The following is a 143,496-nucleotide window of genomic DNA, read 5'->3' on the forward strand; positions in this document are numbered from 1 at the left end:
GCATTATTAAATCCTTCCAAATCTAAAACCTCAGTGTTTTCAAGCAGCAGCCAATCTTTCAGCCAGCAAAAAGCTGCTGATTCATAGTATAACTTTAAGTCTGGCAGGGCAAACCCCCCTCTTTCTTTAGCATCAGTTAGTATTTTAAACTTAATTCTGGGCTTTTTGCCCTGCCAGACAAATTTAGAAATGTCTTTTTGCCACCTCCCGAGACACTCCATTTTATCCACAATCTGTAAAGTTTGAAATAGAAACAACATCCTTGGCAATACATTCATTTTTATAGTAGCAATTCGACCCAACAAGGAAAGTTTCAGTCTTGACCAACTTTCTAAATCTCTCTTAATTTCTATCCAGCACTTTTCATAATTGTCCTTAAATAAATTCAAATTTTTTGCTGTTATGTTCACCCCTAGGTATTTTACTTTTTTAACCACGTTTAACTCTGTCTCTTTCTGAAACCTTTCTGATTCTGAAACTGTCAATTTTTTTCCAATACCTTAGTTTTTTGTTTGTTTAATTTAAAACCCACCACCCGACCAAAGTCTTGAATCAATTGTAGTGCCCTTTTCGTACTAGATTCTGGCTCCTGTAAAGTCAAAACTAGGTCATCTGCGAAAGCCTTAAGTTTGTACTGTTTCGCTCCGACCTGAATTCCTTCCACCAACCGGTCCCCTCTAATCATGTTCAGGAGCACCTCCAGGACCGAAATGAATAACAGAGGGGAGATAGGGCAACCTTGTCGTGTTCCTTTTTCAATCTTAAATTCTTCTGTCACCACATTGTTAACTATTAATTTAGCTTTTTGTTCTGAATAGATTGCATCTATCCCATTTTCAAATCCCCGTCCCACTCCCATCCCTTCCAAATTTTTCTTCATAAATTTCCAAGAAATATTGTCAAAGGCCTTCTCCGCATCGATAAATATTAACACTGCTCTTGTATTGATATTTGTTTGCAAAAGTTCCAAAATATCAATAATGTTCCTTGTGTTAGCAAACAAATGTCTTCCTGGGAGAAAGCCTGCCTCATCTCTATGAATCACTTCACTTAAAACTTTTTTAAATCTGTTTGCTAAGATATCTGTAAAAATTTTGTAATCCACATTTAGAAGGGAAATGGGGCGGTAGTTCTTAAGTTGTGTCTCCCCCCCCCCCCCATAACAACTAACTGCCAATGGCTATGGTCTGCCTCCACTGCCAGAGGCTGTATGCTTTGAAATACTAATCGCTAGAAACCACAGGTGGGGAAAGTGCTTTTGCATTCCAGCTCTGTTTGTAGGCTTCCCACAGGCATTTGGATGGCCACTGTGAGAACAGCACACTGGACCACATGCGTCATGGGTCCCATGGAGACATCTTGGCAGGATTTGTCAGAGCGGGAGGAGGACTGGGATGAGAATGTGGAATTGGATCCCTGAGGAGGGGCCTGGAAGGTTGGGAGATTCTGATCTGGATTCAGGTTGAAGGGCTGAGCAGACTTATCAGGAGAGAAGCCCACCTTGGACACCCGGAGTGTTATGTCACAGCAGACTGACGTGAATGCCTCCTATCAGCTAAGAGCCCTCTCTCCTGGAGAGGTGCCTGGAATAGATAAAATATTGGTACAGTGGTACCTTGGTTCTCAAAGCTAATCCGTTCCAGAAGTCCATTCCAAAACCAAAGCGTTCCCAAACCAAGGCGCGCTTTCCCATGGAAAGTAATGCAAAATGGATTAATCCGTTGCAGACTTTTAAAAACAACCCCTAAAACAGCAATTTAACATGAATTTTACTATCTAACGAGACCACTGATCCATAAAATGAAAGCAATAAACAATGTACTGCAGTCACACAGTCAATCAATCAGTAGCTGAACTGGATTTCACACAGTCACAAAAACAAAACAAAAAAGCAGCGAAAACAAAAAAACGGCAAAATAAATAGGAAAAACAGACACACCTCAGGGTAACACTCAAAACGGAAGTGTGGCACTCAAAACTGAAGGGTGGCACTCAAAACAGAGCACATTCAGCTTCCGAAAAAGGTTCGCAAACCAGAACACTTCCGGGTTTGCAGTGTTTGGGTTCCAAGTTGTTTGAGTACCAAGGCGTTTGAGAACCGAGGTTCCACTGTATGTCTCTATGTGACTCTCACGAATTTGGCTGCACTTCCTCCCCAGGCCACATTCCCTTACTGGCCTTGCTCTGTGGCCTTCTTGAATGCTTTTGCCTGGCTACAGAGGTGTGGGTGGAGAAACCTCTGACTTTCCATGGTTGGGGTGTAGCCTACTGTACAGAGCAGTCATAGCCCCTGTCCTACCGACTTTATGCCTCTGGCCTCATCCACCACTGGTATGTGGGCCCCCTAGAAGATTGTTCAGCAGGGAGTGTGGCCCTCAAGCTGAAAAGAGACTCTCACATTCCGGTCTATATGGTCAAGCCAGTCCCAGGATCCTCTGTCTGCAGTCCTCTCTCTAGCATTCTTTGGCCTAAGTCTGTTTTAACTGCTCTTCCCACCAGTCTGCTGAACCAGAGATATTTTTTTTCTACCTGAAAGACAGCTAATGAGTTACAACAGGGCCAGGCACACAGTGTGAGATTCACAAGCAGGATCTCTTTTTGATAAGCAGAGGGATGGGTTTGAGAACTTAGTGGAATGGCCCAGCCAAGCCAACGGTCCCAAATCGATTCTTTCATGTGAGAAGTGCCTTGTGTCGCATGGGATGTCTTTATCGCTTGGGAGGGAAAGATCAAAACGACCAAGGCATGAAGCGTGCTAATAAGCACAGGCACTTAAACGCTTGCTCTGTCCTTCTGCCCAGCATGTATTCATTTAAGCCAGCTGTCACGCTGACCTTCATTCTCTTACGGCAGGGTTTATGCCATGGGATAATGTGAAATTTAACGTCAGATGGAGATTCAGAGGCAATTTCAAGCTAACAAGGAGAAACTGAGCTTAGTATCTGGAGCTGTCATTCAAGTATATGCAGGGAGAGGTTTTACTAGCCCGGTGACTGACTGAACGATATAGCACACCCCACCACAAGGAAGCAAGGAGGAGATATGAAGCTACTGCTTCCATTCACCAGGCTACATGTGTATCTAAGGTAAACAATGGGATGCGGGTAGCATTGTGGTCTAAACCACTGAGCCTCTTGGGCTTGCCGATCGGAAGGTCGGTGTTTCGAATCCCCACAACGGAGTAATAATAATAATTATAATAATAATTTATTATTAATAATAATATAATTTTATTAGTTTTTTTTAACATATCATTTTCAACAGTAATTAAACATACTTTTACATCTTATTCAAATTTTTGACTTCCATCAATCCTGTCTGAAAATTTTCCAATCTAATCTCTCAGTATGCATTTCTTTTCTTCCCTATTACATTTCAGACTCATAACCAATATCTTTATCTTTTTATACTTTGTAACACTTCGTATATTTCTCCTTACAAAACAACAAACTGTAATTTGTTGATTACAGTTGTTCTTCAAATAATTCATATACTTCTTCCAATCTTCTGTAAATCTCTGGTCCCACAGGTTTCGAATCCTTCCTGTCATTTTGTCCAATTCTGCATGGTCCATTAATTTCATCTGCCATTCTTCTTTCGTCGGAATTTCTTCTTGTTTCCATTTCTGGCCTAATAATACTCTTGCCGCAGTTGTTGCATATAAAAACAATTTAACATCTTGCCTATTAATGTCCTGACCTATAATTTATGATTTATACCCCGTCCATCTGGGGAGTGAGCTCCTGTTGCTCTGTCCTATTTCCTGCCAACCTAGCAGAAAGCACGCCAGTGCAAGTAGATTAATAAGTACCGCTATGGCAGGAAGTTAAACGGCGTTTCTGTGTGCTCTGGTTTCCATCACAGTGTCCCGTTGCGCCAGAAGTGGTTTAGTCATGCTGGCCACATGACCTGGAAAGCTGTCTGTGGACAAACGCCGGCTCCCTTGGCCTGAAAGCGAGATGAGTGCCGCAACCCCATAGTCGCCTTTGACTGGAATTAAACATCCAGGGGTCCTTTACCTTTACCTAAGATAAACATGCGGACTTCCCTCCCGCTTCCTTCCTCCAGTTCTCTGCCAATGGGATAGTAAGTTTGGAAGGAGGCATCTTGCAATCCAAAGAAAATGTAGAGGGAAATCAACTTCTTTTAGAAAACGAGGACAGCCCCGAGGAAAACTAATTCATGTGTGGATGAATCACTACTGAACTTTGCCAGGGAGGAGATGTATTCATGAGAGATGCATAAGCTTACTCAAGACAAGAGTCATCCGTAACTTCTGATTGCAGGAGCTCTGTGCCGGCTCCTGTAACCTACGCCTAAATTCTCTCTAAGCGAAAGGAGGACTTTGATCAAAACACTCCACACGTTTGACATAACGAGGGGTCTCTGCAGAGTGCCATTAGCCATATAAAAGCAATTGAAGGGAGTTTCACAGGGACTCGGATTGTAGACTGGTGCTGCTACTGTCACAGTCTCAGAGGAAATCATGGTTCCTCTTAATTAGCAACAAAGAATCGCAACCGCAAGGACAACATCAAAACATGATTCAGAAAAGATGTAAAGCGCCTGCTCAGTCTGCTAATTCTGAGTACCAAGCTCCTGTGCCCAATGCAGAAACAGATGGAAGTAGAACTCTATCCTTTGGTCTTAAATCGTTGTTTCTGATGCTAAAGGGGCAACCAAAATTATCAAGGGACGGGAGCAACCACCCTATCAGGAAAAGTTACACTCTTTGGGGCTTTTTTGGTTGGGGGGGGAGCGAGTCAAGGAAGGCACAACTAGAGAAGGGGGAGAAATTTGATTCAGTTTGCATTCAAGAGCAAAACTACTTAATATCACTTTCCAAAACCATATGCCAGGGTTTCCCAAACTTTGATCTCTAGCTGTTTTTGGACTGCAGTTCCCATCATCCCTGACTACTGGTCCTGCCAACTGGGAATGGTCGGAACTGTAGTCCAAAAACAGCTGGAGACCCAAGTTTGGGAAACCCTGGCGTACGTGAACCAAAACACAGCTGCGCTTTGAAATTCACACTTGAAATTTGGCAAAGCAGTTTTCCAGTCAAGTAACGTGGACAAAAATGCACATACTAGGGTAAAGTGTGCATAAAAGGGCATATATTCATGAAAGTTGCATCCAGAAATGGAATATATTTGGGAAATTATCAGAAAAATTAGCTGGTCATGAGGACTTAAATTGCAAACCAATGTGGAAATGTGGGGGAATGAACTTAAAAGTGAAGAAATGAGAAATAGAGAGAAAACAAAATGGACAGACTCGCCTAACTTAGACAGTGATGGATGTGCATAAAATTGTGCATGACACAGTGAAAGTGGATAGGGAGGTGCTTTTCTCCCTCTCTCCTAATGCTAGAGCCCAGGGTCATCCAATGAAGCTGAAGGGTTGGAGATTCGGAACAGATGAAAGGAGGTACGTCCTTACACAGCGCAAAGTTAATCTATGGAATTTAATCACAAGAGATGTAGTGATGGCCCTTCATGGATGGGTGAAAAGAGGATTAGACCATTTCATGGTTGAGGCTATCAACGGCTACAGTGGTACCTCGGGTTACATACGCTTCAGGTTACAGACTCCGCTAACCCAGAAATAGTGCTTCAGGTTAAGAACTTTGCTTCAGGATGAGAAAAGAAATCGTGCTCTGGCGGCATGACGGCAGCAGGAGGCCCCATTAGCTAAAGTGGTGCTTCAGGTTAAGAACAGTTTCAGGTGAAGTACAGACCTCTGGAACGAATTAAGTACTTAACCTGAGGCACCACTGTACTGGTTACTTCCAGTATCAGAGGCAATACACTTCTGAATACCAGTCGCTGAGCATCATGAACGGGAAAGTGCTATTGTGATCATGTGCAGCTTCTGAGTTTTCCACCAGCATCTGGTTGACCCAGCAGGACTCTTTCTATGTCCTTAACCAAATTTCTAGTTTAAATTTCAGCTAGTGAAAAAGACATAGAGAGGAGTAAAAAACAACGAGTTAGATCCACTCTGGGGCATACTTAGAACTAGAGGTGGGGGGTGAAATTTGATTAAGTTTACTTTTAAAGGCAAACCTACAGAATCCACACTTTCTGAAACAACGCACGCACTGAAACAAAAGCATCCTTCAAAATGTGCACTTCATACAAGTTATGCACTTTGATGTGCTTTTGAACCACTAGGTGGGCAGGAGCAGGGACCAAGCAACAGGAGCACACCCCGTCGTGGGGATTTGAACCGCTGACCTTCTGATCAGCAAGTCCTAGGCTCTGTGGTTTAACCCACAGCGCCACCCACATCCCTCCCACTCTCTTAGGAACCCCCCAAAAAATAAAAATAAAAACTGGATGTACATTTCCAAAATATAAGATAAAAAAACAAATAAAATAAAACCTACATACAGCAACAGTGCTTTGAGTTGTGTAGGCTCCTATGATGTAAGTAATGGGCCCTGCCTGCTAGCCTGCTCCGTAAAATATCACTGGTTTGCTCATTTCTATATATAGGGTGCCTACATTCTGCATGGACTGGTTGTATGGCAACATGTGCAAATGGCTTTAGATACCTATTAGGTCCATAAATTGCCATATAGCATATGTTCAACACAAAAAACAGCGTCCATTTGTTATTGACAAACTACAGCTGGACATATAAAGGGCTCCATTACCTTCAGTAGCTTAGGGCCTCATCAAACCTAAATCCAGCCTTGTTTGTGATCCCTTTTCTAATAATCCCTGGAATGGAATCCACTTTTGTCACAGCTGCTGCACTCTGGGGCTGACATTTTCATTGAACTAATCATCACAACCCCAGGATCTATCTATCTATCCGGTTGGCAGCCCAAGAAACAGGGCCTTTTCAGTGTTGGCCCTGTCCCTGCAGTAGTCCCATGGCATGTGCAGGATGTGCATTTTGCTCCCTTCCTAGTGGTTTTAAAATGGGTTTTTAAGTCTTGGATATTCCAACCCTTTTAACTGAATAATGTTATTGAGTTATAATTTTAATGGCTGGTATTGTTCGATGGCTATTGTTTTATGCTTTGCATTGCTTTATATTTTAAATTCATTTCACGCTTTTAATTGTGAACCATCCTGGAAGAACCCTTGACCCTGAAAGGTGTTGTTGGTGTTGCTGGTCTCATACTGTAGAATGTTCTTCCAGCAGAGATTCAATAACCCTCATTTTTAACTTTCAGGCATCTCTCAAATACCCTTTTGTGCTGACAGGCCTTTGCAGCTGTTTCAATTGATATGGCAGTCTAGATATACTGTTATAAATAAATCTAAATAAATAAATAAGGCCAAAACTTGGTATATACCACATGTCATACTGCACAAAGGCTCAAATTAAGACTGAAACCCTAACAAACACCCGACTGAGTTCCTTTAGGCACCTTCTCCACATATAATCTAAACTTTGCAAGCTTTTTTTAATGTTGATTTTTTAAAAAAGAAAATGGTAATTTATCATGATAAACTATGATAATTTAACAACATGGGCATGAATGTAGAAATTAACATGTTTTGAGAGTGAGAGAAAATTGCAGCACGAGGGACATCTGTGCTTATCATTTTGAGTTTTTATGCTGCAGATTTTCTTGTTTGTAAGAGAGCAGAAAATATTATTTCCACAGAGAATTGGGACTGCACGAGGGGGGCGGTCTAAATGCCCTTAGAAAAAATAGATGCAGTGCTTTCTTTAAAAAAAAATGTTTAGGGGTATTCTCGTTTTCCTACTCACATTGAAATATTGCCCCACAATGAGGCCAAACTTAGATTCACAAATTGTTTAGGAGTACACGTACCCCTGCGTACCCCACCGCGCGGAAAAAAGCACTGAATAGGTGTAAAACTTCTGCATGGCATCCCCGCTTTATTTTCCTCCCTTTCCATTTTGTTCCTCTCCTTTTTTGCACACACACCCAGATTCCCATTCTCTGTTTTAGATGATGAACCTTTGGACAAGGAATATTTATACAACATTATTGCCTGCCACAAGCCCCTGAGACAGGCAGGCTGCAAATCTCAATGACTAAATATTCCCACATGGAGCACTTAGGATTCAAGATATATAAACAAAATAATTTGTTCCCTGCTGCGGAGAGATTCTTGGGAATGCTAGACATAATACAAAACTCTCACACACCTTTCTGAAAATTATAGCAAATTAGCACCAAAGCCAGTCTCGTGGGTCTAGAGAAGTGTAACTAACTGGAGATAGCACTGGAAACAGATAGTCACACCCAGCCTCACTCCCTCACATTTGGGTGAAACGGGATACATCCTTCCCCTCCTCTCTCTCTCTCTCTCTCTCTCTCTCTCTCTCTCTCACACACACACACACACACACACACACTCCTGGGTATTTACAGACCCTTTACAATCACAGGCACAGATGGAGGAACCACAGCAAAAGACTCATAGCAGACATGCCAACAGTTGCTCAATGCTCTTTCCCTCACAAGCGTCAGCCAAAACAGCACTGAGAGCTATGACTGGCACATGAAGCCTTTTTCCTGTGGGCCTCTCCAGGTACGAATGTGAACAGGCACCATTTCCCATTCTGTCCTGTATTCATCACATGCAGCGTCGTTTCCATTCCGCTGCGATTTGTCTTCCCACCAAAATCTATGTTGAAGTTCTCTGCGGTCTGCTCAGGACCAAAGATGGTTTTAATTTCTCCAGCTTTCCTTTCTTTGCGTATTTCCCACTACGGCATGGGCACCTAGTTCACAGATTTTGCTGGTCTAGTTATACAGTGGTACCTCGGATTAAGAACTTAATTCATTCTGGAGGTCCATTCTTAACCTGAAACTGTTCTTAACCTGAGATACCACTTCAGCTAATGGGGCCTCCCGCTGCCGCCGCACAATTTCTGTTCTTATCCTGAAGCAAAGTTCTTAACCTGAGGTACTATTTCTGGGGTAGCGGAGTCTGTAACCTGAAGCGTCTGTAACCCGAAGTACCACTGTATTGTTTTATGTGATACATAGTGCTTCTGAGATGTGGCCAGCTCACTTCTTCAGAATTGTTCACTGAATATCATTATTAGGCCATGCTGACTGGAATTCATTAAATTACCAAATATTCCTCAGCAGTCTCTCCCCCCCCCCCTTCCTTATTGACCTTTCCCCATTCTTCATCCCCTTTCAAGCTACAATCCATGCATATGTACCTGGAAGCAAGTCTAATTGAACTCAATGGGACATAGCGTAAACATGCATAGAACACAGTAAATGTCTCTTCACAGCTTTCTTACTTTACAAAGATTTGTTATTTTTGCTTTCTCTTTTGAGATCAGTCTTCCAAGTAGAAGTATGGTCCTTGCATATCCTTTGTCTTTCTGTTGCTTCTAATATTAAAACATTTCTTATAATATTTAAAAGATTTATAAAATATTGCCTGCTCATTGCAACTAATCTGTATCTGTGGCATGAGCATTTTGTTTTGACGTGTTCCATATACTGTACGAATCTACTGATATTGGAAAGGGTGGGAAGACAAGGGAACATTGCAGGATGTCCTAGCCAGGAACATAATAACCTCAGCTGAATCCTTGTTGGACAATGCACCTAATCCGTTTCATGCTCATTGCATGTCACACACCAGGCACAGTTCTCTTCCTTGGCTGAATGTGTTCTTATGAATACTTTTTTGGGAAGCAGCGGACAGGAAAAACAATAGGTGACCGAACAGTCCGAACTGTTCACATTCATGCATGCTTCCTATATATAGCTGATAACTTGCAGAAAGAACAACCAGGGTGTCTAATAGGTATAAATATTGTTAGGAACTCTCTGTCTTATGAATTCAACAGTTATCGTTATTGTAGGGAGGGTGGTTGAAGTGATGGCATATTGCTTCACCGGTCAAGAGACCCATGTAGGTTTTATATAGGGGCACAATGTTTTAAGGACAGGAAGGATGCTACTGTTGTGGAGAGAAGAAGAGGAAGAGTTTGGATTTGATATCCTGCCTTTCACTCCCTTTAAGGAGTCTCAAAGTGGCTAACATTCTCCTTTCCCTTCCTCCCCCACAACAAACACTCTGTGAGGTGAGTGGGGCTGAGAGACTTCAGAGAAGCGTGATTAGCCCAAGATCACCCAGCAGCTGCATGTGGAGGAGCAGAGACGCGAACCCGGTTCCCCAGATTACGAGACTACAGCTCTTAACCACTACACCACACTGGCTCTCAGAGAGTTTATACAGAAGATAAGTAGCAGACAATGAAAGTTATATGCTGTGGAGTATATCAGTTTATAACCTCCCCAATGTCATTCTTATTAATCTTATTCCATGGTGCACCAAGAACCAATGTGATCTATCTGCTCCCCCTGTCACCGCCGCCAACGCCACCAAAACACATTAAGGTCCCAGTTAAGTCTTTCTAAATTCTAGAGAAATGCAGAAAGCTGTTGTTGATGATGAAGTAGATGATGTTATTGTTGTTGTTGCTACTACTATTACAGTGGTACCTCGGGTTAAGAACTTAATTCTTTCTGGAGGTCCATTCTTAACCTGAAACTGTTCTTAACCTGAGGTACCACTTTAGCTAATGGGGCCTCCCGCTGCCGCTGCACAATTTCTGTTCTCATCCTGAAGGTTCTTAACCTGAGGTACTATTTCTGGGTTAGCAGAGTCTGTAACCTGAAGCGTCTGTAACCCGAGGTACCACTGTACTATTATTATTAACAGAGGCAAACATTTCTGATAAGGCATGTTTCCAAAATAGTACTGAATCAGCCTTGCTGATGTGATCCTAAGGAAAGGAAAGCAATAGAAAAGAATAAATGGACAGAAATCTGAAATAGCAATATTGTAAAACCAGTGGGGGACATTTTAACCTCCTAGACACTGAAACTGACCTTAAGGTGCCTATTCTGGAACAAAGGGAACTTGAAAAGGAGACAAAGTGAAACCACCAAATTGCAATTCATCAAGACATCCAGTGAATTGAATTAAGAGGATGAATTTTCTAACACTTATAGCATTGGTTCTCCAATGCTAGAAAGTCTCCTATCAACAGCTATTTTTCCTTCTTCTTTAATTAACAACTTTCCTGCATTTCCTTTCCTTCTGGTCCTCACCGTTTTACCATCTCCTTTCCCCATCTGCGACTCAGGATAAGCCCATTTCTCCCTCTCACCCACGTCCCAAAACGTGTAAGAATTACAACATCTGAAGTGCTTTACCAGGAATGAGGAACCAGAAAATTACTATTACTGTTACTATTGTTATTATTCATCCTAAATTCCCAGGGCGGGTTACAACATTTAAAGCACAACAGTACAGGGGGGAAAGGGCATTATTGGGTTATTGCTTTTATTTTTATTTTATATACTGTTGGTCTTTTTATGTGATCCGCCCTGAGACCTCCGGGCAGGGTCAGATTTAGGTTTGATGAGACCCTAAGCTATTGAAGTTAATGGGGCCCTTTATATGTCCAGCTGTCCTTTGTCAACAACAAATGGTCGCTGTTTTTTGGTGTTGAATATATGCTATATGGTAATTTATGGACCTAATAGGTATCTAAAGCCATTTGCACATAACAAAATATTTACATCATAGGAGCCTAAACAACACAAAACACTGTTGCTGTATGTAGGGGGTTTTTTCCCTTTATTTTTTTTGGGGGGGGCCAAGAGTGGGGCCCTAAGCTACAGCTTGTTTAGCTTATACGTAAATAATAATAATAATAATAATAATAATAATAATAATAATAATAATAATAATATTTTATTATTTATAAAAGTCTGGTAGTTGTTCTCTTTGACATCTGGTGGGAGGGCGTTCCACAGGGAGGGCGCCACTACCGAGCACCGATTGGGTTATTGCTTTTATTTTTATTTTATATACTGTGATCTTTTTATGTGAGACCTCCGGGTATTGGGCGGTATATTAAAAAGCGAATGCAGCCGGGAAAGCAGAATTATCTGTGCGGCGCAATGGGAGGGCTGGAATTGTGTGTGTTTGTGTTGGGCCTATTTAACTGCCTCTTGTTTTGTGTGAGGCAGAGACGCGGCGGCGGAGAGGCTGTCGCGGCGGCGGCGGCCTTTTGAGGAGGGAAACGGCGCGGAGAGGCCGCTGACTGATGTTGCCGCCGCCGGGGTTGCAGGCGAGGCTCCTCCTCATCTCGGCTGTCGTCGTCTCAGCGCTGTGAAGCAGCGGCGCTGCTCCCGCCACCCGGCGCGAGGCGGAGGCGGAGGATGTCTGGGCTCTTTCCCGCTTCCCCTGACAGGCCGGGGCTCCCCGGCTCGTCCTGAGGCGGCAGGGGGCGGCGCTGCTGGGCCGAGCGAGGCTGGGCCGGGCAGGCTCCTTCCTTCCTTCCCTCATCCCCCCCACCCCCTTCCCCACCATCACCACCTCCCTGCGCTTCGGAACATGGCGGCGGCGATAACGGTGGCGAGGGAGTGAGAGGAGGGAGCCCCGGCGGCCGCAGGTGAGCAGCAGCGAAGAGGCCGCGGCGGCGGCGGTGCTTCCAAGCGGGGAGGCCGCCTCGGCCTGGAACCTGCCAGCAGCGGGGCTTCGGAGCCGGGCACGGCCTGGCTGCCCAGCGAGGGGTTGGGGAGAGGGGGGCTGTGCTCCCCGCAGCCCAGCAAAGGCCCGGGCCCTCCAGGGGCAGCCGAGCCCATCCTGGCGGAGTGACAGCGAGCGGCCCATAGCGCTGCCTGCCTCACGCATCGTGGGCCCTGACTTTTCCCCTTCCTTGGGGTGATGCCTCCTGACCCCGCGGGCCTGCTGGGTGGGGTGCAGCGCCTCCTTGTCTGGTGGGTGCTGCTCACTCGCTTTAACGGGGTGCTGTTGTTGTTGTTGTTGTGGCCGCTCATTGTTAGAATTATTGTTCCAAAATTACACACACACACACCCCGTTATACGAAGCCTGCTCCTCTAATCCTTCGCCTTGCTCTCTCTTCTCCAACCCCCCCCCCCCCCCGCGCGCCATCTCTGGAGCATCCTCTGGCACACGAGTCTAATTAATTCATATGGAATTGGCTGCCATATGATGTGGCGACGGCCACTTTGTGTGTGTGGCCAAATCCATGGAGGAAGATAGATCCGGTCGATTTATCGAGGGCTGTTAGTCATGGTAAAATGGAGCCTCTGTGTTTAGAGGCAGTATACCTTTGAAATAACACGTGCTGGGGGAGGAGGGGGGGAGAGCATATAAGCGGGCAGGATAGCTGCCTTCCTGACCTGCTGAATGCTTACTGGAGGCATCTGGCAGGATAGTTGTTCGAAACAGCATGCATGCCGACTACTTTTCCTTATTTAAGAAGACTGCCTTTCTTCTTAAGATCTGATCCAATGTTTTGATATCTTTCACCCGTGCCCTGCCCTTTCCTTCCCTTCCCTTCTTTATCTCCTTTACCTGGGAATCCTCCCTTATCAGTCTTTTGGCTCTTCCAAAATAAAAGTTTACAGGAGGCTGTTAAACACACACTTTGGGCTAACCCCCCCATATACTGTACTTCTCTTCTACTTTATTCCAGAATAACTCTATATTGTGTTGGGACTTGGGTGTTACCTGCACTTTATTTGCTTCACTGTTTCCCCTTGATTGCTTTGAATCTGTAAAAGTGATTGAGGTTGTCACATGAGGTCATTTGTGGATTTTATTACCAGATTGGTTTTAATTATTGTTGTTTTGAAATGTGTTGAATTATTGATAGACGAACTTAGTCTGAACTTTTTCCATCCTCCACTATTATCCAGATGTCCTCTCTTAGCAATGTCTCACATTCAGATCCTAAACATAATGTCAGGTGGGGATGTATGTTCTGTTGGAATGAAATAAGTTTAATATATAAAAAGTTTCTATATCAAGTATATGGCATCAGGATAGTTTATAGAATTTAGGGAATACGGTAGTGTATTGTGTTATGAACAAATGTGGAATATAAATATATATCATTTGGTCTCTAGTGTGTGTATATATTGCTTTGGTTGTCAGTATATATCTGTCATTCTTGCAGTTTTGAAAACCGAATGCACAAATCAAGGGGTTTCATCTTTCTACTTTGAGTGTAGTTATATGTTACAAGTTACAACTTAAAAAAATAAAATAAAATGACAGACATTTTGATAAACCGCCGTATTCCCTTCTGGGGAACGGGTTCAAGTTCAAAGTGAACTTTCTAAGCACATTACTAGTCAAATCTCTGAACTAAATGAAACTTGCTTTCCGCAATCATTTTAGGAGTGAGGATGAATTATATTAAATGCTACCTGAAAAAGTCCTGTACTGTACTTGTCTGCATACTACAGTCAGTTGATAGGCTTGCTGTAGCTGTTGCTTTGATTATTGATGCTTGGTCTGTCATGGTGATTGTTCACTCATCAGTAAACTCTAGAATCTTGTCTAGCCTGTCAGAAAAGGATGCATGTAGTCTCTCCTCTAAAGGATTAAAATCTTGGCTAAACACATGTATTCGGGAAAACAAGGAGGGACCTAGCCACCTAAAGGAGGCAATTTCATCTTGCTGAAATGGAGGCCATACAGATGATAGTGGCCCAGTTCGCATATTAACTCTAAGCCAAACTATGGCTTAGCAAATGCAAGCAAGCTTGTGGGTACCCAAAACAAAAATCTCATCTACTTCTATCCTCCCCAGGTCCTGCTGCTGCTGTGCTACCCACAGCTAAGCTATGGCCTGACTTAGCATTGTGTGTGAACCTAGGTTTGTCTCACTCCGAACAAACCATGTGCTGTAACCAGTGTTAGAAACTGAGATATGAAAGCTAGGAGCTGAATGGCACCTTAAACCTAGATTAAGGGCACAACAACAGAATGTCTAGGCGTGCTCTTTTTATAACAAGAATGCAAAGCTGAAAATGAATGAACTGTAGCTAAAATATTGTGTTCATTTTTCACATGGTCTAGTTCTTCCTCTGCACACACCCCCTAATATTCTTAAGAGGGTCTCTTCTCCAGTCTTCAGAGATTAGCTGAAAGTGGGGAGGCAGAAAAAGGTCCTCCTTTCCTTCCACACTGCAGTTTTAATCTGAAATTTTAGGCGCAGTACTGTGCCCAGAGCTCAGAAACTGTTCATGCTGATGAAATTCCCTGTCGCAAAATGCGCCTAGAACAATGGGAGTTTCAAACACTGGCTGTAACCAAGGTTTGATATTGGTTTATCACTCATTGTTTGTTTGGCTCAGCATTACCTGCAAACAAGGCAAATATATTGTGTTGTTCAGTAGATTGTAACTGAAATGCTAGGATATGCAACATACTACTGAATCATCTTTTGATGTACAGATGCACAGTAGCCAATATGTGACATAGTAAAGATTGTGTTTTGGGAAACATTTGGCACAGAGTAGAAATGTAACATATGTATGTACCAACACCCCATTTTTTTTATTAAAAAAAATTAAACTAACTAAAAAGCATCCTCAAAAGTCTGCAGTCTTGTCTGGAGAATAATCACCCTTTCCCTGCTGGTAATTTTGCCACTTAAAACTGCCCCCCTCCACTGCTTCCCCCTTCCAAATTCTAGATGCCTTTTTATAAGAATAAATGTACACTTGGCCTGAAGGCATGTGATGCAGCTGCCTTGTGAAGCTATGCAGGCCTGGGTCTAGGCAGTGTCTGGAAGGGAGACTGCATGGGAACCTTATATATGCTGCATTGTGTTATATGTGGAAGAAAGGTGGGGTAATAAATAAATAAAAATGTGCAACCGTCCATTAAGAAAGAGGAAGGAAAATTGTTCTTCTAGTTTACCAGATACAGTACTATAAGAAATAGTTTTAAATAAAGACCAGTTTAAGATAAGCATTAGCAAAAGCTATTTAAAGGTCTATCAACTCTAGAATAATTTTGAAATTGTCATCCTTTGGAGGTTTCAATGAAAAGTTGTGGTTTTACCTGTGGGTAATTTTTCTGAAGAAAAGTGTTTGGGCTTAAGCTTTTCTAGAATATGGAAATGTTACCCCTCTATCCGCGATACTTGGAAACTGACCAAGTTTACTTATGGCAAGAAAGTTGATTTATGCCTAGAGGTGTTGATTTTAAAATACAGTTGACTCACATCTTGCACACATTTAACTTGCGCGATTGCAGCTTTATACAGTGGTGCCTCGCAAGACGAAATTAATTCGTTCCGCAAGTTTTTTCTTCTTGCAAGTTTTTCGTCTTGCGAAGCACGGTTTCCCATAGGAATGCATTGAAAATCAATCAATGCGTTCCTATGGAAACCGCCTTCAGACCAGGTCCGGGGACAATCTGTCCCCTGACCTCTTCTGAAGGCTGGGGGGGGGGGACAAGGGCTTTTCTTCCCACCCCCAGCATTTTAAAAAACCCCGGGACAGCGGAGGTTGTCCGGGGCGATCTTCGCTGCCGCCCGCCAGCATTTTAAAAAACCCCGGGACCTCTTCTGAAGGCCGGCGGGGGGGCGAAAGTCTTTGTCCCCCCCCATGCCTGCCTTCCCGGGGGCTTTTAAAAGTCCTCCGCTGTCCCGGGGTGATTTTAAAATGCTGGCGGGCGGCAGCGCTGCCGCCCACCAGCATTTTAAAATCGCCCCGGACAGCGGAGAAGTCCTCCGCTGTCCCGGGGTTTTTTAAAAAGCTGGCGGGCGGCAGCGAAGGCTTCGCTGCCGCTCGCCAGCATTTTAAGATCGCCCCGGACAGCGGAGGACTTCTCCACTGTCCCGGGGCGATTTAAAAGCCCCCGGGAAGGCAGGCAGGGGGGGACAAAGACTTTTGCCCCCCGCCAGCCTTCAGAAGAGGTCCTGGACCTCTTCTGAAGGCCGGCGGGGGGCGAAAGTCTTTGCTCCCCCCCGCCTGCCTTCAAAAGCCGTCCGGGAGAGCGGAGAAACACGCTGCGTTTCTCCACTCTCCCGGGAAGGCAGGCAGGGGGGAGCAAAGACTTTCGCCCCCCGCCGGCCTTCAGAAGAGGTCCAGGACCTCTTCTGAAGGCCGGCGGGGGGCAAAAGTCTTTGCTCCCCCCGGCTGCCTTCAAAAGCCGTCCGGGATAGCGGGAAGCGCTTCCCTGCTATCCCGGACTGCTTTTAAAATGCTGGCGGTGGGGAGCAAAGCCTTTCGGCCCCCGGCGGCCTTCCTGGACCTCTTCTGAAGGCCGGAGGGGGGGAAAGGCTTTGCTCCCCACCGCCAGCATTTAAAAGAGGTCCCCGGAGATTTCCCTATGGGCTTTCTTCTTGCGAAGCAAGCCCATAGGGAAATTCGTCTTGCGAAGCAACTCGCAAATGGAAAACCCTTTCGACTTGCGGGTTTTCCGTCTTGCGAGGCATTCGTCTTGCGGGGCACCACTGTACCCTTGGCAACTGGCCAGCTGAAAATGCATCCAAGGCGGATAGCTTAAAAACTTAAAGAGCTTTTAAAAGTCACAAACTTGCTTACAGGGCACTGGGAGGCTCTTGCAAGATCTTGGACAGCCCCACAAGATCTCACAAGAGCCTCCAGAGTCTGCACGAGAGCTTGCCATTTGTTTCAGCTCAGTGGCAAAAAGAGGAAATTGATGTGGCAAACAGAAGTATGGAGGAGCTCTTTGAAGGAAGCTTCCGTTGGAAAGTGCAATTGAAATATGCTTCTTGTAAAATGAAACTTTGTCTTGGTATTTTCTTGCAAATATACCATTATACATGGTATGGAAGAAGTGCATAGCGAGAACTTTTTGTTCCTTGCTCGTAACAGGAGAATTGGTCGTCAGTCGCCCAGTGAAATTGATTGGCAATAGGTTCAAGTGGGTAGTAACCAGGTTGGGCCAATGGAGGGGGTTGGCCCCAGTTGAAATCCTGGTTGGAATTCCACCAACCCACCTCCTGTGCCTGCTATCCACAATGGGAGAAAAGCTTACATTGGTACCAATGAGAGCAGGTGTGAAGGTGCAATTCTAAAAAACACAAAAAACTAAACTAAAAAAAAACCCTCTTCTCTTGCCACAGTCCTGATTCAGCTTAGCTTCCCCGAACTGGCTGTTGGCTTGTTTCCTCTAGCAAAAGAACACACAAGGGCAAACAATAAATGTTGCATGGTGCATCTATTTTGGCCCTGTATCCTATAGTTCACAAGCCAAGTTCAAAAAATGTAAATGTATCACTTTACAATGTGCTGCCACTTGTGCCTTAGGGGTAGTTTTGCCTTTGATCTGCTGACTAGAGCAATATAGCACCACCAGAGAGAGTGGGTGTGTGAGAGAGGGAGACATTTTATCCCATGGCCACTTACAGTGCCTATGCCACTTATGGAACCCAGCCTGCAAGCTTCCCACTCTTACCCAGAAAGAGAAGCTGAAAGAAATATTAGATTGACTTGTTAAAAGCAAGGCTGTTGTAATGGTATATTTGACCATCAATTGTTTTTTGTCTTTTTGTATCATAGGAAGTGGATGTGGTTTCCTCTTTCAAGAGCAGCCACTTGAGATGCTGGTGAAGGCCACCTTTCTGGTTTGTATATATCCTTATGATGGACTTTGCAGAGGTGCTTAGTGCTTTGGGAGTACATTCTTCCTTATGTTCCTCCTCTTTGAGTTCTAGGAGGGAAAACCTATTGGCATTCTCATAATCTATTAGTGTTGTGGCCAGCACTGAAAAATTGTTTTCACTGGTGGCCTCCAAACTATGAAATCAGTTGCTAAATTCAGCATAACAGATTCAGGAGATTGGCCGCTTTAAAACAAGTTTCTCTTTTGGCAAGCCTTTTATAACTACAGTATTGTTTCAGCGTCACCTCTCTGTTTTTCATCTGCAACTTTTATAATACCCCACTACTATTTCTGTAATTTTAATAGTTCTTTGTTTTTCTTTATTTGTAACCTGCATTGAGAACAATTGTTGAAAAATGGCTCCATGATCTCCATAATCAGAGTGAGAATTTCCACAATTGTCATTTTATTGTTCTTGTTTGATAATGGAACATGGGGAAACACTTTTCTTCATTGCAGAACAAGGCAAAGTTGTAAGACCTGTTCTCACAGGATATTTATAACTGTGCAACAGTATATGCAGGAGAGGCAGTATATCAACTTTAGAACTTAGTGACTTTTAACTCTCTTAATTATTTCTACAGTATTACTGAAAATGGTCAGTGATCATGGTGCCTGTTAGACATCAGTAACCCTCTGAGGTTACTCCCTCTACTTTGCTAAAGTTGGCACTTCTACATTCACCCAAAATGTTGGCTCCTGCTCTAGTTTGCTCTTGCATCTACAGCAGCAAAGCAGTCCAGAATCCTTTCATGCTGTGGTTTTTCTGGCATGTCACTGTAACCATGCAAGTATATGTGGCTGTTAGCTCTTCTCCCATTCAAAAATACAGTCTGTTCTACGGTTGGAACATCTGACACTGTGCCAGATACTACAAGAGACTCCCTCTCCTTTGTGATAACGCTATCTGAGAAACTACTCCAGTTTATAAATTGCTGGAAATGTTTGCCGCTCTCCTGTTGAACATGCTGAGAGCATAGTGTAGCATTTTCCCCAGAGTGTTAATGATGCCTTCAGTGTTTAGAAGGATGTAAATAAATGTTTGGGGAGGTGGGGGTTAAAGAGTTGATCCTGTGAGTACACATACCGATTGCTGATGTAGGAAACCAGTTCTCTTAGAAGCTTCTTAGTCCTATGATTTATGCTTGGTCTCTCACAGTATATTCTGGGACATTAAAGATAAGACTTTTAGAGACAAGCCAAGAACTTCCTTCATATGCCTTGTAATCGTCTTCAGCTGACTTACAGGTCTAGGATCCTTCTTTTGCCTGTATATTCAGAAATGTCTCCCCTCTTTTCAGTAGCTTAGGCCTATCTCCTGCCATCTCCTGCTTAGCAGGCTTGATTCCAGCTTGAAGAGCACGCAGCCAGGTGACTTCTCAGTAGACAGGGAACTTATGCTCCCTGGTCACTGCCTCCTGGCATTTCTGTTAGCTCAGATCCTTTCTGGGCTGACTGCCAGAAGGTCTTTGCCCTGTTCTCCCCTTCCAGTGTCCCCTGCTGTTTTGCTCTTTTAAGAGGTGGCCAGTAGCCAGAAAGTAGGCTCCATGTGCATGGATGTTTTTCAGCTCAGAAGAGCTTACTGGAAGGTAAATATTCCCTGCAGTAAAGATGGGTTGCCTGCAATATAGAGGGGTGTTTACTATGGGACTTTGTCTCTATGTATTCTGCTTATTTTTTAGAAAAACTGTAAGAACACTCGAAGAAGGTGAGTTGGGGCAGGGGTGTTTTGGCCAAAGGCTAGAAGCAGGAGTAGTTTTTGAGAGCGGTAACACTTTCTATATTATATCCACACTATAGTTATCTCATGGTTACTTCTTGCAAAGCAGGTTTTTCAAACAACACAAAAGTAAAATGATTGCACATGTTTAAGTTGCAAGCCCTCTTTCAAATCATTTTCATCTCTTGCTGGGGGGAAACAACTGTTCTCCTGCCACAATTAATTTTAACTTAGTACAAGATAACTTTATGATTAGTTAGCATTCTGTTCATTTACTTTTAAAAAATTGGTGGTTCCACACTAGGGCCTTGCCTGGGATGGGAGTAAGTCCTCTGGGACTTAGCATGACTTTTATTTCTGAATAAATTAGCACTGCAGCAGGTTGTAAATGTCTCTAACAAAGATCAACTAAGTGGGCACAAAATATTTTGTGTAATAAAACACAAATGGCTGGTGACTATAATTGTGCTAGCTTTATTTATTTTTTTCTCCTAATTATTGTAAATATCAGGTCTGTTTGCTTCTTAAACAAAGGCCAAGAGCAAAACCTTTCTTGGGATCAAATATTAAAAAGCAGACATAGGATGTTCTTTTGAATTTATTATGTTATCAATTATACCTGTAAACTTAAAAGTTTGATGTTTATGGTGAAAGCAGTTGTTGAAGTAAACTGTCAGCATTTCATTAGTGAGTTGGTCCCTTGGCTGTTTCATAAAGTTGTCAGTTTATTTTTATTACACACCTTGAAGTCTCACTGGAAATCATGCAAATCTCAACTTTTTGTTGCAAAGCTGCATTTCTGGCACTCATAACTTGAAAGCATTATTGCAATGAACTCAACTCTTAGAAAACGAGGGAGTTACAGTATATTACGATAATGATTTATTTTTAACAGAATAAATTATTTTTAAGTTGGCCACAATATTTTTGAGATATAAGTTGGTTAGAAAACATAATCACTCTTGATGTGCCATCCCACTCTTCTAACTAAAAGGAGCCTTATGGTTTCCCACAGGTCAAAGGACCTGGGCTAAAACAGCTATCTGCAGTCTCCCCTTTCTAGATCCATCTGTCCAGATAGGAATGGAACCAATGAAGAGTGGTATTGCATGTTCCCATCAAAGCCAGGAAACCCAGAAGGGTATCATGTCTGATGGTATCAAAAGATCTCGAAGTAGAGTAGAGTACAGTTCTCTATCCATCTCTTGGCACAGATTATTCATTAGGATAACCTTTGCACTTTTTGTTCCAAAACCAGGCCCGAAAGCAGACTATAATGGATCCGAATCAGGTTAATTTAGGAAATCATGGAGCTGAGATTACTTATTTTCCTGTATATTGGTTGCGAAAAAGTCATGAAGTTCCTAAGAGGATGTAATATTTCATCTCTTTCCCCCCCTAGATAAATTCAGATTAGAAAAGCGGAGCCAGTTCCAGGGTGAGGACCTGTAAGAGGCAATATAATGCGGAAACCAAGCCCTCAGAAAGGTAAGCAGTAATCCTCAAACAAGGAAAGCCCATGTAACTGGTTTATTGATATATCCTTAAATATATTAATGGGGCCAGACATGAAAGCTATAGATGCTTTTTCAACCATCTGGACAAGCAAAATTATGGACAACATTTGGAAACCGGGTCCATAAAACTACCTCAGATTTCTGTGGAGAGATGAAATTAACAGACATGCATATCCCATTTTGTTTTCTTCTTTCACACCAACAGAACTGTACATAAATTCATCCTTTGTTCTTTGTTTTGTGAGTGTGCTCAGGGCTGCTTCAGACCAGACAGAACTTATTGCACCATGATTCATTATGCATGATGAATGCATGCATGTGTCTCAGTGCAGTGGGGCCCACTCTGAAGTAAATCTCCATGGGATTTTCAACTTTATTGTGAAAGACCCTTCCAACATGGGATATGTAACAAATGTCTATCTTCCCAAAGAATATTCACTGCATAGGCTGGGCAGATCTCATTACCAAAAGCTTTATTTCTACATTTATAATGGAGCATTTCATTCAGATGTTAGCACAACCTCTCAGCCATACAGTGTGATGAGTTGTTTTTCTTCAGATGCGTACAGATATCCTCAAAACCAAACTTTTATACATGATGATAAACAAGTACAACGTAGTTTGGTAACCTGACATTAGGAGCTGGGGATGCATGCACAATGAATTATCATTACACTGAGACTTGAGTAATACACAGGTGAAGGAGAAAGGTTACCTTGAATTCTTACCGAACTTTTTGCACTTTTCATTTTCATTATCTGAATAGTTCTTTTGAGCTGCAAATGAAGCAGTTCTCAGTGAGCAAGTAGTGTGCACACAGCATATAGCCCCTTCCAAGATTGAGGTGTGTATAGCATGAGTGGGGAACCTTTTTAGCTGCGTGGGCCAAATCCTGACCAGGATCACCCTGGTGGACCAAATTTGGCAAGTGGGTAGGGCCTCCCACTTGTCAGCCACCTGACATCATGTGTAAGGTACTTGAAGCTGGGACCTCAAAGAGCCTCGCAAAGTGCTGCTAAAAGGGGAGGGTTTCTTTCTTCATCTTAGCCAGGGGTTGAATGGAATCCCCTGCTAAAACCATGATAGAAAAAGTCTCAATTTCAGCATGGGATCCTGATGCACACCTGTTGCTGAATCAAATAAGGGGGGCAGCCTCAGAATCTCCCATTAAAGGGTGAGTGTTCCCATCATTTTAGCATGGGATCCCATGCAAGTTTTCATGGAAACCTTTGCGAAAATAATGAGGAGAAACTCTTAGCAGGGGATTGCAATGCCAACCCCTTCCTGAATCAGGTAGGATTTGCATGGAATCCTGCAAAAGTGAACAGGATTTAACCTCCTCATCAACTAATGAGCAGGCTTAAAATCTGCTCAGATTGGATACACAGTGCTGGGAACAGGGACACCCTGCTAGCACAGGATTTAACCCCACCCTGGTGCCTATCAGGTGACCACATTAGGGATGGCAGTGGTGGGTGAGTGTGATTTGAGTAAAAAAGTGTCTCAGGACAACTTGGACTCCCTGGAGAGGACTCAGTCTTTTGTAAACATACTCCCAAAGACCTCAGAAGCACTTAATGAACAATTTTAATCCTGATTGTGGGACAGAGTAGGGGATTAACTAGAACATCCTTGGCATGGGTGGAAGGTGGAGGCACTACTTTCTGATTTTCTGATCCACAGCTGTTGGCACCCCACCTTTAAATACTCCCTTTCTGCTGGCTGCCTCTTGCAGGAGAATACCTGGCAGTAGCTTGCCATCTGAGTGGGCATGTTGGGCCTGCACCGTGGCTGAGATCCCTCTTCAGCACCACCACCCCCAGCAAACCCCAGTGTCACTCCTCCTCTCCAGTGGAGACTTAACAGAGGAGAGACTATGCAGTATCCTCATCCACCCCATTCAACATCAGGAGGGTTTGGATTGCACTGCTCACTGGTATATATCTAAGGAAGTAATGGCTTGGTCAAGCTTAAGTTGGACAGGGGTCTGCCTTCTATGTAAGATTATTTTGTATGCTGCCTTGGCCACTGACGTTGCAGTGTAGTTGTAGCTGATACTGCACTTAGTTTGACTATGTTGCTTCGTGGTAGGAAGTGTTTTGGCTTCCATCAGCATAGACTCCACTTTTCTGCACACACACAGATGAACTTTCTGCCCATAATTACTTTTTAAGGGAGCCTAGCTTGCCATTCTGTTTACAGCTAGGCCAGCTGAAGGAAGCTCTTCTGAGCCTGTGTTGCTGCTTTGGCACCATCTGCTTATACTCCCAGCATGGTGCAAGCCGGTGCTGTGTTGGCAGATGCATCCTTCCCTTTAATGAGGCATGAAACCAACAACCAGCCTACCTCATGGCACTTTTCTCTAGTGACTATAATATTTTCTCCGACTGCAAGGCAAATTGTGATTGTGTCTGTGGCATATGCATTTAAGGCAGATTTTTCTTTGCAGCTGAATTAGCCTTTTTCTCCCTGACTCTGAGCAGTTGACTAGCAATTTTGATATAAAGGAAAGAAGGAAAGAAATCCAGCTAAGAAGGTAGTATCTGATTCTGCTTTCTATTCATATATGCCATACAAAGTGCAAGGATCGTTCCAGGAAATTCCTTGTCTGATTTACAGTGGTGCTGCTACTCCTTCTCTCTCTACCACCCCACTTCTTTCAGATTGTTTTTGCACCTCTAGTTGTTCATCTTACAGAAGTTAGTCCCTCTCAAGCACCACTTGTCCTTTTAATAGTGTGAAAGTAAATGGAGGAAAACAGAAGCCCATGTGAGCATGCTGAGAGGCAACTGGAGAACTTGATAATAGTGATGCTGGTTGATTAGTCTGCAGCGTGGTTGTCTGGTCTTTGATTTCAGCCTTCTGTTCAGCTGATTATTTTCTTCATGGAATCTGTATCCTCCAGCCACTGCTACTGTTGTGACCTCTGGTTATGAATATTATGCAATATGCTTCAAAAGCAGCACCTGTGCTTTTAGCCAGACCGTTTCCTGTCAGTGCAATTGGCTTTCTAGAAAGCAGTTGAAGGTGTATTTGTTTTCTCTAATGGAATTATTTTAGCAGTAGCTGTCGTGCACTTCCTGTGTGTCTTTAGCTCCCTGTTTTTCTCCTTTTTTTCATCTATTGGACCCTAACAAAGCTTTGTCTATATAAAAATTTGATGAAAAATTAGATTCCACTCTCTAAGGAATCCTAGAGAGTGTTTAGCAATCCTATTTGTGTTTACTCTGAAGTAAGTCCTATTGGCTTAGGAGTGAGGAGATGGAACAACAAGCATCATTAAGGCATGTTTATGTAAATATTTATTTATATGCATTTTTAATAATTATGGCCCCTGGCCCCACAACTTACATTTCTACCATATAAGTATCAGAATCACTTTTGAATTATTTCTTGTTACTTTAGAAAAGGAACTTCTCCCCACAACCCTTTGGGCCAAAACAAATGTTGTTTGCCATTATGCGGTTTATTTATCTTCCAAAGATCTCAAGGTGATGTACATAGTTCTCCTGCACCCCATTTCATCCTCACAACAACTCTGTGAGGTAGGTTAGGCTAAGAGATGGTGACTAGCCCAAGGTCAACCAGTGAGCTTCATGGCTGAGTGGGGATTCGAACCCTGGTCTCCCAGGTTGACCTTTATTTCTTTAAAAAACAGCTAGTGTGGTTAGAGAGTGAGCTGGTTTGGGAACATGGCATGGGAAGATGGGCTAAGGTATTGTCCCTGACATGGTGCTGATAGTAATTGCCTTCCCCACTATACCTGCTGTTCATAGTGGGAGGAAAACATCCATTGGTGCCAATAGCAGACCTGGTGGGGTTTGTCCCCCCTGGTCGCCCCTGCCCCCCACTACTTGTTGAAGAAAAATCAGCTTCACAACGGAATATCATATGACAAATATTGCTTCCACTTTGGCCCTCTTTTACTGCTTAGTGCAGGAGTGGGGAACCTTAACTCAGGGGCCCATTGCAGTTTCTAGGCCTGTCTCTGTTTGGCCCTTGGGACTTTTCCCAGGCCTCACACCCTCCCACACGTCACACACTCCTTGAATGCCTTTGCTGGTTGGAATGTGTCCTTGAATTGTGATAACTCCTCTTGCTTGCCTGGAAGAAGGATGGAGGGGTGTGTATTTGTGTAGAAATCTCTGACTTTTGTATGGCTGGAATGTAACCCTAAAAGTCCCATCCGTTGCTCTGCTCATTATTGCATCTGACCCCAAACACCACTGGTATGTGGCACTCAGAAGGTTGCCCATGAAGGAATGTGGCCCTCAGGCTCAGATAAAAGCGGGGAATGAAAATAACTTGATAGTGCTATTCACTAATGTGTGCTGTATATTTTGTATTAACAAGGTTGGAGGATATGTGATGAATCATAATAAATGTGGTAGTCTTTAAGGTGTCTCAACTGTTTATAAGGAAAAAGTTGAAATAGAAGCTGTTTTTTCAATTTTATTCCCCCCCCCCCCATATTCCCCCTGATTTTGCAACACCATTACTAGCATTTCAAGCACTTTTTCATGTTTCTAGATGACTGTCAGTTTCCACAACTCTCCTGGCAATCCAGTTTGCTATTTGGCTCACAATGAAACTTCTGTTAATGTTTCAGCATCTTCATCAAGTGCTCAGAAGTTTGTGTTGGCTATATTGATTGATCAAGGCCTCACTTGTGATTTTGTTGTTGTCCCCCATGATAAATTACTTAAGTCTCTTAATTCTGTTCTCTCCCCACCCCCTGACACACCACTCTCCTATTTCTGTGTGAATTACCAGAGGCTGCACAGGGAGGAGGACTGTAGGGTTACAAACTAGATACAGCAAAGTGGCATCCTGTTTTCATCAGCTTGCATCCTGTCACATCAGAAGGATATTGACTTGGCCATTTAGACGTGGGCATGGAGCTTTTTCTTCAGTTCTCAGCAGTGTCTTTGCTGTGTTTTGCAGCTGGCAAGGATCAGACAAATAAGCAGAAACTAAGGAAAATAATTTTTCCCACTGACTGTTGTGACCTTTGTGGAAAAGGGCAGATCTCCTAATTTGAGGTTGGCCTCTGAAACTCAATATTTTAAACATCTCATTATATGTTAGCATGCAGTTGGTTTCATTTTACTTCTAGCATAATAGGTTTGAAGGGAATTTTGGTCCAAACAGTGACACTTATACATTGAAGGGTAAATCTGCTTGCGGTTGACCAAGAAACAGTAGGCAACATGGAGCATAGTTTCTTGCTGATGAAGGAAAAGCTCTTTGTGAGGTTATTCTCTCTCGTTGGTCTTAGCAATAGACTGGAAAGATGGCAAAAAGCACAAGTATGGGCGCCTGTCAGAACCTCCGTCTCAGTACCAAGGTATGAATCAGATCCACCATTCTTTTCTGTTCCCCTTTGTTAGAAGAGCAGCTAGTGAGTTTTCTGCTGACCACAAAAGAGAAGGAATATAGAGAAGGTAATATAAACTTTTAATGGGCCATGTCAACATGTGAAGCTGTCATATATTGAGTCAGATCATTGGTCTTTCTTGCTTCAAGGTCTCAGGCAGCGCTCTTCGCTAATCCATTTTCCCAAAATCTTTTAAATAGAGATGCCAAGGATTCAGTCAGAGCAAATACCCGGCCAGTGAGCTATTACTCCTAAATCAATCCAAGTTGAAGGAGGGATATCAGCTTTTCAGTCCTAAAGAGCTTTGCACAGAGCAGCTGCTTCTATTTGATAATTCTAGATCTGTTTGCATCTTCTTTATTAGCATACCTGATTATGCTGTAATTGCAGTGGAGCCCTTCTCTGCAAATAGTTTGTGAATGCATCCATGCAGCACAGGTACATAGGACTGGTTCACGCATACATGTATGTCTCTGGTTGACTTGGAACTGAACATACAGAGTAACTCCATCAAGAAGCAGTGTGTCTGAAGTGATGGAGTTAGGATAGCTTGTTCACATGTGGAGGTCTCCATTTGATGTTGCAGTTATCATGTGGAACATGGCATATGTGAACCAGCCTAAAGAGGGATTTTCTTTGGTTGCTCCACAACAACATGGAATCTTGCTGTCCAAGATCATCCTCAATGTCTGGCATCCAAGGCATTGAAACACACACAGTTCAAAACCTAGATTTCAGTGAATATCAGCAGCGGAATCCCTCAGTGACAAAAGGCTAACTTGTGGCTAACTTTGAAGACACAGACAAGTCAAAGAGCTCCTAATTAATTTGCTGGTTATCGTGGCTTCACTCTGCTTTGTCCAAAGGCAGTAGTTCTGTCATGGTGGGACCTTTTTCAGTATAATCACTGTGGTGTGTTTCTGCTACCACTGTACCTCTGCATGCATGCTGCCTTTCTGTATAAATGTGATTAAACTTAATCAGTTACACTTCAGTGTTTCTGTGCTCAAACTCCTATGAGGATTCACAGTCTTTCAATCCCATGCAAGAGCATGATATGGCCTACAGCTTGTGCAGAATGTGTGGCTTCTGAGGAAATAAAGGCAGCAGCAAAAAACATCAATTGACAGGAATAAAGGCACCAACAAAATCAGTTTAAAGGTACCAGGTGAACAGGCCTAGAGACCACATGATTAGCAAGTTAAAATGGCTGCACCAGCCGTGCCAATTTTCCTAATTGGCTTTGCCAGTGTACCATCCAACTGCCATGATAAAGAATTAGTATTTTGTTCCTTTATTTCTCTGGTAATTATCAACAGAGGGGATTGTTATTGCCTGGTGAAAATCTAGTTTGCCTGAATGAGTTATAATATGAGTTATAAATTGCCTCAAACCTAGGTGCTTTCCAAAAATTAAAAGCATGAGTCATCCTCTGCCTGCAGTCTTACAATCTCTTGAGATAAGAAGGGTGATAAATAAGGCAGAAAATGAAGTTGAAGGAAGAAATGGAGGGAAATCACTAGCTTATCTTGTACAGGCAATCCTTTTGGCTAACAACTCACAGTTAATGCCAACCTGGGACACTCTTGGATCAGTGAATAACAGAGTAAACTATAGCAAATGCAAACCCATTATCACTGAGTGGGGAAGAAAGCCCTTGACTTTTTAAAAATCAAATTAGTTGGTTAGCAGGTGATTTGAAAGACCTCTGCCTGAGATCCCAGAGAACTGTTGCCAGGCAGAGTAGACAATACTGGACTATATAGATCAGGGGTTGTCAACCAGGTCCCTACCGCCCACTAGTGGGCGTTTCAGGATTTCAGGTGGGCACTAGGGGGTTCTACAGTACAAACTAAATCCTCCTTCCATCGAGCACTGGTGGGCGGTAAGGAAATTTTACCATAAAGAAAGATGCATTAGTAGGCGGTAGGTAAAAAAAGGTTGACTACCCCTGATATAGATAGACAAGTGGTCTGACCTGTTATAAAGTAGCTTCCTTTCCTGTGTATCGGCTGTTCTGCATAGCGAGTCACTGTAACATTAATGTACAATTGGTTTCTTCCATTAAATTAACTTTACTCTCATCTCATAGTATGCCACCCTCCATGTGGCTCTGTGTGGACAAGTCCTCAGGAAAAAGGGGACTTATACAAAATAAGTTGGACAGTTTATCAAAATACCATGAGGCTATCACAAGAAACAAAATAGCATTCTGCTAATTGTTTAGTGGGCTAAAACAGGTTTTCTGCATTGTAAAGACATGTTCTAGTTGTACTGTGGTGCTCCATGCCAGAGATGGGCCATTACTAAATGTAAAAAATTAAAGGGATTAGTTTCTTTGGTTTCTTTACCTAGGAATTGCTGGCAGGTGAAATGTGGGCATAATCTGTCTATAGTAGTGTGGCATGTGCAAGCAGTTTAAAAAACTATTATGCCACTTGCAGGCCAGTTACTGTGTAAGACATACAGATAAAGGCTGCAATCTTGAATATTCTCTCTTGAAAGATAGGGCCCTCAATTGGTAGACTTCACTTTTTACAAAACGTGCTTAGGATTGCATGTAAGAATCCTAGCATTTAAAATAAAAAAGAAAGGATCCCCCTACGACTCTGTACTATATTTGTTCTGTTACATCTGAATAACCAATAAGACCTCTGTTTTCACTGTATTGGGCAATAAAAAGGGAAGACTTTAGAGAGGTGCTGCTCAAACTAGCAGCTAGTTGTGTGTGTTAAGTTCCCTCCCTCTCAATCCTTAACATCTAGTTGCTGTGTTCACTGTTCTGACATCTGCATGGCATTCATTTCCTTGACACTGGCTGCAGCAGCCAATGATATATGGAGGTTGTTCGAATGATGCCAGGGCCCTGAGTAAGTTATGAACAATTTGGACTTCACATTAAAAAGTGGAAAAGGGAAGGAATTTGACCGTGGCTGCTATTTTGGACTGGAGTTTCCTGTTCCTTATAACATGTAGCTGTGCCCTCTCCAGCTTGGCTGACTAACTTTGTCAGCTACTAAGTGTATGAGTCATCTTGAGGTCTTTTTGGCTTCTTAAGGCATGGAGAAAACCTTAAGAATGTTGAGAGAATAATGTAAAAGTGCTGCATGCAGTTCTACAACTGAAGCAAATGAACCATACTGTATGTCAGCTGCTGTGTGTTCCTGTGGGAGATGGAGCAAGATATAACTCCAGTTATATCCCTGGTCTTCAAGTGGGAGATTGAAACCCGCTAGTGGGTTGTGTCCTGATTCAAGCTAGGTCACAACAGGAGTGCTAGCGCCATGCAAATATATGGTAAAAGATGCTTGTTTGAGTTAAAAGTGCGTCCTGGGTCTGAAAAGCTTGAAGATACCTGCAACACATGAATAGATACATAGACTAGGATTCAGGTACAAAGCTTTTGTGGTTGACTTTAGACTTAATTTAAGTTTCTATACCACAATTGGTAATTCTGTACTCTCAGCCCAAACAATTCATTGTGATCATTGAACTTGAAATTGTTATCATTGTGCAATTCATTTTCATCAGCTCCTCTGCCTAATAGCTAATACATTTATAGGTATTTCATTAAAGTTCTTATAAAGACTGGTCATTTTCCAGAATTATTCTCAAAAGTTCCATTGCAGTCTTTTTTTTCTTCTCCTTTACACAGGTCACTTTGCCTGGGATAGATACTTGAAAGAGACATGCTCCATCCCTGCTCCTGCCCATTGCTTCAAGCAGGTAATGGAGCATTCCATGTTGTAAAAGAGTTGGGATGAAGGGGTCAGCTTCTAGACAGCTCATGGACAAGTGTGGAATAAACTCCTGTACCTTCTCTTTGTGGGGGAAGAGCAACCGATGCAGGTACCCGGTTGTAAAATATATAACAGAACAGAGCTTTTTAAATAAAGGTGCAGTCACATGACCTTTAAGGTTGATGAAATAGCTCAGGAACCTAGGTTCACAGGTAGGTTTGAACAGGAACATTAGATTTCTCCCTGCTTGGACTATGTATGTATCTGGATCCTTGCATGTGCTGACATTAGTTTCCTTTAGGTCTAAAGTTAAAATAAACGTTTGTTGTAGTTCCTTGAGTTATGAGATGATTGTTTGGGCATCATCTTTGGCTACAATTTTAAAATGCTTTCTAATGAAAGTGTCTGCCTTATAGGTGAAGCCTAGACAAAAAAATGTGAATTTTGAAGGTAGCATAGTGCCTGGGTTTGATTTGCTAGCAAATTGGGTCGGTAGGAAATGGAAGTCCAAGAGTACAGTAGGACTCCAAGCCAAGTTTTAAGTATTGTTGAATGCAGACTATCCCAGGTTTGATCCTTGACATGTGCAATTAAATTGGATTAATTTGGAGATAATTTGAAAGAACTCTGTTTGATAGCCAGATGCATCAGCTTGCCTGCACGATTTAGGGGACTGGCGACGTGCTGACATCACTAGTGTGTGAGGTGCTGATGTGCTCTGCGCACACCACACAGCTTGCGCAAGTGATGCAAAATATTGATGGGACCCAGCCCCCTCCTTGAAAATTTCAGGGGGACCTTGTCCCATCTGCCCCTTCTAGATGTTGATAGCCCAAAAAACTACTAAGGCAACCAAAGAACCTTTTCGCACCTTAACAGCCAACACGTTTTATTATGGCATAAGATTTTGTGGACTGAAGCCCACTTTGTCAGGTGCAAGATGAAGAGCAGCTGCCAGTCAAAGTAAGCAATAGTGGGCTAGATGGACTCAGAAAAGTCAGCTTCCAATGACCCCAAGAGTGCCTGATCAAGGAGATAAGCATAGTGCTGTGATGCTGTGCAAGCTCAGGGTTAACCACAATTAGCAAAGCATGACAGGTTGGCTTGAGCTCATTTAGATTTTTTAATATACATAAACTTCTAAATCAAAAAGTTCTCTAAGCAATGTACTGTACATAAAACAATATAAAACAATTATCAACAATCCACAGATAAAATCAACCAAATTTTAATAGAAGATATTAAATTATAAGTGGATAGACTTGTTTAACGAAAAAGGGGCTTTAGCAGGCATCTTGAACAGTATGGCAAAGGTGCCTGCCTAATGTTAATTGTGAAATATAGGCGCTGCCACAGAGAAGGCTTTCCATTTCTCTTGAAAGACCGGTGTGTTTTTTTTCAAAAGCAAAAATAATGGGAAAAGAAGAGAATTTTGGGGTTTAGTGGCTGTAAATGAACGTTTTGGAGGAGAATTTTTACCATATTGATGACTGAATTTCTTTCACTTGTTCCTTACCCTTGTTCCTCTTTCATTGCCTACTGTGACATCCAGTTCTAATATGCTCTTGGCATTCAGGTGCTGGGAATAATTCAGGGAATAAGGAGGAGGTTTGGGAGGGAAGAAAAATGTATCACTCAAGTCACGCTGAAAGCCTTGTTCTCCTCAGTCGTACACCCCACCTTCCAATGAATTCAAGATCAGCATGAAGCTAGAAGCCCAAGACCCCAGGAACACCACTTCTACTTGTATTGCTACTGTGGTGGGATTGACAGGTGCCCGTCTCCGATTGCGCCTGGATGGCAGTGATAATAAGAATGACTTCTGGCGTCTGGTGGATTCTGCAGAAATCCAGCCTATTGGCAACTGTGAAAAGAATGGAGGGATGTTGCAGCCTCCTTTAGGTGAGTTGAAACCTTGTTTGCCCCAAGGGCTACATTTATGCTATAATATGTCTTCTAGATACCAAGTGATCAAAAGAGCTTTGGAATTGCAGTAAACAGCGATATGACATCTGAATATATGAAGTGTTCTGGAGAAGGGAGGCTTACTTAGAGGTATCTACTGTGTGCTCTATTCATGTTTCTTCCCTGCCTGGTTTCCTCTAGGCCATGGGTAGACAAACTAAGGCCTGGGGGCCGGATCCGGCCCGATCACCTTCTAAATCCGGCCCACGGACGGTCCGGGAATCAGCGTGTTTGCGTCCTTTTATTTAAATGCATCTCCGGGTTATTTGTGGGGCCTGCCTGGTGTTTTTACATGAGTAGAATGTGTGCTTTTATTTAAGATGCATCTCTGAGTTATTTGTGGGGCATAGGAATTCGTTCATTTCCCCCCCAAAAAATATAGTCCAGCCCCCCCCCAAGGTCTGAGGGACAGTGGACCGGCCCCCTGCTGAAAAGGTTTGCTCACCCCTGCCCTAGCACTTGTTACTGACCACAGGTAGCCATGCTAGTGGCTCTGCATCTCTGAATTAAGAGCAGATTTAAATGTGCAGGAGGACCCGTAATGCACTCTTCTGTACAAGTGTGCCTGAGGCTGTACAGGGCAGATCACTTGCTTTACTGTAGTTCACTGTCAAAAGTGACAGCAGCTGAAGTTTTCAGGAAAGTTCTTCTAATTTCCCAGCAGAATGGGTCCACAATAGATTACAATAAGAGGGTTGTGTTAGCTGTGATGTCATGATTAAGCCCACTATAAAACACCAGTTTACATTCTTAAAATACTATTGCATTTATTTCCAAGTTTTGCTTATGTTACCTATTAGAAAATCTTGGTACAGTGGTGCCCCGCAAGACGAACGCCTCGCAAGACGAAAAGCCCGCTAGACGAAAGGGTTTTCCCTTTTGGAGGCGCTTCACAAAACAAATTCCCCTATGGGGTTGCTTCGCAAGACGAAAAAAATCTTGCATCCCCCCGCGGGTTTTTTCGCTTTTTTCGCCCTTTTCTTAAGCCGCTTATCAGCTGTTCTGCTGATAAGCCGCTTAACAGCTGATCGCTGGAAGCCGCTTGACAGCTGTAGCGCTAATCCGCTAAGCTGTCAATGGGCTTGCTTCGCAAGACGAAAAAACCACTATTCGAAGAGCCTCACGGAACGGATTAATTTCGTCTTGCGAGGCACCACTGTATACTCAAGTAGTTGCATCAACAAAAAGTCCAACCAATAGTATGGTGCAAACTAAGCTTCCTTAGACTCTCTCAAGAGAAATATTCCTTGATTTTCAGTACATTTGCTAAATGTTATGATGAAGACATCAAGGTACCTTCATGATAGAAGGATGGACAGAACTGAAAGCTGCTACTAACGCTTTTTATGGCCTCCACTTCTGTTTGTTGCAGGGTTTCGACTGAATGCTTCTTCTTGGCCCATGTTTCTCCTGAAGACTCTGAATGGAGCAGAAATGGCGCCTGTTAGGATTTTCCACAAGGTATAGCCATCATCGTTCCCTGTTCTGAAGACAATGTAGCTAGCTTTGATGTGCTTATGAGTTTGGTTCTCCATTTGCCTGGAAGGAGTGGGGGTTGAGGCTTTGTTCCACTCCTCCTCATTAACAGTACTTCTGTTCAGAGAATATAGATAGCAAGACTCTAAGTTTCTGAAAGAATGGAAGTGAATGTCCCTAAGTTTGATTTGGTGGTTTCATGAATGGCACACTTAATAACTTTACAGGCGGGGGAGGGAGGTATGTTGGGCAAAGAGGTAAGTCACAGAAGGATTGGGTCTAGTCAGAAGGCAAAGGGGGATCAGATTCGGGGCAGGAGCAAGATGGGATAAGAACAATATGAACATGAGCACAGATGGAAAGTAGGGATGTGAAATGGCAAGATTGAAAATTATATTTGTGGAGAGTAAAAGGGAGAAAATAATTCAGCAAAAGGTTGGCAGCAGGGCATCACAAGGTATGCCAGAGGACCAAGATTTGACAGGATGGTGTAGAGGGCCAGAACTCTTAATGTCCCCATTTAGACATAACATTGAACTCTAGTTGTTTTTATACTGGGTGTAATCTTTCCCTGGTTACTGTAACGCAGGGGTGGTAAATATGTTGCATTCTAGAAGTTATTAGGGATCCCATATCTTTCCCAGCTAGCATGACCAGTGGTCAGGGATGTTAGGAGTTGTAGTACAGCAATATCTGGAGGACTTCAGGTTCCAGTGAACCAGGTTAATGTGTGATGCACAGAGTGCTACTCCTGCTACTGCATTGCACTCTGTGCTTTCCCTCCCCCAGTAGTGTTCCATACAGCCCTCCTTTGTTATCCTTAACCAACCCTTCATCAGGGTAACTTGGCTTGGACTTAGGAAAGACAAGTGTATGAACTGCAGTTAGCAACTTCCTGGATTAAGCTCCCAATTTGAGAAGCTAAATCGACAGTAGAAAATGAATGAAGGTACTGTTGTTTGAACGTAGAATTTAACCAGGTTTAAGAAAAATAAGCCAAAGTTCAACATTGCATCTGAACTTGGCCTGTGATGCAATTAAGTTCTATAAAATAGCCCACCAGTAGCCTTTATCTAATTCCTTGTGCAGCAGCTGCTGGGAAACAAGGGCTAATGGGTGCACTTCTAAGTCAGCAGAATAGGTCTGTAAAGTAAGCTGTGTGTGTACATGCACACATATGCGTATTAATAGAGTTGCATCTGATCCTTTTTCTTGTACCTTCCCCCTCCTAGGAGCCACCATCTCCATCCCAGAATTTCTTTAAGATGGGGATGAAACTGGAGGCTGTAGATAGGAAAAACCCACATTTCATCTGCCCTGCCACCATTGGTGAGGTGCGGGGTTCTGAGGTCCTCATCACTTTTGATGGCTGGAGGGGAGCCTTTGATTACTGGTGCCGTTACGATTCTCGCGACATCTTTCCAGTTGGTTGGTGTTCACTGACCGGTGACAACTTGCAGCCCCCTGGAACGAAAGGTAAGAGTCCTATCAAAACATTACTACATTTCACCCCTGAAATGGGTAATAGTTGGCTATGGACTGGCAACATATCATTGTGCTCATATCTTTGATGGAGGATTATGTATTTTGGTTTAACATAGTTTTTTAAAAGTGAGCTACCGTATTTTTCGCCCTATAGGACACACTTTTTCCCCTCCAAAAAAGAAGGGAAAATGTGTGTGCGTCCTATGGGGCGAATGCAGGCTTTCGCTGAAGCCTGGAGAGCGAGAGGGGTCGGTGCGCACCGACCCCTCTTGCTCTCCAGGCTTCAGGAAGCTATCCCCCAAGCCCAGCAAGCTCCGCTTCCCAACCCAGCCTCTTCTCTCCTTTGCAGTTCAATGGGGGGGGGGGGGGAATGGCGCTGTGTCCTACTTCGGAGTGAGACCCAAGTTAGGCAGAGGCTTTCCACGGGGCAGAGGCAGAGAGAGAGACCGAGGAGTGCGCTCTTCCGACGGAGCTCCCGACCCACAAGCAGGCGGCTCCGGCGTCCCCACGAGCGCACACACAAACACGCCCGCGGCCAGAGACGCGTCTGCCCGCACAAGCCTTAGTCAACACCCACGACGGAGAGAGAGGGAGAAGCAGAACTGCGCCGGTGTGTGTGCCATAAAAAGCGCCCCCCCTTTCCAGACTTCTTTCTTTTAAAGTTTAAAGAGCACGTTACATAAATCTGCAGGTCAGGTTCTTGCGCTTGTCTAGGGGCCCGAAATCGCAGAGAGCTGCAGCTGCTGCTGCTGCTTCCGAGGCAGAGGTAGTAAGAGAGATGGGGGCGAAAGGAGGTAGGTGACAGATCCATTTCCCCCACTACCGCCACCCAACTGCGTTATGATTTTAAAACATTACATAAATGCCCCCACCCCCGCGTTAGCGGAGGAAAACATCTTTAAAGAGGGTGGGGTTGGGGAGGGGGGGCACTTGCTTCCCCAGACACAGGTGAGTTCTTGCAAAAGAATGGGAGCGGGAGATGAGAGCTCGCACTCCGGTTCCTTAGCCATCGTCTTTAACGCAGAGTAGAAGCCACCCAAATCTCTCCCCACGAAGACCAGCCTTCGAAACGGGCAACCTTAATTTCTCCTTGGGTGGCGGGGCGGGAAGGATGCAGCGCCTCAAGTTCTCTTCCCCCCCCCCCGCCGCCGCCACCCCAACCTTACACAGGCTGAAGTGTTTTCTTCTGCTGCAAATTGGCATGGGGGTGGGGGGAGAGACGGACAGAGCCCTGGAAATCGCCCGGGCAAGGCTGGGAGACTTTACAAAATGCAGCTCCAACCTCTTCCTCGCTCGGACAAAGTTTCAGGTTTATTTAGAGGCAGAAGCAGAACAACATCCCAAGTCCAGCCCTGAGGAAAAGGGGGGTAACTCAACCAGTCAGCAACCCCCGCTTCCTTTCGCCCGCCTTTTTGTGTATCTTGTGTTTGCGTGAGGATAGTGGCTCCATCAGGGGCTGCTTCGGCCGCCAGCCTCCTTGCCCTCTTCGCTATATCGGAGGGTTTAAGCCCCCCACCCATCCTCCAACCCTTGTATTGAATGCAAACTCCCCCTACCCTCCCAAAAACTATGCCTGAGCTTCGCAACATCTGGGGAGGGGAGGATGAGAGGGAGAGAGAAAGGGCGCGTTCATGAGGACTACAAAGCTGCAAATATGGCTCCCCAGTCACCCTCACCTGATCCGCTGCAAGGAGGCAATGAAAACTGGTGATCGCCCTCCCTCTGGGACCCGTTCTGGGGACGGGGGAAGCTCAGGTTTCCCCCGCCCCCAGCCCCGCAAGCTCCCAGAGCGATGCCGAGACTGCGCGCAGCTTCGGGATCGCTCTGGGACCCGTTCTGGGGACTGGGGTCGGGGGAAGCTCGGGCTTCCCCAGCCCCGCGCCGGGGGGGGGAATAATTTTTTTCCCTTTACTCCTTCCCCCCAAAAATCCAGATGCGTTTTATGGGCCGGTGCATCCTATAGGGCGAAAAATACGGTAATACTTTGTTCGTGTTGTCTTTTGCACTCTCTGTTGCGGTATTGGATTCTGTGGACGTTTATCAAATGGGATGCTTTGAAATCTTCCCAGTATAGTCATGGTTGTGGTGGAAGCTATGTCAAGCACAAAAATACTTTGCCATGTCTCTGTGCTTTCTCTCTCTTTAAGCATATCACAGCTTATGTTCTCCATAGATCCTTCTCATTAAGGCTGGCTCCTCACAGCAGCTTCCCGTATTATTGATTGTCCATTACTGCAGTGAACTTTTGAAGCAATAGTTTGTAAATCTTGGCTTGGCTTAGTCATGCAGAGAACATAGGTAGGGTGCATGAGTGCATGTGTCTTGCATTACACTGCACTTTGGCGTAGGCAGAAGTAGTGCAGAAATCTCCCTCCTGTCCTCCAAGTCCTTGGGCAAACGTGGGGTAAGGCTGGTCAAATGAGCTTCAGAGAAAGCTGAAGCTTCTCTTGGGTTGTCTGCAATTTCAGATAACTTGGGGGAGAAGATCTGTGTGCTGTTGATGCCCTGACAAGGGCAGGTGAGTGATGGCAGAGGGCCTGAAGCATTCTTTCCTGGGGATTTGTGGAATCCTGGCTTGAAGCATGCCCAAAAAAGGTTTGCACAGGACCATGCACAACTATCTTCTTGTTCTATGCTGTCTTTACCAAGCCTGATAATCCCATTCAGACTAGAGATAATCCCATTCAGACTAGAGAATGCCAACATAGGAATTGACCCTACAGTTACTTGTGCTTGTCAACTCTGCTGAACCAGAAGTTCAGGGGTGTCTCTTCTCTTCCAAACTGGGCAGTGCTTCAAGAAAAATGCAGCTCTTTGTATATCAATGAGCTCTGTTTTAATTGTGAAAATACATCTGGTATCAGTTGAAAGGTGTGCTCAATGCTGCTGTGTTACTGTTTCCACCCTCTTGATTTATATTCTTGGTTTCTAAGGGAATATCTACTCCAGAGGTGGGGAACTGAATCTGGGTGGTGGGTCAGACATGGCTGGTGGGCCAACCCTTTGGGAAAATGTGCAGCCTGCAAAGTGTTCCACAAGAACACTTGATTGTTTGTCAAGTCTTGCAGAGTCCTTGCAGAGTGCTTTGCAATGGACTCCACAAGACCTGACAATTAAAGACCACATTGCGACTTATGTGAAGGCTTTGCAAGTGGCTGCAAACCCCTTTTGACTATATGTGTCCCATACCAGAAGTTGCATGACGTTGGGTGTAGGGCACGTGGGTGTAGTTTGGCCGAAATGGCCTTGCACACCAAATGGGAAGGCCTGATGGGCCTTATTAGACCCACGGGCTGGTGGTTCTCCACTTCTACATACTTTCCTAGACCATGTCAGTTTCTGGATCATGGAACCCAGCATACTACCAGTGGCTACTCCACAGTCAGAGGCAGTATGCTTGCGGATGCAAACTTCTGGAAACAGCAGGAGGGGAGAGTGCTCTGGGGTTCAGGTCCTGCTTTCCAAAGGCATCTTGTTGGCCACTGTGAGAAAAGGAAACTGGACTAGATGAGCCATTGGCCTGATCCAGCAGATTCTTATTATGTTCTTATGGAGAACATTTATTTCCTATATGCTAGGGCTACCGCAAATCCACATATGACTCCTCTCAAAGCTTCAGCTATTGCTTTAAGGGCTAATATTCCAGTAGCTAAGATATTAAAATTATAATGGCTAGAAAGCAAGGTGTGTACTCATGGGTTCTGGAGATGTGAACTTAATTTAGCTATTTTCAGCCCATCCCAATAACTTGACGGGTGTAAAAAAAAACACCTCTGGAGTATTTTTGCTTCTTTAGCACTAGAGGGAGCAGAGTATCCACCTGTCCATCTTCTGCTCACGGGAGCCACCAACTTCAGATACATAGTCTGCATTCAGGTGTGGGATTTATTACGTTAGTTTTACTGATTATAATGCTAGTGCTTCTGTTCTGGTTCCTGGTGTTCCTTTTATACTGTATTATCTGTTGCATTATGGAACTGTGGCTGTGACCAACATGCCACCATGTCATGCTATATTTCATTCACACCAGTATCTGTGGTTGTCACAACTAATATCGCCACTCTCCCACTCTTTCTGTGCATATGCGCTTCTTTTCTCCTATGATTCATCATGTAGTATGCCAAAATACCTGCCAAAATTTCATTACATGAGCAGTGGGGCATGATCTCTAAAAACTGCAGGAATTTTACAACTCAAAACTCCCATGATTTTCCAGGTTGCCAAGATTGCAAGCAGTTATTTTTTTTTCTGGAAACAATTAACACGGAAATGAATGCTAAACATGGGCTAGATTTCTAGAAGTAGCTTTTACATTGTGTGAAAGGTCATATAAAGTGCAATAATTAACAGGTAAGGAAACATCAAGAAGATGGAGTCATAAAGTAAGCAAGTAGATAACTTTCTGTATCATCTAGGTGGAGGCTTTTATGTTCAGGGCCAGTGTGTAAGTCTTTGTGATCCTAGTTCCTGATCCTAGTTCCTAGTTCCTGATCGTGTGTGCTTGTGTGTTTGCATGTATAATAACTACTAGGTCCTCCATTTAAGAAAATTCTGAAATTTCTGGAAAGTATTAGAAACCTCTGATCAGAAAGTCTGAAGAATGACTAAAGGATTTTACTAAGTCCATGTAGTTTCATCCTTGCTTCTGTCATCTAGAGCAGTGTTTCCCAACCGGTGTGCCGCGGCACACTAGTGTGCCGCCGGACGTTGCCTAGTGTGCCGTGGGAGGGAGGCGGGCGAGTCGGGCTAATCCTCCGATGAGCTCCACCTCCAGACCCATTGCTCAAATCCTTTAACCCAGGAGGGCGGGGAGAAAGGGTGGGAAAAAAGAAGGGGAAGAGAAAATATTTTTTTTAAAAAAGGAAAGAGAGGGAAAAAAGCGAGGGATGGAGGAAGGGGAATAAACAGAAGGGGAGGACAATGAAGAGGGGCGGGGCTTGGCAGGCAGCAGATAACTGGGGAGGGGGCGCGGCTGGCGGCGGCTCAAGGCAGGAAGGGAGGAGCTGCCTCGCGGAGAGTCTTGGGCTGCAGAGATTTCCCGTTCAGGAGCGCGGGAGGCCACGCCATGGATGGGAATCTCCTCCTCCTCTTCCTCCTCCTCCTCCAGGAGAGAGGGTGGTCCGCCCCACCGAGTCGGGCGTGCTCAAGCGTGGGAGCCTATAGTTAGAGCTCAGCTCCTTTTCTTGCCTTCCCCGCCCACCCCCACGGAGCACATTTTCCTCACCCCCCCAACCCCCGCATGTAGAATAGAAGCCCTCCAGCCTCCACGGTGCACAAACTCTCCCCTCTGCAACGAAGCGCTTTGTTGCATATCTTTGGTGAGGTTTTTAGGCAGTCTTGGTGCACCTTAAATCAGCGCTAATTGCGCCTGGACGCAGTATTTACTTCCGAGTAGGCCCCCTTCCCCCCCCCCCCGGTAGCACCTGACGTTGCTATTCGTATCATCAGGTTTGTTTGTTGATAATTTAATTGTTTTAAAAGCATCATGCTAAAGAGCTCTCTCCCACCCCCAGACCCTTGGGCAAAACAGAAACACACACACATACACAAACACAGAGATTGAGCCCTGCAGGTTTTATGAAATGAATGGATTCTGAATGCCTGTTTCAGTGGCTTGTCCGCCTTAGGCTGCTGGGCCAGACACCTGTTACACGGTGCAGTCCGTAAGCTGTGAGCGCTGCTACCTGCCGCCGAGACCACGTAACGACAGTCTTGAAAGACCTACATTGGCTCCCAGTACCTTTCCGAGCACAATTGAAAGTGTTGGTGCTGACCTTTAAAGCCCTAAGCGGTTTCGGTCCAGTATACCTGAAGTAGCGTCTCCGCCACCATCGTTCAGCCCAGACACTGAGATCCAGTGCCAAGGGCCTTCTGGCAATTCCCTCACTGTGAAAAGTGAGGCTACAGGGAACCAGGCAGAGGGCCTTCTCAGTAGTGGCGCCCGCCCTGTGGAATGCCCTCCCATCAGACATCAAAGAGATAACCATTACCTTCTATGCTGTTACTATTTTTTTATTTTTTTTTACATAAGTAAAAAGTGACCTTTCCCCATCTGGCATGGTGGTGTGCCTCGAGATTTTTTTCATGAAACAAGTGTGCCTTTGCCCAAAAAAGGTTGGGAAACACTGATCTAGAGGTACATATCATTTATTGGTACATGGCAAGGCACTTGCTAAATATTTAGAACATAGTCTTCTCTGACATTTAGGAGAATATTTGAAACCATTTGATCCCTTCAGAACCACTGGATCCCTTCAGAAAATGATCCCAGTTATCCTCCTTCTCTCTTAATATGTAGCTAGTTTTGTCGGGTGGTCATTTTCAGAAAGAAGGGAGTCTGTCAATACCCATCTTTCAAAGTGGCCCATTATGGCAGCTGATGGCCCCCTTACACCTCCCCCTGCATTGGCAGCTCTGGGCCTCATGGAGTTCTAAATCATTTTTGGCCTGTGGCCACTGATTTCTAATCCCACCCACCAAACTCCTTACACCAAATTTACGATATTTTACACAAGGTTTTTGTCTGCATCAGTATATTTTCTTTACATGCCCTTATCTCTGGTAATACGCAAGTCATCTTTCTTTGTACATTTTTAATTGCCCGTGGTGAAAATAATGGAGAGGAAGTTTCTTGGATACAGTAGCTGAGTGGCAGGACTGCAAGAGTTAACTGTCCTTGGGCAGACTGTGAGCCAGAGGCAGTCTTCCACTTTATCAGGAGATCTGGAATGCAGAGGAGTGGAGTTTCTGCCTTGGCACTATCCCAGCTGGCAGGAATGCACTAAGATCTTGCCAAGCAAAGGAGACCTAAGAAAGGATGCACTCCCTTCATTGCTGTGCCAAGGGCGATGAACGTTACTGTGGGTACAGCAGAGATCATAATTGCAGACGCTTGCCCCAGTTTCCTTTGTTCCCGTTAATGCAGTCAGCCTTTTCAACACAACTTTACTCTGCTCAGCAGGCAAGCAAAAGTTAATCGTTTTTAAGTTGCCATGGAGATGTGTTAAGTGGCACCATACATTCTTCTTGTATTTGTCAGCCATTTTTTCCAAACAATTGTGTACAGATTAAGGGCCTGGAAAGCTTTACTTCATTTGCCTGGAAGGGAGAAGAGCTTCAGGTAGAAATTAAGGAAAGTGGGATATCTGTAAGAAGACCCGTAAGCGTCTACACCACCTCTTCCATTTAGGGTAGTGTGCCTTCAATTGGACTACTAGGAGGTGAATAAGTCGAAGTGACACTGTAGAATTGTCTCTGACGGAAAGGTAACAGATTTTGACATTTGTTTTTAGTTGTATTTCTAGTGTTCATTGCTTGTGTCCTCTTTCAAGCAGAATCTTGGGGGATGACTGACTTATGTGGGAGCAAAAGATTCAATGTTGGGAGTTAAGTGGTTGTTCTTTAGTCCTTCCTAGAAAGAGAATATCATTTCTAGGCATTTGGCTTGCAGCTGAATACAAGTGGGGATTCTGTGAACAGGCAGCTTTCCAAACCTTGTGGGCAAGCTGTTGTCAGACTGTTTTGTACTGTACCCACTGACTACTTCAGAGAGTTAAGTCCTTGGACAATGTTAGAACGACAGAGGGTAATGGGTGTGTTTAAAATATTTTTATGCTGCCTTTCAGGGAAACCTCCACAGTAGTTTACAAAACGAAACACAAAATTAAAATACAATGAATTACAGCATGCTTAAAATAATACATTTTAAAATAAGGGAGAACAGGAATGTCTTTATCTGGTGCTGACGGGATAACAATGTTGGCATCAAGGTGGCTTCCCTTGCAGTGAAATTCCACAAAGCAGGCTCTGCTCTTTAGTTGCTACCTGCCTTATCTTGACTGGTAGGGAAACCTGGAGAAGAGTCTCTAAAACGAACTCAAGGTTTTTATACAAGCAAGTGTCCACTTAGGTACCTGGGTCCTAAGCTGTCTGTGGTTTTAGGACTAAGAAGCAGCACTTTGAATTTGTTTGGAAACAGACTGTAGCCATTCGAGTTATGAGTGGTTGCAGTCAGCTGCCCAACGTTCTTTAAAGTCAACCCTACACATATTGCATTACAGTAGGTGGTCCAAGATAGACAATGAAAACCTGTGGCCAGGCAGTCTCTGTCCAACAAAGGCCACCAGCCTAAGCTAAAAAAGGGGGGGACTGCTTGGCACAGAAGCTACTCAGGCCTTCAGTGACAAAAGTTGGATCAAGGAGCCAGATCTGGAGTGAAAACTTGATCGATCTCTTTGAACAAACTACTTACCTAACTGCAGAACCACCATCTTGCCTGGATCAAGCTCCTTTGTTTGGCCCTCATCCAGCCCTCTATGAGTGTGAGCAAAGGCAGAATTAGAGCTAGATATCATCAACATGTTGATAGCACCTCACCTCAAATCCCCAGGTGACCAAGGTTTCATATAGATATCAAAAAGCATGGGAGACTAGATGGAACCTGCAGAACCCCACAAACACCCTGAGGCTGAGAAGTAGTTCCCAGGCATAAACTTAAATCAGTGTTCCCATGGCACATTATGCCTCTTATTCCCAACCCCGAGAGCCTATCCAGAAGTATGCTGTGGTCAGTGGTATGGAAAGATTAGAGGTCCAGGAGAATTAGTGAGATCTGACACCTCTGTCCTTTTCCTGTGTTGGAAAGGCACCTCTCCCAGCAGCTTGCTTAAACTGCTGGGTGAAGGACCTCTTAATATGGAGATATTAAACCTCATTGCAGATGTGCTGGGAGGGCAGGTGCTTTGCACCTCACCTTTGCTAATAAGCAGCTTGCCTGGGCCAGCCTACTGTTCTTCATGCTGTGGTTGGTTTGGCTGCCACACATACTACAAAACATGGGGCTCTATGTTCTGAAACTGACTACAAAGCATCTAGAAACGCTGCTAACTGCAAAACAAGTGTTGTCAATAAACAAGCCAGATTCTTGGATAGTGCAAAGGATGGGGTCGTTGTACTTGGCACTAATTTCCATGATTCCCTTATATGTTGGAGGGAGGAACAGGTTTTTCATAACTTGCCTCTTTTTGAGTAGCAGAAAGGTTAGGAGATATACAAATGCAGGATCTTGTAATAATCAGTAAAAGGAAACCAACATTTAGTGCTGTAACCTTAAAGAAGCAGAAAGAAACCTCATGAGAATAGTTGGAAAGGCATAAGATAAGGTTGCTCAAAATGCAGCTAATAAAACAGGATTATATGAGAGTATCTTATCCCTAAAGTATGCTTCAGAAATGATCCTGTGTCAGGGTTAGGCGGGTGCTAACATAAGAAGAGACCTATTGGATCAGGCCAGAGACCTATCTAGACATGCATTCTGTTCTCATAGCGGCCAAATTGATGCCTTGAGAAATGTGCAAGCAGATGTGAGTGCAAAAGCACTCTTGCTGTTTGTGATTTCCAGCAACTGATATTCAGAGGCATATTGCCTGCAACAGCATGCTACCTCGAAAATATTATGGCTAGTAAGCATAGGTCACCCTGTCCTCCATGAATTTGTCTAGTGCTGTTTTAAAGCCATCCAATTTGGTAGTCATCTTTGCATGTTGTGGGAGCGAATTCCAAAACTTTAATTGCACACTGTGTGAAGAAGTACAGTTCTGATCTTCCAGCGTTCAGCTTCATTAATTAGCCCCAAGTTATAGTATTTGGGGGAGTAGAGTTGTCCCCATCCACATTTGCCCCCATAACCTTGCACAGCTCTGTCATGTCTTCCCTGCCTTTCCTTTTTTTGAAAACTAAAAAGCCCCAAATGTTGTGAATTTTCCTCACAGGGAAATTGCTCCAGCCCCATGATGATTTTGATAGCTCTTTTGTGAACCTTTTCCAGCTCTACAATGTACTCTCTCTCTCTCTTTTGCTAATGTTGGAACTGCTTAGTAGGTGAACATTTGGGGGCATGGTTCTCTGGTTTCCCCTTGCGATTTTCATTTCAGAAGAGCTTTTATGTTCCAAGCAGTCCTCTTGGAAGCTATAACACCTCTGAACAACTATCTTAGAAAATACCATATTCTTGGATTAGTGGCAATTTAAACAAAATAAAGTTTTTCTGTAAATAAACATAGTTTTCTTGGAAAGGAAATACTTGATTTTTTGTTGTGATTTATGTCTAGTCTTGCATAACAATAGTCAAGGTTATAGATTGCACTGGAGTTTCCATATGGAACTTCATGAAAGAGTAGTTGAAACGGTCTCATTTTTCTTAGATTGCATCCAAGAGCCTTTTTTATGAGCAAACTGCCACAGAAAATGACTTTTATATGGCTGCCAATAGGAACTGAACTTTCGCCTAGCCTTTGAGGCAGATTTCGAGCGTTAGCAGTATATTGGACATGGCCCTTGGAACTGTCTTGGGGCTTATATAAATTGCAATTTATCACAGTTCAGGTGTACAATGTGGGCTTGCACCACACCCATATATTGGCTTGAAGCAATATATAGTGACATATCTCATGCTGCAAGTCTAAATCACCCTCTTTAAAAGAAAATCACATAAAAATGTAGCATATGCGGCCAGAACAGCACAGTCTAGTAACCTCTTAAAATGTGATGTTGCAGAAGCTTTCTTGGGCCACGTGTAACAAAGTGGGCTGTGAGAACTTCCGCCATCATATGCTTGCTCACTGTTTTTTTAAGGTGCCACCAGACTGCGTTTGCCGCAACAGATTAAGACTGCAGGTCCATACTCACATACCTGGGAGTGTGACTCATTGAACTCTACTTCCAGTGGATCTTACTTCTGAGTAGACAAGCAAATAGGAAGTTGCCTCATAGCAAGGCAGGTCATTGATCCACCTAACTAGTAGTGTCTAAACTGACTGACAGCAACCCCCCAAGGTTTCAGACTAGAGTTTTTAACCTCCGGATGTCAGGGATTGAACCTGCTACCTTTTGCATATCAGGCAAGTGCTCTACCACTGAGTCGCGGCTCTTCTGTTGAGTGTACAGTTGAATACGCAGATGTCCATGAAAGTGTTTTTGCATAAGGCCATATTGGTACCTGATGGTCTTCTCTCTCCTTTTTTGTGGTAGTGGTGATTCCAAAGAGCCCATTCCCCCCTGTGCCTGATGTGATCTCTGAAAAGGGCAGCATGCACAGTGGCACAAAGAGTCTCCTGGAACATCAGCCTGGACAAAGGGGACGCAAACCTGGTCGTAAGCGAGGCCGGACGCCCAAGGCTCTGACCAACCACGCCACTCCAACCCCCTCCAAAGCTGTGGAGCCTTTGAAATTCCCCAAGAAGAGGGGACCAAAGCCTGGCAGTAAGGTGTGTATTCATGACTTTACAGTTAGTGTGTGCTTCTTCAACTAGGAGCAGTTCTACTTTGGTACCTTTCAAAAACTATTCAAGCAAATAGATCTGTAGAATTAGGGATTGGGTTGGGGTCATAGTTTGGTTGTTGATCACATGATTTTTTATGTTCATTTCCATTTAAAAGCATCCAGTATCAAGTAATGGGAATGTCATAATCTGAGAGACCCTAGAGTGCTGGGCTAGATGCAAAAGTAGTCCAATGCAACTTTCCGTCTTCAGTACAGTTTCAAGCTGGCTAGAGGTGCAACTGAGGTCTGAAAGTACCCATTTCATTTCTAAAGCGAAGGTGTTGGTCTGACCAGAACCTGGATGGGAGGTTGTTTTTGAGCTCTTCAGAGGGTTGGCAGGATGGAAATGTAATAAACTAATAAAGTCTGTCATTTTAAAATACCTGTCCCATTATCATTTGTAACTGAATTGTTCAGGCCCCCTTACTCCCCCCCCCCCAATGCACCATTTCCTCCCAGCTTCCTTGAGATTAGGTCCTCAGTGCCATGTTATCCACTTTGTTTTTTGTCCTTTTGCCTGTTTAGAATGATTTTTTTTTATTTAAAGTTTATTAATATTATCTCTTTCCCTTTTTTTTTTGCAGAGAAAACCTCGAACTTTACTAAATCCAGCACCAACCTCCCCTACAACAAGTACTCCCGAACCTGACACTAGTACAGTACCACAGGATGCAGCAACCATCCCTAGCTCTGCTATGCAGGCCCCTACAGGTGCAGAATGCATTTCATCCTCTTTCTTGGGTGCAATAATTCTTTATGGGGGGCAGGTATTACAAGGAAGTTATTTTAAGGTAATATACAAACTAAAGCTGGTAATACATATATATGACCCCTTCCATTTCTGTCTATACTGGTGGAGGGAGTGGAAGACTTAAGAGGGGAAAATTGCTCAGTTTCATCTTACAGTCACATTTTAAAAATTACTGTTCTGTGATGAGAGCCTTTTGATGCAGCATCAAAATCGGTCCTCCAGTACTGAGACCAGCTAGATAATTGGCCCTTGGGGTAAAAGGGTTTGGGAACTGTCTGACTCTGCAAGGAAGCTATTTGGAACATCACGTGATTTTTTCAGTGGAGCAGACCTACCAAGTTAGTAACTGCGCAGTCAGTTACAGGCAAACCAGAGTCCACTTATTAAAGGCTTCTGCCTTTCCCCCTCACAGTTTGCATCTACTTGAATAAAAATGGTAGCACTGGGCCTCACCTGGACAAAAAGAAAGTCCAGCAGCTGCCTGACCATTTTGGACCAGCTCGAGCATCTGTGGTGCTGCAGCAAGCAGTCCAAGCTTGCATTGATTGTGCTTATCATCAGCATACTGTCTTCTCATTCCTGAAGCAAGGCCATGGAGGCGAGATCATTTCAGGTAAGGTCTGCCTTCCCCCTACCCTGTTTTGAACAGTGTCCTCCAGGGGAACACTTCTACAAGCTACAGCCCAGTCATCGTGTTCTCAAGACTATCTCAATGTATGCAAGAAAAGACAGTCAACTGCAGTGTGGCTTAATTAGGCCAGGGTCATTTTCCCACTCTTGCTGGGGTACATTGTAAGTATTTAAATCAGTAAAACTTGCACCAAGAGGTGTGTTGCTGTTTTTTCCCTTTGAGGCAGTAAGAATTCTTTTTCTTCCCACACTCTTGTACAGTCTCTCTTGAAGTTGGTGGATCTACTTTCTTATTTTATACCTAATCATGAATGTCTACAGCACTTATTCCAGGGGGTGTGGGCAAAGTGAAACAATCAAAGGAGTCAGTGGCAGGGTTTGATTAAACACTTCCAACTAAGAAAACAAGTTCAAAGGTCAAGAAACAATAATATGAAATATAATTGAGTGTAAGATGTAATTATGAAAGAAAATTCGGTATAAAATTGATAAGAAAATAAGAGCATTTAGATATAAGATCATAAAAATAAGACAACAATTAAGCAGAATTAGTAAATATTTTAAGAACCTGACGGGGAAGTTGAGGGAAGTCATGGGAAGGGTTTTTTATATATATATATGATAAATGTTATAGTCTGTTATATGATTGAATATTGTAAAATTCAATAAAAACTTTTTAAAAAACAACAACAATGAAAGGAGAAGATAGTTTCTCACAAAAATTGAGGAGAATTGTGCCTTCACATTTTGCCTTATAATTCAAGCTTTACAAAAGCTTTAAAAAGAAGCAGAGGAAAGAAATCTGGGAATCTGGCAGTTATGGTTCATCCGGGGGAGGGGACTGCCCCCCTCATGGATGCTCATGTACTTACTTTACTTATAGATCACCTTTCATCCAAACAGAATCACAGGGTTGTTTGCAATGCAATAATGAAGCAATAAAAACATAATCCATAAAACCATCAGCCACTGAACATTAAATAAAACCAGTTGTTTACTTGATTTCATTCAACCTGAAAATCTAAAATAATCCAATTAAAAGCAGACCCCTGATGGAATCAATTCTATTAGTTCAAAAAGTAAATTGGAATACTGTCATTGGGTGGTATTCAATTAAGTTTTCAAGTCTAGACGTGTTGAAATTAATAGACCTAATTTAGCTATGTTCACTAATTTCAGTGGATCTGAGCAAAACTTCTTTGAATGCCACCCATTGTATTTACTCATCTAAGCCTGTAGATTGTATTTACTCATCTAACTGTAGATTCATCTACAGTTGCTGCAGCTTCACCTTCTGAAGGTGTTTGTCATCCTCAAAAAGCAAGATTTAAATATTTGTGTTTGATATTTTCACATAGACACCTCCTGCAATTCTAGTGGAAGCCAGGAAAAGTTGTGGTTCTAGTCATTCAGTAAACTGAATTGCAGGAGAGGTCTATGTGATCCAGCAATCCCAGACAATTTGTTAGACTTTTATAATTTGGCTTTGTTCTCTTTCCTCCGCCAGCTGTGTTTGATCATGAGCAGCATACTCTGACCTTACCAGCAGTCAACAGCATCACCTATGTCCTCCGCTTCCTTGAGAAACTATGCCACAACCTACGTAGCGACAACCTCTTTGGGAACCAGCCATTTACTCAGCATCATGTGCAGCACTCACGCGAGTACGACCACGACAGGTACCTACCAGGTAGGAGTTGGGGCTAAGAGTTGTTCCAGTATATCTCTGCAGATTGATGCAGTAGCGCAGATATATTTATTCCCCAGGCAAATGCCTTTTGGGGTGTGTTTTTTCCCCCTTGGGTTCATTCTGCCTGCAGCCTGCCTCTTTTGTACGCTACTCCAAAATCTGAAACAAAAGCTTCATTAAACTTTTTATTTCCCCTGACAAAGTACTGGAAGGGTTTAAGAGCACTTCCTTTGTAAGCAGGGCTAGGTGCGCTGTGTGATGAGACACCTCAGATTCTGTGCTCTGAATACATTATGGTAAACCTATAAACGTAGTGGTGGCCTTAGATTACTGTGAAGCATTGCAAGGGTTTGAATGGATTTCCTATGTATCTGCTACTCTCTGGATCCCCAAAGCACCCATCGCCCATTAAGAAACTAGGTCTTTTGCTGAATGGTGCTTGCAGTCTGCATAACAAGAGCCATCCGGAAGTGTTACATTGGACAAGTTCTGCTGGCCAGTCACCATGTCTCAGAACTGCCATGGTAATTCATTGGTTACTTGGAAAGGTGGAGATAGAGGTTACTGTCAGATAGATAGATAGATAGATAGATAGATAGATAGATAGATAGATCATAGAATCATAGAGTTGGAAGAGACCACAAGGGCCATCGAGTCCAACCCCCTAGATAGATAGATAGATAGATAGATAGATAGATAGATAGATAGATAGATAGATGATAGATAGATAGATAGATAGATAGATAGATAGATAGATAGATAGATAGATAGATAGATGATATGCAGGCACTGGCAAAAAAAGCAAGGCTTAGGGCTATACATAATTAATTGTTCTTTTCCCTGTGCTAATTGTCCCATATGTCACTGGGTAGTTTCTATCTTTAGGAATTTGACACATAGGAGTCAGCACTGTGCAAAAGAAAATGTGCTAATGATATAATAGATGAGCTGTATCTATTTCTGTGGGTTTGAACACTCATTTTTATCAGGTTGCAGCTTTCCGCTGTTCAGAAATGTCATACATAGTGAACTAACTTCACACTTTTAGTCATGCTCACTGAAACTAAGACACCCAGGTTCCCTACAGTCCGCCAATATATTTGAGAACCATTTTGAAAAGCACCGTCCAGCACATCTACTGCCACACCTGCAGTTGTAAAGGAGTAGAGCTGTGTGTCAACAGCATATTGCTGACAATGTACCCCAAAACTCCTAGGTCTCTGTGGTCTATTAAAACAGGGCTGTGAAAATTTTGAGCCTTGATTGAAAATGTTCAGCAGTTTCACATTCAGAAGAACTGAAGTACTATAATTTCTTTTCCTAAATTGCACACATGCTTAAAAGGTAAAAGAATGGCTTGAGAACAGTATGTGAAGTGCCACTGTCCCTTTCATAAGCCTTCCTTTATTGAATGGACCAAAGTGCTGGCAGGTATTATTTATTTTGAACCAACTAGATTCCAAAACAATGGTGCAGTTCTGCAACTCTGATGTCTGTTGACTGAGGTACGAGCTTCCACGCATAGTGGAAGTTCTGGTGATCTTGGGCATGGCTGATTCCCAAGGAAGACTCTGATCCTAAGCAGGGCTTGTTCTCTCTTTCTAGACAGGAGCATTTCGTTAGATGGCTCTCTACTGGGACCAGGACGGGGTGCAAAGAGATATTTACAAGATTCCCCTCCATACAGTGCTCTCTCCCCCAAGTTACCAAAGAATGACCATCACCCTTTGGAAGGTGAGCACAGCATCTTTTTCCCAGCCTGGCTGTTAATATTAATTATGAATCAGCAGCATAGGTTGATGAAGATGTAGGAAGACATATAGCAGCTCCAAATCTAGCATGCTTCTATCCTGGTCATTCATTGTTTAAGGTAGCTTTTGCCAACTTGGTGGTCTCCAGATACTTTAGATTACAGCTTCCACCCCCCACCAGCATGGCTGTTCTGACTGAGAATAATGGGAGTTGTAGTTCAAAACATCTGAAGAACATCAGGTTGGCAAAGGTTGATTTAGGGCTATCAAGACAGTAACTTCCTGCCCTTTCTATGTCTATTCTTGAATCTACAATTAGGATTGAAGGAAGTGTTTCAGGGGAAAGGAAGTACCTCCCTTCCGCACCTTCCAGTGCTGGATTAAACAGCCTGCTTGGTCCCTGTTAGCTGTGTGCACCATTGAGGGGTGAAGCAACCCAACCCCACTCCTGGCCCCCCAGACTTTTCTGACCAGTTCTTACTGAATTTTGAGAAAGTCAAGACAGGGGAAAGGGGAGTTTCTTTCCATCCCTTCAAGCAATCACTACATTTCCTGAAGCCTTCTGCTTTTTCTTGTACACAATACAATTATCCAGTTGTCTTCAGACAATCCAAATGCAATGTTTACAACATGACTTTTTCCCACAATAAGTTTCGTTTGGCGTCATGCTTTGAAGCTGGAAATCTTCCTTAGCTCTATACCATCTTGTTCCTCACATCAAATGCATGCAAGTATGAAACTGCTGGTCTTTGACTTGCAAAGAGCTTTATAATCCTTGAGTAGCAATTGGAGCTGAATCTACTGTAACCCCTTATGATTATTCTAGCTTTTATTATTATATAGTTTTGATGGTTTTAAAAGTGTATTAGAAAGATTCATCAAGAACAGGCCTATCCGTATGTTCAGAAGTAACATACTGCTGAATGCCAGTTGCTGGGGAACAATAGCACAAGACGGTTATTGCCTTCATGTCCTGCCTATGGGCTTCCTGGACAATGATGGGCATGATTGACCCTTGTTATGACCCAGCTGGCATCTTATGGAAGTTTCTTTCTCTTTCTGGCAAGAGTTGGCACTATAGGTGGGAGACCGTCTGTAATGTCCTGTTGAGTGTCCCACATCTGCCATCCCACTGGTATTGTTCCCCAGGTATACTGCCCTTGGAACAATATTCCTGAAAACATTGTTCAGCTCAATGATGCTTTGGGATTATCAATACAGTAGAGGGGACGGGGGTGGGGCGGTCCAGATGTTATGGGACTCCAGCTCCTGTCAGCCCCAGTCAACATGACCAGTGGTAAAGGATGATGGGAGTTGTGGCCCAACTACTTATGGAGGACCAGTGGTTCCACACTCATGCAGTAGAGAATGGACAAGGCCCATCTACCTTTTTTCCAGTCTGCAGTCCAAGTTTAACCCATTCAAGAGCCTGCTAGGGATTATTCACGAATGCAGATACTGAGCCGGTTGCACTCTCAGTAAACTTAATTTCTCATGATAGGATTTGCCAGGAAAAGCAGTCAGACAGAGGGTGGAATTCTGCATTACACTCTACAGTCATTCAGTCTGCAATAGCATTTCAACTTGCCAGATGGAACAATTCCACCTCACTATCTTCACCCCACCCCCATGTTGTTCTGGGGGTTCTCCCAAACACTACCCTGAACTCATTGCAGGGACACACGGGGCGGGGGGGGGGAGCCCTGTTGCGCAAACAGAGGTCCTTGCACAAGGCTGCCACAGACATAACTGGTACAGTGAATCCAGCCCAGATGCTGAGGGATCATTTGGACCGCACTTCATGTACACCGAGTTTAGTAGCAAACAGCTTGGAGTACAGAAAGATCACTTTTTTATCATTGTGGTAAAGGTTTCCCTCTGTCACCTGTAGTATTGTCTCCCCCACCCATCTGCCCACAGGATTTAGTTTAAAACTCTCCATATCAGGTTTGCAAGACTCTTAACAAACACATTCTTACCAACCACTCTGAGGTGTAACCCATCTCTTGCCAGAAGTCCTTCCTCAAGGAAGTGGAGACCATGGTCAAGAAGCTAAACCTTTCCTGATGACACCACCTGTGCAGCCAGAGGTTTACTTCTAGTATTGTCCTTTCCCTGACCCATGACCGTCAACAGGAAGGAGTGATGAAAAAACCGCCTGTGCCCTATGGCCCTTCAGCATCCTACCCCGAGTTTTATAGTCCCTTGCTGAATGTCAAAGGCTGTGTGTGGCAGTATCACTTGTACCCAAATGAATCAGAAGGAAAAAGTTGTGTTCAGTGGGCTTATCAAACTCAGCAACCTCTGTCACATTGTGAAATGTTGTGCCTGGAAAACAGCACACCTCCCAGGACATCCTGTTATCTCTGCACACTGCTGCCTCTGTCCGCCTCAGTAGGGAGTCACCCACCACTACCATGTCTCTTCCTCTTCTGGGGAATGGCAGCAATTGTTCCGAACGCTGTGCCTTCCACAGCCCCTGGAAGATTGACTCGAAGGGGATGCCGCCCTTGAGCTGGAAAGAGTTCTCTTCCCTACCCCTATCTTTTTTTATGATGGTCAAACTAAATGAACATGAAATGTAAGTAGCAATAAGTTTGGATTAGTGAATGAAACTGGTAGAGAAGGGGAGGCCACCAAAAGGACTGGAACTCAGTTGTGAGCAAAGTGATTATCCCTCCTTTCCTTTGTTCTTTTCCTGACTTTCTGTCTGGGCAGAAGCTGGCTGTTTCTGCAGTTTGGATGTTCTGGGCACTTTGCAGCATTGCAGCTGGTGGCTGCACTTCTCTCATTAGTTGTTTGTATGTCTTCCAGGTGAAACGTTTGTTTTGAGTGATGGCCTGCCAGGTCCCTTGGAGCCACGCCTAGACCCCATGGACTCCGCCCTGAATGCTGTCAGTGCATCCAGTCCCAGCAGGAATTCAAGAGACTACAGACTTCAAGGATACAGGCACCTTCACCAGCCCTCCAGTCTTTCTCAGTGCAGTACCTCTGCCTTGCATAGACTTAGTGCTGGGGGTAAGGGCAATTAGAACATCTCTTCTCTCTAATGAAGTATCCCTAGCTCCATTCTTGTGTTTCCATGCAATGTATTATTTCCCATGCATGATGGAAGAGAAGGGGGGCAACTAGTGACATGCACCATTGTTCACATGAAAGTGGCTCTGTGCAAACTAACACTGACAAAACAGGTGGCAGTCTTTTGAAAAACGACCATCTGGAAAAATCATGAGCCCTGCAGTATCCTGTCATGCCAGGACACAAATGTGTTTGGGTTTTGTTGATTTGTTTCTGTTGTTCCTTCTAGGCTCTGACAGATACCTTGCTCCTCGAGACACCTCACGGTTGGGCAGCCGAGACCCATCTGGCTGGACAGTGGAAGATGTCATGCAATTTGTGAGGGAAGCTGACCCACAACTGGGACCCCATGCAGACCTCTTCCGAAAGCATGTAAATATAACCAACACCATGGGTGATTTGTGGGGTGGGGTGTCTCTTTCATGGTCACTCTCTCCTCCTGCTGCAAGAATCATGGCACAAGCACTCACAGCCACCATGAGGCAGTCTTTAACAAAGAAGCCTTACTTTTGTACCAAACTTCTTTTGTACCAAGTTCCTTTCCGCTTGGGGAGCTTTGGTCCTTGTCTAGTCAGAGGAAGCAAAGCTCCAGCAGGGTGGATGTGCTTGATCATCAGATGTAGAGCAAAGACCAAAGCACAAGAGATAATCTCTGCTGCATGTGTGTCCCTGAAGGCACCGCAGGCTCAGCTTCACAAGTATTGTATGACAGCTGTCTTGGTTTGCACGTCTTGTGCAGATCTGTGCAACTGCCCTATTGAAAGCGACATACCTGACTGGGCAGAATGCCAGCTTTTGCACAGTTAAAATGTTGTGTGTATACATATTGGAAACTGGTTTGCATCTTTTGTAGCTTTAGTTATTGAAAGCAGTTAATTGGTAATGAAATAATGGTATTTGCATATCCCTCCACATTCCCGCTTCAATGTCTGAAAAAGATGCACAAATTTATTATATATTGAGCCATTTCAGTGAGGGAGTAGTGCAATAAGCGGGAGATGTTTTATGTAGAATGGAGGAACTGGGGGGAAAGTGAGACTGTGAAGTAGGAACATTCCTGGGGGCACTGAGTTGGCAACTGAACCCAGGAATAGTGATCTATTTTTTTGAACTGAGTGCAGCCCTCTCATTTCCATTCTCCTCTGTGCACCTTTTAGCAGGTGACTAATAGCTGGGATCTAATAAGGATCTGTCTGGTTCCCCTGAGGCCTCTTGGGATTTCACATATTTGGTTCAAGGAATAAACAAAACATCCCCAGCATAGATTGGAGGGGAGAGTTGAGGCAAGACTTGTTCCCACAGTACATAAAAGGCTCCCATGAAATCTCATTCCCCCCCCCCCCCAAGTCTGGTGATAGCATCATCTTAGATTTCATTTTTATTCATGTGAGTATGTGCTGGTGAAGCAAACCTATACAGTTCAAGAAGGGGAGGGAGATGAGGTAAAATGCTGGTGGCGGGCACTGTCAGGAGAGAGAGAGAAAGCAGGCAAAGTTGACACTAGCTGATAGCCAGCATGAAACCTTGTCTGGGCTTTCAGATGTGGCTCCCTGACAATCTCTCCTTTCAACCCAACAATGCAATTCAGCCTTTAAAGTATTTGGGCAAGACTGAAAAAGATATCCAGTGACTTACAGAAGTTGTTGTCTTCCCTGTTTTTAGCAAAAGCAGAATTGTGCCAAACGGCTTCTGTGCTTGCAGAATTTGGATTTGTGTATATGCAAAAAGGGCATAACTGCCTTTGGTGGAGAGCAATTGGGTTGTGGGGAGGAACAAAAAATTGCTACAGGTCAGATTTTCCCCAAATAGCTATACTGGCTTTAGACAGGGAAGACCACCCTTTTCATCTTTTGGAATAGGAATAGAATGGGTGTCCTTCCAGATGTTACTGACTTCAATTTCCATCAGTTTGCAAAATCAGGTACGATGGGAAATGGGAGTCCCGTCACTTGTTGCCCGTGCCTGCTTTAAACAATTGTAGTGTTGGGAGCAGGGCTGGAGCCGGAACATAGAAACATGGGAAGCTGCCTTATATTTATTCAAACCATTGGTCCATCTAGCCCAGTTTTGTCAACTCTGACTGGCAGCAGCTCTCCGAGGTCTTTGGCAAAGAGCAGTGTTACCTATCACCTGCTAACTGAGCCTTTTAACTAGAAAGACCATGGATTGAACCTGGGACATTCTGCATGCAAAACATGTCCTCTACCACCAAGCTATTGCCCCACTTTGTTGCTAGCCTGCAACAACACTGTGTATATCTAGATGTGCAGCCACATAGTCTCAATATCCTACTGCAAGAGTGGGGAATGTGTGGCCCTCCAGAAGTTGTCGGACTCCATTCCCTCAGCCATGATGATCACTGCTCAGGGATGATGGGAGTTGTAGTCCAGTAACATCTGGCGGGCCACACATTCCCCAGGCCTGCTTTAAAGGTTGTACAGCTGAGATTTTGGTATGTGCTGCTTGTTATGCCATAGTGCCTTACAGCTTTGAAAAAGCAGCGCCTGGAACAAGGTCCATCTTCTATACAAGTAACATTGAAAAGTCCACCAGCCCAACCACAGCATTACCTCAAACTAGTGCTAGTCCCACCCGTCTCTTTAAAGTTTTGCTTCTGGCCATGTTGAGGCATTATCTTGCTGTGAGAGGCTTGGCCAGACAAATGTGGATCCCTCTGTTCTGTGTTTCCAGGAGATTGACGGCAAGGCCTTGCTCTTGTTGCGCAGCGATATGATGATGAAGTACATGGGCTTGAAGCTTGGGCCAGCACTGAAACTCACCTACCACATTGACAAGTTAAAGCAGGGCAAGTTCTGAAAAAGAATCCTCCTGGTGCAGTCTTGGCCAAAGTGGCGCTCTCAACTCCCCACGCAGGCAGGTATGCGTGCCTACATTCCTTGCCCGACACATCTCAGCACTATGAGGACACCTTCGCCAGCAGACAGGAGGTGGTTTCCTGGAGGAAGACCCTGGGCACCCCTATCAATCAAATGAGACTTGGCTTGTTGGTACAAAGGGATGAATGCTTCCTCTATTTTCTGCTGAAGGCGTTTTGGGACCGCAGTCCAACTTGTAAGGAAGAATATACTTCTCCCTGTGTGTGTATGTGTGTGGCACTCTGGCAGAGCCACACTCATGTCGGATATGGTTGTTTTGGCCCTTCTTATTTTTCAGATGCCCTGCCTTCTTTTGCTGCCCCCCTCAAGAACCCCCTTCATGCCTTATGAAGAGTACGGTTTGGACTCGAAAGTTGGCAGTGCCAGGCGGTGTTCCCTTTTTCTGTGCCATACAGGACAGATTGACTGCAAGAATCCAGCTCTGGCATATGACAAGCAGCTGCTGCTAACCAGATTGTTTACTCCCTTGGGTGGCAGGGGTGGGTGGGTAAGGCAGAGGACACGCCACCCTACCATCTCTTCACTTGGTGCTGTTACAGCCTTTTCCTCCATGGAAGTCTCAAGCTAGCAGTTTTAATGAGTTGCTGGCATGTGGGCAGAAAGCTCTAATATTTATTTGGAACAAGGAGGAGAAGGTGATTATGGTAGGGCACAGCAGTGGATCTGTGTTGATATCGCCATGTAGCTCTCTAAGTGAGCTGGGAAGAATGGAGAGGGAGGAAAACGTAGGTTCCCTTATCCTAGTGTCGCAGGGCACACAGCTGAACAACTCAAGCTCCCCCCCTCCCCCCCCCCAGATCCTGAAATGTTTTTTCTACTTGCTATGGGAATAGCAACTGTTTTAACCTTTTTCCTGAGGAATCAAATGTTTCTTATTCCACAACGGTACCGTTCAAATTATCCCTCCAGTCTGTCAGAGCTGTTCAGTTGTAGCTACCTGACCAAGTGTGTGGGATAGCAGATGGATGGGAAACAGGTATATTTAGATGGTTTGTCCTTCCCAAACTCAAATTGGGAACATGAATTGTTTTGTTTGTATGTATTCTGAAAAACGTTTTAATGTATTTATTTTTTATGGCACTTGGGCAGTGGCCTGCGTTGTCTCATAGTAGAGGGCTTTTTTTTTTTTTTTTTTTGCTGCTGGCCAATGAGAATGGGAAAAGAAGGTGGTTAAGCTGGTGCCCCAAAGCTCTGCCCCTCTCCGGGTCCTAGACTGAAACCTCCTTTGCTTTGAGAAAGCAAAGTAGTGTGTGTTTCCTTTCCTCCACTTTCTGGAGAGTAGCCTTAGCAACTTAACCTTTGGGATGAGGACAAATGGACCTTGAGATTCAGTTGTGCTTGGCTGTTTCCTGCCTTACACTAATGAAGTGAGGAAGGGCAGCTTTAAGGTGCATCTCCTTGGAGGCACTTCTCTCTTCCTAACTTGCTACCCTTCAGTGGATGCCAGGCTCTTGCGGAAGAGTGATTTCAGACTAGCCCAGAAAGAGAGATTAGAGACAGCCTAAATTGATAATGCAAAAAACAAACAAACCCCAAGCAATGAAAATTCATAGGCAATAAGCCACTTCTAGGAAGGAGCCAGAGCTCACTGCAGTGCAATGGGGTATTAGTGTGACTCGGCCGATGTTTTGGGTTGTCTGGTGTAGCTCTCTTTGGTGGGAGGGGGGTGGTTACCTCTGTCTGCCATCACTGCCTGGCTGCAGAATACCATTTCTGTGAGCACTGCCTGCTGCAGGTAACAGGGGGCAAGGGGCTGCCAATATTCTTTTCTGCACTTATTCTGTTGATTTTGTTTATAAATAAAAGAGTGGGGGGAAATAGGATAGGTGGAGCTGTGCTGTGATTCTCCGCTGATTGATTACATGAACAACTTAAGACACTGCAAAAGAGTGGGGCCAGGGATTCATCCATCCTAAATCAGTACTGGGTCTCTAGGCTTATCAGAAAAAGCTGAGAGAAACATCATTCCATCCCCACGCCCTTAACAACAGCGTCTGAGATGGAGGCAGTAGAGACCACTACCAAGTTTTCCACTTGCAACCCTGTTTTTCTCATTCCCTACAAGAGAATCTTCCATTCACACGTTAAATGCATTTAAATATGATCTAGCACAACTGAAATGCATACACAGGTAAGGGTTAGGGTAACTCATACCTTTTGTATGTATGGTAGGCAGCTTTCCAGCCATGCAAAACTCGAAAGGAGATTTCTGCACATGCATTGTTCGATTTTCAATCCAGGTAAAACAAAAAGCATTTATATCACTATTCAGTGACACATTCCAGCTGGGCAAAAACACTCAAGGAGGCCATGGACCATGAAAAGGTGTGACCTGGGGAGAATGTCAAGGACCAATGGGAACAGACTGGAGTGCTGCATTTCACCCCTAAGATTGGGTTCCCTACCAGTGAGTGACACACACACACCCTCAGTTGCTGCATTCCGGGTATTTGCTCCCTGCAGTTCTAATGCCTTCCTATTGCTGGTATCTTGAAACCTTGCTGTGGTATTTAAGCTTCAAATTGGAAGCAGTTGTGTCCATCTTCCTTTAGGTGAGCAAGTACTGCTTGTCCACAGGAAGCATAGGCCGCCTCCTTCATTGTGGGATCCAACTGAACACAGGTTAGAACTGTAAGTAGCATGGGCATCTATGACCTCACAATTTAAGCTCTATTAAAGAGACTCAGAGGGGACAGGCCAAAGAAGGGCCTACCTGGAAGCAGCAGGGCTTCTGAACAACAACCAAAACCTGTTCAGCCCAGCATGAGCACCACCGCCTTCCATGGTAACTTGACTTTTGAGGATGCTGCAGAGGGTAGGGAAATAGAAGTTATCCTTGGGCAAAAAATTAACTCTGGCAGAGGTTTATAAATGGGATAGAGAGAATGTTCTGCCGCTCATACATTGCTAGAACTTAGTATCCAATCAGGCTAATTTGCAATCAGTAGGGATAATTCTCAACATCATTTATACTGAAAGATACTGTAATGGCCACTTGCTGGGGTGGCTTTTTCAAAAGGATTAGCCATTGATGGACGTAGACCTTGTCTCCATGAATATTAGCCACTGTAGGTAAATAAAACCTCTTGGTACAGAAGCAGCATGCAGCCAGACCACATGCTGAAGATTAATAATGGCACCTGCTCTTGTGAGCTTCTAAGTGCATCTTCTGGCCACTTTTGGAATTAGAGTGCTGGGATATATGAACCTTGGGTTGAACCCAGCAAGGCAATTATGTTCTTAAGTCTCATTGACCTACTCTATATAAAAGAGAGGGCCAAGGAAAAGCAACTGCCTACTGGCAGATTGCAATCCTTGCCTCCAGACGACATAATGACTGCTAGAAGCAAAATTCAGGTTTACTGTGGGTTCTTTTCCCCCGTAGGCTTTGAAACCATGCCAAGGCCTTTTCCACCAAAGTTCCTGTAGCTCCTTGTTTCTTCATCGACCACAGAAACAAGCCAGAAACTAGTGACCATACTTCAGTCATGTGCTAAGTAATAAGAGTAAGTTCAGCATAGAATTAGCAAGGCAGTGGCCTCCTGTACACCAGCCAGCTATACACCAATGAGGAATAAGAGCAACTACCACCAATCCCGCTTCTAGAATTTTTCAGACCATTTTTTAGGTCTGCAAATGGAAGCAACAACCATTCCAGAGATCATAGTAGAATGTGCATTACCAGTTGGCAATGTTGACCAAGCCACAGAGCAGTCTTTGACAGAGGCGAAAGCTGAGGAGGAGGTAGAAGATGAAGATTCTGGGCAGCCACGTCCCTATGTTCTCTACGTTGGCAACCTGAACCCCAAGTATTCCCGCGAAGTTCTCTGCAGCATGCTCAAGGACATCTTGGGCATGGCTAGCGTCACCCTCCAGAGACACAACATTGAAGTGGTAAAGAAACGCAGGCAAGCCTATGCCTTTGTCCAGGTAGCCACAGACTCCAGCTTGGAGCATGTCATAAAGCAGCTGCTACTTGCCTCTGAGACAGAGTCAGAGCTTACCAAGGAGCTTGTGAAGAAAGGGAAGAATCTCGTCGTGGGACATGGCAAGACGTTTGCATTTCATGCCAAAGGTAACAAAGAGGTAAGACTCCAGCAATGGGAACACTGAAAGAAAATAAAATAATAATAATAATAATTTATACCCCGCCCATCCAGCTGGGTTTCCTACAAAAGAGAATATTCATTAGACCTTCAGAGTACTGTACATTACATTTCTTGATTCTGATCCGAGCAGTGAAAGGAAATTAATTAATCACCTACATTCCCGCCCCCATTTTTTTGATAGCTTCTATAGTCAGACATCTAAGGCAAACACCCCAGATTTCACTTTCAAACTTCCAATGACTGTTTAATAATCACCCAGGTCAACTTGTTTCATTACTAGATACACGCATTTCCTCTAGCTCAGCCCCTACCAGAGTCAGACCCTATTACCTCCTTTTGCGTGTCTCAGATGATGAGTTGTCTAACTCCCAGCATCAGTTCCAGTTACAGATAGGTAGCCGTGTTGGTCTGCCATAGTCAAAACAAAAAAATCCTTCCAGTAGCACCTTAAAGACCAACTAAGTTAGTTCTAGGTATGAGCTTTCGTGTGCATGCACACTTCTTCAGATACACTGAAACAGAAGTCACCAGACCCTTCTATATAGTGAGAAGGTGGGGAAAGCTCATACTAACTTAGTTGGTCTTTAAGGTGCTACTGGAAAGAATTCCCAGCATCAGTGTGACAGGAAGGGAGAGGGTTGTTAAAGGGGTTTGTAGGTTATAGCCATCATCTAAATGGCTTCCTAGTTTAAATGACGCTACCTCCCCCCACCCCCGAAGAATTGTATTTGCTATAGCCCATCTCCATGGCATTTGCCCTTACCTGTTTTTCCTTGTCATGTCTGCAGAGTGACTCTGTTGGCAGCAGCTCAGAAACTTTTCTGGGAGGGCAAGGGAATGAGAGAAGCAGGAAGTTGATTCTAAACGAACACCATCTCAACCGCATCAGAAAGTTTCCTCAATACTCCTGTATGGCAGAACAGCCAGAGGCCTTTCTGAGCGGCACCCGCTCAGACAGTGCCATTGTCCAGAGAGCAATCGTAGGGAAAGAGTGCCTATTCTATGGAGCTTCTATGGGCAGCGAAACCCGGAACGTGGAATTCAAACGTGGAAGTGGGGAATATCTGGCAGGTACCCTAAAACATCATGTGCGGAAGTATATGTGCGCATTTCTCAACAGTGAAGGTGGCAGCCTTTTTGTGGGGGTTGAGGATAACGGCATGGTACGTGGAGTCAGGTGTGACCACAAAGATGAAGACAGGATCCGGCTGCTCATAGATGCTCTTTTGAAAGGCTTCAAACCACAGGTTTTCCCATCGGACTACACACTGAGCTTCATCCCAGTTATCAAAGCCGAAGACACTGGCATCTTCCTGAAAGTTATTCGACTAAGTGTTCATCCTCCAAAGCAGAACAAGCCTCTCCTTTATGAAACAGACCAAGGGGAAGTATACATGCGACGAGAAGGTAGTATTCAGGGCCCCCTTACTGGTAGCGCCATTCAAGAGTGGTGCCGGCAGGTAATTTTCAGTTTTTGCAGAGCCTAGCAGGATTGAAATCTACTGGTCTATCTCCAAATGATATGCAAGGCTTCCCCAATTGTTTTAACAATTGTTACTGTCAGGACTGCCGCTAGGTCCCAGCTCACAGAGGACCAACGCCCAGTGGATATTATATACAAAAGTCTTTATTGAAGTTTAGTTTCCATTTCCAAGCTCTGGGCGCGCAGGCCCACGTCTTAACGCTAGACCGGCTAAGTCCCCTCTGACTCACTGCTCCACCCACACCAGTTTAAGATTCTAGCCCGGCTCCACCTCTTGCGCTGCTCTTTCCTGCGTTGGGTCCTTCTGCCCTCTGGGGTTCCCTCCTTCCTGGACTCCTCTGACGCGGAGCCTCCTGAGTCTTGCCCCTCCCTCCGGCGGGCTTTAGGACCTGGCTCCCTTCCCGGGCTCCCCGCTGTGCCGCGCTCCTGTACATTTGAACTTGGCGCGCGCGCCCAGCCGGTGACTTTCCTTCTGACCGTTTCCCCGCTTCCTGATGTGGGTGTTGCCAAACCTGACTCCTCTCCTCCCTCTGGTGGTGAGGACACTGGTCCCGACTCCTGGGACTCCCCCTCCCCACTGCGCTCTGGTGGAGACGCTGGCCCTGATCTCCAGCTGCTGTTCAGGGACTTCCCGCTGGCCCCTCCCTCTTGAGGTTTCTCCCTTGGAATCTCCCTTGCTCTGGCCACCGGCGCTCCCTTCTGTGAGTCCTCCGATTCGCTAGAGAGGCTTGTGGAATAACTCTGGCCACTGTCACTGCCTGCGCCCCCTCGTACTCCTCCTCCTCACTCTCCATTTGCTCCCCCTCCTGTGTCTCTCCTTCTGAACCCCTGACATCCATCCCCCCCTCGAAGCCCCCCCTTCCCCCCTCCCCCTCTTCCGGTGCGGGTTCCGGGTGCTCCATTGTTGTAGGGGTGAGTCCAGGATACAGCTCGTCCCCTGAGGCTTGCAACCATCGAGATAAGTCCGGGAAGTCCCCCATGGGCTCGTCGACGACGACCTCCTCCGCTTCCATCTCCTGCGCGGTGTGCTCGAAATCTGCGCTCGACCCCAAATCACCCAAGAGCCCTCCTCCCCCTGTTGCTTGATGGGGGTCCACCTCCCAGGGCCCCTTCGGCATGTCTCTGCGCCAGCCCACTTCGGGTTGGTCCTCCCACCAATAAGATCCCCCCGTGCCAAAACCTGAAAGTGATCCCTCCGGAGAGCTGCCTCCCGGAGCCGAGTCCTCAGCTGACGAGAAACCCCGGAAAGTGCTGGCCGAGAGTGTGGGTGTGAACAAACAATCCTCGAAAAAGCCCGCCGGCATAGGCTTGTGCGGGAAAAGTGTGTGGAATTCTTCCTTGAGCAACTGCTCTTCCACTGCGTAATCCGGCACCCACCTGTTGGCGCTGGCCGGGGTGTCCTCTGTGGCGAGAAGATATTCAATCCCGTCCTCCCCCCACCTTGAGTCTAAAATCTCAGTGGCTTCATTAAGTGGCTCCCCTTTTGGCGACCCCCCTTTTTTGGGCGCTTCTCTGAGCGGGTCTGGCGCCTTCCCCGGTGCTTGAAACCTGTGGGGCTCTCTGTAGGGCGTGAGCACTGATCTATGAAAGACCGGGTGCATTCTGGAACCCTCCGGGAGTGTCAACCGGAAGGCCACTGGGTTGATCTGCGCCTCTACTTGGTAAGGCCCTAGCTGCTTGTGCCCTAGTTTCTTCTTGGCTAACGATCTGGCTGGAACTGCTTGTGCTGCCAACCAGACCCAGTCTCCCACCTGGATGTCCTCCCCAACCCTCCTGTGTCGATCTGCCTGCACTTTGTAAGCCTGTTTTGCCAACTCTAACTGCCTCCTGAGCTGCTCGTGGATCTCCTGCAACTCCGCTGCCACTTCCTCTGCTCCCTGTGGCTCCCCCTCCCGCACTGTGTCCAGACCCGGGAAGGTTCTGGGATGCCTCCCGTAGTTGGCGAAAAATGGGGTCACCCCCGTGGACCCGTGCTTCGTGTTGTTGTAGGCAAACTCGGCCAACGGTAGATAGTCCACCCAGGTCGATGGCTGCTGGTTCGCGTAGCATCTCAGGTACTGCTGCATGATGGCGTTGACCCTTTCCGCCTGCCCGTTAGTTTGCGGGTGTCTCGCCGACGCCAGGCTGACCTTGACGTTCAGGAATCCCATCAGCTTTTGCCAGAAGTTGGAGATGAACTGGCGCCCCCGGTCGGACAAAATAGACCGTGGTAGGCCGTGCACCTTGAACACGTGGTCTATGAACATCTTAGCGGTCTGCTCGGCCGTGGCCACCTTCGCGCACGGAATGAAGTGGGCCATCTTGGTGAACAGGTCCACTACCACGAGCACTGCCGTCTTGCCCCTTGAGCTGGGTAGATCTGTGACAAAGTCCAGGGCCACCCTCTCCCACGGTACGAACGGTGTCTGTAGAGGTTCCAACAGGCCCGCCGGCGGCTGGTGCACAGGCTTAGCCCTTTGGCAGGTGTCGCACCTATTGACATAGTCCGCGACATCCCCCCGCATCTTAGGCCACCAAAAGTCTCTGGCTACTAAGTCCACCGTCTTCTCCTTGCCGAAGTGCCCCGCGCTGGGCGCGTCGTGCAGCTGTTGCAGGACCTTCGCGCGGAGGCTGTCTCCTGGTACGTAGAGGACTCCCTTGCGTAGGAGCAGGCCGTCGCGCACTTGGAATTCGTCGCCCCTCGCCTTGCCACTGCACACCTCCTCCATCTTGGCTCGGGCGAACGAGTCCGTTTGCAGCGCGCGGCGCACCGCGTCCAGGTCCACCGTGGCTGACGCGCATGCCCACGCCTGTGGTGTGAAAATGTGCTTGGCCGCCGCCGGTGCCTCTGCCTCCAGATACTGCGGTTTTCTGGACAGCGCGTCCGCCAAGACGTTGCTGTTTCCTGGGATGTACTCAATTCTGAAGTCGAAATCTGCAAAGAACTCCGCCCAGCGGATGTGTCGCTGGTTCAGGAACCTCGCCGTGCGCCAGTACTCCAAGTTCTTATGGTCTGTGCGGACCTGCACCGTGTGCTTGGCTCCGACGAGGAAGTGCCGCCACGCCTTGAAGGCTGCATGTATGGCCAGCAACTCCCTGTCCCAAATGGTGTAGTTCTGCTCCGCTTTGCTGAGTTTTCTGGAGTAGAAAGCGCACGGCTTCCAGTCCCCCTGGTGGTCTTGCTGCAACAGAACGGCTCCCACGGCCCTGTCTGAGGCGTCCGTCTCCACTCTCATGGGCCTGCTGGGATTTACGTGCAGTAGGTTCTCTTCGGAAGCGAAGAGCTGCTTGAGCTTCTGAAAGGACTGCTCTGCCTGCTCCGTCCAGATGAACCTCTTCTTCTTGGAACTGAGGGTGTCGGTGATGGCCGCTGTCTGCATGGCGAAACCCTTGATGAACTTGCGATAAAAGTTGGCAAAACCGACAAACCTCTGTACTTCCTTCCTATTGCGTGGGCTCTTCCAATCCAGTACTGCACGTACCTTGGCACCGTCCATAGCCAGTCCCTTGTTGGACAGTTTGTAGCCCAAGAAATCCACCTCCGTCTTGTCGAACTGGCACTTCTCCAGCTTGGCGTACAGCCTGTGCTCCCGCAGCCTCTGCAGAACTTCCCTAACATCTCTCTCGTGAGCCTCCGGCGATTCCGAGAAGATTAGGATGTCATCCAGGAAGCAGACGCACTTCTTGTAGAGGAGACCCGCCAAGACATGATGCATGAAGGCTTGAAAGCAGTGGGAACCATTTTTTAATCCAAAAGGCATAACTCTGTATTCATAAGTGCCCAGCGGCGTAAACATGGTTGTTTTCCACTCGTCGCCTTCCCGTACGCGAATGAGATTGTACGCTCCGCGCAGATCCAACTTGGTAAAGATGCGACCCTTCCTCACCGTCGCCAGCAGGTCATCGATCTTGGGCATAGGGAAGGCTGAGGGCTTGGTCTTGAGGTTCAAGAAGCGGAAATCAACGACCAGCCTCTTTTGGGGCATGTCCCGCTTCTTTACAAAGAACACTGGACTACCTCCTGCCGCCTTGGACTCCCGGATGAATCCCCGCTTCAGGTTGTGATCTATGAACTCCCTGAGCTCTTGCAATTCATCCTCAGACATGGAGTACAGTTTCCCCGTCGGGAGCGTCGCCCCGGGCAGGAGGTCGATCTTGCAGTCGTAGGGTCTGTGGGGTGGCAGCTTATCCACCTCTTTCTCGCAGAAGACCTCCAAAAACTCCTTGTATTTGTTAGGCACCGCTTGCAACATGCCCAAGTTCAGCTGTGGTCCATCCTCGTGCCCCTCATCTTCCAAGTCCGCCAGGATGCAGTGTTCTGCGCAGTAAGAGGAGCCGAAGGTCAGTTGCCGCTGGTACCAAGCTAATGCCGGGCTGTGCCTATCCAGCCAACTCATTCCCAACACTATGGGCGTGTCTGACAGGCGGGTGACGTTGAAGCTGATGACCTCACGGTGGTTTCCAATGCGCATCACCATTGGCGGCGTCTGCTGTAGCACTTGCCCTCCCAGTAGCTCCCTGCCGTCCACTGTGACGACTTTCAGAGGTACCGCCGCTGGCAGAAGGGCTATGCCATGTTGCTGGAGGAACTGCATGTCTATAAAATCTGCATTGCTCCCCGAGTCGATGGTGATGGGAATTTCCACAAGTAGCCCATTGGGGAGCTGAAGGGATGCGGTGAGCTGCACTACTGGTTTGGGTGGGAGGGGGTCGGTGGGCTGTAAGATCCCTGGGGATTGCTTCACTGACTTGTCTGGCTGGTCCCCAGAGACGCCATCTCCAGCCAGACAGTGGAGTTTTCCTGCTGCGACTCCCTCTGCTGAATTGCGTCTGTTACTGTCGCTGCGGCTGCAGTATGCTTGTGAAACCGCTGGGGACACTCTTTTGCCATATGCTGAGCACTGTCGCAGATGTAGCACTTCCTGGTTCCTCTAGGAGGCTTCATCTTGACTGCTCCCGGAGTTAGGGCTCCGACTGTGGAGTGAGCCTTAGCACCACCTATCTCCATCGGCTCCTCTCCCCCTCCCAGCGGAGGCATGGATCGAGCGCGCGCCGCCTCCTTGGGGAAGGGAGGCAGTCCTCTCGCTGGCGTGCGTCCCAAATGCCCTTCCTCCCTGCCCCAAGGGCGTCCTTCCAACCGAACCCCAATGGAGAGTGCCCGTTCCACCACTTCCTTGGTGGTTTGGGGTCTTCCCCCCCTTGCGATCTCGTCTTTCACAGCTCCGCTCAACCCCTCCCAGAACAGGTCTCTGACGGCAGGCGATTCTTTCTCCCAGGCTAGTACATTCACCAATCCGAAAAAACGTGAATGATATTGCCTCACAGTGGCTTTACCTTGTCTTAGTCCGTGAATCTCCCTCCTAGCGATATCCACATCAATCTCAGATAAAAAACACGCATCCATCACTTTAATGAAGGCAGTCGCATTTTGGAGGGCTGGATCCTTGTCTCTCCATAGATTGCGCAGCCACGATTTTGCCTCCCCCCGTAAATGCGAAATAATAAATCCCACTCTCTCTTCCTCATTTTTAAAGTCTTTGTCAAGCAGCTGCAATGCATAAATCACATCTGCTCTGAAGTTAGGATACTCCTGCAGGTCCCCATTGAAGTGAGATACCAGGCTCCCTCCTCTGTTTCCCAGCCCAATCCCTTCTGGTCTGGTGGCGGGTAGCCTCTGTGTACTTAGCACTTCTAAACTGGTTCGCAGATCCTGGCAGGCAGCAGCTGCTTCCTGTTCTTTCTTTCTGGAAGCCGCAATTTCTGCAGTCAACTGCGTCACTGCGTTTTGCAAACTCGCTATCCTCTCTTCGGTAGTCATTTCCCTGTTTTTCGTGAGCTCGCGAAACACCAATCTTCACCCCTCGCTGCTTTCCCGCACTCCACGAGGTTGCAAAATTGGTGAAAATGGAGAGGGGACTTACTGTCAGGACTGCCGCTAGGTCCCAGCTCACAGAGGACCAATGCCCAGTGGATATTATATACAAAAGTCTTTATTGAAGTTTAGTTTCCATTTCCAAGCTCTGGGCGCGCAGGCCCACGTCTTAACGCTAGACCGGCTAAGTCCCCTCTGACTCACTGCTCCACCCACACCAGTTTAAGATTCTAGCCCGGCTCCACCTCTTGCGCTGCTCTTTCCTGCGTTGGGTCCTTCTGCCCTCTGGGGTTCCCTCCTTCCTGGACTCCTCTGACGCGGAGCCTCCTGAGTCTTGCCCCTCCCTCCGGCGGGCTTTAGGACCTGGCTCCCTTCCCGGGCTCCCCGCTGTGCCGCGCTCCTGTACATTTGAACTTGGCGCGCGCGCCCAGCCGGTGACTTTCCTTCTGACCGTTTCCCCGCTTCCTGATGTGGGTGTTGCCAAACCTGACTCCTCTCCTCCCTCTGGTGGTGAGGACACTGGTCCCGACTCCTGGGACTCCCCCTCCCCACTGCGCTCTGGTGGAGACGCTGGCCCTGATCTCCAGCTGCTGTTCAGGGACTCCCCGCTGGCCCCTCCCTCTTGAGGTTTCTCCCTTGGAATCTCCCTTGCTCTGGCCACCGGCGCTCCCTTCTGTGAGTCCTCCGATTCGCTAGAGAGGCTTGTGGAATAACTCTGGCCACTGTCACTGCCTGCGCCCCCCTCGTACTCCTCCTCCTCACTCTCCATTTGCTCCCCCTCCTGTGTCTCTCCTTCTGAACCCCTGACAGTTACCATTGTTAAATGGGGGAAAGGGCCATAGCTCAGTGATAACCATTTGCCTTGCATGCATGCTCAACTCCTGACATCTCCCCTGCCTGCAACCCTGAAGAGCAGCTACCAGCTAGTGTAGAGAATACTGAAGGGTGAACCAATGGTCTGATTCAGTATAAAGCACTTTCCTGTGTTCTACAACAAAAATGCTTTCTTCCCCCACCCCACCCCCCTTCCTCAATTAGGCTGCTGAAATGAAAGGCAGAGGAAATCCCTAAGTGGATTTTTGTGTGTCACTTTGGGTCTGGATTTTGATACGTGGCAGCAGAGTGGGGGAGTTTTTATTTTGTCAAAATTATTTGCAACTTGGCTCAATAGGCATAGGGAAAGTTTAGCCACAGACGGGCACCTTCACTGCTTTCTTCAGAAAATGTTACACTGGAACTAGGGGAGAATAAGAACTGACTGACTTGTGAACTGCCCTGAGGGTATAGGGCGGTATATAAATTTAATAATAAATAATAATGACCTTTAAAACATTTAAGACCAAATTACTTTCCATTGGTTATCAGTGAGGAAGTGGACCTTGTAAAAATAGATGCCTCAAAATATGGATTCTATTAGGGAAAAAATTATAAAACCTTTTGATCAGCTTCCCACTTAGTTCTAGCCCCCAAAAGCATAATTGACTAATTCTATCCCTGGTGGACTGACATTGTGGCAGCCATAGCAGGCAGATGCGATAAATCACATTATCTGCTGTCTTTGGCCTTTGATTGCTATTCTTTGCTTGATGATGCACACCGTAGCTATCACTTACTGCTGCATTTGAACCAAGCCAAACAGCCTGGCCTGAAATACATACTGCCAATTCCCTCAAATCTATTCACCCTTCTAGCAAAACTCACTGCCAGAGATCAATTTTGGACAAAAAGGTAATTTGGCAGCAGCTGCAAATATCTGAAAGGAAATAACTCCTGCTTTTTATAAATCTCCAGAAATGGACAGAGGAGATCAAGAAGTTGGAGGTGAAAGTAGAAAGCTTGCTGAAGGAGAAGGAAGCCTTCCAGCAACAAAATACCAGCAATGCTACCTGCTGTTTTTTCATGTGACAGCTAAACACCACCACAAGCCAACCAGTTACAAAACCTGCACACAAAGGAAATGTAGTCCAATAAAGAGCTTGCGTCTAACAGGTTTCTTGTATTTGTAGGTGGTTCGCAGGAAGAATTCTGGAGCCATGACTGGGTCTTATTCCTAAGTTGGGTACCTTCTTCAAGGCTACTGGAGAGCATTATTCTCCTTTGGCATCAAGACTGCACATTAACATTTTAACTCTGAATGGCACCACTGGATTTTGCTTCCTATGGAAAAATGCCATACATGGTGGTAAAGCTATGAAATAGTGGGAGGGAAATTTTGTGTATTAGCAATCTCTATAGATAATTAACCCTTGCTTTCCAAAACAGCATTTTTCTTCAACTACTTATCCAGGAAGTTGCTGAAGTAACCCATTAGCAGGAAGGAGAAACAGGTATGAAGTAGACACCATCTTACAGCAAGATGGTGAAGGGGGGCGAGTGTAAAATGAGTCCTCAAGTTTGATAGATAATCAGAACAGACACACAGATTGTGTTCCCCAAGTTTTATTAAACTCAGAAGTGTTTAGATATGCGGTACATTTTTTTAGTAACAGTTTCTCGTAGCTTGCTGGAAAGGCAGTTTACAACCTACACTGGAAAAGGGGAGATTACAAACACTTGTTTCATGCAGCTCCCGCCTTTTGCAGAAGCCTAGCGTCGCCCTTTTCCTCTTCTTTGGGATGGAGTAAATATATTGCTGAGCACAGGCCACATATTGCATATGTGTCACATGACAAGTTCCCAGCAGTGTGGGGCCTCGGACGTTTTAGTCCAAGGCAAGTCTCTCAATGAGAGTTGCAAAGGCAGCTTCTGAAAAGTCATTTTCTTGTACACATGGCCCCCTTGATGCAAGGAGTTATGGCAGTCCAGGAAGCAGGACAAAAACAAAAACTGCCCATCACAAGCTTCTAAAAGGGGTGGTGGTGTTATACTCTATTTTAATTATATCACTGCAGCATAATATGACTTGTACAGGATTAGAATTAACCAAATACCCTAAGATTTGACCAGCAGGAAGAGGAATCTCCTGGAACAAAGGTTCAATGGTGGCACCAAATCTCACCACTTTGCTTCTCAATATGTGTCAAGTTATTCCCTCTTTGTGGCACCTCTCTTCCCACAATCCACCAAGAGAGTAAATACTGTCATTTAAACCAACCACAATGGAAGTGAACAGAAAGCCTAGACACATATTCTCCTTGGCAACACTGACCATTTACACTGTATCAAGGCTCTTCAGAAATCCAGAATTTGTCCCCCTCTTTGCTCTGTTTCTGAAGTTCTTGTTCTTAAGCTCACCATCGTGCACGGGTGAGCACCACTGTGTCAGCTTCTCAGAATACAAAATAAGTTTAAATGAACAAAAGAAGTGTGTGCCATGATTTTTCAAAAAACAATTAACGTGACGTGATTTAAGAGACTCCAGCAGTTCAACTATTGCATCAAAGGAATGAAGGATCTTCTGAATATTAGGCATATCTGGAATGATGGGGAGGAGGGTAGATAAAAGAGACAAAAGGATTTTTTTAATAAAACAAATGCATTTGTTTTAGTATATATTTACATCACAGGTGAGAAACCTCAGGCCCAGAAACCACCCAAGTCTCTCCCATCTGGCCCTTGGGAGTCTCCCCAAGCCACACACCATCCTTAGCCACCCCTTTCACTGCTCATGCTCCATACTTTCTCGAGTATTTTTGCCTGGCTGGAAACTCCTTGAACTCTGACTGCCTCTTGTCTGAATGGAGGATACTCTGTGTGTGTGTGTGTGTGTATAAGTGCTAACTAGTCAAATGTATGTTTCCTTCTGACACCACCCGCCACTGACATGGCCCCCAAACAGTTACTCAGAAGGGAATGTGGCCCAATTTACATGCTAGCTTTCTTTTAGTAGCATAAAATGTTTGCTGATTTCTCTCCTGACACATCTTTACAGAACAGGTTAGTCACTGAGAGGTAGTGATTGACACCACCCAGAGAACTTCATGGCAAACTGTGGATCTGAATCCTTGTCTCTTTAGTCTGACACTCTAACCACTATACTACACTGCTTTTCCTTTCCACAAAAGGACCCAAGGCAATGTACATGGAAATGTCACTGTTAGCAAAGCACACTAGCCAGGTTCAACATGTAGATCTCATGGTATATTTAGCTTTGCCTGTATTTGTGCACTATGCTTTGAGATGCCACTCCTCCCAATCTGAAAGCACTAAGACCAGACAATCCCCCCCCCCCCCCATGGTTAAGAAACGCCCAGAGATTTGGCCCAAATTCACAACTGGGAGAGATGGAAGAAAGATAATTTGAAAGTTCAGAACATGAAAGGACAGCATTACCAGCAATCACTCGTGATTCACTGCAGTGAATTTCAGTTCTGTGATCTCAGAGTCTGGTGAACTACTTCCGCTTCTGTCGCTGTAGGTATCCCTGTAACATTCAGACCATTAGAAAGATAAGCACTTCTACACACTGGCTCTGGCTCATTAGTTACAAATGCAAGTTCATCTAAATGACCTAGCCAGTCAGAAACTACAGCCTATGACAGACTTCCACAAAGTAGCCTAGCTGGTCCTTCTCAGCAAACCTGGCAGTGACAACAGCAACATTTTAATTTCTCACAGGACCCCACAGCATCTGACCTAGTGTCACTCTAGGGTACAGAATGAAATAAATATGACTTTCGGACCCCAATCACATAAGTGGGGGTGGAATGGGGGGCAGAGACATCAGTGCTGGTGGGTCTTACTGGGCCACCAGAGTCCCAACAGCTACTCTAGGATATCAGGTGCTGACACCAGGCCTGCTTTCCAGCCTTTGAGGATTCTCAAACATCCAATTTGTGGCTTGTATTGTTCTTTAAAATCGCCCGATTTGTTAAAAAGGCATGGACCTTCTTAGTGCAGAGGGCAGGCACTGACCAGGTGACATTAAGGATTCTTGCAGCCCTTTATTCAAGGGGCAACTTCAAGTGCTAGGCAGAATAGCAATAAAGGATACCATGTGCAGCGCACTAAGGGGGGGGAGCATGCTTTTTGCAAAAGGAAATATACAGGAGACTGCCACATCTCTAGAACACACACTAAAATGCAGGAGAGATGAATGGAATTCCGCCTTCGCTATGTTGAACAGAAAATGTAAGCCTTGTGCACATCCCCTTGCAGCTTCTCCGAGACAAAGCTCCTAGAGAGTGCAATTTTGTGAAGAGTCATTCTGAGTCTGGCAAAACTCCACAAGCCTTTGGCAGGCAGACTACTATAGTGCCAGACTACACTGGGAGGGAAAGGGGGGGAGAGATTGTTTGGTAGCAATTTCTTTGTAAGTGGAATGATACCAGAAGACTGGCCTTAATCATGACAGAGCATTTAGGACACTGATACCCAAAATATGTGTCAGCAGTATTCTCCACTACTTAACAGTATACTGATGTCAGCTGCAACAAAAGATAAAAGCAGACCAATTTTCCAAAGGAGGGAGATTAAGCCAGAGACTAATGAGCCACAGTAGAAGCAAAACTCCCTACACTTTCATTCTACAAAGGCATTACTGATACTGTAGGCCCAAGTTCAAGGAAGGAAGATACAATACAGCCTTAAGGTTTTTATGCCTAACAGAAATAGGGAGACAGCCTTTCATTGGTGCACCATGCTGAACAGAAAACACTGCCAAGCCGGCAGTTATACCACGAGCCAAGACACTCAAGCTGAACTTACCTGGGGGAGAGTCTGCATCCTTTCTGTAGATAATGTGTGAGCCTCCCTGCAGAAGCCAAGAGGAGGCCGAAGTAGGGAGGAGATGGCTTTATAGGTCTGGAGAGGAACTCTGGATGAAACTGAACACCGACAAAAAATGGATGCTCTAGGAGAGAAGGTGGTAACATGCTTTGTTAGGTTACTATCTAAAGCCCTCTCAATCGGCAAGGCCAGGCCAAAGTACATAGGCAATATAAAGCTTTTCTGAGTACCATCATCCATCTCTCTGCTGCATCTACTAACTATTGTGGTACTTGACATTCATTCTCCCCATCCAAGGAAGGAAGAGTTCCTCTTTCCATATTTGTTGTCACCTAAGACAACAGTGTCAGTCTCCCAGCTACTAATTCAAGTGCTTACCTTCCAGCTCAACCACCTCCATTCGCTCTCCTTCGACATCCTGGCCCACAAATTTCAGACCGTTTTCTTCAAAGGTGTTTTTCAACTCTGGGTTTACCTGTGGAAGGGAAAGTGGTGTCACTTCTCTTCAGAAAAGCCAATGTGGTGGCGGGGGTTGATAAATATCGCTGCATACTAGATGACATACCTCGTATCTGTGTCTGTGCCTCTCTTCCAAATAGTCACCGTCTCCATACAGTTTTCCTATCCATGGAGAAAATATGGCTGTGCTTATTACAGACTGGCTAAACACATTAACACCACACCTTCGCCTCCAAAGAATAAATTTCAGAATTCTACTGGACCACCAAATAAGATAAAGAAGAGACTTGCTAGACCAGCCTAGGGTCTATTTAGACCAGGCATGTCCAAAGTCTGTTTTGGGGACCTAATCGACCCCCCCGGCCATTTTTATCCAGCCCCTGTGGCAGTATATTTATTGGGGTCAAATCCTAACGAAAGCTCAACAAGTTCAATCCTAAAAAAAAGCTCAACTTTGGTTGGCCCTCACGCATGTTCACTTCATCAAATCTGGCCCTCTTTGAAAAACGTTTGGGCATCCCTGATCTAGACCAACGTGCTACATCCCAGTGGCCAACCAGAACCAAGAACTTCAATAATGACATCAAGGCAATTGTCTCCCCCTGTCGCTCCCCAGCAACTGGCATATCATCTCTGGACCTGGTTTGGTTCTATTTAACCATCACAGTCAGCAGCCACAGACTGAGCTGTCTAATCCCCTTTAAAATCAAAACTACTGGCCATCACATCATCTAGCAGTGAATTCCATAATTTACATATGCATTGTATAAAGTAGTATTTCTTGTCTACACTAAACTTGCTACCATTAAAAGTCCCTGTACCACCACAAAGTTTTGGTATGAAATGAGAGAAAACGTCTCTGTTCCTGAAAAGTTTGTTCCAAGAAACTTTCCAGCTGGATCAACACATCTCTGCCATATTTATCCATTTTGTATTGCTTTTAAATTCATCTGTTATTCTTTTGTGCCGTTTTGAAACTGCTTTTATTATATGTTGTGTGCATTGCCAAGGGACATACGTGGAAGGAGACTGATCAATTAAAACAACAGGAGTGGGAGCCGTTTAGCACAAAATCTTCCAGTACTTAAACACAATAGATCATGCATTTGTACCATCACTGTTCACCAACAAGCAAAAGGAAAGTGGAATACAAAGGAGGAGAGATAACATAGGTCTAGGAAGAGCCATACTCATGACTGAGTTCTTGGTGTGAAAAACTGTCTTCCTCTTCCCAAGCCTCATGGTCCCACCCATTTGGCCAGGATTATGCTCCGGCATGTCTACGATCTGAGGAAAGTAATTCAAAAGAGGACAATGGGATTGAAAAGGAATTAGAAGATAAGCATACACCAAAGGGTAGCTCTTGGCATAAACAAAAGGCCATAAACATCAATCATAATCATTTGTGTTCTACAAGTAGAAAACTGGTTTCATCACATTTCAATCAAGCCAAGAGATTACTTTAGAGAGGAGTCATGGGGCTCTGTAGTGGAACGGCCTGGACTTTCCATTCAAAACAGATAGTCATTCAGTTCTGTAGGTTGGCTGGGGGCGAGGAGGGAGAAGAGAGATGCAACAGACACATAGGCTCAAGGGGACCATGGGCGTGTCACTGTCTCTCAGCCTAAGCTTCCTCACAAGGCTGTTGTGAGGATAAAACATGGAGAGAGAAAACCCTGTACGCCACCTTGAGCTCCTTGAAGGAAAGGTGGGCTATAAATGTCCATAAATTTAAAAAAATCAATAAAATCAATAAAATAAAAGCATAAATATGGTGTTAACTGTAAATGATCCTACATCCTGGGCCTATATGCATCAAATTTGACATGCCATTCTTAACGTATTTGAACATTATGTCCCACATGGATAGAGAGGTCTTGCTTTCTCTCCAGGTATATGGGCCAAAACTTGTCATACCCAGAGTAGACCTACTAAAGTTAATGATTATGGTTACATTAGGACCATTAATTTCAATGGTTCGACTCTGAGTAAAACTCAGTTGAAGACAACCTTGAAAGTTTTGACTTATACAATGCAACAGAGATAGGCACCATAGCCACAATGCTCCATTCATCAATTTGTGGTTGCATTCCATAAGACCATAAGGGGAGTATGTTTCACACCCCAGCCGTTTATTCTTGCCATTAATTTCTGTGCAAGCCAGCCAACATATTTCATATTTTTGGTTCTCTATGGAAAAATGCTGAATGGTCTTGGCGTGCAAGAAGTACATCATACTTACCACTGGATGTGTAGTTTTGGGGTCAAATTCTGTAGAGTTGGCATCTGCCAATTACAAACGTTGATCAGATATGGCTAGCAGTGCAAACCCCTATTTTCCATCAATCACTAGGTCTGCAGGATAGGTCAGCATTAACCCCAAATTGCAGGGCTGCAAGTGAGGGTTTGAGATCATGACCAAAGCATAATTTAGCTATGGGCTTATGGTTTACAGTCCAACCTTTAACTACTCACATCCCATACCATATAAGGCTTCTTTTTTCAAAAAGGAGCCTCTAGGCACAAAACTCAGAAATATTAACATAACACACAGCTAAAGAATACTTTTCAGGGTGCTCATGATGTGAGTTGGGCTGTACTGGTCATGCTATCATGAATACCTGTGACCCATCCTGCAGACTTGATTCAGGGATTACGGAGACAATATGTCCCTAAAGCACTCTCAAGCTACACAGATCTTAGCTATTATCCTGTGAAACTCTAAGATCAGTAGTGAATGCACTGGAAATACTGCCTCCTATTCCAATCAGTTCAATTGAATACAACAGTTTGCATAGCAGATGTCTGTGGCTTGGAAAACAGTTACAAGGACAGAGTGAAGAAAAATGGGTGCTATTCCCCTTTAAGGCTAGTCATTTTAAATGTCACAGGTAGTAATTTATACCAATCCACTAGAAACACCAGTCATTAGCAATCTTAAGTATTGGCACCCATAAATCCATCCCCAATGAAGTGTTTTTACATCATTGCATTTACCTTTCCAACCCAGGATATTGCGGGCGAATTCCACAACTGCTAGCTGCATTCCCAAGCAGACTCCTGCAGAAAAAAACAGCACAAGCACTCTCTTCAAGTCCACAATAACTCTGTCATAGCAACCACTATTTGCATCAGGGGCCACATAAGCACAAAGATGACAAAAATGTTATAATGATGGGGGGGCGCTGTACAGGGGATGCTGATCTCTGCTTGTATGTCCCCCCAAGCAAGCTCAAAGTCATGAAGAAAACAGATATTGATCAGTGAAACTCCTCATGAAGAAAACAGATATTGATCAGTGAAACTCCTCTTGCCAGTTGCCTCTTACATTTGACAGGCTGCACAGCAACTCAATTACCTGATCCTGAGGTATTAGAGTGGATTATTGCCTAATAGTTAAAACCTCTACCTGGTGTGTAATAATAATAAAAAATCATCTCTCACCTAAGAAGGGTTTTTTCTGTTTTCTTGCCCAAGAAATAGCTTGGATCTTCCCTTCCGTTCCTCGAACACCAAACCCTCCTGGAACCAAGATTCCACTGCATAAAGGGGGGGGGCGGAGAGAAGTCCATTCAGTGACACCTGAAAGACTGTTACACTTTCATAGAATCGTAGAATTGTAGAGTTGGAAGGGACATGAAGGGCCATCTAGTCCAACCCCTGCAATGCAGGAAGGTGAACAATCTGCATTCCACAAAGCTTTTCATTATTATTTTAAACTTCAAACGTCTACACAGAAACAGAACAGAGTGACTCAAAAATGCAAATTACACCACCAGGGTATACAAATACATTCCTTTCGGGTCATATGTCCAGTGCATCTGCCAACGATCTATAGAACATGTCCATTTTTCAGCATATTAACTTTCTAACGGCTACCATTCTTCCTATATATGACATTAACTAATTTGTCCATTTCTTTCATGCATTTCATTAATCACTCTCAAGGGGCGGGAGTTTCAGAAGTTCAGCGAACACTCTTGGATCTTTTCCAAATAACTGCAAAGCAACAGCAGAAAGGCATGCTTAAAGTAAAGTATATTGTGCAGGGTTGCCTGCTGTGTCTGACCTTCAAAATCTCTTTGCTACTTAGCAGACATGCAGGTTTCCAGACAAAAGTCTCCACCAAATGTGTAGTTCCCCTCAAACAAATGTTTTACATTTATAGCTGTTGTTTAATTAGAGTAATCTTTTTGAAGCCAGGCAACTGAAGCATATAAAAGGGGACTGGCTTCAAAGGCTGAACGCCATGGCTGTTTTGCTCCCCATCTCCAAAAGAGGCTATTCAGAATGATTTAAGTGCTCTGCAGTATCAATCTATGTATGACAAGGGTCAGAGATGCACGTAGACGTTCCTTCCAAGGAAGTGCAAACCTTCAACAGCTGCCTGCAGTATCCTTGGAAATTGGGAGTGCATGACTAAAATGCAATATACACTGCTTCTGATCATGTATACATGGGATAGAATTGTATACATATATTTGGTTTGTGTCCTACTCTATCTTTTTGTGGTTTTATTGTACTATATTGCCTTTGTTTTGTATCCTTTTACATAAACATTCTTTAAAAATATTTATTAGGGGGAAAAGGGTGCATTAACAGCTAAAAAGTGAATCTCATTAATATACTCTGTTCCAGAATCCTGCCACCATCATCAAAGAATTATAGAGTTGAAAGAGACCACGAGGATCATCTAGTCCAACCTCATGCAGTGCAAGAATCTATGACCCAACATAGGTCTTGAACCCACAACCCTGAGATGAAGAGTCTCATGCTCTACCAAATGAGCAATTCTTCAGAGTTATCAACTTCCATTCAGTGGCAAATTGCCTCTGAGCATGCAGGATCTATGTAACAATTGCAGTCAACTGCTATTGAAAGACCACTGGATATTAATATATAACTAGACTCTTATTTGTGGCAGTATGATTTCTTGCCGTTGAGTAACAGGATGTGTGGCACGTTGGGTTTTGTGTAACTAAGTTCTGCCCTGAGTCTACCCACTGTCTACTTGGCTCATAAGATAAAAAGGAAAACGACCACTCTCACTCTATATAAACAGGCCCAGCCAGACTAGAATACTGAGCCAGCCAGGGAACAATAAAAGAAGCCTAGAATGATGCCAGTAGGAGTCACTGCGTCTCAAGGAGGAAAGCAAGGTTATGTATGCCTTACTCAGCACTGCAGAGTTTCTGCCAGGCCTCATGGTATCGAACAGGTTCTTCTTGGAGAGTAGCTGGTTCCAAGTCAGCAGAATCAATGTACTAGGAAGAAATCCATTTTTAAAAAACATGAGATTAAAGCAAAATCAGAGGTACCACTTTTTTAGATCATTGGAGCAAAAAGCTTCTCCCCTCCCTCACTGCTTGTATTATTATTATACAACCAGATCAAACACTATCTGAAGACATTGACAAATATTTCTTTTTGTTTCCCCAAAACTACGTATGACACAACTGTTCCAATTAGTGAAGCACGGAATTTTTGCACCCATCAAAAAATTGTAAAACAGATGTTATTTTTGATGGTCAATTTATTGTTCTGTTCACAAATCTTTACTGTTTGGAGCCAACAGGGCCTCCACCACCCCTCTCCAATACCCTTGGCGCTCTAGAATTGGAGGCCTAGTCTCCAGGTGCAGAGTCTGCTTCTGGGTATAGTAAGAAATGCAAGAGAGAAGGATGGGTGGGATGCAAACAATCTTTTCTGAAACATCAGATAATCCAACAGTTTGTGAAGGAAGACATCCACATAGGCTGAAACACTTCAAGAGCCTTCCACTTGGTGGAGGGCTTCTGCCATCATGACAACTGTTGTCTTCTGTTTGCTCTGAAGCTCCAAAGATGGAGGTTTCGAGGTGTCACATTACATGCATGATCTCTTCCAAGAGGGTTTTGAATTTCTATAGCAGCAAACCGTATCCCTCCAGACATTGTGGACCTGAAATCTCATCATCCTTCACCATTGACCATGCTGACTGAGGCTGATGATGTAGCCCAGAACTTCTGAAGGGCACCAGGCTGCCTACCCTTCCCCTGTAGTTTCTAGATCTGAATTGCTGCTTAAAGTAAACAAAACCTATATTCTGCTTAGTGACGTTCCTATCCACTTTTGTGGGGGGCAAGAGAAGAATGGATGGCCTCTTTCCCCTTCAATATATTTTATATGGCAAGCTTCCCAAAATCTTTTGTCCCCTGGAAAGTAAGAGTACCCAGCTGGGGATTCAAAACAGCATCACCACTATGCTTCTACCACCAATTATGTCCAATGGCTATGCAAGTAGCAGCAGGTTAGTAAGCTTTGTTATCCTCAGTGCTGCTTGAATGTAACATTAAATGGATTGTGTTTTTTTCTAAATACAGCATGAGTATTTTTGGGCTGGAAATATTGGCACCTTGGCTGCTGCTGAAGCACCATTCTCAAACAGGAAAGTACATCCTGTTTATTGCTGCTCTTTGCTTTAAACATGAATCCAGAGAAGACAGCGATTCTGCTGGGGCTAGTGGAAAAGCATACCTTGATCTCAAGCTTGTGATTGATAGCCAGGGCAGAATGTTCCAAAGCTTTGATGACAGAAGCATAGGAATCTGAAAACTTTGTGTATTTGCCAACAAGAGCAATAGAGCAGGTCTCCAATAAGCGATCATATCTGTGTGAACAAAACAAAAAAGCACAACACTGTATCTTCTATCTTTAACCTTTAAAAGCGCAAACTATATACTATTAGCTAAAATAATTAGTTAAAAGATCAGACCTGCATGATCAAGCAGCCTCTCGCTTTGGCAGCACATATGCAATATTGTATATGTTTAGAGCCCAGGCATACAAAGCCAAATGTTGAATGAATAATATGATTCAGCACGAGAATTCTCAGGCCTCGTCTATATATGCAAATAATAAGATGGTAGATCCCTGAGGTTGCAAAATTGATTCTACCACTACAGAATGAAGATATGGGGATAACGGGGGTTTTTTTAGGCTTCTCTACATGAAGGCATGTCTACTGAGAAACATCCCATTGGGCTCAATGGGGCATACTCCCACCTTAGTGGTACAGGACTGTAGCCTTAATTAAGTTTAAATCTTTCCCTTAATTCCCTTTACTGGAGGTTTTTAAGCAAAGGTTTGGATGGGCATCTGTCATGGATGTTTTAGCTGAGATTCCTGCATTGCAGGGGGTTGGACTAGATGACCTGTGGTGTCCCTTCCAGCTCTATGATTCTAAGTACTCATCCACATATTATAGCTACTTCAGTCCAGTTAAGATAAAACTATAAAGGTTAACACAGGAACTAGTCTACAGCAAAATTTGCCAAGTTCTAACTTACTGTACCTGTAAAAAGATTTATCTACAGTTTTTTCTGTGGGTGAATAGTTAGGAAGAGAATCTATTCTTGCCAAAATACTCTGGAGCTCAGGAGGGCTAAGGAAACAAGCTCTCCTCCTAGCCACTCCTCTGCTAACACAGTAGGTCAGAATAGCACAGTTGCTTCCTACGAGCGAGCTCACCTGTCAGCCATCTCCTTCCATTTCATGAGCATTCTCCTAGGCTGCTTTTCAATGGGAAGGTCAAGCCGGTGTCGGAAATAATCAACCACCCCTTGCTCCTCTAGCAAAAGAGGTACCCGATAGATGGAAGAGACATCATGAACACAAATTACCTGTTCAGTAAGAGAAAGAATACTCACTGTCACAATTATGATGTGCATAATACACAGCTCTAGTACCTGGGAAGATTTTTTATTTTTTATTGGGGGGTGGGGGGACTTTATATGCTGTATATTGCAAAGGGAAGATTTTGCTACATGCACAGACCAGATCTATGACCTAAGTACAGTGGCACCTCTGGTTGCGAACAGGAGGTCCGGCCGTATCCCGAAGTTTTTGCAACAGGAGGACCGCTTCTGCGCACACGCGCAGAGGTACGACTGTACACAAATAAATGTGCCAACGGTATCAAAACACATACATTTAAACAATTTTTACCTGTTCTGGTTCTACATGACAGAACATGGAAATCTTCTCTTTTACTGAGGTATCTAGAGGCGTGGAGCATCTGCATACAATCTAGGAATGAAAACAGTAAGTTATCAAACTATACTGCACCAGGTTATAAACCTAACCTTTAGCACTTGGTAGGTTAATGAAATATGCCTTGTAGCCTTCTGCAAACAAAATGCTTCATGGCTATTTGTCGATATGGCATCATTTAAAACAACTCTCTCCACCCCATGACTTATGACATTTGAAAACTTCTATAAAACCAGCCGAGTATGATTTCTACATGCCACAGCAAACTTACCAGATCTGGTGAGAGACCAAGACCCCGAAGTTCACGAACACTATTCTGGGTGGGTTTTGTCTTCTGTTCTCCTGTAGAGCTTGGCTAGCACACAAGCATCAAGAAATATGTATGAGAAGACAGTGTGTCAAATCTACAGCCTCCAAATTATTATGTACTGCAGCAATATATACAGCCATCATCCAGAATAATGTAAAATTAATTTTATCTGAACATCATTAGAAGACAGCTTCACATGCTATAATAAGGCATGCTGAACAATTTAGTATTAAATGTGCCTATACTGATTAATTCCTTATCAGATACTTTCAGAAACATGATTTAATGCTTCTATTTCGATGAACAAAACTCACAGGAGTTTTGGGCATTTTTCTATGCATACAAGTAAGGCTCCACTAAATTTATTACAATTCAAATGGAAGAAGCTATCAATGTCATGGCCATATACTAAGATATATACTTACATTATTTCAGAAACCAGTGATTTCTTACTGGATATTAAATACTTGAGTAATCAACTATATGATAGCAACCTTGCCACAAAAAGCTGACATAAAAAGAAATGTTTATGTGGCAGTAGCTCCTACCATTTCCGAAAGGATTTAATACCGTATATAGGATTTTGCAACCTAATTGTTATGATGACTATATCAAGTGAAAAAGTCATATCTGAGATGCCAAAGCTGCAATATAAATCATGTAAAAGGGGGAAGACCCATTGAACATAGGAAGTACTTCCACGTAAACCTGTACAGGACAATTTAGGTAGTGCCTGGTAAATTCAGGTTACTTCTCCAGAGATAATCTATGCAATTTGATACAAACATCAACTAGTGTTTGCATTTCACAACATATGAATATTGCCTGAATTGCTATATTTTACTTCATATTTTTGCCTTTAGGCCTTTTTTCATACTATTTTTTTTAAGTACTGGTGTTCATAATGCTAAAAAAAAATGCCAATTTCATTTCCCATTTCCAAGGACACACTATTTTTTTTTAAGTACTGGTGTTCATAATGCTAAAAAAAATGCCAATTTCATTTCCCATTTACAAGGACACACTTCTAATCATCTGAGATGGAGCAACATCATTAAAAAACAGTAAGACCTTACCTGTGGTACCAGACTGACATGAATATTACAAAACTTTTCCCGCTTGACTTTGAATTGAAATTGGCGGAATGCCTCGATGAAGGGCATACTTTCAATGTCTCCTACAGTTCCTCCAAGCTAAAACAGAGAGATCTAGAATTAAGCACCATACTCTGTTTTTAGAACACAAAGACAGTGTCAATGTCACTCTGTATAACTATCGGTGGTTCACCTCAAAGTATGCTATGTAATAAGATGCTGGATGATGCAAGCCATAGGTTGGATCCAGACTAAATTACCTCCACTTCAATTTCATTTATTTCAATGGGTACTAAGCAATAACTAACTATCCTATCCCAGTTCTTTGAATGAAACTAAAGTTCAACTCATTCAGCCTGGATTCAAATAGAAGTGTTTGCCAACCAAGCAAGATCAACCCAGAACAATTAGGTGTTTGACACTTTCACATTTCCAGTTGTCCCAACCAATATTTTTTCTTTTAAATTTCCTCCATATTCTGTGACTGCAAACAAAATCTTCGCAGAAAATTAGCGCTATATGTTATCTGGAGAACATATGAAAGGTTTTGCTCTCTCAAGGGTGGAAAGGCTACTTTAATGCAAACAAATCCTTAGGTGAACAAAGATAGAATTTGCTAAAAGGAGGGAGGGAATTGTTGACACTCTCTCAAATGGCCCTATCAGAATTCTAACCAGAGTACTATCAATATATGACATTTCCTAAAAAGATATTGGGTTGCATCCATCTACGTTTTACTCGGAGTAGACTCACTGGACTTAATAGAGCTAGGTTAGTCATGTTTGTTAATTTCAACGAGTCCATTCCAAGTATGACTAAAATTAGATACAACTCTTTTGGCCAAATTTGCATGTTACTCTAAAAAATACATGGATTACTGCAAACTGATGACCAGAACAAGCTGCAGCAAATCTTGGGCTCGTATGCCACCTATCCCCCCTACTCCTCCCACACAAGGAGGAAGAGATCAGAAATTTTCACTTACACTTTTGCTTTGTTGTTTCATCCAAAATAGAAGAATACTGTTAATGTTAACTATGGTTTGTCTGAAACAAGCCAGCATGAAAAACAATGGCCAAGTGAGAAAGAGAATAAGCATCAGGCACAACCTTCCTACAGCTCACCCACACTGCAATACACTATGGTTTAGCAAGACACATCAACATTCAGCCTTTAACCTGTGCATCATGGATACCAACCTCAATCACACAAACTTGAGGTTCTATGCCATCATCATCTACTGGGATTCGTGCTTGTCTCATTACCCACTCCTGGATAGCATCTGTAATGTGGGGTACAACTGCAAAACGAGACAAGAAGAGAAGAGGAGAGGAGAGGAGAGGAGAGGAGAGGAGAAGTGTTTGGAATACATTTGTCCATTTTCAAACTAAAAACAATAATAAAACCAGTATCTTAGAGTTCACATGCTCCAACACAGAGCAGTGCCCTATTAATCAACAGATATTTGTTGTGACTTGCACATAACATGACTAGGGCTGAAATCCTACTATTCAGCTTATGTATTAGTTTTAGAACCCTCTCAACACAGATTACTCTTCTTTTATATTTGTTTAAAATAAGCAGACCCTGCCACTGGAAAACTGTTACCAAGAACCAGGACTACTATGTACCATATTTACCCAAATTTATTGCACACCTTTTTTGGCCAAATTAGGGTGTGCATTAGATTTGATGGCACCAGCAAAAACTTCTTTGGTTTCAAAAATTGAGATGTGCATTAAATTCAAAGGTGCATTAGATTCATGTAAATATGGTATATTTTTCTTTTATATACTTTATACATTTTCATTAATATACTGATTTAGTTCCCCTCTCAATATTCCTAATACCCAGATGACGTAGGAATTACCATAGCCTTGTCCCAAACACATTGTTCCCATGAAGTTGCCACTCCTGTTCCAAACAGTAGAAATACTGACAATAATATGAATCAACCGAGAGATATTTTAGGTCAGCAAACAACATAAACGATCAATTTGAACTTCACAAGCCAAACCACAGCATAACAACGATTTATATATTGTCCATATATATGTATATATCAAGTGTTGTCATGCCTTATTTTTAGAATTATTTGTATACTTTTCTCAACTGTGCATGCCACCAAGAGAGTCAAGAATGAATGGGCAGAAGGGATAAATGTGAACATGCCCATCTTTGCCAGGTACAGATAAGAACGGCATTCAGCTGAAGTACACAGAGAACCAATCATTGCCTTCGCGTTTCAAAAGGCACAAGGCCTGTCGTAATACTGGAAACAGTGATATGCTGACCTCTATTAAAGCCAAGTGAACCCAGTTTGAATATCCTACCTTGAACTGTTTTCCCAAGATAGTCTCCCTTCCTTTCTTTGTTGATGACATACTGATATATCTTCCCTGTGGTCAGATTATTGTCTTTCGTGAGTCGGATATCAAGAAAGCGTTCATAGTTGCCCAGATCCAAATCCACTTCCCCTCCGTCATCCAACACAAACACTTCACCTAAAACCAAGTGACATGCATAAGTTAGACTTGCTTGAAGCAGTAACTACCTTCTTCCCTACAAATACTAACCAGTATTTCTATATTATACCCTAAAAAAGTTGTCACCAACTCCATCTATAGCACTGGCAATTCCAAACCCTCACCCCAATGCAACAGTCAGAGTGCAATTATACACCACCATCCCTCAAAACATCCTCAGCATTATTTTATTCTTAATGTTTAAAAGTTTGCTCTTTCTCTCCATCTTACCATGCTCATAAGGAGAAAAGGTGCCTGCATCAATGTTAATGTATGGGTCAATTTTAATTGAAGTTACATGCAAGCCACATGATTTGAGGATTGTCCCAACGCTGCTAGCAATTATTCCTTTCCCAATCCCAGAGATAACACCACCTGTTACCAGAATGTACTTCATTTGTTTTAATACCTGGAAAAGAAAAGAAAAATTAATTTGACAACACAGTAATAATAATAATAATAATCTCTGCCTAGATACTAGAACAATGGTGTTGTACTTAAATCCAAACATGGAAACATGGAAATGAAACAGAAAATGTTTTAAGTTTTTACAGAATAAATACACTAACACCACCTGCACAAAACTGTCAATGGTATGTGAAAGATCTTTTAACCAATTTATTTCTGTGAACTTTGTCCAATTAAAACTAATAAAGACAGAACAATTATACTTTAAACTTTATTTTCCATTTGGATGTTGTTGTTACACTCTAGGCTTAATTTATACATTTAATTCCATCCCCTTATTGCCTTAGGGAGCAATTCTAGACACACCTTCCTATATAGTAAGCCCCATTGAAGTCAACAGGATTTACATCTGAGTATTCTGTAATGAAGAAGGTTTTCTTATAATGTTGATTGTACTGTGTATTCTGCTGCTTTTAAAACCACTTTTTGCTTTAACTGTTGTATGGTTTCACTGGTCATTTTGTTTCCATTTTAAATTGTATTTCTGCATTTTCACGATGTTTAATATATTTTGAAACTTACTTTGTTTTGTATTGGTTTTATGTAAGCTTTGTGTACTTTTTTGGCAGGCAGAGTAAAAATTAAACCACAACGCACCCGGCATATTGATAGCAGTCTATAAATATAATAATGTAGCTACCAGTGAAAAGTAGAATAACTTGCAACAGCCAAAGCAAACGGGCAGTCCATCTAAAAATAGGATATTGACTTCCAAGTTCCCAGAATTTTAGAGACAAATTTGATACAAACTACACTGACTCTTCACAGTGCATAACAGGAACAACTGTATGCAAAACTTCTAACTCCATTTAAAAGTTAATGTACCACATTCTTTTACCTATAATTAACCTCATAAAACCCACTACTCACATTTATAGTGTATGCCTTGCTTAAAGGAACAGTCAGACAGCAAATCATAAATATGTCTTGTTCTGCGTAAGCAGGAGAATAAATCATAAAGGAAAGACAGACAGGGATGGAAGCCATCGGTCATTTATTTATGCTATTAATTTCTAATCCACCTTTGATATATATTTAAAAATTAAGGTTGCTTACAAAATAAAATTTAGAATCTGAATAAAAACAAAAATAATAAAACAATAGTGTATAAACTAGTAGGAACATCCAGCAGTGCTTTCAAAAAAGGAAAATCTTCACAGATTAAAAGCCCTGGCATGATTTTGCAGAGTTTGGGGTTGACCTCGGTAAGATCTCTGAAGAGGCATTCTGGTAGACATAATTCCTCCACTGCTGCCAGTTCAGTGTCCTCCAGCATGGAATTAGGGAGAAGAATATAAATGTATGATAGTGGTAATGTGACTGGGTGGGGCCAAAAGGACTCTTGCATCACCATAAAATCCAGCATATTGTGTCTTAAGTCACAAGCAACAGCAAACGGAATGAATAGCCTTAAAAACTAATAAATGTATCATGGCACAAGTTTCTGTGGACTACATTGCATCTGATGAAATCAACATTAGTCCACAACAGCTTATGCCATAATAAATGTGTTCAATCTTTTAAGAGCCAGATACCTTGACAACTGATGTAAGAGACGTGGCTACTCCTGTGGGAAAAGAAAGTTCCAGTGTGGCAGGGTGGTTAGCTTCTTAGACTAGAACGGAGAGATATGGTTCCTCTGGATGATCCTGCATTGGTCACTAATTCATTGCAAGGATAAAATGAAAAGAGATGAACCACTTACATTATCCCAGAGTCCTTGGAAGGACAGTACTGTATAGTAAAAGTGCCATAAACAAACGTATCAGCTTACACAGTCCACAGCCTACTTGCATTTGATGAAACTTACAACATAGCAATTCTGTTTGTCTATTGCAGCAAACACAGGGATGCGGGAAGTCTAAAGATTACTTCATCTGTTCATAAGAAATAAAAAGTTTTGGAAAAGCTACCAGGGTACATTTAGTTGGAATGCATGTCATATCCAGCACATTTGATGCCTCTCCTGGCACATTCCATTGTTTTTGCCCCACACACATAAATATTGCAAGAATTGTAGGGAAAAAATTAATTGGGGCAGGGGAGGGTGGAAGGAAAGAGACCAGGGAAAGAGAAGATCAATAAGAACCAAAAAAATCTCAATCAGATAAAAGGGTAAAACATATAATCCTCATTTAAGTTTTGAAATATTACCAGCAATATCACCCCAATTTAGGGTATGGCTGGAATGCACATCATTAATAGGAACATCTTGAGGCACAGAATTCAACTGAGGATGGGATCAGAGGCCTTTCTTTACAAGAGAGGGGAAACAAGAAGAAGAAAAAAGAAGGAAGGGGGCGTACTATATATTTTTTTTACCTTTCCTCCAAGCAAGCACACCTTTTATCCTCTCAACAACCCTGCAAGGCATATCAGGTTGTCAGAGAAAGTAAACCTTCATGGGAGGGGGGAGCTCCGAGAATTTGAACCTGGGTCTCTGCCATTCCTAGAGCCAACACTTCCACCTCTCTAGGCCATGCTGACCAAAAACCAGCACCAACTGTGGGGCAGTTAGATAATCTGACACAACTGGGCTTCATGATGCTTCAGCTCCTTCCCTGACATGTATCTAAATACGGGGCAAAGCCACCTCTTCTGCATTGGGGGGGGGGGGAGCTCTCCTGATCCGTCTGCTGAGGATTTATTTTGGGAGGGGTCGTCTCTGGACTCCAACGCCCACCCTTCCCCCCCCCCAAAAAAAATCCAGCATCGCTGAGCATCTGTGGTACGCAAAGGACGGAGGCAGCCCCCTTGAAAGAGAGGGACGACCCCACAGACGAGGCAGCCTATGGGGAGGGTTTGGCCGAGGGAAAGAGGCGACCCCTTTCGCTCGCCCTTCTCCTCAGCTCAGTCTAACCGCCTTCCCCCCTCGACTCTCCTTTCTGGCGGGGGGGGGGTCCCCGACAGTTTGGCCGCCTCCTCACGCGGCAGCCTCGAAGCTCGCGCCCCGCGACCCCTCCCCAGCCACGACATGCACGCGCGCGCGCTTTGCCCCCGCCCCTTTTAACGGCCGTTTCCCCCTCGCGCTCCCCTCACCCGCGAAGCCGAGGAGGAAAAACGGCCCGCCCGCCTCGCCTGCGCCGAATCTCTCGAGGCCGGAACCGGAGGAGGGGGAAGCAGCGCCACGAGCGCGTGAAGCCGGCACCGCGCGGTTAGAACACATGGGATGGGGATGGGGAAAGAGCAGGGAGGAAGAGGAGGAGCCAGACGCCGGCGGGCTCCAGAGCATGTATACATAAGCATATTTTCATGAGGAAGTGCGCCTGCGCAGAGCTTGGCGCGAGCTGTCCGCCCGCCTTCTTCTCTGGGCTCGCTTCTGATTAGCTGGGGCTTGACAAGGGGCGGGGAGAAGGGCGGGCGGGCCGAGAATGAATGGAGTGAGTGAGTGCGTGAATGAATGAATGAATGAATTGCATGTGCTGTGCGTTCGATGGGCGCCGAGGATGAGCCACAGGCTCGTGATCGTATGCAGGTCTGTGGACATAGGAGCCGGATCCTAGGGGACGAGGTCCTTTAGGGGCTCCCAATAAAATATTTTTATATTTTTCCCAGTAGTGATGTATGGAAGTGAGAGCTGGACCATAAAGAAGGCTGATAGCAGAAGAATTGATGCTTTTGAATTATGGTGCTGGAGGAGACTCTTGAGAGTCCCATGGACTGCAAGAAGATCAAACCTCTCCATTCTGAAGGAAATCAGCCCTGAGTGCTCACTGGAAGGACAGATTGTGAAGCCGAGACTCCAATACTTTGGCCACCTCATGAGAAGAGAAGGCTCCCTGGAAAAGACCCTGATGTTGGGAAAGATTGAGGGCACAAGGAGAAGGGGACGACAGAGGACGAGATGGTTGGACAGTGTTCTCGAAGCTACCAGCATGAGTTTGACCAAACTGCGGGAGGCAGTGGAAGACCGGAGTGCCTGGCATGCTCTGGTCCATGGGGTCATGAAGAGTCGGACACGACTAAACGACTAAACAACAACAATAAAATATTTGAGGGGGCTGCCGCCCACCCCCAAGTTAATGGGCATTGCTGCCCAAATGGTGTGTGTGTGTCGCGTACCAGTTCTGCAGGATGACACTTATGTGGGCTCTCCCCACCCCAATTTTTTATTCAAGTTGGCACCTCTGTCTAAAGAGACGTGTGTTCTACTGCGTTGCGCAAAGGCTTGCTTCCTGGTAAGCTGGCACAGGCTTGCTGCTGCTTTGGTTGTCTGAAATCCTCCTGAACAACCCTTGCTCACTGCATATTTGGCCATGCAACTGTAGCACAGCCACTTCCAACCTTCAGGTGTGGCCAGGCATCAGAGAGGGTATGTACAGCAGAGGGAGGCATGGGAAACAGGGCCCAATCCATTGACATGGCTGAGTAACAAGCTTCATTGGGCTCCTGATCATTCACGCTGGTCCTTTGCAGCAGGCTTTCCTCTTCCCTCCCCTTTTCCTTTTGTGTTGTAGCTTTCTGTTGCCATTGTTAGCCTGTACACGAGGGCTGTCTCATTAAGCTCGTGTAGTAAACATGCCTTCCAGTAGCACCTTAAAGACCAACTAAGTCAGTTCTTGGTATGAGCTTTCGTGTGCATGCACACTTCTTCAGATACCAAAAGTGCACACGAAAGCTCATACCAAGAACTGACTTAGTTGGTCTTTAAGGTGCTACTGGAAGGAATTTTTTTTGTTTTGACTATGGCAGACCAACACGGCTACCTATCTGTAACTAGTAAACATGCATTACATGTAAAACAAATTACCAAGTATTTGGTTTTGTGAAGTTTCTATGCTGCCCATCAGTAAAGCCCCTGAGAACAGTGTACAACAAAATAACAAACAGTAAATATATAAAACATGTTCATAATAGGAAAGGGGGGAATCTAGCCCAGTATTGTTCACCCTGACATCAGATCTGCTAAAGTGCAGCTGTCAGTTTGTTTCCAGTCATGGCGAATCTTTAACTGGAGATTGTACAGATAACAGAAAACACGGACAGTTGAAGCAGCTGACTTTCATAATCTAGATTATTAAGAACATAGGAAGCTGCCTTATATCTAGTAAAACCATTGGTCCCTCTAACCCAGTATTGTCAACTCTGACTGGCAGTAGCTCTGCAGGGTCTCAGGCAGAGAAGCGTGTTACTCATCAGTTGCTTTTAGCTGAAAAAAATAATGGTTTGAGCCTGGGACCTTCATGTAGAAGAACATGTCTCTATCGCTATTGCTCCTACTTTGCTGCTGATATTGTCAGCACCGTGTATATCTAAATACACAAACCCTGCAGTCTCAATACTGTACTGCTGTGGTGGGGGACCTATGGTCCTCTAGAAATTTGCCAGACTCCAACCCCCATAAGTCCCAGCCAGCATAGCCAATGGTAAGGGATGCCATCGCAGCTGCACCCCCCGCGCTGGGTGCCACGGCCCCAGGACGCGTGCCACGCCCCTGGGACACGCACCAGCCACGCCCCTGCCAGCTATCTGCCCCCCACCGCCAGAGCTTGAAGCTCTCCCACTGGGTGATGGGAGTTGTAGTCCAGCCACATTTCCTATAACCAGTGTAATCCCGTGCATATTTACTCAGAAATCAATTACACTGTATCCGGTGGTGCTTAGCACTGCAGCCTTGTTGACAGAAATAATAATAACGTATTTCTTTCATTGTTTTACCACTGCCATCATTTCCTTCCCTCCCTCCGTTGTCTGCCTAGCATCTATTTTCAGACTGTGAAGTCTTTTGCTGCAGGGACCTGCCCTCTCGTTCTTGGTAAAACACAATGCACATAAGAAAGAGTATCAATAAACGAATAAATAATAACTACGTGTGCATATGGGAGGGAGGACTGCAGGGTCTTTTAAAATATATTTCATTTCATTTCCCAATATAACAAGAGAATAATTGACACACACACAACCCCATTAAACTGATGTGTGCCTGGAGACACTCAAGACCAGTACGAACATTCGACATACAGCTTGAAATTACTTAATTATCCATTTCAGAGGAGAACATCAAGATGTATTGGTGCTTTCATGTGTGGTTGGCTTTTTTAAAAAAGCATAATTCCAAAATGATGGAAAGAAGCACTGGGGCCCTGGCAACGGCCGGAAGGTGTTGGATGCTGACACCAGACTCCTGATACTCTCCTAAAGCAGAGGTGGGGAATCCCTTTGGGCCAGCAAGACAGATCTTTATCTCCCTCCACCTGGGAGCTATGAGACTAATGGGGCTATGAAATTACTTTGAAGGAAATGAAGCTTAAGCTTCAGGGCCCCTAATCCCAGAGGAGCCCCAGAAGCAAATTTAGCCAACATTGCTTAAAATAAATTAGGTCTAGTACACCGAATTCGAGTCACACAACTCCATTTGATTATTTTGTTGTTTTAGATATTTCAACTACAGTGGTACCTCAGGTTACATACGCTTCAGGTTACATACGCTTGTTACAGACTCCGCTAACCCAGAAATAGTGCTTCAGGTTAAGAACTTTGCTTCAGGATGAGAACAGAAATCGTGCTACGGCAGCAGCGGGAGGCCCCATTAGCTAAAGTGGTGCTTCAGGTTAAGAACAGTTTCAGGTTAAGTACGGACCTCCGGAACGAAATAAGTATTTAACCACTGTATCCCAGAGTTTAGCAGCAGCACAGATGTTATAAAGGTGTGGTGATCTGTCCTGGAAAAACCCCATTGAAGAACATCACAGTGGTTACCCACTGTTTCTGGTTGTGGTGCTATTGTTGGAATCCATTTGTCTTGAAAGACAATGGAGTGCGTCTCCAGGCCAGGGGTGAACTCTAACTCCTGGAGAATCACAGCACCTGCTGTAGAGATCAGTAACTTGTAGCTGCTGCTGTGTTAGCAGCACCAAAGTGACCTCTCCAGGGCACAGGCAGTGTGTATGGAGATCCTGGGCTGCCCAGACAACAAGACCCCCACTTGGCCTCACCGATGTCCAAAGGAAAGCAGAGCAATACATTTGGCACCAGTTTGGCAGCAGGAGTTGGTGGAAGGAGGCGTACAAGGCGCCATCCTATGCCCTCCAACATTTCTCCAATGAAAATAGGACATCCTATTCCATGATGATAATTTTACTATTTATAGCCCACACATCTTACTGGGTTGCTCCAACCACTCTGGGCAACTTCCAACATATATAAAAACACAATAAAACATTTCTTAAAAACTTGCTTATACAAGATTGCCTTGAGGCAGCTCTGGGATCAGATAACTCCATACCCTCCAACATCTCTTCAATGAAAATAGGGACATCCTAAGGAAAAGTGGGACATTCCGGGATCAAATCAGAAACCGGGACGGCTTCTCTAAATGAGGAATGTTCCTGGAGAATAGGGACACTTGGAGGACCTGCCATCCAACTGTCCTTAGCCTTTTCTTCTCCTGAAGATGTCCCAAAAGCCAGTCCGTACCAATTGTTCCTCCGGGTTTGCTCCTGAAGCCTTTCTCACAAATGAGTATGGCCACAAGGCAGCAGAGGTTTAGGATCAGAGTTTCCCTTCTCCTAGATGGGCTACCTTCCCAGGTTGACAAGCCCCTTCTGCCCTATATACATGCATAAATATACCATAGAACAGGGGGGAATCGTACAATACATTAATATTGCATACAACGTATTGGGAACAAAAAATCAATACAACAGCCCATCCTCACATAACAGTAAGAAAAACATCAGCAATATGCAGAGAATAAACAAAGCAATGGCCCCATCTACTTCCTAGCAGATAAACATAAAAACTCCACAACAACAACACACACACAACCCCTAGTGTCGGATGGTGGCTTTAGGGTGGATGAGGGTAAATAGGTCCATAACAGATGCAAATCAGATGGAGGTATTATGCATAGGGGAAGTGATAGCTGCAAGGTCACACCACTGTGTTTGAATTAACATTTAGTAGGGCTTAAAAGTGAAAACCTTCAGATTGACCCAGAGAACAGAGCTCCTTTTATCGTAATAGGAAGACTGGTTTTCATACAGAAAGTGCAAGTGTCATAATAGGAGGAATCAGAATGGCACACGTACAGAAACATAGAAAGGCCAGCCCTGTTACACAGAGGCGCAAACCAAAGAGGAACACTTGTCTAGGAGGTATCCATTATTCAAGTAACACAAGGCCTCTTTGTCTTGTATATAAAAGGCACTAGTGTGCATTAGGGGCTCTGCTCACTAGATGGCGGAATTAGACCATACAACATCACAAGGGAAACAACCGAACAAAGAAGTTGTCCAGCAATAACGCCTAATAACATTAGGCAACAGTGGTGCAGATGCACATTCTGCAGCTAGGAGGATTATTAGCAGGTTTAAAAAAACATTTGTCTGCAAATGCTCAAGCCCCCCCCCCCTGCGATATTTAGAGATTATGGACTGGAAACTCGTAGCAGGAGCTTATCAAACTGTAATGATGACACCGGCATGGCTATAGAGCTGTAAAAGTAGAAGGAAATCACCTAAGGCCATGGTTTTATAGTACTGTAAAGCAGGGCAAAGACTGCCTCAAAGCCTGAAACAACGCAGACTGAAACAACGCGGACCCTGCTATCATGATCTGAGGTCCTTCTTTGTGTTCCTCTTCCCTAGAGGTCTGGAGGGTGGCGACACAAGAACGGGCCTTTTCTGCAGTGGCTCCCCGTTTGTGGAATGCTCTCCCCAGGGAGACTTGCCTGGTACCTTCATTACATGTCTTTAGGAGCCAAGCGGAAATGTTCCTCTATAACCAGACCTTTGGCTGATTAATATTCTATAGCCTGTTACATGTGTTTGTGGGATAGGAGGGATTTATTAGTTTTCTTTTTGTATTTGTGTTATTTTGTATCTGTTTTGTATTTTTCTGTTGTGAACCTCCTTGTGATCTTCGGATGAAGGGTGATATATGCATATTGAAAATAAAATAATAACTAGCCCTGTTTCACATGGCATGACGATAGTGCAGTTTGACTGTTGTTTTAATAATGTAGAATTTTAATTCACTGTTTCTGTTAATACAATTAACATTGTAAACCACCTAAAAGGTGAGTTAATGGGAAATTAACTAATTAAAAATAAAAACTGGATAGGACAATAAATGCATGGTTACAATAGGGTCAGCTGGCCCTACCCCAGACCTGTGCAAATTCACTAGGCTGTGTGAACAGACCCTAGTTGTGTACAAAAGTGTAGCCATATAGACTACAGTATGTGACCAACAAAAAAACAGGATCCCTGATTACCTATATACAATAGGGGGCTGTTCACATGGACCATTGAATTATGCGAAGATAAGGGGTGACCCCAGAAGGTGTGCTCACATCTCTCCCCTCCGTTTCTTCTCCTCCCTCATTTACACGTCATGTTGCTTGAACAGGGCTACAGCCTTCTTGTCTCTCATTGATCCTTGTGGTGACCCTGCTGAAGTCAAAGTTAAGCTTTCCATTGATCTGCCTGGTTATTATTTGGTACTTTGGTATGCATAGGCAAACTCGGCCCTCCAGACGTTTTTTGGGACTACAACTCCCATGATCCCTAGCTAACAGGACCAGTGGTCAGGGATGATGGGAACTGTAGTCCCAAAACATCTGGAGGGCCGAGTTTGCCTATGCCTGACTAAGGTGAAGGGTGGTATTGAAATTTAATAAATGATGATGATGATGATGATGTTGTTGTTGATGATGGTGGTGATGATTACTCAAGTCAGCTGGGTGGGAGGCTGCCCAAATGCCATCTATACCAATTGCCATTTCTTTTCCTTTCCCTCTCTCTTTTTAAAAACACAATACAGATATTTGTTCTAAAAACGCAGCGGCGCCTGCAATGCATCCAGGAAACAACAGATAAACATCTTGATTCTGCACAAAAGTAAAAGAAAAGAAACCCAGAGCTTATTCTAAGTCAATCTGGTTGCGGCTGCTATAGCAGTTCCACTTTGGAAGTGAACTTTCTCCAGCATAACAGATGCAGCACAACATGACAGCTCCATAAGAAACGAGTGCAGAGAGCTATCAACGAAGAGAATATTGACTCACTGGAACTGAAGTAATATTAGTGAGATCCGATGCCATTCATTGGCCGGGTGGGGGGGGGGGTGAGCGGGAGAGACGGCTCTCAGTCCCGGCGGCTGAATGATGACATTACAGCAAACCAAGCCAGCTTTGTGCTTTAACTTGAGCTGACCTACTATTTATCCTGCTTTCCATCTTCCACTGCAGAACGATCCCAGCCAGCCCGAGGCAATGATGCCTCAGCAGCATCTTTTTGCTGTTCCAGAAGGCCCCTCCAATTGTACTAGAAACCAGTCAGAAAGTAGCCCAGATCTGGCATGACTTAGAGGACAAAGAGTACATTCACACTGAGGCTTTTTTTTTTTTTTGTACTAAGAAAAGAAAATGGAGATGCCTTATTGACTGTGATTATCATTCACACTTCGCCAAAGAAAACTGGTGTTGAATGGTGAGCTTCCAGCTGCAGTTGTTTGCTGTTGTGGGCTGCAGGCTCCTCCAAATGACCTATTTATTCAGCACCCAGCCTCAAGTGCTTACACAAAGCTTACACAGAAGTTAGATGAGATCCTATCTTTATTGAGCATTCGTCCTGATTTGCTTGTGGGGCGCTCGTATTTCTTCCCCATTGGTGGCTGGTGCCCACTGGGACTGATAAGGCAGAATGCTGGAGGTCCAACAGTAGGGGGCGCCAGATCCAGTGACAGGTAGAGCCAACTAATTCTAGTTTTTTCCCCATCCTTCTCCCTGCTGAGATCTACAAGGGCCAGAGGAGGAGGAGGAGGAGGAGGAGGAAGCTGACAGGCAGTGCCACCACCTGGACTGGTTGTAAGTAAGAAAGCAGGCAGGTGGGACTTGGCTGAGGGAGGCTGAGGTTGGTGGCACAGTAATTGAGTAATTGATCAGACTCCACTGGTAAAAAAAAAGTGCTCCAAATCCAATGCCTGCCTTTGTGCCCTAGATGTTATCAAAAAGTGAATTATGCCCGAATGGATCACAAGATGGGAGTGAAGCCATTCGATACCCTGAATGCAAATGGTTACTTCCAGGGGGGTCTTAATCAAATTAACTAGCAAGCCAAATGAGCCCATGATTGAATTAGCTGGAAGGCAATGCGTCCTTTCTGCGTGTCACAGTGGCGGCTAATCCAATAGCTTAGTAAAGATCGCCAAATGTCCCCCTGAGATGCATTTGTGCTTCTAGGAAGAATGTGCATATTCTAAAAGGCCACGTCTTTCTTTCTTTGAAATGTTTCTCCCTGTACACTTCCTTCTTTGCAAACCCAGAGAGCAGCAGGAAGAGCAGCTCTCTTTCATTTCTATTTTGCACACACCTAGACATGGATGGGGCATTTGGGGAGGGTAGCATCTGACAAATTTGCAAAGCTCATAGGCTGCAAGTTGGAGCATCCCCTGTTACTTACAGTATGTTTTGCTCTATAAGACTCACTTTTTCCCTCCTAAAAAGTAAGGGGAAATGTGTGTGCATCTTATGGAGCGAATGCAGGCTGCGCAGCTATCCCAGAAGCCAGAACAGCAAGAGGGATCGCTGCTTTCGCTGCGCAGTGATCCCTCTTGTTGTTCTGGCTTCTGAAATTCAGAATATATTTTTTCTTGTTTTCCTCCTCCAAAAACTAGGTGCATCTTATGGTCTGGTTCGTCTTATAGAACGAAAAATACGGTACTTTCGGTGACAAGCGATTCATATGACTGCTTTATCCAAGTTTACCTGTGCACAACATAGTTAGGAGGAAGCCTGAGGCACCATGTAACAAAGAGGCTGGCAGCTGAGCTACAGGTATAAGTGACCCAAGGGGGGGTGAGTGGGTCAAGAGCCGCTCTCCAGGCAACCAAGGGTGGGCAAACCTGTCAATTACATTCCCTCATCTTGCCAATCTTAGGCTCTGTTCTCCATATTTCCAAATCAGCTTGCATTTAAAAAAATAAAATTACGAAAATTCATCAGCATTTTAGTGCAATTTTCCCCCTAGCATGCAGGGGTTTTTTGCATGCAGTTTTGCCTTATATACACATTTTATGAAGCATGCGTTCCCTATTATTTATATAACATGAAGTTGTCACAGTAAGTTCCACACTTTTAATATTTTTAAGGATCTGGTACACTGTACCATTGAGTACCCTCAGGAAAAAAAGCACTACCTATATATAGTGCATTGTGCATGTTATTTTCATGAATAAATGCATTTTGATGCACATTTGACCCCAGTATATGCCTTTTCATTTACATTCCTTGGCTGAAGAAGTGCATTGCAAAATTCGGATTTCCAAGGCTGGATGTGTTTGCTTTGCATAGTTTCTGAAACTAATAATTAGATAGGTATGCCTTTAAATAAGGATTGGATTTCCCTCCCATTCTTTCCCTCCTACAAAAGCATTCAAGCAACAGACTCTGTAATAAGAGAATACAACATTTCCTCACATTTAAGTCTTGCCTGGATTCAGCAAAGCACATGGAAGAATACGAGGCAAGCAGCGATTTTTAAAAAGTTACTTTCTACATTCTAAAATGTGCGGAGTTGGTGTTTGCTCTCAAAGAGAGCAAAGAACACATCCATCTCCATCAGCAGGCAAATGAAAAAGGACGATCTGAGACAAGGAGGAAATACGAAGAATTAAAATCCTTTAAGTTTCCCGCCATAGGATTCAAGTGAAATGACATCAAAGAGGTGCTCTCTCTAGGAATTCAGCTCTCTGTGAGTCTTAACCCCTTGACATACTTGTACAGTGAACATAAATTGTCATATGAGCTGCAGATTTCCCCCACCAATTTTTAGTACACCTTCCTCACATCATTCAATTTGATTAGTTGTTCTGCGATGCTACCCCACTGTTACTGCATTATTGCCTTGGCAGGAGCAGGGGCACACTTGTGCTACACGGCAACAAAGCAGGACAGAAGAAGTCGGAACATTTGTGGAATGAAAAGTGATGAGATTTCAGCAGGAAGCTATGGGACACGCTCCGACTGGAAACCAAGCAGTACATCTGCCCCAAAACATTTACAGGCACAGTAGTATTGAAAGTTGGGGTCACCTATAACCACCCCAGATACCATCATGAGTACAAATCATCATGAATGCACAATAAAAAGAACCTCTGAAGGAGTCCAATTTAAGTGCACAAACCCATAATATGCCATTGAAACCCCACTCTGCAAAATACTGACAGTTGTGTGGCACCCAGTGTCATGTAGCTGCCCCATAAAATGGGAGTGAATTAAGCATGGCAGCTCCCCACAAAATGCCTAGTGTGAAATCACCCTGAGGGTTAATATGACAGCTCTTGTCATATTATTTTTAACTTGAAATTTCCAGAAGCCCTCAAATAAGTTTACTTGGGGAACATATCAAGTCAGGACTTAGCTGGCAACTAGTTCAGACAACTTTTTTTCTTTTTTGCAGAATAGATGATTATTATCCTGGTCGTCTTCATCAGTCATTTATTTGTAGCTTTCTCGGCACATTGCAGCTGCTTCAGCACATTGTTAATTCCTACTTCTTCTTCTTTTTGCAAAAAATAACAGAGCGGTTCTCTTGCAAATGACAATGCAGGGAAATGACTACAGTTGAGATATTAGCTAGAATTAACATTTGTAAAGAGGACAGAAGACAAAGGCAAATCTGGTGATGGGGAAGAAAATGAAATGGAAATAAAATCATGCTCATTATCGAGCTATAATATGGGATTGAGGCTGTGCCTCCTCCTGCATAAGAAGAAAAGCGCGAGCAGGCACTGGGCTGCCATCCATAATTTGTCCTGGAACAATTCTGTCCATGCTGAACTGAAAATGTGGAGTGGCACGATGCCTCATTCTTAAGAGGGAGATAAATCCCTGGCTGGAATGGCTTTTGCTAGCACATTGCTCAGCCCTCGGTCTCCAAAACAAGAGGGAATCAGAAACAGGCAGAAAACACCTGATTTCTGCTTCTGAAAATAGAGGAGAAATGAAGAATGCTAAGTCTGTTACAAAGCAGGGATCCTTCATTTTGTAACTTAAGGGTTAATTCTGTTAATGTTAAAGTCAACTAGTCAATAAGGGATAGAGGAGGTTTTTCCATGATGTGTTTGATTGTATGTTTCCCTGCCATATACAAGGCCTGTACTGACAGTCGAAAGCTCTCTGTTCCTTTTATCCTCAAATTATACACTGTTTTCATTCAGTTTGCTCAGTAAACAGCTATTGTGACTTTTCTCTCTGGGCTCCATCTATGTTTTTAGTGACTTTGCTAACAAAGTCTTCTGTAAACAATGATGCTTTGTGCATCATTAGGACCTTCAACTCCCATCACTGGTCCCATCACCTCCTGGCAAATAGAAGGGGAAGAAATGGAGGCAGGGAGAGATTTTACTTTCTTGGGCTCCATGATCACTGCAGATGGTGACAGCAGTCACGAAATTAAAAGACGCCTGCTTCTTGGGAGAAAAGCGATGACAAACCTAGACAGCATCTTAAAAAGCAGAGACATCACCTTGCTAACAAAGGCCCGTATAGTTAAAGCTATGGTTTTCCCAGTCGTGATGTATGGAAGTGAGAGCTGGACCATAAAGAAGGCTAATTGCCGAAGAATTGATGCTTTTGAATTATGGTGTTGGAGGAGACTCTTGAGAGTCCCATGGACTGCAAGAAGATCAAACCTCTCCATTCTGAAGGAAATCAGCCCTAAGTGCTCACTGGAAGGACAGATCCTGAAGCTGAGGCTCCAATACTTTGGCCACCTCATGAGAAGAAAAGACTCCCTGGAAAAGACCGTGGTGTTGGGAAAGATTGAGGGGACAGGAGAAGGGGAGGACAGAGAACGAGATGGTTGGACAGTGTTCTTGAAGCTACCAACATGAGTTTGACCAAACTGCGGGAGGCAGTGGAAGACAGGCGTGCCTGGAGTGCCCTGGTCCATGGGGTCACGAAGAGTCGGACACGACTAAACAACAACAAAGGACATTCCACTAGTGGTATCTTCATGGTGGGAGCTGCTGAATTGCTCCAACTCATCTTCCAGATGTAAATATCAAAAGCCTCAGGCCATCTGGGAGGAGCTTAGCTTTAAGGAGGGGAAATGGTGACATGGCGAGCAGCTACAGTATGGGAATCTCCCATAAGGTGTGTGACTTTTGATGTTGCCTTCATAGGATGACACGGCACTGACTGTCAGCCTGAAAAAGCAGTGTTTCCCAAACTTGGGTCTTCAGCTGTTTTTAGACTACATCTCCCATCATCCCTAGCTAGCAAGGCAGTGGTCAGGGATTATGGGAACTGTAGTCTGAAAACAGCTGGAGACCCACGTTTGGGAATCCCTGCAAGCACATGATAGAAAGGTATAAAAATATACATGTTGTGGAGAAAGTGTGAAGAGTTGGTCTTCCACTCAGGTCCTGCTGTTGAGCTTTCCATAGGCATCTGTTTGGCAACAGTGAGAACCGGGTGCTGGACTAAACAGGACTTTGACTTGATCCAGTCGGGCTCTTCTTACATTCTTATAACTTAAGATAGGTAAAGGTAAAGGGACCCCTGACCATTAGGTCCAGTCGTGGCCGACTCTGGGGTTGCGGCACTCATCTCGCTTTATTGGCCGAAGGGAGCCAGTGTACAGCTTCCGGGTCATGTGGCCAGCATGACTAGGCCGCTTCTGGCGAACCAGAGCAGCATACGGAAACGCTGTTTACCTTCCTGCCAGAGCGGTACCTATTTATCTACCTGCACTTTGACGTACTTTCAAACTGCTAGGTTGGCAGGAGCAGGGACCGAGCAACGGGAGCTCACCCCGTCGCAGGGATTCGAACCGCCAATATTCTGATCAGCAAGTCCTAGGCTCTGTGGTTTAACCCACAGCGCCACCTGTGTCCCTTTTTATAACTTAAGATAGAAGCCATTTAATCAGGGAAATGTCGGAGGGTGGGAAGAGCCAGGTACAATGAACACAGTCTGTGGTTATGCTGAGCTCCATCTTTTGCTGTCTGGCAGGATATCTATAGTACGGTAAACAGAACAAAGGCAAGCACCATCCCCATTTGATGAGGCCTACATTGACCTAATTAGCCTCTCTGACAACAAATAGGGCAAAATATCTGGAGTCTCTGGCTTCTTAAACAAATTTGCTCTCTGCATTTGATGCAGTGGCCCCCGGGACATGTTCAAGACAGGTGGCTCTCTCCTTCCTCTCCTCTCCAGTTCATGGGGTGGCAACATGCGGTCTTCTGACTTCATTAGCTTTCCCTTTGGGTTGCTTTTTCCTGCATGCTCCAAGCCTGTCAGTATGCTAATTGCTGCACAAAACTGTCTACAGGAATTTGTTCTGAGGACATTCCTTCGCCAGCCGCAAAGCTGAATAATCACTGGTGGAGAATGGGGAAAACATACAACAGATAGTGGAAGGGGGCAGAACACAGGGGGACTTCTGAACAGCTGATCATCAAATCAGGGGCATCTCAGAAAACTGAACAAAATAGGATGGTCTAATGATTATTATTTAACAGTGCAATCCTATACTAGAGTTATGTAGCTGAATAGACACATAGCATTTTATTCTAGAATTATTGTGTTCTAGACTCACTGACTACAGTGGTACCTCGCAAGACGAAATTAATTCGTTCCGCGAGTTTTTTCTTCTTGCGAGTTTTTTGTCTTGCGAAGCACAGTTTCCCACAGGAATGCATTGAAAATCAATTAATGCGTTCCTTTGGAAACCGCTTGCCGGGCTGGCGGTGTGGAGAAGGGCTTTTCTCCCCACCGCAAGCCTTCAGGACAGGTCCGGGAACAGAAGGGAAGGCGCGCTGCGCTTCTCCTCTGTTCCCGGAGCTTGCGGGGCTTGCGGTGCAGAGAAGGGCTTTCCTCCCCACCGCCAACATTCAGAACAGCATTCTGAATGTTGGCGGTGGGAAGGAAAACCCTCCTCCCACCGCAAGTCTTCAGGACAGGTCCGGGAACAGAGGGGAAGGCGCATTGCTCTTCTCCTCTGTCCCCAGACCTGTTCTGAAGGCTGGCGGTCCACCGCCAGCCTTCAGAACAGCCATCCGAAGGCTGGCGCGGGGAGAAGGGCTCTCCGCCCCACCGCCAGCCTTCGGAGGAGCCTTCCGAAGGCTGGCGGGGGGAGGAGGTCTCTCCGCCCCAACGCCAGCCTTCAGAGGAGGTCCGAGGACAGTGGGGAAGACGCGCTGCGCCCATAGGGAAATTCGTCTGGCGAAGCACCTCGAAAAACGGAAAACTCTTTCTTCTTGCGAGTTTTCCGTCTTGCAAGGCATTCATCTTGCAAGGTACCACTGTACTTGTGGGTGTTGTTGTTTTTTACAAAGTCTCTACACAAGTAATACCCCTCCCCACCCTCTCACTATATATAAGGGTCTAGTGACTTCCGTTTCAATGTATCTGAAGAAGTGTGCATGCACACGAAAGCTCATACCAATAACAAACTTAGTTGGTCTCTAAGGTGCTACTGGAAGGAATTTTTTTTTATTTTGTTTCTACACAAGCTGAATTTGTTGCGATAATTTTTTTTATCTCTGAAAAGAGCTTCTTGAAAAACCGGTTTCGTTCTGAAAATAAAAGCTCATTGTAGATGGATTCTGCATTACCCCACTGTGCATCTATTTGAAAACAGATCAAAGTGGTCCTAGCGATGGGTGGGTGTGTTCACAAATGCCCAATCATATTGTGGGTGGGCAGATACCAATATCACAATCACCACTTCCTTCTTCATTCAGCTGGGGCAAGTGTAGGGAGGAAAAGGCATTGATAAAACTGAATACAAAAGACATCTTGATGGGCCCCTTTGTGGGGAAGAGAGGGATAGGAGTTAAATAAATTAAAATAACATAACATTATGCACAATCATATCAAGATTGCTTTTTTTTTGCACCATTCTATTTCCAGTTTTCAGGTGCGTAATGCAGCTAAAACAACAACACCTACACACAGGAGGAAGGTATCAGCAAAACTCGGGGAACCCTGAGGCTTGCAGGAATACAGTACCTTTTTTTAAAGAGGGGTTGACCCGAAATAATGTCAAACAATTGGGCATGCTCAGTGGCCACAGAATGTTAACTGACTACTGGTAGAGTGAAATGGAAAACCAGGTGGGGGAAATGAAATGGAATGGAGTATGTTATGTACTGAGTTGAATAGGATCCAAATGCAGCAGTCTGATTGGTCCTAGAACAATAGGATCTAAAATGCAGCAGTCTGATTGGTCTTAGAACAATGCAGCAGTATGATTGGTCTGCAGGAGCCCCCCAATCCAGCTCCAGGTGGAAGTGAATCCGCAACCTGATTGGCCTACAGGAGAATCCAGGAATTAGCCAATCACGTTCGGCCCATTGTGTAAATAATGTATATAAAACAGATATTTGGGGGGAACTTTCATTCCTCACTACTATGAGCTGAATAAAGAGCATAAAAACAACACTCGACTCCGAGTATATTTCAGAGTATCAAGCAGAAGGGTACAGCTAACCATAACACTAAAAAATAGAACTAAGTGGCAGATTTCCCTTGTGTTTCATCAGTGCACATGTCAGAAATGTACAGGAAGAAAGGAGATATGCTGAAGAGACTGCTGTGAGCTTTGCATGCTCAATGCTCTGTAATTTTTTTTTAATGGAGCAATGAAAGATTATTAATGGGTTGGTTGTGCTTTGGAAACAAGACAGCGTAATTCCAAAATACAGGGAGAAGTTGAGAGGAAGAGAATCTGGGGAGCATCCTTAATGCCAAATGTCAAATTCTTCCCTTATAAATAAATTCATAAATACACAAGGCAGCTCTCATCTTCTCCGGGGGAAGAGTAATATTAAAAGCTCCATGTTCTTGAGATTGGATCCTGCTGCCGGTAGAGAGGTAATAAAGTATGAGGACACAATGCAGAATGTTTGGGATTGGTTCCGGGCAAACCATTGCCAAAAGTTAAACTGTTAGCGCATTACCGGGGATATCAGCACTTTCCCAGGATAATGGAACATCTCAGCCCCCAAATTCCAACCCAGGAGGATGTGTATCGAAATCCTCTGTTTATAAAATGCTGACAAGGCTCTGCTATCACTCACTGTGCTGTGAAAAAAAAGAAGAGCTGTAATTCACACCCCGAAGCTTGTCTTCCTCTGCTAGTGTTTATCAACATGAGTCAGTGGGTATATTTGGAAGAAAGTAAGGCCCATGGCAGCCAATCCATCAGGAGACATCTGAGAAAAGGTGAGAGGGATTGAGCCTTGTTTAGGATGAAGCATAAAGGGCGGGGAGGAAGCAAATAAGAGGGTATTTTGCAGATAGCCATCACACGTTAGGTTCAGGATGGACAATGGAAAATTCTTCTTCCAAAGCACTAAGTATTGCTTGTATCATGAAACAGTATCAAGAGAAAAAGTGAACCGCATACCCTCCAGTATTTTCCCAAAGGAAATAGGGATGTCCTAAGGAAAAGCAGGACATTTCGGGATCAAATTGGGATGGTTTCTGTAAATCTGGGACTGTCCCTGGAAAATAGGGACACTGGGACCGTCCTTCACTGAACATCTGAGTTTGCTGGTTGAGTAAAACATTGAGGCTGGTTTTAGTTTACAGAATCCTATCATTACAGAAGTAGGCCTTTCCTCAGGATTTTTTACCTATTGACAGTGTTACCTTGTGGATAACTGCACTGCATAATAATAATAATAATAATAATAATACCCCACACATCTGGCTGGGTTTCCCCAACCACTAAAGTCCCATTGAGTTCACTCCCAAGTCGGCCCACATAGGACTTGCAACCTTAGAACTTAATGGTGCAATCGTAGGCATGCTTGCTTGGGAGTAAAGCCCCATTTTACTCTGTGGGACTTTCTTTCTAAGTAGACATGCATGCTTCCAATATCTATTTCTAATTTTTATTTAAACTACTCATATACAACCTAATTTCCAAAGTTTCTAAGGAGTGTACATCAAAAGTGTGTGGCTTTTTTTAATACAACGAACAAGCATGGGCGTAGCCAGGGGGGCAGTAAAATAAAATGAAATAAAAATACTTGACCAATTGTGTCACAAATAACTCAATACTGCCCCCCAACATAAAGCCTACCCCCCCAAAAAAACTAAATCCTGGTTACGCCCACGTGAATAAGATCAATTGAAATAACTCATAGATGATTTCTTTTAAACACCTCCTGAAATGGAAGAGTCGTTGTCCAGAGCCAGAAGTTCAATAGGGACTAGAGGATTAAAAATAAAATTAAAAAAATCTGTGTTGCACTGTTGTTTTATTGCTGTCATTTACAGATGAGAATCTTGCATAGCAATACACTGTTGCAGTTTTATCAAATCTTCTCATATGCCACCCTGGGAACAGCAAATGATGCTGAAGGCGCAGAGTGCAAATTTTGGAAATTTTATATACAAAACTGAAAGGGAAGCCCCTTTGGGGCAGACCTTTATCTCCCCCCTCCCAAGGAAGGGAATTTGCTTCGAAAGGCCACATTACTTATTTAAAAATGCCATCTTTATTTCACGCTGTGTCACAGAGCAGGCTCAGTAAGGAGCCTGAGCAATAGACTGCTGCATGCCCAAGTATTTTTATATTAGCATTTATCTTTCTCTCTCATTCATTCATTCATTCCTATATATCCCGGGCTGTTGAGATAGCTCTGACAGCCGCTCCTTTGAAGGCAGCTTTATCTCTGTTTGGAAGGACTGCACTAACAATGATCTATATTATTTCGGCAAACTTTTGATAGCGCATCCCAGGAGGCTAAGAAACAGAGTCAATATCTCTGCTCCTGGAGAAAAAGCCCCTGCCAGCTGACAATATGCTGCTAACAAAGCTGTCTGCTACTTAATAATCATGATCTGCCACGCGTGAAGGAAATCAGACAAATGCCAAGGCCTCTGTGCCCAGAGAAGATGCAAAAGGTCCAGACTTCTGATCAGACTTGTAAGAAACCACTTGTCCTGGACTGCTTGGTTGGTTCCATCAGGATCTGGCTTGATTTGGCAACCCCAGAGAGAAGAGGAGGATGAGGAAGGAGAATGGAGGGCTTTGTGTCAGGAGCTCGTCCTACACTCGAGTAGGACCATGGCAGAGACACATGCCCGACTGTCATGTTCCCTCCCTCCTGGTCGATCATTTGGGAGCTTCTAAAACTCTCTTCAGCCCGAACAACACAACAACCGATGCCAACAGACATTGGCACACTTAGGAATCCGCAGAGTCTGCTCAGTTTGCGTGACAGACCTCAGCAACTCAGCATTTTGGCTAATCTAATTTATTTACATATAAACACACAGAGAGCGCTGCAACATGGCTCCCTCTTTCTCAGACAGCAAAGAGAAAAGGAACAAAGGACAATAGTCCCACTTCACCGAACACAGTAACACAAACATCCTGTCTCCATCATTTCCCACTCTGTGGAGTCAAACATACCACGTCATGTGAAAGACAACAATCCCAGGACTGCAATCATGGAGCAGGAATTCTAACACTTTGAAGGCTGAAGGATGGAGGCCCTCCACTTGTGACGCCAAATATCTGAGAGAGGGAAGCAGATCCACTGGCTCTCTCACCATCACCCTTTCTGCAGAGCACAAAGCCTCATTGGGGAGAGGCAATGCTGGATTATCCAACAGGCAGACTAAGCAGAGCAGGGGCATAAAAAAAAGAGAGAGATAAATTTTTGAAAGAATTTCATGCTTGATGTTTCAAAAAAGCATGGCTGCATCAAAGTAGATGGTAGAGGGAAATCAGTACTTTGTTAGACATTCTTCCACTCCACTCTCTTCCCCCATTTTTTGTTCTCTTTTTATTACCCAATCCCACCTAAACCAGGGGGCATCCTACTGCCACGGATCAAAATAATGCAAGGAAATCAGATCCTGTCCTGTGTTATGCATGAAATACATGCATGCACATCTCAACATTAGGGTTGCCATACATCCAGATTTTTCTGGACATAGCCGATATTCAGCCCCCTTAAGCACTGTCTGGGCATGATAACATTTCAGCCCATGTCGATAGTACAGATTTTGGCGTTCTCATTTTTTAAAAAAGCTCAAAACACATTTTTTCTTGTTGAGATTTTGCAAAAGACTTTGCTGTTGTTGTTGTTGTTTTAAAAAAGAAGAAGCTCACCTCTTGTGTCCAGATTGTCACATTTTTGAAATATGGTATCACCAAAAAATAATTTAATTATATGGTTTAGTATTGTTTATATTTTGAATTCTGTATGGGGAGCAGAATAATCTTTTCAGTGCTAAGGGCCTCAAAAGGTTTAAATTCAGACCCAGGGAGGAGGGAGGACTTCAACCAGCAAGTGGGAGGAGCTGAAGAGTCAGAAGGACAGGACACAAGTCTTGTTGCTGAGAACCAGGTGCTGACTCCATAGGTGGGATCAGACCCACTTGCCCAGGAGGGACACACATTTGAATGGTCTTATCTTTAAAAGCTCGGTGGGAGGGGGTTGACCACCATTGGGACATCTTCACTGCATTCAATCCGGCATCCTTTGCCTTGCACGTGTACCTTGGAACCTTGACTTCTGGGCCCAGTGCTTGTTACTGAGCCTGCACTGTTATTATCCTGAACAAAGTTCTCTTTCTTACTCTCAAGTAAGAGCCACTGTCATTGTAGTTTGGGAAAGGAGAGGGATGCCACTTACAGTGTGGGGGGGAAGTATTTGATCCCCTGAACAGGAAATAAATGTACCATTAACATTATGGACTGGTCATTTCTTCGTCAGAGGGCAAACAGGATCAAATACTTTCCCCCCCTCACTGTACTTCCACAGGCTCTTTAAAAGAAGAGGTACTTACAACCTGTCTGTCTGGCTTCCATACTTAAGCCACCCAATAGCAAAAAATAAAAAATAAAAAATTGGGGGGGCCTTACTGCACCAGTTGGGAACCTCTGGCCCATAGGCCTCTTGAGGGCCCTCTCTGCCAATCTTGAGAAGGTGTCTTCAAGGATGGAAGCAGTCTTTGGGATATTTGAGGCCTAAAGTTCATGTGTGAATTTACTCTGGGATACTTTCACAGCGACGGACGCAGGTGGCACTGTGGGTTAAACCACAGAGCCTAGGACTTGCCGATCAGAAGGTCAGTGGTTCGAATCCCCGTGACGGGGTGAGCTCCCGTTGCTTGGTCCCTGCTCCTGCCAACCTAGCAGTTTGAAAGCACGTCAAAGTGCAAGTAGATAAATAGGTACCGCTCCAGCGGGAAGGTAAACGGCATTTCCGTGCACTGCTCTGGTTCACCAGAAGCGGCTTAGTCATGCTGGCCACATGACCCGGAAGCTGTACGCTGACTCCCTTGGCCAATAAGGTGAGATGAGCGCCGCAACCCCAGAGTCGGTCGCAACTGGGCCTAATGGTCAGGGGTCCTTTTACCTTTACCTTTTACTTTCACAGCATTCCTAACCTGGCCAGGGAGCATTGGCGCAAAGTGGGGCAGAGCGGTACATTGACCACTGTATCCTAAGCTCTGTCACTCACCCCAACCAGGGTGGAAGGTGGAGCTTTCTTTTCCTCTCAGGGGGAATGGAGCAGCTTTGGATTCAGCATGGCTGCCTCTGCTCCACCCCTGCCCTTGGAGTAGCGACACGTTGGAAATATCCATCTCAATGCTCTCAACGCCAATCCATTAAAATGAATGGGAGCCTCATCATGCTTTCAATTATGCCGAGCAGCAAATCAAATTTATACCCACTGTCAGGAAGCCAGTGTGAGCCACCAGCTGCCATTATAAACTCTTGCATCTGACTCCCTGCCGTTTTATCATGACATCTTTACTCATCTGTCAGTTTTACGAACTTCATTTGCCTGCTTTTACAAAGAGGCCGCTTACTGTTTGCAGGGCCGAGGAAACATTTTCCATCTCTTGTAAATTTTTTAAATTAATTGTTTTGTAATAAACGTAGCAAAGAAAGAAAAATGGGGGAAAGGGGGGGACATCAGCTTACTTTGAGAACACAATAACCGTCAAGACACCCACTGTAATTTAAGAAACATTTATAAGAAATGTGTTCAAATGCAGCTAGGGCAGCGACGTCCTCAGACCATTGAACTATAGGCGTTTATAAGGCTGTTAGCAACAATAAAAGGTAAAGGTAAAGGGACCCCTGACCATTAGGTCCAGTCATGGATGACTCTGGGGTTGCGGCACTCATCTCACTTAACTAGCCGATGGAGCCGGCGTACAGCTTCCGGGTCATGTGGCCAGCATGACTAAGCTGCTTCTGGCGAACCAGAGCAGCGCACGGAAATGCCGTTTACCTTCCCGCCGGAGCGGTACCTATTTATCTACTTGCACTGCGTGCTTTCGAACTGCTAGGTTGGCAGGAGCAGGGACCGAGCAACGGGAGCTCACCCCATCACGGGGATTCGAACCGCTGACCTTCTGATCTGCAAGCCCTAGGCGCTGTGGTTTAACCCACAGCGCCACCCGTGTCCCTGCAACAATAAGGGCTTACAAAATCCCCCTTTGTTGCCCTGCTGTAAATCCTCCTTTTGCTTACTTGTTATGCTTATAGACCACCTTTATCTTCCAAGGACCTCAAGGTGGTGTGCATGTTTCTCCCTTCTCCCCATTTTTTGCTCACAGCAACCCTGTGAGGTAGGTTAGGCTAAGAGATGGTGACTGGCCCCAGGTCACCCAGTGAGCTTCATGGCTGAGTGGGGATTTGAACCCTGGCCTCCCAGTTCACTGTCCAACACTCTAATATTATTCTAATAAAAATAGCTGAAGACCCAAGTTTGGGGAACACTGTGCTAGAAATTCCCTACCTCTGTCATAAAATAAATTGTAACTTGTTCCGGGTGCTGAGAGGGGAGAAAACCTCTCTATCTGTCTTCTTCACACAGCGCATCCATTTTATAAATCCTTATAACAGTTTGAAAACCTGGTTGTATTATAGCAAGCCAACAGGTGATTAAAAACAGATTCAAGAACTATCAGGAGCTTTGCGAAGGTGTATTTTGAACAGGCAGATGATATTACCAAGCACCTTTGCAAGATGAATTCCTATCCTGGGCGCGGTGGGTTTTCAAGGGCATTTGCATAATCTCGTTTGTTTACTGCCTCCAAGGCATATTTTCATAATCAAATAAGCACTTCCGTGATCAACTTGGTGATTTGGAATGTTTATTGTGTGTGACCACTGTAACATCTAGGTGAATGCGTTTAAACATTCGCACACCCACTCCCAATTCTACTGGAATCAGTAATCAAAATTAAATGCGATGGCATTTTTTTAACCAAGCGATCAGACTAGGTTCTTGTTAAGGTAAGGTACCAAGTTAGGTTTGGGGGAGGACCCCACCCAGCCAAAAATAATCACTCAAGATTCTATCAATTCATTCCCACTTCATTCTGATGCGCATAGAGCATCCAGAGGTCCTTATGTACAGTTGATTGGCCTCTGTTTGAAGGATTGTCTTTTCTTGAAGTGTCTTGAAGATGTCCATGAGAGAGTAGACTGAGTAAGTCCATAGCCCACGTGGTCACAGTATCCCTGCTACAGTGAGATGTATTTCTATTTAAACGATAGAGGCAATTTCCCCATTTGCATCTGTGCCAATTTTGTGCAAATCCATTCCGTGTTTTTGTCCTCTTTTGGGCTGGTGCATTTGCTTATTTACGGTGATGCCTAACTTGTGTTCTTCACAAACAGCTCGTATATTAGGCAACATTGCATATAAACCTGAGGTACATTAAGAGAATTTTGCACTAAAACACTGGTGAATTTTCACAAAGGCCTTTTTTATTTTTAAATCATAAACTGATGTAGGAATGGAGAACTCAGTTGAAGAGTGGGAAAGTGAAAAACTGAGAGAAACTGAAGCTGAAAGATTCGCCCATCCTTACTTTCAGTTTCATCTAAGGAGGCCTCTTACATTCTTAGGGCAAAAAGTATCCTGTTTCAGATGCTGACATTCTGGGTTCATCACATATTTCCAGAATGCCATGACTTGCACCTTCTTAAGCTTACAGAAAGTCAGGGGCTGCTCTCTCAGGCCATATACTTAAAGCTCACTTGGACCACTCTAACAGCCATGGCTTCCCCCAGAGACTCTTGGGAACTGCAGTTTGTTAAGGGCGGTGGCCTCACAGACCTGCAGTTCCCAGCACCATTGGCAAGCTATAGTTCCCAGGATTCCCCATGACTGTGTAAGTGGTGTAAGACTGTTTCTAATGTATGATCTAAGCTGCAAGACAAAGCAAAATAAAGCCCGCACACCCCAAACTGGCTTTTGTTCTCCAATGGCAGGTGGGGTAGTCACTTCTGCATTGCCAGAAAGGACAAAAGGGAACGCAGATTTGCATGAAATGTGCGTCTGATGATTTATATGTATAGATGCAAACTTAGAAATACAGTAATTACTATCATTTCAATAGAAATGCATCTCACCTGTACAGTGGTACCTCGGGTTAAGAACTTAATTCGTTCCAGAGGTCCGTTCTTAACCTGAAATGGTTCTTAACCTGAAGTGTGCTTTTGCAAATGGGACCTCCTGCTGCCGCTGCACCGCTGGCGCTCAATTTCCGTTCTTATTCTGGGGGAACGTTCTTAACCTGGAGCAACCAGGTTAGCGGAGTTTGTAACCCGAAGCGTCTGTAACCCAAAGCATCTGTAAACCGAGGTACCACTGTACTGGGGAAGTCTTTGGCCAGGTGGCTTCGGTAGGGTTGCCATATTCCAAAGCGCAAAACCCGGACACACACACACACACACACAACACCCCACATTTCTGTCACTTGCCCCCTCCCTGCCGCTGACCCTTTCTCACCCTCTCCTTCCCTCCTCTCTCTTACCTTTGCTGTTTTTGGCTTCCTTCTTATGAGACGCTGCCTCTCCGGATGATGGGAGGCCAAGTGGCCCAGAGAGGGCCGTGCAAGACCTGGCAGCCACTGGAAACAGCACAAGGCTGAGCACGGCTCTAGCATGCCCCCCCCAAAAAAACCCAAACCCAAACATTTAATGTAAAATGCATAGTAATCATAATCATAATCATAATCATAACATTTGATTGGGAGCCGCCCAGAGTGGCTGGGGAGACTCAGCCAGATGGGCGGGGTATAAATATTATTATTATTATTATTATTATTATTATTATTATTATTATTATTATTATTATATTTATACCCCACCCTCCCCAGCCAAGACCAGGCTCAGGGTGGCTAACACCAAATATAAAAACAATTGATTAGAATACAGCTTAAAAACAAAATTAAAATACAACACTAAAACATTAAAATGCAGCCTCATTTCAGTGGAACTGAAATCTGACTGCTGTGGCATGCTGGCTCCCAAAAGAGGACATGTCTGGGGAAACCCAGACGTATGGCAACCCTAGCTTCTGTGCCGGTTTGTACTGGTGCTAACTGCGGATGGGTAACTTCAAGGCTCCCCCTCTGCTTTCTTAGGAGTCTTTGCTTTAAACTGGATCTGGAGCAGACAGCCCTCCAAACAGAAGTCAAATAGAAGACTGCAGACCCTGCAAGGGTCCCTATTTTCCAGGGACAATCCCAGATTTATAGAAGCAATCTTGGTTTCTGATTTTAACGCGGAATGTCCCGCTTTTCTTTAGGATGTCCCTTATTTTCGGAAGAGAAATGTTGGATGGTATGGGGCTGGCCTCTTTAAAGTCCATTAAATCCACAAATAAGTATAAATCCTAGGGATTCATCTTCTGGTGTACTTGTAAAGACAATCAAGTTCCGCCACTCTCCAGAAAAGTGTCCTTTTGTTTTGTTTCTCTTGCCTGTCATAAATTGTGGGTTAACTTTTCAATGAGGGCTTTTTAAAGGATGTATATCTATAGCTGTCTCTCTGTCTCTCCATCTCTTTATCTATATGGGGACAGGGTGTGCTTCTGCAAATTGTGGGTTTCCCCAATCTCTGCTGCGGTCTCTGTGGGTGCTGCTGTTTTGGTTCCACAAGCACTGACACTCAATTCTGAACACTGGAAATAGAAGGAATGCCTATCCCGATTCCCCATTCTGCTATTCATCTGCTTTCACCCTCTGCATCTGGCTAGTCCCAGCAGAGACCTATCCCACTGCAGTGAGACTCTTGTTCCATAATGCCTCATTGGGAACCTCCGTTTCTGATAGAAATGCAGTCTTGCTGCTAGAAAACAGCAGGCTTGGTGGAGACATTTCCCCAGCTGAAGATGATGCCAAGAAATGGGTTGCTTTGTCAGCAGTGCCTTTTTCTCTTCCATTGTTAAAACCAGGCTAGCCTTCAGCCCCCACCCACTGGTGCCTTCCTGACTTTGATAATATAGCAGTTCTGGTGAATTTTATGCTGCTGTATGTTTGTTCTTTCGATGCCATCATAATTCCCCTTTACAATAAATCACGCCTGATGCACTTCCTTGTACTAATGTTGCTACAATTCGCTTCCTTCTTTTGGGAAGGAACTCTGGCTCAAACACACTCTTGAACTTTGCCATTTCCCTACCGTTGTTTTCTCTTCACTGACCTTCTTTTCGCTGGCAGCTCCAAGAGTTTTCTGAAGTCATAATAGTACTGTTTTGAAAAAAGGCGGACTGTGGTATATTCCACCACCAGCATCACAGCTCAATGATGGCTTCCTTTTTGAGTCACTAGGGATGGGGGTGAAATTCAATTCTGTTTGCATTTCTCTCTCAAATCCACGCTTTCCAAAACAATGCGAGAACCGGAATGCGGCTATCCTTTGAAATCCACACGTATCTGAATCTTGCTATGCAGTTCTCCAACCAAACAATATTTACAAAAACACATGAATTGGGGTGGGAGGTGCAAGTACATTCTCCAGATTGTTTGTAACAAGTTGGACTTTGAAGCTTCTTGATTGTTCCTATAGGTACCACTAGGAGCCATCTTCTACAATGGGACTGGCCAGCATGATGCCCTCCAGGTATTGTTGGAGGACAATTCCCATCAGCACCAGCTAGCATGGCCAACAGACAGGGATGATGGGAAATGAAGTTCACAAAATCGGGAGGGTGCCACGTGGGCTAGCCCAGTTCTAAATAACAACAACAACAATAACAATAATTTATTATTCATACCCTGCCTATCTGGCTGGGTTTGCCCAGCCACCGTGGGTTGCTCCCACCAGAATATTAAAACCATGATAAAACATCAAACATTAAAAACTTCCCTAAACAGGGCTGCCTTCAGACGTCTTCTATTTTTTTTTATATAAATATTTTATTAAGATTTTTGAATAAAAATGCAAAGATAAAGAAACAGAATAACATATATCATAACATACTTTCTTAACATCTTTGGACTCCCTCACACCTCCCGCTCCCATTTGCATCGTTGTCAATTCTTGCCCGCAATTTATCATCTTGTTTACAGTCTTGTGTCAGGTTCATTTAAATATAATCTGTTAGTTCTCCAATAGATTTATAAGCTTTCCTCAAACTTTTTTATCCTTTTAGTTATCTAATTTAGTGGTGCACAATTATTCATGATCTAGCATCCTTTCTTAACATTCAACCAAATTACAATGTTTTTTTAAATAAGTCTTGAATTTCTTCCAATCTTCTTCGACCCTCTCCTCTCCCAGGTCTCGGATTCTGCCAGTCATCTCAGCTAGTTCCATATAGTCCATCAGTTGCATCTGCCATTCTTCCAGCGTGGGTAAATCTTGAGTTTTCCAGTTCTTAGCGATAAGTATCCTTGCTGCCGTTGTTGCGTACATGAAAAATGTTCGGTCCCTCTTTAGCACCTTCTGGCCGACAATGCCCAAAAGGAAGGCCTCTGGTTTCTTAGTGAAGGTATACTTAAATACCTTTTTCAGCTCATTATATATCATTTCCCAGAAGGCCTTCACCCTAGGGCAGGTCCACCAGAGGTGAAAGAATGTTCCTTCATTTTCTTTACATTTCCAACATTTATTATCAGACAAATGGTATATCTTAGCAAGTTTAACTGGGGTCATGTACCATCTATATATCATTTTCATTACATTTTCCTTCAAAGCATTACATGCAGTGAAGTTCAACCCAGTGGTCCACAACCTTTCCCAATCCTCAAACATAATATTATACCCAATGTCCTGTGCCCACTTTATCATAGCTGATTTAACCATTTCATCTTGTGTGTTCCATTTTAACAGCAAGTTATACATTCTTGAAAGTACCTTAGTCTTTGGTTCTAACAGTTCTGTTTCCAACTTCGATTTCTCCACCTGGAACCCTAGCTTTTTGTCGTTTTTAAAGACTTCTTTAATCTGAGCATAATGTAACCAGTCTCGCACTTTATCCTTCATTTTCTCCAAACTCTGCAATTTCCAATTGTCTCCGTCTTTTTCTAATATTTCCCAATATTTTGGCCATTTGGCCTCCATATTGGGTCTTTTTCGGGCCTTAGCTTCCAGAGGTGAAAGCCACCTTGGAGTTTTGTTTTCCAATAAGTCTTTGTATTTTATCCAGACATTAAACACTGCTTTCCTGACAATGTGGTTCTTAAAGGCCTTATTGCTCTTAACCTTATCATACCATAAGTATGCATGCCAACCAAAAGCATTATTAAAACCTTCCAGGTCCAATACATCAGTGTCTTCGAGAAGTAGCCAGTCTTTTAGCCAGCAGAAAGCTGCGGCTTCATAGTACAACTTTAAGTCTGGCAGGGCAAAGCCCCCTCTTTCTTTCGCATCAGTTAATATCTTATACTTAATTCTGGGCTTTTTGCCCTGCCAGACAAATTTAGAGATATCTCTCTGCCACTTCCGGAAGCACTCCGTTTTGTCCACAATCTGTAGTGTTTGAAACAAAAACAACATTTTTGGCAATACATTCATCTTAATAGCAGCAATTCGGCCTAGCAAAGAAAGCTTCAATTTTGTCCAACTGTCCAAATCTCTCTTAATTTCAGACCAACATTTTTCATAGTTATCCTTAAATAAACTCAGATTTTTTGCTGTAATGTTTACCCCTAGGTACTTTACTTTTTTAACCACAGTTAGTTCTGTTTCTCTCTGAAACCGTTCTGACTCTGTATCTGTCAAATTTTTCCCCAACACCTTGGTTTTCTGTTTGTTTGGTTTAAATCCCGCTACCCGACCAAAGTCTTGTATCAGTTGCAATACTCTTTTTGTACTAGATTCTGGCTCCTGCAAAGTCAAAACTAGGTCATCTGCAAAAGCTTTAAGTTTATATTGTTTCGCTCTGACCTGAATCCCTTCCACCAACCGGTCCCCTCTAATCATGTTCAAGAGCACCTCCAGAACCGATATAAATAGCAGAGGGGAAATCGGGCAGCCTTGTCGTGTTCCTTTTTCAATTTTAAACTCTTCTGTTACCACATTGTTAACTATCAATTTAGCCTTTTGTTCTGAGTATATTGCATCAATCCCATTCTCAAAACCCCGTCCCACTCCCATTTCTTTTAAGTTTCCCTTCATAAATTTCCAAGAGATATTGTCAAAGGCCTTCTCCGCATCTATGAAAATTAACACTGCTTTTGTATTTATGTTTGTTTGTAAAAGTTCCAAGATGTCAATGATGTTCCTTGTGTTAGCAAACATGTGTCTGCCTGGGAGAAAGCCTGCCTGGTCTTTATGAATTACTTCATTTAAAACTCTTTTAAGTCTGCTTGCCAATACATCTGCAAATATTTTGTAATCCACATTTAAAAGGGAGATGGGACGATAGTTCTTGAGTTGTGTCTTCTCAATTTCCGATTTTGGTATCAATGTGATGAAAGCTTCCTTCCACAATTCCGGCGCCCTCTTCCCCTCCATAATTTCGTTGCTGACCTCCATCATTGGTTGAATCAAATAGTCTTTTAGTGTCTTATAATACTTGGCGGTCAAGCGTTCTGGCCCTGGAGATTTGCCCAATTGCATATTCTGAATGGCTTGTTCAATCTCTTGTCGTGTTATTTTGTTATTCAGGATTGATCTATTTTCTTGTGACAATTTTGTAAATCCATTTTTTCTAAAAATTGTTTAATCTCAACCTCATCTTGCGGCCCTTGGGTATATAGTTTTTTAAAGTATCTCTGGAAACACTTTCTGATCTCCGCGGGGTTCTGAATATTTCTTCCTTCAATTTCTAAATTTGTAACTGTGTTTAATTTTTGTCTCCTCTTCAACTGCCAAGCTAGCAGTTTCCCACATTTGTTTGCCGATTCAAAAGTTTTTGTTTCATTAAATTAATCTTCCACTCTATTTCCTGATTTATCAGTTTAGAATATTGTGCTTGGTGGAGTTTGATTTCTCTCAGAATCGGCTGTGACTTCGGATTTGATCTTAATTTCTTCTCTAATTCTTTAATTTTCTCCAGAATCTTATCTTTCCTCTCATTTTGTGTTCTTTTCTTTACAGCATTCTGTTGTATCAAGAACCCCCTCATCACTGCTTTGCTTGCGTCCCAGATAGTTCTTTTTTCCACCATAGTGTTCATGTTTATCTCAAAATAATCCTTCAAAGCTTTTTGGGCCTTCTTAATAATCTCCTGATCTCTGAACAAATTGTCATTCATCTTCCATCTAAAGGAACCGGTTGGTAGTAGTGTCATGTCCATCTTCAGTGCGTTATGGTCGGAGCAGGTCTTTGGGCAGATTTCCACCTTTCTAACCTTGGGTGCCAGACTTCTAGATATCCATATTTGGTCGATTCTTGTCCAAGTCAGTTGGGCTTCAGAGAAGAATGTTCCTTCTCTTCCCAGGGGGTTCTTGGTTCTCCAAATGTCAATCCAATCCATATTGTCTGTCATTTCAAAGAAAGTCTTTGGTAGTCTGCCGTCTTTTGTAACATTTTGGCTTTGTGACTTATCCATGTTAGTTGATACGACCCCATTCATGTCTCCCATCATGATGATGTTGTTATAGTCCAGATAATCCAGCATGATCTCATGCAACTTCTTGTAGAATTCCGATTTCCCGTCGTTTGGTGCATAAATTCCTAATATCAAAATCTTCTCTCCTTGTTGTTGAATCTCAATTGCTAAGATTCTTCCATGTTCGTCCTTAAATAAAAATTTAGGTGACAGGCTCTCTTTTGCATATATCACCACCCCTCTCTTCTTTACTCTGTCCGAAGATATAAATTCTTGGCCAAGTCTTTTATTTATTAACACTTTTCTGTGGAGCCTAGTCACGTGTGTTTCTTGTAAGCAAATAATGTCCAATTGTTCTTTTTTTAATATATGAAAAAATTTCCTCCTTTTTTCCGGGATATTACAGCCATTTATGATCCAACTCAAAAGTTGCAGAGACATCCTGAATGAATCTGGTTATTTATCTGGGGGTGGTACCTTATTCGCTGGATCTTCAGGGTCCAAGGGTGCAGGTTCCTCTGGTGTTTCAGGCCCTGAAGGTAGTCCAATTCCTTTTTGAAGGTCCTCTCCATGTGCAATCAGAAATTTATCTCTATCTTCCAATGTTCTGATTTTAACCTTCTTCCCTCTAAAGGTGAAAGATAATCCTTGGGGAAATTCCCACCTAAAGATGATTGAGTTGCTCCTTAGCAGTCTTGCCAGCTCCAAATATTCAGATCTAAGATCCAACAGTTGTTTAGGACTTCCGGAGGCGGCGCGAACGGCAATGGCTGCCCTCTGCTAACAGCGGAGAGGGAGCTCCGGTGGGAACGGGTCGTCCGCTACGGCGAAGCGGAGACCCACTTCGAAAACCCACAGGCAGCGAAAGCCTGTGGTCTCGGGACCCGGCGGGCGCCAGGAGCAACCCCCGAAACGTGGAAGGAACCCCGTAAGGGGCTCCGGAACGGGGAGGGGGTAGCGGTGCTGTGGGTCGTTTTAGCAACCATCGGAGCGAAGCCGCGCTGCTGCTGCCGGTGAGCGCTGACCTTTCTTCCTGAGAAAATTTTGGATTCGGAAAGTAACAACCCGTGAGTAACAAATTGACTCTATATAACTTCGGGACTTTAAAGTATTGAAATTGGCTGAAAGCGGAGTGACGAAAAACAGGAAGTCCGTCTTCCGCTCTCATTGAACATCAAAGCAAAGAGCTGGAGGAGTGGAGGCAAAGAGAGAATTTTTAACCTAATTGATCTGAGCACCCATTGAACTTTATAGTAAGCGGAATAAGGACTTTAAGTGCTGGACTTTATGCTTATTAGTTGCATGGTGACACCTTTCTTCTATTGGAATTACAATTTAAGCAAGAAACCCAGGTGCTGGAGCTGCCTGAGTAACTGAGCTGTCAGTTTGCAGACTTGGATACTTTGAATCTGAACTTTGAAACAATCTGAGGGATCTTGAACTTGTTATTTTGAAGCATTTGGATTACCACTATGCACCATCTGAAACATTGTGGTTGTTAAATACCAAATATTAACTCTGCTAAAACTTTTTACTGAAGGTTCCTGGATTTTGAATTTGACTTTATTAATTTTTATGGAATTGATCTCTTCCCTAAAAATATTCTAAACCCCCCCTAGAGGATTTGGGACTTACAGCAGTGACTTTTATTTTACTTTCCTTTTCCCGGCCTCCTGTCTGACTGTTACCATCTGGGCCGTTGCTTTCTCATGGGAACAACTCAGCTTGACCTTGACTTTGAGATAACTTTGGAATGAGTGGCGCAAGAAAGAGGGGAAGAGCAAGACAAACAACTTTAACAACTTTAACCGCAGCCTCACAGACACGTAGATCATCTGTGCCTACTCTGCCTTCTGAGGAAGAAGCTGCTTCTCTGCCACGGGCAGGGGAGGGTGAAATTGAGGAATTACAACTGGAAGATATGGCCTCAGGAGCAAGTACTTCTATTTTAGAGAAAATCTTTGAAAAATTGGAATCTTTGGACAAGAGAGTGGAATCTTTGGACAAAAAGGCGGATGAGCAAACATATAAAATTGATCAAAATACAGAATGTTTAAATAGATTAACTGGACAAGTAGCACAGAATGTACAAGCAATTGGAGAATTGAAGGGGGCCACAGGTGAAAATCGGAAATTGGCTGAGGATACCAGCCAAAAACTTGGAAAATTAGAACAAGAGGTAAGGCCACTCTGCAAACAAGTGGGGGAACACCAGAACTATCTCTCTATGTTAGAATTGCGGAATAGGGAGAATAACTTAAGGATAAGGTCAGTACCAGAAGTGGAAGAAGGCAACTTGGCTGAGTTTTTGACTAAGGAATTTTCCAAGTATTGGAAACTAGAGGAAAAGGACTTTAAAATTGTATCAGCTTTTAGGCTTGGAAGACTTATAAAGAAAGAGAAGCCCAGAGACTGTTTGATAATATTGAGATCAAAGGAGGAAAGGGACAAGATTCTGGGCCTGCACTACGGAAAGTCACTGGACATTTCGGACAAAAGAATTGAAATTTACAAGGGCCTTCAGACGTCTTCTAAAAGTAAGATCCTTGTTTATTTCCTGGACATCTGATGGGAGGGCGTTCCACAGGGTGGGTGCCACCACAGAGAAGGCCCTCTGCCTGGTTCCCTGTACTGTAACTTCGCTTCTCGCAGGGAGGGAACCGCCAGAAGGCCCTCAGTGCTGGACCTCAGTGTCTGGGCTGAACGATGGGGGTGGAGGTGCTCCTTCAGGTATGCTATAAGTTAAGACAACAGTTGTACAGGGCCAACCTACCATTAGCTACCTGGACAACGTTCCAACTTTCTGACACTGTAGAAGATGACTTGTCCGTTGCCTTAGCTGTTCCAGTGTTTCTTAATTTTGCCAGGGTGAGACCTGTTATTCCCTCATATTTGTGAAAGAAGTAAAGGTATTACATAAAGCTGGTGCTTGGCAAGGGCATGAGCCAAAGACATGCAATTGGAACATAAGATTGGAGAGGACATTAGAAGAGCATCAATCCAGGCATGGTGTGAATGGAGATGGAGGAGAGGAGGGACCAATTGCCTCTAGAATGATAGTGGTGGAATACCTTCCTTCTGGAGGCACCGAAGGCCACAAGTTTCTTGGGAGTTTAATGGATATTTCCTTCTCTCTGTGTGTGCTGCTTCTTAGCTTTTTCGACCCTTGAGTCCATAGGCACGAAGTTCCAACCAACATGGGGGGGGCATCACACGCACATGACATCACATACAAGAGGCACACATTTGACATCATGCACATCGCGACACGCATCACAAGGCCCTGCGAGGCCCACCACCACCGCAGCAAGGCCTGGTGAGGCCCTGTGAGGCCCACCGCCATGAGGCCCAACCCCTCAAGACTAGAGGGACTCAGCCCCATCCCAAGAGACTTCGGGGGGGGGGCTGAAGCCCTATAGACTTAGCGCCTATGCTTGAGTCTGTTTTTGTTATTTTATGATTGATGCTGACATTGCTTGTATTTTACTGATATTGCAACTACATTCTACCATTTGAAATGATGTGATTTGCTAACTAGTATTTATTAATTCCTTTGTATTTGTTGTAGTTATATCTCAGCTTTTTCTCCATGCATCTCAAAGGTGTCTCACATAGTTCTCCTGCTCCTCATTTAATCTCCTGTGAGGAAGGTTAGGCTGAGAGGCAGTGACTGGCCCAAAGTCACCCAATGAGCTTCATGGCCGAGTAGGGAATCAAACCCTGGTCTCCCAGGTCCTAGTCCAACCCTGCACCACCACTGTAAGTGTGAGCCACTTTGAGCTCACTTCTGACAAACAGCAGTATACCAGCTAATTAAATAAACAAGCAAGCAATGCCAGAGTGAGGCAACTGCCTCAGGTGGCAGATGCTGGGGGACACAAACGTCAGCCGCCCAACTGGTCCTTCTGAGCCCTCTCCAGCTCTGCATGCAACTCTGGAAGCTGGCCTGCTCTCCCAAAGCTTCAGTTGGAATAAAATTCAGCTGCCAGTCCAGTCCTTCGAGGTTTCGAAGCAGAGGGTGGATGGCCATCTGTCTTGGATGCTTTAGCTGAGATTCCTGCATTGCAGAGGTTGGACTAGTTGGCCCTTGGGTACCTTTCAACTTTACGATTCTATGATTGTATGTACATGGCAACTTCTTGCCCTGAATCTCAGGCAGGACAGAATACTAGGTCAAAACCCAGAAGGTTTCCAGGGACATGTGCCAGTAACACATCGTGTCCAGTCTGCCGCAAGGTGAATATGAACACCCCAAGAATTCATTAGCAATAAACATTTGCACATGCTGTGCTATTGTGTTCCCTTTGTGGCTCAAAAAACAGTGTTGCTGTCTGGATACGGTATGCTGGGACATTGGATTGGCAGGTAGAGGGGTACCTGGAGCTTCATTAGCAGAGTTTACAGAGAATGGCTTTTTAATAATAATAAAAAGAATCTGACGACTCAGCTGCAGGCTGTAAGATCTCACCTGCAGCAGCCCTGAGGCAAAGCAGTTCCTTGTAAGTCACTGACAGGGATTACCTTGCAGTAGCAACAGGACAAAATAGAGTAATTGGCTCCCTTCTTCCTTTAATCAGGAGCCTATGGCTAGTGGATATCTCTACACCACTGATGGGCCCAGTAAGAGGATTGATGGGGTTATAAACTAGAAAGGAAGGAAGGAACCTATTAAATTCATCCACAAAGTTCTCCACCCAAGCATGAGAGCAACAGGCTAATTTAAGGGGCACAAGACACCCTGTGTGACATTCACATCTCTGTCTTTCCACACCTCAGTGTCATTGTCTGCCCCCAGCATCTACCGCCTGAGGCAGCCACCTCACAATGCCTAACAATAGCGCTGGTTCTGCATGAATTTGTGACTGTTTACCTTTTTTTTTTTTTGCTATAGCTTAGACTTTATTGAGTTTTGTGGATATGATTAGGAACATAGGCCGGGGTGGGCAGAAAGTTGATGAGTGTCTTCTGGTAGATCTCTGGATTTTTCAGGTATATCATCAAGAATTTGTGATTGCTAATTACTTAACAGTTTCAACGTTAAAATGATTTCCCCTCTCCCAACACACACACACATACACACACAATGTTGAAAAGATGTAGTGGTGATAGTCAACTCAATGTGGGTTTTAGTGTGGGAAGGCTGTGAAATCAGTTTGGTTCTGGTACACAAAATAAATTCCTGGGCTTAGAAATTTTTCATTCTAATACGGCTCATTCCCAATTGTAGGTTTTTATTCCTGTAAGACGCTCTGTGAACCCACATGGGGTTGAAAAGCAGGATAGAAATATCACAAATAAAGCATACAAATAATCTAGGGCTTGCTGATCAGAAGGTTGCGGTTCGAATCCCCGCAACAGGGTGAGCTCCCGTTGCTCAGTCCCTGCTCCTGCCAACCTAGCAGTTTGAAAGCATGTCAAAGTGCAAGTAGATAAATAGGTACCACTCCAGTGGGAAGGTAAATGGCGTTTCCGTGCACTGCTCTGGTTCACCAGAAGCGGCTTGGTCATGCTGGCCACATGATCCGGAAGCCTGTACGCCGGCTCCCTTGGCCTATAGAGGTGAGCGCTGCAACCCCAGAGTTGTCTACGACTGGACCTAATGGTTAGGGGTCCCTTTACTTTTAATTTAAAACAGCAGGGCCAATTCAAAGTAAAAAGTCTCAGGAATAGCAGATTACCCTGCAATTCTCCAGTGGTAGACCAGAAGAAAGCTGGGTGGCTGATGATAAAATCAAATAAGCTACACTTCTTCCCCGCCCACTCAATGGATTTAAGAAGACCAATACCTTTTTTAAAATCTCTGTCAAGAAGAGCTAAATCAGGGCAAAGCATCTGCTTGGCAAAAGTTCACCTCTCAGCAGAGTAAGCTGTCCTTTCAACCCAATGATTCTTGGCTCGACTCACTTAATACCTGCTTCATGCACCAGTCACCTCTTGAAAGAATTTAACTCAGAATTTATTCAGTCCAGACACTGAGGTCCAGCTCCGAGGGCCTTCTGACAGTTCCCTCAGTGCGAGAAGCGAAATTACAGGAAATTACAGGCAGAGGGCCTTCTCGGCAGTGGTGCCCGCCCTGTGGAACGCTTTCCCATCAGATGTCAAGGAGATACAGAACTCCACAACTTTTAGAAGACAACTGAAGGCAGCCCTGTATTGGGAAGTTTTTAATGTTTGACATTTTATTAAGTTTTTATGTGTATTGGAGGCTGCTCAGAGTGGCTGCGGCAACCCAGCCAGATGGGCAGGGTGTTGTTGTTGTTGTTGTTGTTGTTGTTGTTTTTACAGGCATGTCCTGCTCACTGGGGTTGGCCCTCCCCATTTAGACGGTGAAGAATGACAAAGCACCCTGTCTTCTTCCTTTTGTTATCATTCTTTGAAACAGCAAAGGCACGGGCAGGTTAGCGCAACTAACCGTGAGGTGAGGGCGGACTAGATGGGATTAAAGGACCGTATCCGATTCCATAGTGGTGCGGGAGGAACTGAGAACCAAACTGCAAAAGATACTGTTGTGGTGTTTATATAATTGGCCTTGCTTATCGATGCTTTTCTAGGCAAGGACTTGCTAGGTGTTAATAATTAACCAGAATCTCGGGATGGCTAAAATAGCTGCGCCGCACGGTAGGAACACCACCTCAGTATTCAGCTTGTGCCTTTCTCGCTATTCACCTCGGTTACTGTGGCAACAGTACATCTGCTTCCACAATATCCTCCATTAATCATTTACATGCAAGGAGGAAAGGAACTTGGAGGAACCAGCCATTCCGCACCAAGTTATTTTTACTTGCCCACCCCCCCCCCCAACGAGCAGCATGAATGCACATCTTCCTTTGGAAAGTTCCCTTTGCAAGACAGCAGTCACAGACTCTCCCATCTGAGGCAGACTCAAGGTGCTCCAGTCCTGGCCTCGTGGTTCCAAAGTCAGCCTGGGAATCCAGGGTTGGGGCATAGAATATGTGCATTGGGAACCACTGGATTTGTGTGTCACTGTTGCCCCTAGTGGCAGGTCATCAGAGTTACAAGTCAGAGTGACCCCTGGTGAGGGACAGGGGAGAAATTACATTCAATTTGCATTTGAAAGTTACCCAATTCACATTTGCCATACCTTGAAAATTCACGCTTCTCTGAATTTTGCAATGTGGTTCTCCAGCAGGTGCAAAAATACATACAATATGTTAAAGTCTGCATATGAATGCATACGTTTGTGAAAATAACATACAATGACGCATTATACTGCGGGAAATTGCTTTGCCAAAATCTGTATATTAGACAATGCTGCATAGAAAAAACACGTAGGAGGGATTAAAGCAAAATGCTGGTTTTTAATAAGGAACTTTTAATTAGAAATCACAAACTGATGTAGAAATGTGGGAAACTGAACTTAGGACTGGAAAAATGAGAAACTCAGAGAAACCAAAATTGACAGACTCGCTCATCCCTACCCCTGGGCAATAAAGTGTTCATATAAGCATAGAATACAGGAAGCTGTCTTATACTGAGTCAGATCATTGGCCCATGTAGCCAATGTAGTCTTGTCTACATTCTCCAGTATTTTAGACAGGGACATTCTCAGCCCACCCAGGAGATTTTGGGCTCAAACTTGGGACCTTCTGCATGCAAAGCAGGTGTTCTCCCACTGAGCTATAGCTCTTCCCCAAGACCAAAGGGCAAACGAGAAGGCAGGATTGAGGGAAGGTCACTTCCAGACCACATGTTTACTCGGCACTCATCCTAATTTGTTTACACAAAGTCTGCAATAAAAAATTACTGCTGCCACAATCACTGCTGCTAATAAACTCTGCGTGCTATATGTACCAAGGGGTGTACACTATATTTTCAGATACTTGTTTGACAAGTAGGCGAACCCATCCTTTAATATGATGCCCTCCAAGCCACAACTTATCTAAAGCCCTGTCCTCCAAACACACGTGTGCTTGGATAGAGCTGTGGTGGCTTTTAAACAATAATAAACGGCAGCTCCGAGTTGCATGATCAGCCCCTACGCCTTCCCGCTCTGCAAACCTTCCAGCCAGTGGATTTCAAGGATTCCCATTTATGGCAAAATTATAAAATAATTAAATGTAGTTTCCCTTCCCTGCAGCGCCATTCAACCTTTATATCAAACAGAGTCTGATGAAATACATCTGTGTTCTCCTGGTTGACTTTTTCTTTTCTTTTTTTACATGAAATACTCCTTTTGAAAGCATTCCCATCTCTCTTTAATTTTTTTTAATGATGATGTACAAAGGCTAACAAGAAAGCTTTTGTATGAAAATATAATGCATAATGAATGTGAACTCATATCTTCGTGAAAGATTGTCAACTTAGATATGGTTTTCCATATGACCTGTTTCTCCACTAACCCCCCCTCCCCCACCCTTGATTATTGTATTTTCCTGGCTCCGGTTTCATAAACAGTGCCACCTCTTTCTTTCGCTTGCTTAAAATGAGATTTGCTTAATCTGTGACATTTCCTTTACAGACTTTATTCGCAAGCACCAGACAATCTGGCTTTTGTCAGTTTCAGATTAACCAAGCGATTGTTTTAATTATTGGAGGCATCAGCACTTCAGGAAAAAGACCTGATTCAAATTGTTCTTGTTTTACTTGAGAGACACACAAGAGAGGGGGAAAATAAAACAAAACGCTATCGGGACACAATCAGAAAGTTGGTGCAATCAGAGATTAATTTGCATTTTTTCACGTTCCATTGTTCTGTTGCTGGTGAACTTTGACATCCTATTCCGCTACCACCCTCCTTCCCTGAAAAGGTACAGTTTTCGCCCAATGCATGCCTTCCACATACAATACGACAGCCAAAAGGTTAGGGAGGTTCCCTCCATACTATGACCCTTCAGTGCCACTCGGACACTGCTATGCTACAGTCAGCTGAAGACAACATTCCAACAAGGAAGAGTCATAGTTCAGCGGTAGCACATCTGCCTTGAATGCACAAGGTCCTAGGTTCAATCCCCAGCATCTCCAGGTAGGGTTGGGAAAGAACCCGACCTGTAATCCTGTAGAAACAATACTGAGCTAGATGGGCCAATAAAGCTGCTTCGTAACTGCTATGGGGCTTTTCTTATGTTCTTGTCCTGAACAGGGCGAACCATGAGCCAGAAAGCCCCAGTTAATTCCCAGGTAAGCAATGAATCAGCTCTCCCACAGGGCGTTGGGATGTTTCCATTCGATCTCATGGCGCTGTCCGAGTTCCTGCATGATCTCGTGATCGCTAAGAAAGGTGGAGAGCTTAAAAGCTCTTTCCATGCCAGGAAAACCCTGGCAGTTCCCTCACCGCAGGAAGTGAGGTTACAGGGAAGCAGGCAGAGGGCCTTCTCGGTAGTGGCACCCGTCCTGTGAAACGCCCTCCCATGCCCTCCCATCAGATGTCAAGGAAATAAACAACTATCTGACTTTTAGAAAACATCTGAAGGCAGCCCTGTTTAGGGAAGTTTTTAATGTTTGGTGTTTTATTGTTTTTTTATAAAAATATTCTGTTGGAAGCCACCCAGAATGGTTGCGGAAGCCTGGCCAGATGGGTGGGGTATAAGTAATAAAATATTATTATTATTATTATTATTATTATTATTATTATGCTTTTAAGCTCTCCACCTCCTGTGTTTTTAATTTGTGTGATTTCAACTGGCCAGTCTTCAATTGCATGAAGTTCAAATCGCACATGTTAAGCATGCCTAAGTTGTCATCATACTACGGCTAATTCCATTAGATGCACTTAAGCTTATTTATTTTGTGGGGTGTAAGCCCTACCAACTCTGGGTCATTTTCTACATTGACTTAAGCCGCCCAGTGTTCTCTAAGCCTCAGGGTTGTAGCCACCTACGTTCAACTCAAAGTAAACCCAGATGCGCAAAGGCTCACTGGCTATTCAAGTGAAGATGTTGATCCAACAATGGCATGCCCATACAATTCTGTTATAAGGAAATGGGGCAGGCACAACTTAATGTGGCAAGCGGTTCTGTCTTTTCGCAAGCAATCTGGCACTCCTCCTGGAGGGTGGAAGCTGCCCCATCTGTCCTCAGCTCCATTGGTGTCTCTGGCACCCAGGTGATGGGGCAGGTGTCACTGCCTCATGAGACGAAGACAGGACACCCCTCTCTGGAGATGTAGGGCTGCAAGGTCTGACAACTGTGAAGATGGAGTAGGTGGTGTGATGGGCACAATGGAAGAAGAAGAGGAGGAGAAAAGTTTGGATTTGATATCCCACTTTATCACTACCCGCAGGAGTCTCAAAGCAGCTAACATTCTCCTTTCCCTTCCTCCCGCACAACAAACACTCTGTGAGGTGAGTGGGGCTGAGAGACTTCAAAGAAGTGTGACTGGCCCAAGGTCACCCAGCAGCTGCATGTGAAGGAGCAGGGAAGCGAACCCAGTTCACCAGATTATGAGTCCATCGCTCTTAACCACTACACCACACTGGCTCTCCAGTTTGACTGTTAAAGCACATGCTGTCCCCAAGAAATCCTGGAAACTAGTTTGTTAAGGGTGCAGGGAATTGTAGTTTTGTAAACTACAGAATTGCCAGGATTCTTTCGGGGAAGCCACGTGGTTTGAATGTGTGGTGTGCATGCAACCATCATCACCACCTGCAAAAAGCAGCAAAGTTGAGGCTGAGAGACTTCAGAGAAGTGTGACTAGCCCAAGGTCACCCAGCAGCTGCATGTGGAGGAGCAGAGACACGAACCCGGTTCCTCAGATTACGAGACTACTACTTTTAACCACTACACCACACTGGCTCTCTTCCACACTGGAAGCATCAGAGATGGCCTCTGACAACCATGGAGAGGAAGGTGGGGCTCTCAGCTCTCCCCATGGTGACTGGAGAGGTGTGAAAGCAGGTGGAGAGAAACCCCCTGACACACACACACACACACACACACACACACACACACTTGGACTGTCCCCGGGACCCACAGCATTAGGCGCCCCTGAATCATGCAGCGACCTCCCAAGACCCTCACATGCACAAAACAGCCAAGTTCACACCAAATTCCTGCTTGGCATACCAACATCAGTGAAGGCTGCCACCCCCCACCTCAGGAACCTTCATGGCAAGAATATCTTGAGAGGCATCCGAACCTATAGAGCACAAACAGACAGACAGACAGACAGACAGACAGATGGACGGGCGGATGGATGGATGGATGAACAAACCACTTCCCAAAATATATACGTAGAAGATAATTTTCAAAAGATTGAAATGCATCGCCGGGGGCTCTCTCAGTTCATTCTTTTCTCCCTACAATGCAAGTCAGATGAGAGAGAGGCGCTTGGTGTCATGGCTTCCAGCAGCTGCCGCTTAGTAAACGCAGAACAAGAGAAAACTCTGGCTGCAAAGAAGGGAACATCTCCCAGGGGTCACGATCTGGCTGCAGCTTTTTCAAACACAAGGACAGTTGCTCTGCTGGAGGCTTTCACTTTGTATCATTTGCAGCCCTTATCTGTTCTCTCATTGTTACCAGGCAGGAATTCAGCTGAATGCAAAAGCCACCGCTTGCACGGGCTGTGAAAGGGTCTTCCCAGGAAGAAAAGATTGCCCTTTCCTCAGCCTCCCTTTATTGAATAGCTCACAGCCTGGAGTCTGGAGCTGCTCAGGAATTTAAAAAAACCCAAAAGTTAGTGATTAAAATCAGTGTAGTTTTGATAAGTTTGGTCCACCATCTTGATTCAATATTATTATTATTATTATTATTATTATTATTATTATTATTATTATTACATCCCACCTTTTCCCCAGACTGGAAACCCCAAATGGTGCATCCAATTCAATTGTATCCAAACATAGATGAAAACCTGCTCCTCGATCTCAGGAACTACAGTGGTACCTCAGGTTACATACGCTTTAGGTTACAGACTCCACTAACCCAGAAATAGTGCTTCAGGTTAAGTACTTTGCTTTAGGATGAGAACGGAAATCGTGCTACGGCGGCACGGCGGCAGCAGGAGGCCCCATTAGCTAAAATGGTGCTTCAGGTTAAGAACAGTTTCAGGTTAAGTACGGACCTCCAGAACGGATTAAGTACTTAACCCGAGGTACCACTGTATTGTGCAAAATTTGTTTCCGAATGTCTAGCAAACAGACGAACAACTTTCCAAAATATTTAGTAGATCTTCACAGCTCCCCCAGACAGATCTGACTCCTGTTGTTAAGATTTTCTAAACCAGACATCACACACACACACACACACACACACACACACACACACACACACTGGATTTTGTGAATTTCTATGCTTAAATCAGTTGGCAATGCAAATGTGAAACCTACTTTCTCTACAATGTGTACACGCTCGTTCAGAATCGCTCTCCTCTTGTTCTCAGTTGCACTTCACGCTTTTCACTGAAGTGTTTGCGTTTTGCAATTGAGAAACCAAAATCCATCGGAGGGAGAACACATATGGAGGGAGGGAAGCTTAACAGCAAAAGAAAATTATATGGAGAGATCGGGCTATGAAAGGAAGCCAAACACAGGAGGAGGAAATGCAACGTGGTGCGAATTCCACGTTAACAATGTTGATGCAAGTCATGTGAGAGAAATGCCTGTGTGTTTTGAGCAGTTTAAGAAGCAGGTGTATTGCAAGTTCAAAAGCTAACCTTTTTGTGGGAGATGGGTTTTCCAAGGAACCCAAAACATTCCTCCGTTTCCCCATGGTCACTTTTTAAACACATATTTACCATACCCTTCCTGGTTTCTGTTTCGCTGAAACCTCCTGCAAACTTCTTCCTGGGGATGTGATTAGGCTGCAAACGTGGTGATGTCGCCGTGACACATCATTGCTTGAATTACCAGAAGGCCACAGAAGGTCCACACGCCCCCTCCCCCCATGCTTTTCTTCCTAGTTATTATTTTGAGACGGCTACGGTGGCCATAATTTGGCTAGAATTTTTAGAAGAATCAGGGGTGGGGATTGTACATTTTGATCTGAGGCTCCCCTTCCTTCCCACATACACACCATGATTTGAGCATTGACATAATCATGCTCTGGTTCACCAGAAGCAGCTTAGTCATGCTGGCCACATGACCCGGAAGCTGTCTGTGGACAAACGCCAGCTCCCTCGGCCTATAGAGTGAGATGAGCGCCGCAACCCCAGGGTCGTCCGCAACTGGACCTAACGGTCAGGGGTACTTCTACCTTTATGATCGTATTACATAGCCTATTCAGAGCAATGGCAGGAAATATTGCTCTCACTCAGGATGGGCAAACCTTTTCACATATGCTTACAGATCCTCAGTCCCCATGGAAGAAGAAGAGGAGGAGGAGGAGGAGGAGGAGGAGGAGGAGGAGGAGGAGTTTGGATTTGATATCCTGCCTTTCACTCCCCTTCAGGAGTCTCAAAGTGGCTAACATTCTCCTTTCCATTCCTCCCCCACAACAAACACTATGTGAGGAGAGTGAGGCTGAGAGACTTCAGAGATGTGTGACTGGCCCAAGGTCACCCAGCAGCTGCATGTGGAGGAGCGGGGACTCAAACCCGGTTCACCAGATTATGAGTCCACTGCTCTTAACCACTACACCACACTAGAAAGGGGAAGGGTTAAAGAACACTTATCCGTCTCGTGATTTGAGCTTCCATATACTGTGTGTATGTCCTCTAGATGATTAGCTGCTTTGTTTTCTATCCTATGAACAGAATTAGAGTGGCGTTAACTCTTCATTGGCTGAAATGGAGCATCTCAGCCTGAAACAAGACCTGCTGAGATCCCTGTTTGCAGCCCATAGAGCACGTGAATGGAACATGATTTCTATTCACACACATGCAAGCTCTCTCTTGTCTGCATTGTTTTCGCAAGAACAAGACACGCAATTAATTGGGCTTTGTCCCCGCCACGTACTTCAAAAGCAAATTAAAGTGGTGGTGCGGCACTCATTCAAATAGTGCTAAAGCTGAGATTCGCCTTGGTCCCTTGGAAAAGCTGCTCTCTCCCTTCTATTTTTGATCTGCAAAGAACTTTGCACGAGCGGCATTTCCAGATGCTGTACATAGGAAGCCTTTTGTGGCCACAGCTTTGCCTATGCAGCCATCCTTGTAGGTTTTAGCACACTGCAATTAAAAATGGGGAGGGGGGAGAGGGGGGAAATAGCTTGAATGAAAGGAAGTTGATGGCATGCAAATATATGCAACAAATTGCTTCCACACAGATAAATGAACTCTCATTCTGGAATGCTCAATCCGGCATCCCTATTTTGTGTTAAAGCTGCTAATGGGATGAGTGCCATCGTAGCCATCTGAAAGCACATCTTTGCAGCTTAAATTGTCACCAGCACCTCCAGTTACACAAACATGATCTGTATAAGTGCTGGTTTTGACCTATAAAGCCTTAAATGGCTCAGGACTGCAATACGGCCTCTCTCCATATGAACTTGACTCCATTGACTACTGCAACGCGCTCTACATGGGGCTACCTTTGAAGGTGACCCAGAAACTGCAATTAATCTAGAATGCAGCAGCTAGATTGGTGACTGGGAGTGGCCGCCGAGACCATATAACCGGTCCTGAGAGATCTGCATTGGCTCCCAGTATGTTTCCAAGCACAATTCAAAGTGTTGGTGCTGACCTTTAAAGCCCTAAACGGCCTTAGCCCAGTATACCTGAAGGAGCATCTCCACCCCCATTGTTCAGCCCGGACACTGAGGTCCAGCACCGAGGGTCTTCTGGTGGTTCCTTCCCTGCAAGAAGCGAAGTTACAGGGAACCGGGCAGAGGGCCTTCTTGGTAGTGGCGCCCTCCCTGTGGAACGCCCTCCCATCCGATGTCAAGGAAATAAACAACTATCTGACTTTTAGAAGACATCTGAAGACAGCCCTGTTTAGGGAAGCTTTTAATATTTGATGAATTATTGTATTTTAATGTTTTGCTGGAAGCCGCCCAGAATTATTACTTACCCGAACCCTGAGATCACCCTCTGAGGCTCTTCTTCATGTGTCTCCTCCACAAGAGGTCTGGAGGGTGGCAACACGAGAAGTGGCCTTTTCTGCAGTGGCTCCCCATTTGTGGAATGCTGTCCCCTGAGAGGTTTGGATGATGCCTTCATTATCCACCTATAGGCACCAGGCAAAATGGTTCCTGTTTAACCAGGCCTTTGGCTGACTGGCATCCAATGCCCTTTTAAAATGTGTTGGGGAGGGCAGCGCTATTGAATTGTTTTGTTTTTCTTTTTATTGTGCATTTAGTGTTATTTATTGTGATTTTATGTTGTGACCGCCCCAAGACCTGTGGGCATAGGGCGGTATACAAATTTAATAAATAAAATAATACTAATAATATAATGTTGTTGTTGTTTAGTCGTTTAGTCGTGTCCGACTCTTTGTGACCCCATGGACCAGAGAACGCCAGGCACCTCTGTCCTCCACTGCCTCCCGCAGTTTGGTCAAACTCATGCTGGTAACCTCTGTTGTCTTTGTCCATGGAGTTTTCTTGGCAGGGATACTGGAGTGGCTTGCCGGTTCCTCCTCCAGGTGGATCACGTTTGGTCAAAACTCTCCACTATGACCTGTTCATCTTGGGTGCCCTGCTCGGCATAGTTCATAGCTTCTCTGAGTTCTTCAAGCCCCTTCGCCACGGCAAGGCAGTGATCCATGAATAATATAATGCCTGCCCCCAAAAAGTGAGTGACTTGTCATTTGAAGAGGAAGATGACCTACTTAAAAAGTAGACTTAACATGGTGTACTTCTTAGGATACGATATGATACTCTTTATTGTCATTGTCCCATACAGAACAACGAAATTGAAAATTCTTTTTCCAATAGCCATTAGTGAAGAAGACCTAGTGTGTGATAAGGGATTGTCCCACCTCATTTCTAGGCACTCTTCAGAGAAAGAAGCAGATATCAAATTCCATAAATTGTCTCATAATGGACAGTAGTGGAAGGTTCTGGTCAAAGAGCAATGCAACATTGTTGGATTATTTCTCTAAAGAAAAGTGAATGTATTTAAATAAAGTTCCCTGCCACAAATGGGTAAAAAGGGGCCCTGGTTTTAGAGGCAGGCTTTTACAAATGTGCTATAAGCATGTGCCCCACTGGACTAAATGGGAATTTCTTTTTTTTTAATGTGCATAGGTCCAGGGCACTGTTTTGCACCAGCTGGAGCCTCCAGACCAGGCCCAAGGGCAGCTCCACATAGAGTGCATTGCATTAAACAAGTATTGCAGTTATCAATGCATGAATTACCATGGTCAGACTGTCTCTGGACTCAGCTACATTAGTCAAAAAACAGTTTTTCGAATGCACATCAGATGGCGCTGGGGAGCAAAAAAAAAATTCTGTGTGATTTTTCATAGTGTTTTCCCTCCTTTTGTTTATAACGATTTGATTTCTGACTTATTTGTAGCGTTTGTTTTCCTGTGTGTAGATCCACCCGCTGTCTAAACACAGCCGCAGTTAGCACACCTGCCTTAGCCAATTAAACAGCACTCATAGCCACAGCAACAAAGATGGATCCCGGAGCAACCCCAAACTTCAGAGAGAGAGAGAATGCAAGCCCATCCAGAACAGAAATTTTTGATACCCAGTGAAAATCCTTTTTTCTTTGCCTAGGCTTTTGAACCATGAAGTTTTCAATTTTAAGATCTGCTGAATAGTTTTCGTGGCACCCTCAATTACTCTGTGTTCTTTTCCTCTCTGTGGCTTCTGACATTATTTAACGCTGGAATTTTATTGTTTTTGATTCTGCAGTCATCTTGGCTGCACTGAGAACCCTCTTCTTGGGTGACACACAGAAAGGCTGTTAATAAATTATAATGCGTAAATGTGAGTCTAGTTGCCTCCTGTGAGAAACAGGATACTGGACTGGCTCCAGCATCCTGTTTGTTCTGACCCAGCAAGGTGGTTCTTATATTCTTAAGTCACATGTAATTTGACCTCAGCAGACACACCCGTGACTTACGGAACCAGCCACCACTGGCCAAAAAAAACCCCACTCCCGCTTGCTATAATAAGAGTTCCCTGCAAAATAAAATGGTGAAAAAGGGGAAAATATTTGTAATCTCTATGACTTGTGGAGGACCAAGACACTATTATGACTGCAGGCCTTAACGTAAACAGTTGCAGCCGTTTAACCATACATGTGGTGGAAACAGGTTTCAAGTTACAAGAAAGGGGTTTCCGACAAAACATTCAGAAAAACAGTGAAAGCTGTTTGACAGTGAAACAGTCTCCCTCAGGAGATTGTGAACTCTCCATCCTTGGAGGTTTTAAAGCAGAAGTTGGATGGCTATTGGTCATGGATGCATTAGCTGAAATTCCTGTAGTGCAGGAATGATTCTGAAATATACTCAGAGTCGAGTGTGGTTTTTATGCTCTTTATTCAGCTCATAGTAGTGAGGAGGAATGGAAGTTCCCCCGAAATGTCTGCTTTATATACATTATTTACACAATGGGCCCCACGTGATTGGCTAATTCTGGGATTCTCCTGTAGGCCAATCAGGTTGCGGATTCACTTCCACCTCGAGTTGGATTGGGTGGCTCCTGCAGACCAATCAGACTGCTGCATTCTGGATCCTATTGTTCTAGGACCAATCAGACTGCTGCATTCTGAATCCTATTGTTCTAGGACCAATCAGACTGCTGCAATTTGGATCCTATTCAACTCAGTACATAACAGATTCTATGATTTTATAATTCTATGTATTGTGTGGAAGCATCATAGCTCAGTAGTAGAGCATCTGCCTGGCACATAACCGCCAAATCACATGAGTTACAAAAATGAAATAGCTCATTTATTATTGTGAACCACCCTGGGATCTTCAGATGAAGGGTTATAAACAAATTTAATGAATAATAATAATGCAGGAAGTTCTTGATTCAACCCCCAGCATCTCCTGGTAGTGCTGGGAATTCCCTTGCCTGAAACTTTGGAGAGTTGCAGCCAGTCAGAGTAGAAAATGCTGAGCTAGAGAGATGGACCCATTTTCTGACTAGTTATAAGTCTTCCTTTGTTCCAGTGATTCATCAAATGACCTCTGCATTGAGGTTGACTCCTAATACAGAAATCTGACTTTCCCAAGTCGTGGTGAGAAAAAAGCCACAGGTGTCACTCCCAGAGACGTCTTCCTTTCCAGAAAATTCTCTTCAACTCTGCCAGAATAGGGCCCTCCCAGGGCATCCTGTACTGCTGGATGTGCAAGTTAATAATATACTGCAAAGGCAGGAAGAAGCACACCCATTGTGATGCAGTGCTTAGAGTGCTGGATGAGGACCTTGAAGACCAAGGGTTCAGATCCCCGCTCAGCCATGAAGCACACTTGGAAACCTAGGGCCAGTCGCTGTTTTCCTGCCTAGCACAGGGTTGTTGTAAAGATAACATTGAGAGAGGGAGAACCTTGAGATTCTTGGAGGAACAGAAGGGTGTGAATGTCACTGGCTGCCTACACATGACACATTTAAGAAGAAGAAGAAGAGTTTGGATTTGATATCCCGCTTTATCACTACCCTAAGAAGTCTCAAAGCGGCTAACAATCTCCCATTCTCCTTTCCCTTCCTCCCCCACAACAAACACTCTGTGAGGTGAGTGAGGCTGACAGACTTCAAAGAAGAGTGACTGGCCCAAGGTCACCCAGCAGCTGCATGTGGAGGAGCGGGGAAGCGAACCCGGTTCCCCAGATTACGAGTCCACCACTCTTAACCACTACACCACAGTGGCTCTCCAGTGAGACTGTTAAAACACGTAGCTGTCCCCAAGGAATCCTAGAAACTAGTTTGTTAAGGGTGCAGGGAATTGTAGTTTTGTAAACTGCAGAATAGCCAGGATTCTTTCGGGGAAGCCACATGCTTTGAATGTGTAGTGTGCATGCAACCATCATCACCACCTGCAAAAAGCAGCAAAGTTGAGTATTTGTTGAGTCCCAAAGCCAGGGAAGGATACACTGCCCCAATGATGCCACATCACACACACACACTCCACCTTACTTTGCAGAGATGCCCAAAGTCACAGGTACCATTGTCCATTTGTGCACCTTGTCCCTTCCAGGCAAGGCAGGCTCTGGATTTGTGAGGTCCAACAGGCTTTTCTCGTCGTGGCAAAGCGAACCTTTCAAAACGACTAATTTCAAAATAGTGGCGTAATTGGGTGGATGATGTGTCTGTAAGCTCATACACACTTTCGCTTCACACATATTTTGTTCATATTTTGTTCTGATTAATTTCCCCAGGTCTGAGAGCTTTTCTCAGTGTTCCACAGCTGTGCCTTGTGAAAATCTGATCTTACCTGCTGTATCAGATCTTAACAAATGTGTGGAAGATCCAAAGAGAGATTTTGCTTAACTGAGGTTCAGTTCAGCAGGTAAGATCGGAATTTCGCAAGGCACAGCAGCGGCACAACAAGAAAGGATCTTGGACCAGAGGGAATTAATCCATAGACAATATGATAAAATATGCGTCAAGCAGAAGTATGAATGAGCCTACAGACACATTGTTCACCCAATTACTCCAGTATTTTGAAATCAGTTGTTAAAATCAGTGTAGTTTTGAAAGGTTCAGTTTGCCTTCTTGATTCAAAGTGGTGTCTAATTGTGTCCAAACAGACAAAAACCTGTTCCTTGATCTCAAGAACCATCATGCAAAATTTGGTTACAATATTTGGTTGCAATTTGGTGTCCAAATTCATAGCGAAGAAAATATACAGCAGATTATACAATTCATTTTAATAATTTTATATCAATATCAAAGTCCCTTATAAAATTGTTAACTCTGCAATATTGCAAGATGAATAACATTAATCTCCCCATCACTGCTTACCCGTATTTTTCGCTCTATAAGACGCACCAGACCACAAGACGCACCTAGTTTTTGGAGGAGGAAAACAAGGGGGGGAAAATTCTGAATCTCAGAAGCCAGAACAGCAAGAGGGATCACTGTGCAGTGAAAGCAGCAATCCCTCTTGCTGTTCTGGCTTCTGGGATAGCTGTGCAGCCTGTATTCTCTCCATAAGACACACACACATTTCCCCTTACTTTTTAGGAGAGAAAAAGTGAGTCTTATAGAGCAAAAAATATGGTATTTCCCAATCGTCAACAAAGAAGACTACAAATCTGGGGTTCTTACTGCCTCATTTGTTAAGACTTGTGCTAAGCATCAAGCCTTATTTATCTACCTTGGCATTTCCCAGTTCTCTGCGATGATCAGACTTTGCTGCTGTTCGTAGGTTAGAGAGATCATTGGCTGATTTATCATTATCATTTTACACACAAGAATGAAATGCTTCCAACTACATTGTTTTAGGGTCAAAAGTTAAATCATACCTACTTATTCTCTGAATATCTCTTCCGACCTGTTTCCAGGACACTTAAATATTTGGGCACAACCACTGTGGTAGGCTTAAAAATTGCTGGTTGTAAGCCACTTTTCCAACACATGCCATTATGCATGTTATAGGTTTTTTCTTTTAAAATGTTTAAGCTGTCAGATACCATGACGCTTGTAGGGTTTGCAGGTGGCGATGGACTCAACATCGCAGAGCGTAAGAGGGGTGCCGATGACTGACAAATCAATCCATCTAGGATTGCCCTGCTCTGACATATTATGAAAACAAGCGGTTTCCAGAGTATTGGCCTTTCCCTGGCATTCACGAAGTGCATGAGTTTGTGTGTTTCCTTCTGCCTCATTAGTGATGTCAGTGCAGGCAACCAAAGGAGTTTCGTTTCCCATTCATTAGCCTTGCTTTGTAAACTGGTATATAATTTCTGCTGTCAGGATGAGCAGTCATGCCTGCTCTTGCCCTCCTTCCAGAGAAGGGTGAGACAACTAAGAGAGGCAAGGCAGCAGAAGACTCCCTGCCAACACTCAGCTGGTGAAGGTGGGGTGGAGGGAGGTATTTATTTATTCTTGCCCATCTTCGGCAAAAGCTGAACAGCAGGCTCCCGGGCGTAATGCGATTTAGCTGACAGGGATAAGTTATGTCTCCTGCCCTCCAGGAAAAGGGAAGCAGAGGTGGAGCCCAACGCAGCTAAACTTGTTTGTGCACACACAGGATTTGGTAATACAAGAATCTATGCAAACTTTGTGGGGGAATGACTATGTTGTTGTCTCCACTGTTGGAGGAAGCAAGCATTTGAATAGTAGTGCTAGGAATCACAGCTGTAGCACACAGGTTTCCCACAGATATCTTGGTTGGCCACCGTGAGAACAGGACGCTGGACTAGATAGACCACTGGTCTGATCTGGCAGGACTCTTTTTCGGTTCCTGTGAAGAGGATTTGACCCAGACAGGGCCAGTCCTGGACATTTTGCTGCCTGAGGCAAAGGGCAAGATGGCACCTCCTCCGTTTCCACCTGTGCAGAATATTCCTAGACTGGCAGTTAGGGATCAAGATAAATTTGAGTCGGTTTTGCATTTAAAGGCGAACCAATCTGATTTGCACTTTCCAGAACAATACACAAACGGAAAGACGGGAATCCTTTGACTTTCGCCCTTGTTCTGCAGCCAAGCGACATGCACGAAAATACATATACTGGGGTGATGTGTGCATGTTAGTGGAAATAGTATGCATTAGGGGAAACAGCTTTGCATAAATGCGTAGATTGGGCAATAATTGCGTTTGCAAGTGTGCACACAAGGAGGAAGTTGTCCTAAAATGCTGTTAAATTTTCATGAGGACATGAAAGAAAAATAATAATTCTGAAACTGGTGTGGTAATGTGGAAGACTGAACTTAAAACTGAAGAAAGGAAATACTAAAAGAAACTGAAATGGACACCTATCCCTACAGGACAGCTGAATCTTAGGGCTTATCCAAGCTCTTTAGGACTCAGTCAAAGGAAATGGTAATTTGGGAGCAAATGGCAATTTGAGTTTTCTCCAGATTGATGTTTGCTCCGATTTAGCACTAAAGGATTGGGAAAACCACTCAAACTCATCCTTCAAGTCATGGGGCCAGTGGAAGTGTAGACGAGCCCTTGCTCACAGAATGGTGGTCTAGATGGGCCATTGGCTTGATCCAGCAGAGCTCTTTATATGTTCTGATGGAATATGCAATGCACTTGACTCAGGAAGCCAAGGCATTTGGCCTTCCTCCTGGAGCTCAGGAGCTTCACCTGCATAACAAAAGACAGAGAGGATTCTAATACCCTCCAATGACCTTGTTAGTAGCTGGCAGATAGCCAATCCCAGCTGAGATAGGGCTAGTGTTGTGATTCGCTAATTGGAGCATTAAGCCGACCTATCACAGGCGGTGTGTTTGTTTTGCCTGGGCTGGCTTTAGGTGTATATATACTGGGCCATGCGCCCCTGTTTGTCATTCTTGTTCTTCTTGTTCCTGATGTTCCAATAAATCCTTTTTGAACTGAATCTCGGTCTTGGGTCATGCCTGAACCCACCTACACTTCAGTCCCTTTCATTCTCCAAGGCTTAATCTCCAAGAGTGCTGATTCTTGCTCGAAACATTTCTCATTAGCTGCTCATTCAGGGAGCCCGGCTATTTCTGCCAGCTCAGCAGAACACATCGCACATTTTTGGCTCGGCAGCAAAAAGGCAGCCAGCTTTATTCCCTTGTATGTATCATCATGCCCTTTAGTTTCACGATGAGTAGGGGGCCTTGTTTCATCAGGGAGGAGAGGGTTAAGAATTTTTGTTGCTTCCTGGAAGGGAGTGTGTGGAGGGGGTCTTAATTCCTGCAAATTCTCTGCAAGCAGAATAAAATGTGGCAGTAGAAGAATCTGTGGAAATGAATTTTATTTGTTGAGAAGTTGGACCTGCAAATTAATAATACAGTGGTACCTTGGGTTACATACGCTTCAGGTTACATACGCTTCAGGTTACATACGCTTCAGGTTGCAGACTCCGCTAACCCAGAAATACTACCTCGGGTTAAGAACTTTGCTTCAGGATGAGAACAGAAATCGTGCTCCGGCGGCGCGGCAGCAGCAGGAGGCCCCATTAGCTAAAGTGGTGATTCAGGTTAAGAACAGTTTCAGGTTAAGA

The 143,496-nt window shown here is 44.4% G+C and overlaps 3 protein-coding genes and 1 long non-coding RNA gene across 21 annotated transcripts; 2 read left to right on the top strand and 2 right to left on the bottom strand.

The window, feature by feature from the left end:
- Nucleotides 1-11,961: 11,961 nt before the first annotated feature.
- Nucleotides 11,962-59,658, top strand: SCMH1 (Scm polycomb group protein homolog 1). Of its 8 annotated transcripts, XM_083750710.1 has the most exons (16): nt 12,014-12,432; nt 18,336-18,400; nt 21,561-21,646; nt 26,954-27,022; nt 30,708-30,778; nt 32,460-32,694; nt 34,130-34,218; nt 35,466-35,709; nt 46,747-46,982; nt 47,623-47,749; nt 48,202-48,402; nt 49,927-50,109; nt 51,715-51,843; nt 54,675-54,878; nt 55,168-55,310; nt 57,630-59,658. In XM_083750710.1, the coding sequence occupies exons 3-16, from the start codon at nt 21,622-21,624 to the stop codon at nt 57,753-57,755; spliced, it is 2,082 nt and encodes a 693-aa protein (XP_083606836.1). In that variant the 5' UTR covers nt 12,014-12,432; nt 18,336-18,400; nt 21,561-21,621; the 3' UTR covers nt 57,756-59,658. The 8 variants fall into 8 exon arrangements, with proteins under 8 accessions (XP_083606835.1, XP_083606840.1, XP_083606836.1 ...); XM_083750711.1 differs by lacking the exon at nt 26,954-27,022; XM_083750713.1 differs by lacking the exon at nt 51,715-51,843 and having other exon boundaries at nt 12,015-12,432.
- On the bottom strand, nt 56,629-60,367 carry LOC310849991. The gene is made up of 2 exons (XR_014567173.1): nt 60,256-60,367; nt 56,629-56,933 (listed from the first exon to the last, which is right to left on the bottom strand). It is a non-coding gene; the product is annotated as an uncharacterized lncRNA (long non-coding RNA).
- A 135-nt stretch (nt 60,368-60,502) lies between these two features.
- Nucleotides 60,503-72,748, top strand: SLFNL1 (schlafen like 1). 3 transcript variants are annotated; one of them, XM_083750883.1, is made up of 4 exons: nt 60,503-60,620; nt 61,221-61,921; nt 62,733-63,351; nt 71,070-72,748. In XM_083750883.1, exons 2-4 carry the CDS (start codon nt 61,472-61,474, stop codon nt 71,282-71,284), a joined length of 1,284 nt encoding a protein of 427 aa, XP_083607009.1. In that variant the 5' UTR covers nt 60,503-60,620; nt 61,221-61,471; the 3' UTR covers nt 71,285-72,748. The 3 variants fall into 3 exon arrangements, with proteins under 3 accessions (XP_083607009.1, XP_083607010.1, XP_083607011.1); XM_083750884.1 differs by having other exon boundaries at nt 60,506-60,620; nt 62,733-63,404; nt 71,070-71,264; XM_083750885.1 differs by having other exon boundaries at nt 60,562-60,650; nt 62,733-63,404; nt 71,070-71,264.
- CTPS1 (CTP synthase 1) lies at nt 71,702-91,096 on the bottom strand. 9 transcript variants are annotated; one of them, XM_083750779.1, is made up of 20 exons: nt 90,872-91,096; nt 89,368-89,493; nt 87,596-87,773; nt 87,173-87,343; nt 86,039-86,139; nt 84,822-84,938; nt 83,707-83,790; nt 83,391-83,471; nt 82,914-83,065; nt 81,921-82,053; nt 80,580-80,668; nt 78,849-78,943; nt 78,402-78,464; nt 77,647-77,690; nt 76,595-76,691; nt 75,511-75,566; nt 75,324-75,420; nt 74,925-75,069; nt 73,551-73,641; nt 71,702-72,692 (listed from the first exon to the last, which is right to left on the bottom strand). In XM_083750779.1, the coding sequence occupies exons 3-19, from the start codon at nt 87,759-87,761 to the stop codon at nt 73,557-73,559; spliced, it is 1,776 nt and encodes a 591-aa protein (XP_083606905.1). In that variant the 5' UTR covers nt 87,762-87,773; nt 89,368-89,493; nt 90,872-91,096; the 3' UTR covers nt 71,702-72,692; nt 73,551-73,556. The 9 variants fall into 9 exon arrangements, with proteins under 9 accessions (XP_083606905.1, XP_083606909.1, XP_083606908.1 ...); XM_083750783.1 differs by lacking the exon at nt 90,872-91,096 and adding an exon at nt 90,399-90,835; XM_083750782.1 differs by lacking the exon at nt 90,872-91,096 and adding an exon at nt 90,176-90,805.
- Nucleotides 91,097-143,496: the final 52,400 nt, after the last annotated feature.

The sequence above is a fragment of the Podarcis gaigeae genome, assembly GCF_964106915.1.
Source record: "Podarcis gaigeae genome assembly, chromosome: 8".
Taxonomy (NCBI): domain Eukaryota; kingdom Metazoa; phylum Chordata; class Lepidosauria; order Squamata; family Lacertidae; genus Podarcis; species Podarcis gaigeae.

Bases quoted from the DNA above. Each gene is read 5' to 3' on its own strand.
- SCMH1 (XM_083750709.1), top strand. From the start codon at position 21,622: ATGCGGAAACCAAGCCCTCAGAAAG. The intron at 34,219-35,465 runs GTATAGCCATCA...TCCCCCTCCTAG, and splicing joins CTGTTAGGATTTTCCACAAG to GAGCCACCATCTCCATCCCA. The intron at 47,750-48,201 runs GTGCAGAATGCA...TCCCCCTCACAG, and splicing joins TGCTATGCAGGCCCCTACAG to TTTGCATCTACTTGAATAAA.
- CTPS1 (XM_083750778.1), bottom strand. From the start codon at position 91,078: ATGCTTATGTATACATGCTCTGGAGCCCGCCGGCGTCTGGCTCCTCCT. The intron at 75,567-76,594 runs GTATGGCTCTTC...CTCCATGGATAG, and splicing joins CACCAAGAACTCAGTCATGA to GAAAACTGTATGGAGACGGT. The intron at 73,642-74,924 runs GTAAGTTCAGCT...TGAATGTTACAG, and splicing joins GGATGCAGACTCTCCCCCAG to GGATACCTACAGCGACAGAA.
- SLFNL1 (XM_083750883.1), top strand. From the start codon at position 61,472: ATGGAAGCAACAACCATTCCAGAGATCATAGTAGAATGTGCATTACCA. The intron at 61,922-62,732 runs GTAAGACTCCAG...TCATGTCTGCAG, and splicing joins ATGCCAAAGGTAACAAAGAG to AGTGACTCTGTTGGCAGCAG. The intron at 63,352-71,069 runs GTAGTATTCAGG...ATAAATCTCCAG, and splicing joins AGTATACATGCGACGAGAAG to AAATGGACAGAGGAGATCAA.